Source organism: Schistocerca serialis, chromosome 6 (genome assembly GCF_023864345.2).
Source record: "Schistocerca serialis cubense isolate TAMUIC-IGC-003099 chromosome 6, iqSchSeri2.2, whole genome shotgun sequence".
In the NCBI taxonomy this organism is placed as follows: domain Eukaryota; kingdom Metazoa; phylum Arthropoda; class Insecta; order Orthoptera; family Acrididae; genus Schistocerca; species Schistocerca serialis.
In genome coordinates this window covers 547309652-547453830 of record NC_064643.1, presented here as the reverse complement: position 1 = coordinate 547453830, position 144179 = coordinate 547309652, and the positions used below count along the sequence as shown (strand labels likewise).

General features: G+C 42.5%; 1 protein-coding gene and 1 pseudogene across 2 annotated transcripts; one reads left to right on the top strand and one right to left on the bottom strand.

Annotated features, from left to right (window-relative positions):
* Window positions 1-30683: 30683 nt before the first annotated feature.
* Window positions 30684-141067, bottom strand: LOC126483883 (cytochrome P450 6k1-like). Of its 2 annotated transcripts, none has more exons than XM_050107140.1 (8): window positions 141015-141067; window positions 117723-117949; window positions 89705-89943; window positions 86772-87034; window positions 68226-68425; window positions 49831-50052; window positions 46417-46668; window positions 30684-30864 (listed from the first exon to the last, which is right to left on the bottom strand). In XM_050107140.1, exons 2-8 carry the CDS (start codon window positions 117940-117942, stop codon window positions 30698-30700), a joined length of 1563 nt encoding a protein of 520 aa, XP_049963097.1. In that variant the 5' UTR covers window positions 117943-117949; window positions 141015-141067; the 3' UTR covers window positions 30684-30697. The 2 variants fall into 2 exon arrangements, with proteins under 2 accessions (XP_049963097.1, XP_049963096.1); XM_050107139.1 differs by lacking the exon at window positions 141015-141067 and adding an exon at window positions 129722-129802.
* LOC126485800 (5S ribosomal RNA) lies at window positions 39358-39474 on the top strand (annotated as a pseudogene).
* Window positions 141068-144179: the final 3112 nt, after the last annotated feature.

Sequence of the window (144179 nt, the reverse complement as noted above, 5' to 3'; positions counted from 1 at the left end):
TGCAATAACATCTGATGTGGACTAAAAGAACACCATGGCAACATTTGGACAATGTAAAGAATTTGCATTCATTCCATACATTAAGATCATAGTGAGCTCAAAGCCAGATAATGCTGTTACTGGAGGGGATTAAGTGGGAGGGAATTTCCACTCCTGGCCATTGCTAACAACCAGGGGGGACAGCTACAATTGATTGAAGTGAGGGAGGGGGGGGGGGAGGGAAAGGGGGGGGGGGGGCTAGTTTGCAAAAATTCTCACAGTCAAGATATATAAAATCCTAGTGCACATATCCATGTTTTCTTTCCCCATCAAAAGATAAGGCCAGTGACATTTAAAGTTCATAGCTTCTTCAACATGGACTGAAGTAGACATGATTAATAAATATTTTAAACATAACAGTGAGGGAGGGAAGAGGGTAGAAGTGTCAGGGAGAACTTACACTAACATTTCAGTTATGTCTACAGTATAGTATACATTTACATGTACTTGAGTTCATGACATTTATTTACATCTTGAAGCTTCTATCATCATTATGCTCAGAGAATTAAATATCCTTATAAGTCAACCAACAAATAAATATCAGTTTCTTACATTTTTTTTTATTTTGAATTTATTTTCAATACTACACATGGTTCAATAACATTTTTCTTAGTGTATGACCACATATTATGATACCGACTAACATTTCAGCTGTTGCTGTAAGTGTTCTAAACACTGGGGTGTATTGTGTGATAATGCAGTCACATATCCACAAAAATTCTTATCAAATCTGAGAATGGTCATGCACTTGGAGGAACAGCCTTAAAGTACTATTAGAAATAATTAGAACCAACTGGAATGAGAACACACATTTATTCTCAGTTGAACTAGACCTCATAAAACAAACAGTTGGGAGCCTATATAGGGGAGAGGGGGCACATTCAAACTAGGCACAACTTGCAACAGTTAGAATTTCTCACCACTGGATCCACTTTCTAATTAGCCAAATGAAAAAAAATTGAGCTACACAACAGGATGTAGCTACCAATGGTTGCCTCACATTGATATGCATAATTGCTATTCAATAAATGCTGTTTTGGGGTTAGAAAAGTAAACGACCAGTTCTCTTTGCAATAATACATTTTTGTTGCTTGATATCAACTGAGGCAAAAGTGATTTATTCATCCAGTCAGCTCAGAGATTCTGCATCTAAAGATTCTATAAACTGCTTGAAATTCCTTTTTCTGAAAGATGTGGTAGTGTTTTCACTTTAATGCATGTACATGAGGCAGATTTCAAGATTTCAATTAACCTTTGGGGTGGATTTCACACCATTTACTATAGTAATAATATATTATTACATGTAATTATGAACCATGGACCTTGCCACGGTGAGGTGCCTTGAATGCCTTAATGATACAGATAGCAGGACATTAAGTACCACCACAACAGTGGTATATCTGTGAAGGGCTCACATGCATTCTGTGCTGGTGCTGTGAACCACTGAAATCAAAGGGAAACTACACCTGTTGTTGTTCCTAATGGCATGAAGCTCTACTGTATGGTTAAATAATGATGGCATTCTCTTAGGTAAAATTTTCTGGATGCAAAATAGTCACCTACTCAGATCTCTGGGGAGGGACTACTCAGGAGAATGTCATCATCAGGAGAAGCAAAACTGGCATTCTACAGGCCACAGCATGGAATATTAGATCCCTTAATTGGGCAGGTAGGTCAGATAACTTAAAGAGGGAAATGGATAGATGGAAGTTAAATATAGTATGACTTCCTTCAGTCAGTACAGAAGAGCGCACATGCTGTGGTGAGACAATCTATTAAGTTTTCCTTGAACACACACTAATAGACTCCCTGAGAACTACTTAGAACAGATAGTACATAATGACACTCATGATGGAAATATATTAGAGCTAATGGCAACATGACTTCTTTGAAGATGTCTACATAAAAACTGGTATCAGTGATACCAATAGAGGGAAACACTCCACGTGGGAATATATATATATATAAAAACAAAGATGATGTGACTTACCAAACGAAAGCGGTGGCAGGTCGATAGACACACAAACAAACACAAACATACACACAAAATTCAAGCTTTCGCAACAAACTGTTGCCTCATCAGGAAAGAGGGATGGAGAGGGAATGGCAAAAGGATGTGGGTTTTAAGGGAGGGGGTAAGGAGTCATTCCAATCGCGGGAGCGGAAAGACTTACCTTAGGGGGAAAAAAAGATGGATATACACTCGCACACACGCACATATCCATCCACACACATATACAGACACAAGCAGACACATATATATATATATATATATATATATATATATATATATATATATATATATATATATATATATATATATATATATAAAAAAACAAAGATGATGTGACTTACCAAATGAAAGTGCTGGCAGGTCGACAGACACACAAACAAACACAAACATACACACAAAATTCAAGCTTTCGCAACAAACTGCTGCCTCATCAGGAAAGAGGGAAGGGAAGGAGAGGGAAGGAGAGGGAAAGACGAAAGGATGTGGGTTTTAAGGGAGAGGGTAAGGAGTCATTCCAATCCCGGGAGCGGAAAGACTTACCTTAGGGGGAAAAAAGGACGGGTATACACTCGCACACACACACATATCCATCCACACATATACAGACACAAGCAGACATATTTAAATATATTGGTCTTTAAATATGTCTGCTTGTGTCTGTATATGTGTGGATGGATATGTGTGTGTGTGCGAGTGTATACCCGTCCTTTTTTCCCCCTAAGGTAAGTCTTTCCGCTCCCGGGATTGGAATGACTCCTTACCCTCTCCCTTAAAACCCACATCCTTTCGTCTTTCCCTCTCCTTCCCTCTTTCCTGATGAGGCAACAGTTTGTTGCGAAAGCTTTAATTTTGTGTGTATGTTTGTGTTTGTTTGTGTGTCTGTTGACCTACCAGCACTTTCATTTGGTAAGTCACATCATCTTTGTTTTATATATATATATATATATATATATATATATATATATATATATATACACACACACACACACACACACACACACACACACACACACACACACACACACACACACACACACACACACACACACAAAGATGATGTGACTTACCAAACGAAAGCGGTGGCAGGTTGATAGACACACAAACAAACACAAACATACACACAAAATTCAAGCTTTCGCAACCAATGGTTGCTTCATCAGGAAAGAGGGAAAGAGGGAAGAAGAGGGAAAGATGAAAGGATGTAGGTTTTAAGGGAGAGGGTAAGGAGTCATTCCAATCCTGGGAGTGGAAAGACTTACCTTAGGGGGAAAAAAGGACAGGTATGCACTCGCACACACACACACATATCCATCCGCACATACACAGTCACAAGCAGACATTTTTAAACGCAAAGAAATAGAAAGAAACATTCCACATGGGAAAATAGGCCACAGTAAGTTACCTTGGCTGGAGAGTCACTGACAGATGTAGAAGTAACTTGGGAGATGTCCTGCAAAAGTGTGTTGGGACCCTTGCTGTTCATGATATATATTTATGAACTTGCAGACAATATTAATAGCAACCACAGATTATTTGCAGATGCAGTTATTTATAATGAAGCACTGTCTGAAAGAATCTGCACAAATATTCAGTCAGATTTTGATGAGATTTCACATTGGTGCAAAGACTGGCAACTTGCTTTAAACGTACAGAAATGTGAAACTGTGCACTTAATATTGATAGCAACCACAGATTATTTGCAGATGATGCAGTTATTTATAATGAAGTACTGTCTGAAAGAAGCTGCACAAATATTCAGTCAGATTTTGATAATATTTCACATTGGTGCAAAGACTGGCAACTTGCTTTAAATGTTCAGAAATGTGAAACTGTGCACTTCACAAAACGAAAAAAAAAGTGCTATTATTCTACAACTATAACATTAATAAGTCGCTGTTGGAATTGGCCAACTCATACAAATACCTGGATGTAACACTTTGTAGGGATATGAAATGGAATTATCACATAGGTTCAGTCATGGATAAAACAGGTGGGTGACTTTGGTTTATCTGTAGAATACTGGAATACTGGGGAAGTGCAATCAGTCTACAAAAGGGATTGCTTATAAATCACTTGTGGGACACATCCTAGACTATTGCACAGATGTGTGGTACCCATGCCAGATAGGTCTAACAGGGGATATTGAACATATATAGAGAAGGGCAGCATGAATAGTCACAGATTAGTTTGATCCATGGCACAGTGTCACAGAGATACTGAAGGAACTGAAATGGCAGACCCTTGAAGACAAATGTAAACTATCCTGAGAAAGTCTATTATCCAAGTTTCAAGAAGCAGCTTTAAATGATTACTCTACAGATATACTGCAATCCCCTACATATCGCTCACATGGGGATCATAAGGATAAGATTAGAATAATTACTGCATGAACAGAGGCATTCAAACAATCATTGTTCCTGCACTCCATACATGAATGGAACAGGAAGAAACCCTAATAACTGGTACAATGGAGAATACCCTCTGCCATGCACCTCATGGCAGCTTGCAGAGTATAGATGTAGATGTAGATACCCATACACTGTTCTCATAAGCAGTGAGTCCAGTTTTCAAGTGGTCATGGCCCGAACTATCCTCAGGCAAGGTCTTTTTAACACAAAGTCGGGGCATGAGCTATGCTCGAGCTTGGTCTACACAGTGTTAAACTGTCAACAGTGAACTCTTTATGCTTGTTCAGCTAGTATTTGAACTGTGTCTGCTAGGATGTAGTTTGGAATCATTGTGGCAATCCACATGTTATGTTTCCCCGTTCTAAGGTTATTTTCAATTGTGAAACAGAGTCTGTTAATGAGACCCTCTGTTCTCTGTCATTAAAGGCCATCCATGCACAAATAAAAGTGTTACACATCATTTTACTTTTGTTTCACAATGGCGAGCCCATAGCCATTCCATTAATCCCTGCAAGAAAATGACCCACATTACAATCCAACAGCACAATTCCACAGTTAGACAGTTGTCTATGAGATAATGAGTAATTGAATAAGTTGTTGATCGGGATATGATGCAACTGCAGTGTTTAATGCTTCAAGTGGGTCTTTAGTGCAGGGGACACCTGTCCATGGGAACAGAGCAATATAATGAAAACTTATTTCATTATTGTTTAATGAAACAGTGCTTTAGTGCATATTGTGTTAGTTTATTTTGCCATTGTTTGATTAGACTAAGATTAAACTATGATTTTACTCTTACATGTTTACTTTGGTAACATTAAGATAGCTATTCTTTACAGCAGTACAAAGTATGCCATGCTCCTGCTTGAGTTATGAAAATTGGTGACCCACTTGATGGTTAATACCACAAGACTTTAGTTTGTTAACTAGAATTTTGTGATGCACACAATCAGAGGTTTTGGTAATGTCACAAAATATATCAACAGGATAATTTTTCTTGTTTAACTCTACTAGCACTTAATTTGTGAGGTCATGTTTCACGTTCTATGAGAACATACCTGAGCCAGTACTCTGTCATAAGCCCTTTCTCAAATACTTTTGGAAAGACTGGAAGGGGTGATGTAAATCTGTAACTAGAGGGAGTTTGCTTATCTCCAGATTTGTAGATAGGTGCTACGACATCACATGTAAGTCTGTTGGGAAATATACCATGAGTCATTGATTGGTTGCAAAGATAGCTTAACAATAATCTTATCATATGATATTGCAGTGCCTGTGTTATTCAGAAATACAGTGCAATGTTCCTATGGATGCACACATATCCAAAGGAACAGACACTGCAGCAACTACAGCTGAAAATTTGTGCTGGACTGGGGCTCAAACCTGGATTTCCCACTTATTGTGAGTGGCCACCTTACCAGTAGGCTATCAGAGTACGATTTGTGGCCAGCCTCAAACTTCTGTATGTCATCAACCATGTGTCTACTTCCTACAGTCATACACCCATTGGCCGGCTGCAGTGGCCAACTGGTTCTAGGCACTTCAGTCCGGAACCATGCGACTGCTACAGTCGCAGGTTCAAATTCTACTTTGGGCATGGATGTGTGTGATGTCCATAGGTTAGTTAGGTTTAAGTAGTTCTAAGTTCTAGGGGACTGATGATCTTAGATGTTAAGCCCATAGTGCTCAAAGCCATTTGAGCCATACACCCATTATGTCCTTGCATGTCCAAAGGAACATTACATCATACTTCTGAGCAATACAAGCATTGCAATATTGTATGTAACCACCGACACTGAGCAAGCAACTTTCAATTAAAATGTCTCACCTGTAACAGAAAATGCATAATGGATGCACGAGTGTAGATTGTAGACACATGGTTGACAACTTATGGAAATTAGGTCTCACCATGAAGCATGCATGGATGGCCTAATTGTAAGGCAGTCAAATGTGATAAGTGGGAAATTGAGGTTCAAGTCCTGGTCTGGCATAAATTTTCATTACCATTATTCCATTTTACAGCTGATGGTTGCCCATATTTGCAATTGTGAATGCATTGAATGTGTTTTACAATGGCTGTAATCACCACAGTGCCTTTTCCATTGGACATGTTCATGTTTCCAAAGGAACACTGTATCGTATATTTGAATAGCAAAGGCACTACAATATTGTATCTATCCACCAACAATGGGCAAGTCACTTCCAATTAAAATATCTCCATGTACAGGTATATACATATGAATGTATGAGTGCAGGCAGTAGACACATGGTTGATGACATATGGAAGTTTGGGTTTGGTCAAGAGCTGTGCTCAGACAGTGTAATGGTAAGGCAACTGCTCACAATCAGTGGGAAATCCATGTTTTCAAGCCCTGATCCAGCACAAATTTTCATTATCATCATTCCATTGTACACCTGATGATTGTCCACATTCACAATTGTGAGTACATTTAATGTAATCCTATCAAGGCAGCACAAGAATTAATATTCTGCTTGAAATAGCATCTACACAGAAGAATTACCTCTTTTTAATGAACTGATGAGTTCTGTAACCTCCATAGAGTTGTATTTCTGAAAGTAATATCTTTTGGTGTCGCATGCGGTATCTGCATAAGTAAATTCAATGCAATTGTATTTGTTTCTGTTAACTGGGTGCAGTGTCTGCAGCCACTATCAGAAAGCAGTCATTGAACTTGGTGGCTTGTGAATTGGAAGTGTCACCATTCCATCACAGCTCTTTTGTGGAGGCTCTATTCCATTTGGACCACTTGTTTCTAGTTTAATAATGATCCAAATACTTTTTTTTTATTCTTGGTGTGTTTTATTTTTTGAGCCCAGCAGACGAGTTTTGAATTTTAATGACAGAGTGGAAGAATTCTCATCACTGATGGTAATAGAGGTTCAGATGTTGACTACTGCTTATGATTTGAATTATGTAGAGCTCTCTCTTTCTAGCACAAGGTGATTTAGTCCAAGGAGTTATCCACCACCTTTCTGTGGCTCTGTTCAATGTTGCCCTTATATGTTTTAGGAATATATTTAAGAAAGGGCTAAATTTTCCATCAACACTCTCTGCTTTACAAATTTCTCCCAATCATTTTCCTCATAATTTCTTTCTGAACTACATGACAGATAACAGTTTATGATCCTGTGGTCCAACACTTTTCTTCTACAATCTGTACCTAAGTGGTCAGTACTTCATAGTTAACATTTCTCTGACAAAAAAAGTGAAGTACAAAGTAGACATGGTTGGATGTCAATGTAACTTCGTATATATACATATAATTGACGAGTACGAAAATGACTAAAATTGCAGTTCTCTGTAACAGATAGAGTGGCTGCTAAAGTGCATTAGTGTTGTTCATGTTTAATTATTGTTGTAATCCAGAGTGTCTTTGACAGAGAATAGCTGATACAGAAACCTACCAAATTATTTTATTTTCTGCACCCCAACGATCTAAGAAATAAGGAGAAAATCGCCCTAAATAACACACCATCTTTTCGATCCTATAAGTGAAGGACTAAACTTATTCACCTTCACTATCTTTTAGTTTATCAAAGATATTAATAATATATATTTCCCTTGACGAGTAGTCGACAGAATTTTACATGTTTCTAGAGAGATCACAACGTCAGAGCTAAGACTGTATTGTCCCAACAAGAACCAAAATTCTGCAGCCGGAAAGGAGCAGAATCTTGTTAGTAAAATCACTGTTAATTCCATTATTAAGTAGGTTGCAGCTACACGTCAAGATGAAAACATATTATGTAATGAACGTATTGAAAGACATTTCAAAATGTCCCATTCAATACAGCACTCCGACCGGCGTGTATCTGTATCAGTCGGTGCTGCCACCCACCTGCCACTACATGAGACAGGGATATTCTTCATGATGGTTCAATCTGCTTTGCACTGGCCTCTTCTATGCATGTAACCTGATTGCTTTGTTGTGGCTTGAGTACTGAAGTTGAGTGCACAGTTTTGCTACAGAATAGCACCGACAGGGCGAAAATGACCTATTATTGGGATCAGATGGCCTCTTTAGAAGCTGTGTATTGTGAGACTATGGAGGGCTTAAGACGAAAATAATGTGATGCACTGTATGTTACTGCAAATGTGCTGCAGAAGAGGCAGTTTGATGCCTGGAAATAAGTTCGACGTACAGTCCTTGATTCAGACGAAAAACGCATCGTTCATTCATGAAGGGCTAACAAAATAGTTGTATTCTTGTTTATTCTCACCATGAGAAAATACAGTGTATGTGACCCTTTAAACAGAAACAGGCCATAGAGCAATGTCCTTGTTATGTCCCTGTTATCAAAAGTGCTATGTGTACATTCTTTTAGTCATGGCAACTTCAGTTTATGGACTAATAGTGAGTTGTGAGGCTTTCATTTATTTTTGTAACTTTTTCGAAGGCTGCTATAAATTTAGTTTAATAGTTAGTCATCGTTTAAAGCAGTAGTCGCAAATTTATGAAGCTATTGAACTTGAGCTCAGCTTGGGATTACAGCTTGATAATAAATTCAACTGGGAGGAGCACACCACAGAACTGCTGAATCGTCTTAACAAATCTCTGTTTGCAATGCGAATTTTGTCAGACATAGGGCATATAAAAATGAAAAAGCTGGCATACTATGCTTACTTTCATTCCATAATGTCATATGGGATTATTTATTGGGGTAATTCATCAAGCCAAGCTAAAGTTTTCTGGGCACAAAAACGTGCAGTAAGAGTTATATGTGGTGTGAACTCAAGAACATCCTGCAGAAGCCTGTTTAGGGAACTAGGGATACTAACTACTGCTTCCCAATATATTTATTCCTTAATGAAATTTGTCATTAAAAATACATCACTTTTTCAAACCAACAGCTCAATTCATGGAATCAGTACTAGAAATAAGAATAATCCGCACAAGGATTTAAAGTCACTTAGTCTTGTACAAAAAGGTGTGCATTATTCAGGAACACACATTTTCAATAACTTGCGAGCAGCCATAAAAAGCTTAACAACCAATGAAATTCAGTTTAAGAGAAGCCTAAAGGATTTATTGATGGCCAACTCCTTCTACTCCATTGATGAATATATATATATATATATATATATATATATATACACTCCTGGAAATGGAAAAAAGAACACATTGACACCGGTGTGTCAGACCCACCATACTTGCTCCGGACACTGCGAGAGGGCTGTACAAGCAATGATCACACGCACGGCACAGCGGACACACGAGGAACCGCGGTGTTGGCCGTCGAATGGCGCTAGCTGCGCAGCATTTGTGCACCGCCGCCGTCAGTGTCAGCCAGTTTGCCGTGGCATACGGAGCTCCATCGCAGTCTTTAACACTGGTAGCATGCCGCGACGGCGTGGACGTGAACCGTATGTGCAGTTGACGGACTTTGAGCGAGGGCGTATAGTGGGCATGCGGGAGGCCGGGTGGACGTACCGCCGAATTGCTCAACACGTGGGGCGTGAGGTCTCCACAGTACATCGATGTTGTCGCCAGTGGTCGGCGGAAGTTGCACGTGCGCGTCGACCTGGGACCGGACCGCAGCGACGCACGGATGCACGCCAAGACCGTAGGATCCTACGCAGTGCCGTAGGGGACCGCACTGCCACTTCCCAGCAAATTAGGGACACTGTTGCTCCTGGCGTATCGGCGAGGACCATTCGCAACCGTCTCCATGAAGCTGGGCTACGGTCCCGCACACCGTTAGACCGTCTTCCGCTCACGCCCCAACATCGTGCAGCCCGCCTCCAGTGGTGTCGCGACAGGCGTGAATGGAGGGACGAATGGAGACGTGTCGTCTTCAGCGATGAGAGTCGCTTCTGCCTTGGTGCCAATGATGGTCGTATGCGTGTTTGGCGCCGTGCAGGTGAGCGCCACAATCAGGACTGCATACGACCGAGGCACACAGAGCCAACACCCGGCATCATGGTGTGGGGAGCGATCTCCTACACTGGCCGTACACCACTGGTGATCGTCTAGGGGACACTGAATAGTGCACGGTACATCCAAACCGTCATCGAACCCATCGTTCTACCATTCCTAGACCGGCAAGGGAACTTGCTGTTCCAACAGGACAATGCACGTCCGCATGTATCCCGTGCCACCCAACGTGCTCTAGAAGGTGTAAGTCAACTACGCTGGCCAGCAAGATCTCCGGATCTGTCCCCCATTGAGCATGTTTGGGACTGGATGAAGCGTCGTCTCAAGCGGTCTGCACGTCCAGCACGAACGCTGGTCCAACTGAGGCGCCAGGTGGAAATGGCATGGCAAGCCGTTCCACAGGACTACATCCAGCATCTCTACGATCGTCTCCATGGGAGAATAGCAGCCTGCATTGCTGCGAAAGGTGGATATACACTGTACTAGTGCCGACATTGTGCATGCTCTGTTGCCTGTGTCTATGTGCCTGTGGTTCTGTCAGTGTGATCATGTGATGTATCTGACCCCAGGAATGTGTCAATAAAGTTTCCCCTTCCTGGGACAATGAATTCACGGTGTTCTTATTTCAATTTCCAGGAGTGTATATATATATAACTTCTGCACCATTTCAGTGCAGTAATGTGTTCATTGTAAATAAGTATTACAGTAGTTGCATTACATGTTTATTACCTTATAAATAAATAAAACACTTTTTTATTTTAAATTCAGTGCATTAGTATTTGTAAAATGACTTTCATATAGTGTTCATTAAAAAATGACGATCATTCCACTTGGGACCTGTGGAATGGTACATTAGCTTATTTGTTTTAGTTGTAAATATTAGTCATGTATTGTTGTTTTTCTGACATGTTCCACATCCTGGAGGGCCTCCTCACTACGGATCAATTGGAATGAAAAAAAAAAAAAAAAAAAAGCTACTCTTACATTTGTTTATTGCCTATAAACTCATCTGTCTAATAAATATGGAATGAATTTTAGTTATAATGTCTATAAAAAAAGAAATTTAAATGTGCATCAGAAGGAAAGCTGTGTAATTAGTAATAAATTACAATTGCAGGAACAGATTTTTTTTATCGGACTTACTAACTTTAATGAGATGGATGGTACTAATTTTTGCCCTCAACGTGTTTTATTAATGTTGAGAAAATGTGTAGTGGCTGCCATTCGAATACAGTTGTCCGTATGTTCATTAGTCAGTCTGTTTCTTTTTCTTTCTTTCTTTTTTTAATTTCGTACTGGTAAAAGAAACCACATACACATACGTAAAGCTGAATATTGCCTCCACTTTGAGACCAACATGGACCAAAATAGAATTATTTTGTTTTTGAACAAATGGCCAAATATTTTCTGAGATTGGAGAAATCGAGTTTAAAGATAAATCATTTTGTCTGGTTAAACTCATCGACCTCTCTGGCGTAATACTCATATGAAGTGCCGCCAGAGAGAAAATTGACTAACTCTTTTGTCTCGCTGTACCAGAAGGAATCTGTTTTGTTAAAGCACCTCTGAAAACGTATGTATTGTAAATGTATTACTTTATGCTTAATTTCAGAATGTAATTCAATAGTTAAAATGTTAACCTACTTTGTTCCTTTCTGAGAAGCTCATCTCCTTGAATTATTAAGTAAATACGTATGAGTTTTCTAATGGCCACAAGCCATTGTAGATATTTGCTGGATTGCGGCCTTATTTTAATATCTTTAAATTTATGAGATAATTTGCGAGCATCACATGTCTTCTGGAATAATATTACATTTAGTCTAATGATACCATAAAACCTGAATGCTTGGGCATAATTTTTCTTACTTACGTCATAACATACGCTGACTTGATAGATTTCGCTTCACGAAATCTGACTATAGTGAATGGTTTATAAAAGGATTAACTTGAAGACAAATACTGAACAGACAATCGAGGTCAAGTTTTTTTCATTCTGGATGCTCACATATTAAGAATTACTTCATTACAATAATTTTCCGTTACGTGAGTGTCTGTATTGACAATCTCACTCGACAGCGTCCGTTGTTATGTCGGGCAAACCTAAACAATTTCACGCTGTTGACGTCATATACCTTTCTGACAGGAAATCGCGAATCCAGTCACATAACTGAGACGATATTCCATAAGCACGCAATTTAACTACAAGCTGCTTGTGTGGTACAGTGCCAAAAAGCCTTCTGGAAATCTAGAAATCAATTTGAAATCCTTGTCAATAGCACTCATCACTTCGTGTGGGTAAAGAGCTAATTGTGTTTCACAAGAACGATGTTTTCTAAAGTAGTCTTGACTGTGTATCAATAGACCATAACAGACATAATGTGGACAATCTAATGTATATAAATCAACAATGAGGCTAGCGGTGTAGTACAATAAACTTGGCTAACAATGGCAGCTGCGCGGGAGAAACAAGCAGTTGTATGAGTGCAGTAGAGATGGGCAAACTGAAACACGTAACTGTTTCGAAACAAATGAAACAGTACAATGTAATGTTCCAATACGCTGTTTCGAAACAGTGAAACAGTTTGTGTTTTGTAATCTAATAAACCTACACATTTTATCGTCTTGAATGTCTACTGTATAAGTATGTCCATATAAACACAAACGAGGTGCGAGAGCGCTAATCATGTCGCAGAAAGTATGAAACTATCACATAGGCGTCTTGGCAGTTTCGTATTTCCTGCAGCAAATGCGCTGCTTTCGTGTCGCGTGACTTTCATACTTTTCAATTGGCAGAGGACAGCCATAGCTGAAGACAGAAGAACCATCACGAAAGGAACTGGAGGTGGGAGCAAACTGCAGAAACAACGGATATTCTACTGGGAGTCCCACATTCCGTTAGTATGGGTAATATACCCGTCGTGCTAATTTCCATCTACACAAAGGGAATCATTGTGGATAATAGGCTCAGTGACTATAGACTCACAAATAACGCCAAATAATTCGAATAAATAATAAAATATAACAGAAAATTTTTTTGTCTTACAAGGTGTTTCGAACCGTTACTATAAATTCACCAAGCTTCCCAGCCCTTCCCGTACACCATTACACTATCAGTGATTTGTCAAACAGATTGCTTGCAATTATACCTACATGAAATTTATGTATATGTCTAATAACTGTCACTCTACGCCTTCTTTTGTTCAAAATGTTGTACGATTACTTGCGTTTCTTAATATGATTACTGTAAATGAACAGAGAAGCGTATGTTATAAAAAAAGTATAATTTAACTGAATGATTTTCACATATTTATTATTTTGAATGTGAATAGTATGCGTTGTTTTATTGTTTGGTTAGTGTTTAGAAAGCAGATGTTACGCCATTTCGAAACAGGATAGTCAGCTAGAAACGAAGCTTTATTTTCGGATATCTTAAGCTTCATGCTATAGCTTGTCAAAAAGATTTCGACACTCTTGAAAGAGTTTCGTGAAGTGGTATGTTGTGTTTCAGTACCTGTGCCGAGCCCGAATCTCGTTCGACACAGAGTGGAATGAAACATCACTGTTTCGATACAGTTAGTCCGTTCCAGGCACAGGTGGACTGAAACAGCTTTATTTTGAAACAACGATACAGTTTCTGTGTCTGGATCGAGACCGAATCTGGTCCGAGACAGGTGCGGAATGAAACACCACTGTTTCGAAACAGTGAACCACAACTGTTCCGAAACACTGAAACAGTTCCACGTATCGATACACTGTAACGAAACATAGAAACAGTGGCCAAGTCTAGAGTGCAGTCTGAGCCAGAGCTGAGAAAGCTACTGCACCCACTCGCCATTACCGTTCGTGCATATTTGTAGTATATGCAGAGCCGACCAGAAATTAAAATGACGGAAATGGAAGCTCCAGGTAGCCGAGCGTTTAGAAAAAAATAGCGTTTTTGGCTTGGGTCCTGCGAGACATGAGCCACTTACGTTAGCGTGGTTTACAGGCAGCAACTGGCTCAACGGAGAGAGTACAGATTGCAAATCCGATTCGAGGATTGTGAGGCCGAGTCCCTCCGTGGGAACAATTTTTATGTGACTTATACCACGAATAAACCGAACTAATGCTCAGTACACTGTGTTTATTAATATTTTTCAAAAATGGCATTTAAAGGAAAGCCAGATGAAAATTTGGAACTGCAAACAAATTTCCATGAAAGGATTGTAAGGCAGACCCGAGAACTTGGAATATAAAATTACGTTTATTTCGTACATTTTTTCCAGTTGATAACTTACACGTACTGGAGAGTGATATTTATCGTGAAAATGGGTGAATCTATAACGAGCATTATTTCGGTTTATTTGCATTGTAATAATGTGAAAATTAAAACGAGAAAAACGTTTCCTCACTGGGACTGGACCCCACGGCCGTCGCATTTCCATTCCGTAGTCTTTCCGCTGCGTCAGCCTAACGTAAATGGCTCATGCTTCACATGACTCGCAATAAAAATGCTATATTTTCTAAACCCTTCGCCATCTAGAGCGCTCACTTCCATCTCTTTCATTTCTGGGCAAACCTTGCATGTACAATAAGTTTGGACGAAATCAATATGACGAGGACCACTTTTTACTGGAGCAATCCATGTCATCCAACCTCAGTAGTGCGTTACTGCCGTCTACCAAAAATGTCGTCACGAGCGACGAGCAGCTTGAGATCGACTATTTCGCTATCACCAATTTAGGTCATACACTTCATCCCCATGTCCTGTTTTATTTTACAGTCCTCACATGCTCGGCACATATCGGAAGTGTGTGGTTGTCACTGAAATTGTAGCACATTCTCTGAACCGAGATTAAATACTAAATTAAATAAATTAAAAGTTGTCTTTGCAAACGTTTTGTGCCAGCACACACACACACACACACACACACACACACACACACACACACGCAGACACAGACACGCCCGCGTGCGCGCAAAGCATGCTGAAAACAATAATAGTTCCACTTTCTGCCACCAAATGAACATATGGCGTTGTAAGCAGTCAGACTGTAAATGTTCCCTATTCCGCCGTCAGTTTTCTATTTGTCGCTTGGCGACTCTTGTTGATTTCTTTTGTGGATTGACTGTAGGTGTAAAGGGTTAAGAAGGTTGAGGTTTTCCATATGAAACGCAATGACTGTTGAGAAGGACTGTGCACAGCTGGTAAAATTGTTTCAACAGAACGAAAGTAACAGCAGCGCTGCTTTATGTGAATATCGCCGACAGAAGCAGCAGCGAAGAAGCCCCACGTAAACAAATGGGCTAAAGAATGTGATCAAGGAATCTGAAGAAACAGGTGCATTAAGTTGTGCAACACGGAGGGGGCGGCGGCCTATTACCATGGTAGTTGTTGAAGAGGTTGCTGTATCCATAGCCGACCGTGCAGCTCATGCCTCAAATTCCAGAGCCAACTCTCGAGCTGTGTAATGGGAATTGTCTCTCCACTGATCAACAGTTCAAAAGATTTTGCGGCATATGTTACACTGGCATCCCTACAAGATGCAATTGAGCATCAAATGAAGTCCGAAAATAAGCTACAATGCCATGACTTTGTCCCTTAATTTTCGGCACACATGGAAATGTGTGACATGTGACCAGAGAATATTCTTTGTACGGAACAGAAACATTTCACTCTGCACGATGCTGTGAATGCTCAGAACTGTCTCATATTATGTGGGAGCATCCATTGCACTCAGCTTATGTGACTCCGTGGTGTGGTTTTACAAGGTGCTTCATTCTCTGTCTTCTTCGGGAAGATGACACCTCGTGGGCGTGTTAGGTGTGCAGTGGCATTTACGCGTTATAAGGACCTTGTTGTGCAACAGGTGATTCCAGCTTTGTAAGAATGCAGCAGTGTCCACACCACTTTTTCATGCAAGATGGGGCGACACCACATAACACTTGCCGTGCGAATGGTTTGCCTCAAGAAACCTTTAGTAACGACTACATCATTTCTAGGCAATTTCAGGAATGTGTGGTCTTACAGGTCCCTCTACCTAAACAATGAACTTTTACTTCTGGGTTTCTGAAAGATCGTGTTGTGCAGGGATGTATCCGGACTTTTCCTGATCTGAAGGACAGCATATAGCGATATATCACTCTGATTACACTAGTCTAGATATACTGTGAACAACTTTCGAAAATGCTGTGTTGAGATGCTGAATTGGGAGACCACATGGAACACATGATGTAACTTGTGATGATAGCCTAATAAATGCGCCAGACCCACTAGTACCAATGTGTTTGATCGTTCCTTTCCTTTCCCTGCATCCAAACCACATTATGACTGCTTACAGTGCCATATTTTCAACTGGTGACAGGAAGTGGAACTATTATTTTATTCAGCATACTCTGCCAGCGCACCGATTAATGAACGTATGTACGATGTTTCAGCGTCCTGCGATGTATACAGTGCACACTGCAGCACTCGGAACACCGTCAGTGTAATTATAACCACCAGGTACACTGCAGAGAATCTCTCCTCGGGTTTCGTCATTCGCCTCGCGACTTGCATCCTGCTCCTTACAATGGTATGTTGTTTCTCCAGGAGAATGTATATCAGTTTACAGATATTTGATATTGAATTATAATTTAAACCATTGTAGGTGTGTGGAATACGGTTTTGTCATATTTTCTTCCGAGAAATCATCGAGTGGTTAAGAATAAATCAGGTCAGTCCTTGTCGACTCTTAATGAGCTTGTTTACGGGACACAGCTTTCGTCTAATGCTTTCAGTTACAGGACAATGATGAGGAAAAATTTTATCTCTATGAGGTGCATTCAAGTTCTAAGGCCTCCGATTTTTTTTCTCCGGACTGGAAAGAGATAGAAACATGCGCATTGTTTTAAAATGAGGCCGTGTTCATTGTCAATACGTCCCAGAGATGGCAGCACTGTACGGCAGATGGAATTTTACCGCCAGCGGCGAGAATGAGAACTGTTTTAAATACTTAAAATTGTGACGTTTTCCTTACTTGAACAGCGTGCAATCATTCGTTTTCTGAATTTGAGTGGTGTGAAACCAATTGAAATTCATCGACAGTTGAAGGAGACGTGGTGATGGAGTTATGGATGTGTCAAAAGTGTGTTCGTGGGTGCGACAGTTTAATGAAGGCAGAACATTGTGTGACAGCAAACCGTAACAACCTCGGTCTCACACAAGCCAGTCTAACGACATGATCGAGAAAGTGGAGTGAATTGTTTTGGGGGATCGCTGAATGACTGTTGAACAGATCGCCTATAGAGTTGGCATTTCTGTGGGTTCTGTGCACACAATCCTGCATGACGACCTGAAAATGCGAGAAGTGTCATCCACGTGGGTGCCACGAATGCTGACGAACGACCACATAGCTGCCCGTGTGGCATGTTGCCAAGCAATGTTGACGCGCAATGACAGCACGAATGGGACTTTCTTTTCGTCGGTTGTGGCAATGGATGAGATGTGGATGCCATTTTTCAATCCAGAAACAAAGCGCCAGTCAGCTCAATGGAAGCACACAGATTCACCGCCACCAAAAATACTCGTATTTCGGTTAACTGCCAGTGATGAAAAAATGATGGTGTCCATGTTCTGGGACAGCGAGGGCGTAATCCTTACCCATTGCATTCCAAAGGGCACTACGGTAACAGGTGCATCCTACGAAAATGTTTTGAAGAACAAATTCCTTCCTGCACTGCAACAAAAACGTCCGGGAAGGGCTGTGCGTGTGCTGTTTCACCAAGACAATGCACCTGCACATCGAGCTAACGTTACCAACAGTTTCTTCGTGATAACAACTTTGAAGTGATTCCTCATGCTCCCTACTCACCTGACCTGGCTCCTAGTGACTTTTGGCTTTTTCCAACAATGTAAGACACTCTCCGTGGCCGCACATTCACCAGCCGTGCTGCTGTTGCCTCAGCGATTTTCCAGTGGTCAAAGCAGACTCCTAAAGAAGCCTTCGTCACTGCCATGGAATCATGGTGTCAGCGTTGTGAAAACTGTGTACGTCTGCAGGGCGATTACGTCGAGAAGTAACGCCAGTTTCATCAATTTCGGGTGAGTAGTTAATTAGAAAAAAAAATCGGAGGCCTTAGAACTTGAATGCACGTCGTACTGCCCATCGCGAGACTGAATGCCGCGTGGTGTCGTGTAGGTAGCTGACTCGGTACAGGGAGTGCACATTAGGAGCAGAAACGATTTGTGAATCATTATAATGAAGATACAGGACACAGATGTGGAAATTCACTGACATTAGTGAGTTTGACAAAGGGCAGATTGGTGTGGTCCGTCGCCTGGGTAGGAGCTTCTAGCAAACGGCGAAGCTGTTCGACTGTTCGCGCCTACTGCCATGTTTGTCTTCAGAAAGTGCTTGAAAGATGTTGAACTACGAGTATGCGAAAAGGTGCTAGACGTCCACTGCTAATGACAGAACGTGGAGGCAGGAGGTTTGCTCGTACTGTAAAGCAAAATAGGCAGCGTCTAGCGGCAGATCTAATGACAGAGTACAATTCTAGTTCAGCCAGAAGTGTTTTCGATCACACATTGTAGTACACATAGTTGAACTTTAGGCTCCATAGCAGGCAACTCCTGTTTCTTCCCTTGCTGACGAAGCGACATCGTAAATTACGATTTCTATGGGCGTGGCTACTCGAAACATGTACCGAGCCACGGACGCAGGCTGTTGGCGACAGTATTACGTTGTAGTGGATATTCGCCGCAGCATCCATGGGACCTGTGGTAGTAAAAGAAGGCACTGTAGCGGCTGTGGACTACGTGAACAAAATTGCAATCCATCTGAATCCATGCTTCTATCCAGACGGCAGTGGTATTTTCCAGCAGGATAACTTACATGTGCCTAGATATCTGGTGCGACATACCTCCAGATACCAAGGAAGGACGTGTGGAATCTATGGCGTCCATAATCGCTGCTGTATCGCATTCCGCAGCTTTCATTGATATAAGGGACAGACAAAGAAAGCGATGCGGATGGAAGAAAAGTAAGTAAACTGTTTAATATTTCAAAAGTCGCAATCACTGCCTTCATAGAAAATGTTTGGGGTTGCCTGTTGGACCATGGTCATACCTAGGCGTGCTCCTCTTCGTCTGGAGCAAATCGACAGTTACGAATGTCTTTCTTCAGGGCTCTAAAAATATGGAAATCGCACCTGGGGGGGGGGGGGGGGGGGGAGGGGGGGGAGAATCGGTACTACAGAGGAAGTCTAAGGGCTTCTCAACGAAATTTCTGCAGCGTAATCAAAATAACCTAGGCAACATGTGGGTGGGCCACATGCGATTTCCATATTTTCTGTGCCATGAAGAAAGATATTCGTGGTCGTCGATTTCCTTCGGACGATAACGTGCACGCCTAGCAACAATCATAGTTTCATAGGCAACCACAAACATTCTTCCATGAGGACACTGATCATCTTGTCTCAGTGTTAACGATTATGGTGACTCCTTTTGAAATTATAAACAGTTTACTTTATATTTTTTCTATCTGTCCCGTTTTATTTGACTGCGTCTTATACAATTTGTTATGTATAATTTCATTTTGTAATCATTCAATAATGTGTTTAACTATTGAATATTTTCTGTTCAGTTATGAAATGGTAGTTTGTTTACCAGCATCTGTACAAGTTTATGTTCTTCACTCTTTAACCGGTATTATAGCACCATTGTTGTGTTTTTTATCACATGAAAAATATCGGCGATGAACCCATGGTGGGTCTTAATTATAACGATTTGTATGAGTCTGATTAACAGCATTTAAACGGTGATATGTGGTATATGGTAGTGTGAGGAAACATGATCCAAAGCCAATTTCCCGTGATTAATTGCTGTTAATTAGCTACCTCTTTTTGTATAAGGTTTAGTGTATAGTTGAAATCTCAATAATTTTATAGCATATAATAGCAAAGAACAAATAGTGAAGCTTGAACGTGATCTGCGCATTGTTCACTGTATTTCAGGTCAGTGTCTTTTACTTACAAGTGAGCAAAATGTTTGGTGACGATTTATTGCGTTACATTTTAATCTACTGCTCTGTCCTTATCTATATAACAGTGACAAGATAGCCTTATTTATTTCATTAGGGGATAAACAGTCATGGTCATTTCCGACTAAAACGGCTCAATGCTACGTTAGTTGTTGAGTGTCAGAAGAAGGTAAGGACATAGCAAGGAGTTGCGGCTTCCGGATTTGACTTTTCAGTCAGTTCCCAAAATCGCTTCACGCAAATACCAGAATAACTCCCAAAGAAATGGCCACGGCCAGTTTCCTTACACGTCCATATCTTTTACGGGATTGTGCTCTGCCCCTAATAACCTTTGTGTGGATTTGAAGTTAACCCTCAATCTCCTTAGAGTACATATTATACGTTACGTTTTGTAGATCCAATGTTAGGAGGTAGCCAAGTGTGTGAGACATATCATAACACAAAACAAGTAATATACTGTAACACTTCGCAGCCCGACGGCTGCAGTTTAATAACAAGCCCGTTAGTTCATAACAGGAAAGCTTTTAAGCCCGCGCTCAAGTGCCTTAGGTTATCGTAACTCAGCGGAGTCTCTCAGCTGTCAGTTCGTCTTTAAATGGAACATCCACAAGGCCGGTTTAAGGGATTTTGGGGCCCCTGCAAAGTCTGATCACGTGCGCTCACACGCGCGTGCATATGTGTGTCTTTGTGTATGTATGTGAATTTGTGCGTGCATGTGTGTGTGTGTGTGTGTGTGTGTGTGTGTGTGTGTGTGTGTGTACAGCTCAAACAGTTTCGATGAAAATGATGGATTGAGGTTTCCTTTAACCTATGTACAAAGGGGCCAGCAGTTTGTTAAGGACTAGTTTACCCACGATTTCGCATGGCCTTAAGACTTGACGGTAAAAACACATTGTAATTCAGTAATTACTTACATGGAGTGTCACGTGTTAGGCTCGAGTTATAGGAATACCGGACAGTGTAAATTTCATAATATTTCCCTTTTTTATGTAAACGCGATGGTGCTGCCGCCTAGCTGGAACGCCAATTGGTTTCGTCCTGTTTTACACTATGTGATCAAAAGTACCCGGACACCTGGCTGAAAATGACGGAAGTTCGTGGCGCCCTTCATCGGTAATGCTGGAATTCAATATGGTGTTGGCCCACCCTTAGCCTTGAAGACAGCTTCCATTCTCGCAGGCATACGTTCAATCAGGTGCTGGACGGTTTCATGGGGAATGGCAGCCCATTCTTCACGGAGTGCTGCACTGAGGAGAGGTATCGATGTCGGTCGGTGAGGCCTGGCACGAAGTCGGCGTTCCAAAACATCCCAAAGGTGTTCTATAGGATTCAGGTCAGGACTCTGTGCAGGCCAGTCCATTACAGGGATGTTATTGTTGTGTAACCACTCTTCCACAGGCCGTGCATTATGAAGAGGTGCTCGAACGTGTTGAAAGATGCAATTGCCATCCATGAATTGCTCTTCAACAGTGGGAAGCTAGAAGGTGCTTAAAACATCAATGTAGGCCTGTGCTGTGATATTGCCACGCAAAACAACAAGGGGTGCAAGCTCCCTCCATGAAAAACACGACCATACCATAACACCACTGCCTCCGAATTTTACTGTTGGCACTACACACGCTGGCAGATGACGTTCACCGGGCATTCGCCATACCCACATCCTGCTATCGGATCGCCACATTCTGTACCGTGATTCGTCACTCCACACAACGTTTTTCCACTGTTCAATCGTCCAGTGTTTACGCTCCTTACACCAAGCGAGGCATCGTTTGGCATTTACCGGCGGGATGTGTGGCTTATGAGAAGCTGTTCGACCATGAAATCCAAGTTTTCTCACCTCCCGCCTAAGTGTCATAGTACTTGCAGTGGATCCTGATGCAGTTTGGAATTCCTGTGTGATGGTCAGGATAGATGTCTGCCTATTACACATTACGACCGTCTTCAACTGTCGGTGGTCTCTATCAGTCAACAGATGAGGTCGGCCTGTACGCCTTTGTGCTGTACGTGTCCCTTCACATTTCCACTTCACTATCACATCGGAAACAGTGGACCTAGGGATGTTTAGGAGTGTGGAAATCTCGCGAACAGACGTATGACACAAGTGACACCTTATCACCTGACCACGTTCTAAGTCCGTGAGTACCGTGGAGCGCCCCATTCAGCTCTCTCACGATATTTAATGACTACTGAGGTCGCTGGTATGGAGTACCTGGGAGTAGGTGCCAGCAAAATGCACCTGGTATGAAAAACGTATATCTTAGCATACGTAGTGTATGTATGCATTCAAATGTGCACAAAATCCCGGAAATATTCACTAAAACAAGGAAAATTTGCGCCAAAAAATACGATTATGCAATCGAAATGAACGAACCTTTATTTAAAACCAACACAAAATAGAACTGCAAAAATAGGAATCAAACACTTTATTAGGCGTATCTGACTTTACTAAACAAATTCTGAATTGATTTTATTCGTATGTATATAGTGATTACCTAAATATTTTCCTAAATTTTTCAGTAAGACCGTCATACATCTGTCAAAATAGTTTTCGCATAAGGAAAAGTCCCCTCTGCATCACATTACGACACGAAATTGGATTTCACTGTTGCAATGTCGCTTCCAAAATAACCCTCGAATAGTACTTCTGGATTCATAATGTCTGGTATAATGGTTTTTAGCTCCCAAATTTAACAACAAGCATACATTCGTGTATTTTGTAATGTATTAAACAAATTTACCCACAGCACTACATACAAATTGAGGGAACCACAGATTACTACTAGTGTGGCAACAGCCGTAGTGATTGAGCGTTTCATTCTAAATTTTATTTTTTAAGAAGCAGAAAGTGGTTTGTTCAGCGCTGGGTTTCCTAATTATATTATTCGTTGACCAGTTCTTACAACCAAGACAAGCAGCTGGCGAGAGCTGTGGTAGAAATAAATTCCATTTGTATGTATTGTTAAAGTTTGTTTTCGTGAGCCTTTTACCACTGTCGACTATGCTTTAGTAAAAGTTCATAACCAAGTGAAGGTCAATTGACCAGGTAGTAATAACTTTTACATGCACCGCTACAACAATGCGAGATTGGTCAAACAGCCAAAGAAAGTGTTCTTCAGTAGCTAATGGTTTGGGAAACACATTTAACACCCTTAAAACCACCTTAATTGCTCCTTGTGACTTAATATGTTACTGAGTAAGGCCTTTTTCGTGACAGATACAATCTCATCAGAAATTATGGTAATGATTTCATTTTATATGCCCTTACTTAAGTAAGTAATCAACTTTCCAGGTTTAGCCACACGATTAACGTGATCATTTAATACGGGGTCGAACTTAGCCGTTAAGTCTACTTGCCTTAAGAAATTTCCATTACCAGGATTTCCCAACATTTTTGGTAGCCTCTTAATGAACGATTTCGACAAGGAAACACACTATGGAAAATAACCTTACGAGTTTTTAATTCTGTGCGAAAGCTCTTTCCATTTGCACATTCCAGTAATATGGTTGCGGGATAGTTCATGGCTAGAGAGAATTTTTCATAAGTTTTGCCAGTCTCTTAAACCACTTCCTGTGACAGAGCCAGCACTAGAATTGAACAACTTAACAACAAAAGCAGGACACAGCAGTTTTTGTTCGAGAATAGATAGGTCGCGTTCGCCTAACTTTTTCGTCATTTGAAAGATGAACAAAACAATGAAAAACAGTTAAACATATTCTTGTCTCGCTATCCGCAAGAAATTTTACATCTTTTTCACTAATGTCTTGCGGATCTTCCTTAATTGCTCCTATCCAAAAATTGTCATTTATAATATCCCCAGGTTTCCGGATCGCAAAGACTATCGACAAGCTTAACGCTGTTTCCTTGCATAGATGATTTTTTCTTTCTTGGTGATTTTGGACTGCTCCAGTTTCATCCGCAGTAACACTATATCGTATTTCCATTACTGGAATAGTTTCATCAGCCACTAGTTTTTGCTTGCACGAAACATGCGATTCTTCAGCATCATCAAATGATGAAACTTTAGTAATGCTACATTCTTTCAACTACACTGTACATTCACAGAAGCACTATCATTGCGGTTTAAAAATGTGTTTAATGAACCCTGTTGCCGCAACTCCGATAGTCCCAGACAAACACACAGACTGCGTTCATATTTCACATCGGCTTGCGTAGCTGAACCAAGATACTGAAACTGTGAAGTACCTTTACTCCAACGCACCAAGCCCTCAGATTTGCAGAGGAAATTCCAACCCACCGATTTCTGCCTGCATGCTGCACTTTGTTTAGAATATTGTAGGCAATATGTCATACCGCGCTGGTCGACGATATCAAACAATTCTGCTATTTCTGCACAAGCCAGCGACCAGCTGAAAGAGAAACGGAAATCTGTGTTGTAGCGCAGCGTTATTCATTGTGGAATATTTTTACCAGGAAACCAGACTGTTCATTAAGTAAGGACAAATTATAACAGGGAATATGGGGCATCACCCCCAAAATTACGGGACCTCGCACGACTGCAGTTATTGCGGCAGCCCTGAAAATCAGTTAAACCGTGCGTATTCGTTTTTTGTGGCTTTCGGGAAAAGCTCTGGATACTTGGGCGCGGCTGAGCTGGAACTTTTTTGTCCTAAGCATCGGACTGCGAAGTATTACAATATTTACTAAGCAACTAATCATGAAAGAAGGTTTTATACCTGGAAGAGGCCTGGAGACACTGGAAGGTTTCAGGTAGATTATGTAATGGAGAGACAGAGATTTAGGAACCAGGTTTGAAATTGTAAGACATTTCAAGGACAGGCGTGGATTCTGACCACAAATTATTGGTTATGAACTGTAGATTAAAACTGAAGAAATTGCAAAAAGTTAGGAATTTAAGGAGATGGGACCTGGATAAACAGAAAGAACCAGAGGTTGTAGATAGTTTCAGAGAGAGCATTAGGGAACGATTGACAAGGACGGGTGAAAGACATCCACTAGAAGAGGAATAGGTAGGTTTGAGAGATGAAATAGTGAAGGCAGCAGGGGATCAAGTAGGTAAAAAGACTGGGGCTAGTAGAAATCCTTGGGTAAAAGAAGAGATATTGAATTTAATTGATGAAAGGAGAAAATATAAAAATACAGTAAATGAAGAAGGCAAAAAGTAATACAAGCATCTCAAAAATAAGATCGACAGGAAGTGCAAAATGGCTAAGCAGGGATGGCTAGAGGACAAATGTAAGGATGTAGAGGCATATATCACTGCCTACAGGAAAATTAAAGAGACCTTTGGAGAAAAGAAAACCACTTGTGTGAATATCAAGAGCTCAGATGGAAACCCAGTTCTAAGCAAAGAAGGGAAAGCAGATAGGCGGAAGGAGTACATTGAGGATCTATACGAGGGTGATATACTGGATCTAAATGTTATGGAAATGGAAGAGGACGTAGATGAAGATGAAATGGGAGATATGATAGTGCGTAACGACTTTGACAGAGCACTAAAAAAGCTGAGTTGCAACAAGGCCCCGGGAGTAGACAACATTCCATTAGAACTACTGATAGCCTTGGGAGAGCCAGCCCTAACAAAACTCTACCATCTGGTGAGCAAGATGTATGAGACACGCGATATACCCTCAGACTTCAAGATGAATATAATAATTCCAATCCCAAAGAAAGCAGGTGTTGACAGATGTGAAAATTACCGAACTATTAGTTTAGTAAGTTCAAAATGGCTCTGAGCACTATGGGACTCAGCTGCTGTGGTCATCAGTCCCCTAGAACTTAGAACTAAGTAAACCTAACCAACCTAAGGACATCACACACATCCATGCCCGAGGCAGGATTCGAACCTGCGACCGTAGCAGCAGCGCGGCTCCGGACTGGAGCACCTAGAACCGCACGTCCACCGCGGCCGGCAGTTTAGTAAGTCACGGCTGCAAAATACTAAAGCGAATTCTTTACAGACGAATGGAAAAATTGGTAGAAGGCGACCTCGGGGAAGATCAGTTTGGATTCCGTATAAATGTTTGAACACGTGAGGCAGTACTGATCCTACGACTTATCTTAGAAGATGGATTAAGGAAAGGCAAACCTACTTTTCTAGCATTTGTAGACATAGAGTAAGCTTTTGACAATGTTGACTGGAATATTCTTTTTCAAATTCTGAAGGTGGTAGGGATCAAATACGGGGAAGTAAAGGCCATTTACAATTTGTACAGAAACCAGATGGCAGTTATGAGTCGAGGGGCATGAAAGGGAGGCAGTGGTTGGGAAGGGAGTGAGACAGGGTTGTAGCCTGTCCCCGATGTTATTCGATCTGTATAGTGAACAAGCACAAAAGGAAAGAAAAGAAAAATTTGGAGTAGAAATTAAAATCCATGGAGAACAAATTAAAACTTCGAGATTTGCCGATGACATTGTAATTCTGTCAGAGATAGCAAAGGATCTGGAAGAGCAGTTGAATGGAATGGACAGTGTCTTGAAGGAGAATTAAATATGAACATCAACAAAAGCAAAACGAGGATAATGGAATGTAGTCAAATTAAATCAGGTGATGCTGAGGGAATTATATTAGGAAATGAGACTCTTCAAGTAGTAGATGAGTTTTGGTATTTGCGTAGCAAAATAACTGATGATGGTCGAAGTGGAGAGGATATAAAATGTAGAATGGCTATGGCAAGGAAAGCGTTTCTGAAGAAGAGAAATTTGTTAACATCGAGTACAGATGTGTCAGGAAGTCGTTTCTGAAAGTATTTGTATGGAGTGTAGCCAGATATGGAAGTGAAACATGGACGATAAATAGTTTAGACAAGAAGAGAATAGAGGCTTTTGAAATGCGGTGCTACAGAAGAATACTGAGGATTAGATGGATAGATCACGTAACTAATGAGGAGGTACTGACTAGAATTGGAGAGAAGAGGAATTTGTGGCACAACGTGACTAGAAGAAGGGATTGGTTGGTGGGACAGGGATCACCAATTTAGTACTGGAGGGCAGCGTGGAGGGTAAAAATCGCAGAGATAGACCAAGAGATGTATACACTAAGCTGATTCAGAAGGAGGTAGGTTTCAGTATGTACTTCGAGATGAGGAAGCTTGCACAGGATAGAGTAGCATGGAGAGCTGCATCAAACCAGTCTCTGGACTGAATTCCACAACAACAACCAAGGAACTAACACATTAAAATACCTTTCGAGACCGTAAGGTGAAAGAGGCTGAAGAATGAGGATCACGGAAAAATTTGGATCTTTTTCACTGAAAAGTTAGCAAAAACTTTAGTCCATCGTAAGTGTTCGATTTTATACATGTTGAAGAGCATCAGAAAATTCCTGAGCTACTGAAGAACGCCATAAAAGGCTTACGTACTCTGACTGCATTAATGCTCTGAAGAGGTGCAGAATTCAGTTGTTACACGTAACTCACTTTATGAGATACCTGTAACAGTGTATATGTCTGCTGGTTGTACTAAGTAATTTGCCAGTGAAGATGAAGACGTATTCCTGTACTTAATCCCTTAGGATCCCTCTTAAACTACACTCCTGGAAATGGAAAAAAGAACACATTGACACCGGTGCGTCAGACCCACCATACTTGCTCCGGACACTGCGAGAGGGCTGTACAAGCAATGATCACACGCACGGCACAGCGGACACACCAGGAACTGCGGTGTTGGCCGTCGAATGGCGCTAGCTGCGCAGCATTTGTGCACCGCCGCCGTCAGTGTCAGCCAGTTTGCCGTGGCATACGGAGCTCCATCGCAGTCTTTAACACTGGTAGCATGCCGCGACAGCGTGGACGTGAACCGTATGTGCAGTTGACGGACTTTGAGCGAGGGCGTACAGTGGGCATGCGGGAGGCCGGGTGGACGTACCGACGAATTGCTCAACACGTGGGGCGTGAGGTCTCCACTGTACATCGATGTTGTCGCCAGTGGTCGGCGGAAGGTGCACGTGCCCGTCGACCTGGGACCGGACCGCAGCGACGCACGGATGCACGCCAAGACCGTAGGATCCTACGCAGTGCCGTAGGGGACCGCACCGCCACTTCCCAGCAAATTAGGGACACTGTTGCTCCTGGGGTATCGGCGAGGACCATTCGCAACCGTCTCCATGAAGCTGGGCTACGGTCCCGCACACCGTTAGGCCGTCTTCCGCTCACGCCCCAACATCGTGCAGCCCGCCTCCAGTGGTGTGGCGACAGGCGTGAATGGAGGGACGAATGGAGACGTGTCGTCTTCAGCGATGAGAGTCGCTTCTGCCTTGGTGCCAATGATGGTCGTATGCGTGTTTGGCGCCGTGCAGGTGAGCGCCACAATCAGGACTGCATACGACCGAGGCACACAGGGCGAACAAGTGGCATCATGGTGTGGGGAGCGATCTCCTACACTGGCCGTACACCACTGGTGATCGTCGAGGGGACACTGAATAGTGCACGGTACATCCAAACCGTCATCGAACCCATCGTTCTACCATTCCTAGACCGGCAAGGGAACTTGCTGTTCCAACAGGACAATGCACGTCGGCATGTATCCCGTGCCACCCAACGTGCTCTAGAAGGTGTAAGTCAACTACGCTGGCCAGCAAGATCTCCGGATCTGTCCCCCATTGAGCATGTTTGGGACTGGATGAAGCGTCGTCTCACGCGGTCTGCACGACCAGCACGAACGCTGGTCCAACTGAGGCGCCAGGTGGAAATGGCATGGCAAGCTGTTCCACAGGACTACATCCAGCGTCTCTACGATCGTCTCCATGGGAGAATAGCAGCCTGCATTGCTGCGAAAGGTGGATATACACTGTACTAGTGCCGACATTGTGCATGCTCTGTTGCCTGTGTCTATGTGCCTGTGGTTCTGTCAGTGTGATCATGTGATGTATCTGACCCCAGTAATGTGTCAATAAAGTTTCCCCTTCCTGGGACAATGAATTCACGGTGTTCTTATTTCAATTTCCAGGAGTGTATATTTTATTTGAATCAAAATTTTGTTATGGCCGCCAGAAAATTATTAAAGTGTATATTGTTCCAAAAATGATAATACTTATTGTGATTTTCATAGTTGTTCTAAACGCGTTTTTGGTACAGGGGTTGGACAAAAATACGAAAACACCGCGAGAAATGCATGTATGAACATACAACCAGATGCTAGCTAAGCCCGCACATTGCGCAGCTGTATTTGAGCACGAACGGCACTTGCGCGAGGTCTTCAATACGTTGCAAGGTCAGTCGTGGTCAGAACAATGTTCTGTGTAGTGCTGAGTGCACAGTGTCGGAGCTCAATGGATTCGAAAGCAGGCAGATTGGTTGTAGACGTTTAGTGGGTGCTTCGGTAAACATGGCAGCCGAAGTGTTTGGCGTTTCAAGATTCACCGAACTGAAGATTTATACTGCAACCAGGAAAGCGGAAAAACACCATCCGCCAAGTCACAAGGCGGACGAAAGTTTGTTAAGTGAACTAGGCGGACGGTCATTGAAGAGGGCTGTCACGAAAAATGAGACGGCAGCAGCACAACTCGCTGCAGGACTGAATGACGCACTCGCGAACCTTTTCAGTACCAAAAGAATTCGGAAGGGGCTCCAGAAGCAGGAAATTACAGGGCGAACTGGAAATCCAAAAACACACATCTGTGAGGTAAATGCCCTTCACAGGAAAACGTGGTACCGACGCCATAAAACGGGAACTGTGGAACAATGGAAGGAAGTTATTCGATGAGTCTCGTTCTCACTTTTTCCAATTTCTAGTCTAGTTTACGTCCCAAGAATGAAACAAGGCTGGGCTTCGGTGATGACTGGGCAAGCCATGTCGTGGTGTTCTATGGGCCCCACGGCTACTCTGCAAGGACGCAATACCGCCAAGGATTAGGAATGATAATGTGTGGTGTTTTTGGTGTTTACATATTTTTGACCACCCCTGTGTATTGTATGTATCACTATAAAGTTACTAACAAAGTATGTTTTTGTGTAATGTGTTAATAGCGTTATATTAAAGTTCCTCTGAAACAAGGAAGTTTGTATTTCCCTCTGTGAATGACAGGTGTTTTAATTTACTATCACATATTCTATTCAAAGTGATTCATGAAAGTACAAACGTACTCCTAAAAACAGTTAACAGCGTCGCATACGAGTATGTATGATAGACACTGTATCATCACGTGGGAAGGTAGGATCCTGTACAGATGTGCATTATTTTGAAAACAAAGAGCCGACTTATACTTCACTCTCTTAGTAAAATAGTGTATTTTATCATAATGTAATTTAATTTTAACATATTGCAACAATGTAGAGCTAAAAGAGCAACTTGATAAGCTCTGAAACCATCTACAGCATTACTTTGATATGATATCTTGGATCCATTCAGTGTGAACGTCGTTAGAATCTCTTTTCAAGTCGTAGCTGGATGCCACTTTTAGGCATCAGTATAATGGACATAGAGCTGTACTCGAGGTTCGTCACCGTTTTGTCCGTGGTCAGAACGTTGTACCTCGACAACAGGTAAGCGAGTCCCACCTTGACTTGCAACAGACCGAGCCTCATACCTGAAATAGAAAGACAAGTAACGTAAGGAACCTGTGTATTAGGTAAGACAACAGAGTGGTTAACTACATCTCTATGTTACTGAAAACTGAGAAAAAGATGACGAGAGATTTATTTTTCTTCCAATGCACCTCCGTGTTCATAATACGTGTCACTGCGTATCTACAAATGTTTAGAAAGACAATTGGACAAATATCAAACATTTGAAAGTAAAACTGATAAAACGGGAACGACAAAGTCGCTGACATCAATAATAATGAAAAAATCACCATATACCGTTACTTCATTTTAAAAGGCTTCGTAATTTCTCAAAGAAGCTTGAGCTTTCCCATCTACCGTATATCGTATAGGAATGCAGCAGGGTAACGTTCTTGACAAACGGTGGTATTTCTAGGGGTGAACACCTCGTCGTTTTCAAGGTACGAATCCAACGAGAGGTCGCCGTTTACTGCATATGTGCTGTGAAAACGATGCAGTGCTCAGCTATCGAAATATTTGGCAGTCTCGAAGACGTTATTTGGCTGCAGTCCCCTAAGTCACTTGAATATAGACCTCGGTCATCAGCGGAAACAGCAGCCTATGGAATAGTTTGAGAAATACAGGCTGTTTCAGAGAGAGCAATAAATATTTTACAATGTAGTTCTTCAGACTAATTCGAATGAAACATGTGTTCAGGTTTTATTGGTAGCAGAGACACAGCTGTTGGAATATAACACACACAAATACGCACAGAAGGTACTGGACCAAGTAAGGGCAAGTGACATAGTTAACATCTGATTTTCATAAGCCCATCTGCAATTTCATTGCACTTTCTAATCCTCTTGACAACACCACGAGTTGTTTTTCTGAGGTCGTCCTGGCGTTTATTTATAAAGGGAGCACTATTCATAATCCGAACAGTTAATTAGTCTATTGTGTTTACTTTGTATCTGCAATCTTTGCATTCCAACTATTGCCATAGGCATAAAGCGCTGAAACATTGTTGGTCAAGGAACTTGATCATTTCTATCGCTCTATCTTCCACTCAATGTTGGATTTAGATTACGTGTCACTTGACGACTATAATGGTAGGGTCCCCGTCATTCTGGAAGAGCATACCCCTGCTTGCAGCCAAAAAGGACCTTTTTCAATAATGACAGAAGCTCTCTTTCAGGGAATTGTAGCTAATGGGGCCTGTAACGGGATGCGTGACGCAAGAAGCCCAGTTAGCTGATTGTCTCTAATGCCACAACACACATTTACAGAGAAGCGTTGTTGAAAATATGGATTCACGACGGAATGTCGGCTTTCGTCGGTCCACCGATGTTACGGAGGAGTGTTACTGGTAGCATCACGAATAAAAATGGCTTCAGCAGCAAACAATTTTGGTGGCAGTACTCGGAGATTTGTAATTAGCCAACCACAAAAGTCCAATCGTCTTCCTTCATCTCTTTCTCTGATAGGTCGAATCTGCTACAAATGATAAGGACAGAGGCCGTGCATACGCAATGTCTGCCATATGTTTGTTTGTGGAACGCCGATGTGTATAGAAATTTTGCGTAGGCTTGTTGAAGTATTACGTTCTACCTACTGAATAATTTATAAAATGTTTTGACCGTTGCGAATATGGACAACAACCAGCTTTATAAGAGAATGAAGACAATGAAAATTTGTATCGGATCCAGACTCGAACCGGGATTTCTCACTTATCACAAGCGGTCGCCTATCCGATCATGACTCACGGCCAGACCGGAACATCCATAGTTATGTCGTCAACTCAATAATGTTTTCTACTTCATTTACTCTCTGTTCATTTACATTTTCAGATGAAAAATGAGTGCTGCGCGCTGCACCAGTCTCACACAGTTAGTGAAAACACGAGTAAGCACCCGTGAATGCAGTTAGGAAATCGTCTACCATATTTTTTACAAGCTGCAGCAATGTTTCCGTTACAAAACAATACATAAATACTACACCGGCATACATCACATTCGTAAATACGTGCAGCGTCAACCAGACAATAAATCACAGTAACAAAACAATTTAAAAATTCAATTGCCTAAGCTCAAGCACAGCTTTACGTCAACATCAAAATTAAAAAGAAAATCGAAAAAGAAAGTCGCAGCTACTTGAATACCGACCCGCGAAATGAAAACTTATCTCCGTAGCCATTTGTATCTCACTAACCACCAACATTACACACATGTTACATGGAATATTGTATTCGAATTAGTCTATGGTACCAGCGCCTAAAATGTTTACTGTTTCTTGTGAAACTCCCTGTATAGCAAAGTAAACCAAACAGGTTCATCTTTTTCTCACATTCAGTACATTTTAATGAGTTACAGTTAACGTAAAACAGACATCAGACATTTCAATTTATTCCAGTGTTCCGTAATTCTCGTAATACCGATACGTGTGCCTTAAGTAATAATTTTCATACATAATAAACATTATATTTTTACTTTTCGTATTACTGACTTACAATGCATTAACATCATCATCATTATCATTAGCAGTAGCACCAAACTGGCACACACTGCTGCATACAGGCCCGCTCTGCGCTTCTTCGTGTCTTACAGTCTTCACTCACAGGCCTCTACACATTTGTATCTATGCAGTCTGCCCACCTTACATCAGGTCGCGACCCCTACCTTCTGGCATGTCCTGCAATCCAACTAAAGCGTCCGTGGTCTATCTGCCAGCCGGCAGCCGCATTAGTGGCACCATTTCCTACCTATCGCTATTTTGTTTCCATTATAGCCTGTTCTCTGATCATTTTCTTCACTTTACTGTCTCTCCAAGCAATCTGGAACAGCAATCGCTCCATTCGGAGCTAAGAAGCACTCGACTTTCGAATGGTTTCCGCATCTATGCTCCATCTCTCAGTTCCACAAGACAAAACTGGTAACACATGCCGATTTCTAACTTTGCATTACAGATAAAGTGGAAGTTTAATTTTCAAAATTTTATTTACTTTGCAGGAAGCGCTTCAGGTCAACTTTTACTCTTCTGCTCTTTCTTGGCTGTGCGTCCAGTCGTCTTCCTCAACAGTGATAGATAAAATAACACAAAAACTGTACCATCTTCTTTTCGATATGCCGTTTATGTATTATTTATGTATTATTACAGCTGATTTTACGTACATTTTTAAACTTGCTTAATTAAGGTATTTCATTAATTAAATGCACTAGAAACAAACATTGCAATTTCATTAGAAAAATTAACGGTGGTTCAGTTACGTTCCATTTATCCATACTCCTTGTTTTCTCAATTTACGGATAAGATAATTTACTCTGGCGCTGTGTCTTCGGAATCTTTAGCGGCTACATGACTGACTAAACTGTTTACGGTTTAGAAGCCTCGTCATTTCGAAACGAACGGCTTGTAAGCCGAGAAGAGTTTATCCTTGCGCTGTTGATAATTTTGGTGATATTGCATCTCCCTGTTAGACTCCTCTTTTAGTTTTGAACTTCAAACTATTTTAATGAGGTCTAATAGAAACTGTTGCCTTAATGTATATATTCTTCAGTAAGATAACTTAGTTTGAATCAACGTCTTATTTCTCAAGGGCTCTCAGTAGAGGTTTTATTGAAAGCGACTGAAAAGCTTACTCAAAATGTACGAATCCCAAGCGGGATCCTACCGTAACTCACACTTAGTGCCCTTTCTACAGTTTCGTTCACAATTTCTGAATTGTCCATTGCATTACATTGATTTCAAAAGTCAACTTTTTCCTTTGAGTGATTAAAATTCGCTGTTCTTTACTGTATTGTTGGCGATGATTTTAATGAATACTTCGGCCTGGAGACTGCTAGGTCTCTTCCTCGACATCCATACTCCGCAAGCCACATTATGGTGTGTAGTGGAGGGTACTCTGTGTACCGCTGCCACTCCTCCACCTTTTTTTTTTGGTTCCACATTCGAATGATTCGCAAGTAGGACGATTGCATTGCACGTAATCCTCTGTGTCAGCTCGAATCTCTCTAATCTGGTCTTCAGTCTTTTCGTGAGATACCCGTCGCAGGTAGTAATGTATTGGTTGACTCTTCTAGGAACGCACTCTTTCGGAACGCTAACAGCAAACCGCACCATGATACGGAACGTCTGTGTCTCAGCGTCCCCACCGGAGTTCACTGTGAATTTCCGTCACGCTTTCACACTCACTAAATGGACGTGTAACGAAGCGTGCTACTCTTCTTTGGATCTTCTCCATTTCATCTATTAATCATATCTGGTGCGGATCCCACATTGACGAGTAGTATCCAAGAATCGGTCGAATGAGTGTTTTGTTAATATTTCCATGGCTGATAGACTAAACTTTCCGAGGATTCTTCCAATGATTGTGTCTGGCATCTGCCTTAATCGCGATCAATTTTATGTGATTGTTCCACTTTAAATCACTCCCTACTCATGCTGTTAAGCTGTTAAATATATTTTGGAAGATACTGCTTCTAGTGACTTCTGCAATCGTGTAGTCATACAATAAAGGATATTTCTTTCTCGGTACGCGCAATACGTTACGTTTGTGTATGTTGAAGTCAGTAACCTCTCCCTGCACCGAGTGTCGGTCCTCTGCAGGTATGCCTGCATTTCGCTACAATTTCATGCGCCGCGACTACTCTATACAACAGCATCAGCAGCGAAAAGTTTCATGGAACTTCCTGTGTTGTCCTCTAGGCCATTTATATGTACTGTGAAAAGTAATGGTGCTATAATACTCCCTTGGGGCACGCATGAAGTTATCTGAAGACTTCTACGCGTCCAGAATGACATGCTGCGTTCTGTTTTAGATTAGATTTACTTTCATTCCAATTGATCCGTAGTGAGCAGGTCCTCCAGGATGTAGAACATGTCAGAAAAACAAAAATACGTGACAGATATTTACAATTGAAACAAATAAGCTAAAGTACCTTCCACAGGTCCCAAGTGGAATGATCGGCATTTTTTTAATGAACACTATATGAAAGGATCATTTTACAACACTTGTTTACTAAGATCGCATTAATGCACTGAATTTAAAATATTGAAAAAGTTGTTTTTTATTTATAAGATAATAAACCTATGATAGAAATACTACAAGACTTATTGACAGTGAACACATTACTGCACTGAAATGGTGCAGAAGTTAGATTGTACTTTACACACACATACACACACACACACAAAATCTGGAAACTCTTCAACTCAGAAGGCAGGATTCCGCCAGCTCGTGTTTCGTTCATAAGACGGCAGTGCGGAACTGTATCGAATGCCTTCCGGAAGTCAAGGAAGACGCCTGTATATACTGCTTTCTCGTGGATGATCAGAGCGGTTTGGGCTTTACACGATCGTTATTTTCGGAATCCATGTTGAATGGCTCTAAGTACTATGGGACTTACCATCGGAGGTCATCAGTCCCCTAGACTTGTAACTACTTAAACCTAACTAACCTAAGGACATAACACACATCCATGTCCGAGGCAGGAGCGCGGTTCCGGACTGAAGTGCCTAGAACCGCTCGGCCACAGTGGCCGGCGGAATACATGTTCACTTCTACAGAACAGGTTCTAGGTCTCTGGTATTTCATGTCTTGTCTGCGTCCCTTCTCAATACATAATGATTGTTACAACACAGTTAAGTAGACTGAAAGTATTCCCAGACTGAATAGAAGAACTTTCTCACAGTGAAAACCTTCAGCCTGGATTTGGAAATTTACAGTTTGTCAGGAAGAGCCTTGATCTCTTGTGGGAACCTGTTTGAAATTATCGTATATGGAGCAACCAAAAAGTTTCCGTTCGAACCTAACCCCTTGCTTACATATCGGTGCTGATATACCGACTTCGGAGTCGGGCTGAGTTGCACATACGCTGCAGCAATGGCTCCAAATGGAAAGTTTTTGATGGATCCTTACAGCAGGCCGCTCGCCGGCCACTTCCGTTTCCGGCACAGGGCCCGCATGCAGAAAGTAGTCTGAACCACTGCTGGCGGCGCTTCTCCTCCGAAGACAGTCATTTGCTGACATTACAAATACATGAGCTGTCAAAGATCGTCGTCCTGGTGAAAAAGTTAGCGATACTTGAAGGTTCAGAGTGACAATATGGCGGTTTTTGCGAAAGATATTCATGTCTGTATTTGGAACGCCATTGGCGTGTATGACAAGAAACTTGAATTAAAGTATTTCATGGCCTGCCACAAAATCGTCGTCGTTCTATCTGAGACTCGTATTTAGCTGTCCGAAATATTGAAGCTTAGTTATATGGTGGGCTACAATCATGACAGACCCCACGGACGTGGCGGTCGCACAGTTGTATACCTTCGCCGCACCATTACACACCGGGAAATAGTTCTTCTCACTCCTCATGGTAAGACCTTTATAGGTGGTGACCGGAATGCTAAGCATCACACTTAGCACTCCAGTAACACCAGGTCAAAAGGAGTGGGATTTTATCGATTGGAATAGGACTTACCTGTTAGTCCTGGAAGTCTGGTGGCGTACAGAACCTACACATATTCCGTACCCCAGCCGCCAGCTCCCGAACGTAAAGGACTTTGTCATCGTCTCTTTTTTAGGAAAAGAGCAAATTATGATCACAGTCGTCTTAAAAATGAGCACAAATACCAAGAAAATGTATAAGAAGGAATTCTTTGCTTTGGTAACAGTAATGAATATGAAAGCTGGAGTATACACAATCAGTTTTTGTATTTAGGTGCTGATCTGAAACGAAATACCTGAAGAAATCTTGGTTTAAAGAAGGATAGTTCTTGCTTAGAGAAACTGAGTGATAGTAAACAGCATTTAGGTAGACCTTGTCGAAAAAGTTCTCGTCACTGGCTCTAGGGGCGATGTATCTGAGCTATAGGATAGAACCCAAATGTGACACCAGGCGCTGTGAGTTGTGTTTCCTTGATGGCCGGATTGGAACGGATTTTACTCAGCTTCATGAACTCAGATGGGTAGATAATTGAAGGATAAGTAGCGCCTTTGATTCCTGAAGTTTACAGCGACATTCGCGTCCGAGTGTGAGGTCACCATCAGATGCTAGCAATATGGGCCTCGACTAGGCCGTAGCCAGTCCGAACTCTTGTGGTGTAAGAATTTCTCAGCGATAGTATTTGGCCAGAAAGGGAAGAAATTTGGTGGTGTACAGTTTTTGAGTACCATATCGTGCGCCAGTACCTTGAGTTTAATCCAAAATCTCTCCACAGTATCTCAAGATGTGAGGTCATGTGATCTTTTTGACTGTAATCAGGCCTTTGGATGGGGACATTACGTTTATTCATAGAAACAGAAAGCTGCATTACAAAAGAACTCAACTGTGTCATACAAATGATATAGAAACATACTTCATCCAGTCAACAATATGAAGAAAGGTTGCAATAAGACACTTCTGCTAGGATCTTGCCATGGAGATTGGAGTAGGATTTCGACTTTAGAAGAAGATGTGGAGTTTGAGAGAGAGAGAGAGAAAGAGAGAGAGAGAGAGAGAGAGAGAGAGAGAGAGCTCTTCTAGCCATGCAGAATGGAATAGTACACAAGTTCATGTCATTGGGCCACTACATCAGCAAGGTCTTACTGGCATTGCGCTGTTCTTATCATATCTTGTCTAGAGTGTACCGCGAGCACCTCGTTTCAATGTAAAACAACAATCACAATAGTCTACTGCTTTGGGTCTAAGCGTATTGAGGACTGAGGACTGGGGTCACCGACGATTTTAATGGTAGACAGACAGAATACAGTGCAAGAAGTCTCTCGCCAAATCAGTAACGGACAACAGACATATAATTCAGAGCTATTACCTTGATACAGGGCAAAGAAGCCAGCGCCAAACACATGTACTACTGCTGAAGGTAGACCACAGGGCACAGAAGCTAACAGGGAATTCACGATTGTACACCTGAAACGTTGAGACAGGTCATCTGTAATGCTGAGCCGCGGTACACAGCACACCGAAGATGATCCGTACATTCAGTAAGACAATGTTAACATTTCCTTAATTACGAAATGTGTTATGAGGGTTTGCTGGACACACCGTGGGCATGAGAGCACTCGACTCCCTCCCATCCCATCCCTTTATCACCGGATGATCTAATTTCAGTATTGAACAAATGTCTGACGACATTAAGCGAGAAGGCCATGCCTTTGACTGTCTTCTGACCACTTTCCATGCTTAGCATTATTGGTGATTCAGCGGTGATATTACTGGAAGGCCTTCCAATGCCGTCGCTGTCTCTTGGAATGGAGGAGAGTGTTATACCTGGAGGATACAGTACCTAGGAACGCATGATGTTTACCGGTCGGTGTTTCACAGAATCACTTGATGGAGCGTGGACTAGAGACCACACTAAGCAGTTTCCGGCTTGTACCACTGTATTTGTTGTTGTAAGGCACTAGTTGGTGTTTTGTGCACTTTTGTAACTACAATGTATTCTACATACACAAGTTGCGTGTAACATCCACTGACGGAAGAAAATTCACAACAAAAAAATGTAATTAATGTAGAGTGATGAATTTCGGGACTGCATTTATCGAGATTGGCAACGGCCTTGCCGCAGTGGATACACCGGTTCCCGTGAGATCACCGAAGTTAAGCGCTGTTGGGCGTGGTCGGCACTTGGATGGGTGACTGTCCAGCCGCCATGCGCTGTTGCCATTTTTCGGGGTGCACTCAGTCTCGTGATGCCAATTGAGGAGCTACTCGACCGAATAGTAGCGGCTCCGGTCAAAGAAAACCATCATTACGACCGGGAGAGCGGTGTGCTGACCACACGCCCCTCCTATCCACATCCTCAACTGAGGATGATACGGCGGTCGGATGGTCCCGATGGGCCACTTGTGGCCTGAAGACGGAGTGCTTTTTTTTTATCGAGATTAACATATTTAAGTGGTTAACATTGCAAGACCATAAATTAATACTGTAAGTGCGAGATAAGCCATTGCAAATGTGAAATTTCGGTACATTAATGATCGGTGTAACCGCCAGAATATTGAATGCATGCATGCAAATTTGCGTGCATTGAGTTGCATGGGCGCCGGATGTCAGTTAGTTGTACGGAGTTCCATGCTTGTTGCACTTAGTCGCTCAATACAGGGATGTTTAACGACGGTTGTGGTTGACGCTGGAGCTGCATTAATAAACATACTGAACCACGAAACTTGAATAAATAACATGAACAACAGTTTCTTAGATGAGTTTTCTTGAGTTATGAACCATGTAGGGCTGCTCCTGCTCTTGAGAGGCACTTTGTAGAGCTTGCTGTGTTACAACAGCGGTATGTGGACGAGCGTTGTCCTGTTGGAAAACACCCCCTAGAATGCTGTTAATGGTTAGCAGCACAACAGGTCGAACCACCAGATTGTCGTACAGATTTGCAGACAGAGTGCATGGTATAAACACGAGAGTGCTCCTGCTGTGAACTGACAACGGAATGGTCCAATCCGACATGTCGAAACTTTCCCTGAAATATTTTATGCAGGAAGATCCTCTCAAAATTTGAGCTTCTCAGACGAACTAGGAGTACCAACAAAAAAAAAAAAAAAAGTTGAAGGTTGCCAAATTCAGTAGCTCGGCAGATGGCTGGAGAAATGTACAGCTGTACCGTAGCTGTAGTAGACTGCGCATGCTCAACATGACAGCGGCATATCCTTAGTTGACAGTACTTCGGTAAGCAGGTAACACGACTCGGCGCGATCGCAATTCGTGAAGCTAATTTTAGTTTTTGTTGATAGTTTCTCTGAAATATTTGTCCGCAGTTACTGCCCAATCAAATCTGCAGTTGCTTTTGCGGTAGCGTAAGTGTTAAAAATGGAGTTTAAACTTATTCATTGTGTTTAACACTTAATGTTAAGCAGCGTGAAAACCCGGTTTTACTTCGTAAAATCTGACTGTGAAATGTATAAATGGATGAAAGACTTACACAAAGTAATAAATAAGCGTCATAAACAAACTCGCAAAACTGTGAAATCAAAACTGTTATAAAAATTTATTGCACAGATTGGTCCCACAAAGCCCCGACACCCGCATTAATAAACATACTGAACCACGAAACTTGAATAAATAACATGAACAACAGTTTCTTAGATGAGTTTTCTTGAGTTATGAACCATGTAGGGCTGCTCCTGCTCTTGAGAGGCAATGCACTATTACCGATGGAAGTCTTTGAGACTGGACCTTCGAATTGGAACTGAAATGAACACTGCTGATCTCACGTCTTTTTCGATCTTGTTGAGCAGATTCAAGACACCATACAATATAGGAAGTCACAAAACAACGAAGTTTACGTCAAGTAAACGTCTAGAGAAGGTGCCATTAATTCATAGTTGTCGTGAAGACAAAGCTGGATGTTATCCCTACATCTGATGTATGTATCGGCAATCGGCCAAGCTTCGTGGAAGAACTGCGAGCAAACCATTTCGAGGCGAAGAAAGACAGTTTTTTGTGTAACTGATTAATGCTATGGCACATTCAAATAGAACAGTGGTAGTGATAAGTGTGGGTGGATTATTGTTTCCACAGCTTCAGGAACCTCAAGGCATATTACGACCAAACCTTAAAGGAAAGGATCGTTCGGAAGCAAAAATCTTGCAACAGGCCTATCAAAATCTGGAAAAATAGGAAAGAATAATTTTTAACATCTTATTCAAAATGGTTTCTAATCAGTTGCAGAAATTAATTCATCGCTTTTGTTGCACTCTTGGCCTGGAAATAACGATACCCGCCTTTCAGGAGGACGACGTCCGCCCCAGTAGCTGAGTGGTCAGCGTGACGGATTGCCGTCCTCTGGGCCCGGGTTCGATTCCCGGCTGGGTCGGAGATTTTCTCCGCTCAGGGACTGGGTGTTGTGTTGTGTTCATCATCATTTCATCCCCATCCGGCGTGCAGGTCGCCCAATGTGGCGCCGAATGTAATAAGACCTGCGATATGGCGGCCGGACCTGCCCCGCGAGGGGCCTCCCGGCCAATGACGCCAAACGCTCATCATCATCATCATCATCAGGAGGACGACGAAAGGACTGTTGATACAATTGAGATTCCACCAAGAACGACAAGTGTGAGTCTCGAAAAAAATATTTTTTCGACTGTGGAAAGTATTTTTAAGGAAATTGTCGGACAGTATAATTGCCGATATCTCCATGTCATTTGAGAATTACCAGGAGAGCAGTATTCTTAAATTTCGGTCATTTATACACTGTCAGTCTGTTTCGGAACGTTTTTACGGACTGTGCACTGTCAGTTTGTATCGGCACAGTTTTATGAACTGCTTGAAGTATGCTCGGCATGCAGCACAAAAAGCAGGCAATGGCGAGGACCATTTCTATGTCTTACTCCATCGCAATTCTGTCTAAATAAAACTAGTAATTACTATGACGTTTCCCAAAGCATTAATTTTTCTTTCGCCGGGTGTGCCTGATGTATGGAAAATGTTAGTTTTCGTCATTCGAATGATACTTCGCTTTATTGTGACGACTATGTGAAATGAACAAGGAACTGTTTCAGTGTTACTAAAATATACATTATTCAAAAATTACAAGAACTGTGCTACAGGAATTGTAACAAAATGATGTATGTGGAAGAATTATTTCGTTTCAAAAAGTTAAAGTCACGATTGATGGAAGTTGTCTTTAAGGTAACAGCAAACACTGCCTTGATTTATTATCCTCTGCTAGTCACCTTGAAAGAACTACACACGCAACAGTTCAGCTGTCAATATGAACCGCCTCTTATTCAAAATATTAATGACACGTGACATTTTTTTAAATGTTTCACGTGTTACAAATTCGTTTGTCACTCCGCAGCGCTATGCTCTCTTCTCACAGCCGATCGTGCGCTAGGCAAGCGGTTCTTCGTGCGACATAAACGAATAACTTCAACAGTTTTGGAAAAAAATATTTGGGTGTGTCTCAGCAGCTAAATGATGACAGAGCATTTCTTTCATTCCGTTCTTCCTGCACAAAAATTTTCAGGGTGGATTTTGACATGTCGGATTGGACCATTTCCTTGAGTGTTTCTTTAATGTCCTAACAGTCTTCCCTGACTTGAAACGGAAATTTATGTTAGCTGGCAATAGCTTCGTGGAGTAATGATGTAGGTCATAAAGATGAAGGTAGGCACATCCATATTGATGATGATGATGATTACTGTCCGATAATAGATGTTCTAATACTTTTGCTCAGATAATGCAAATGCTCCGAAAGTCATTGAAAAGTGCATGGCACAGTGTGATCCGTATCAACATAATCCATTTTCATTCATATTCTTTTCACGTATTCAGCGAGGGAAAACTGACTATGTATATGTCACTGTTACATTCCTTAAACTCTGTTATCTTATTCTAAAGATCCATACGCGATATACAGGGTGTTACAAAAAGGTACGGCCAAACTTTCAGGAAACATTCCTCACACACAAAGAAAGAAAATATGTTATGTGGACATGTGTCCGGAAACGCTTACTTTCCATGTTAGAGCTCACTTTATTACTTCTCTTCAAATCACATTAATCATGGAATGGAAACACACAGCAACAGAACGTATCAGCGTGACTTCAAACACTTTGTTACAGGAAATGTTCAAAATATCCTCCGTTAGCGAGGATGCATGCATCCACCCTCTTTCGCATGGAATCCCTGATGCGCTGATGCAGCCCTGGAGAATGGCCTATTGTATCACAGCCGTCCACAATACGAGCACGAAGAGTCTCTACATTTGGTACCGGGGTTGCGTAGACAAGAGCTTTCAAATGCCCCCATAAATGAAAGTCAAGAGGGTTGAGGTCAGGAGAGCGTGGAGGCCATGGAATTGGTCCGCCTCTACCAATCCATCGGTCACCGAATCTGTTGTTGAGAAGCGTACGAACATTTCGCCTGAAATGTGCAGGAACTCCATCGTGAATGAACCACATGCTGTGTCGTACTTGTTAAGGCACATGTTCTAGCAGCACAGGTAGAGTATCCCGTATGAAATCATGATAATGTGCTCCATTGAGCGTAGGAGTAAGAACATGGGGCCCAGTCAAGACATCACTAACAATGCCTGCCCAAACGTTCACAGAAAATCTGTGTTGATGACGTGATTGCACAATTGCGTGCGGATTCTCGTCAGCCCACATATGTTGAGTGTGAAAATTTACAAATTGATCACGTTGGAATGACGAAACTAAAATGAGCTCTAACATGGAAATTAAGCGTTTCCGGACACATGTCCACATAACATCTTTTCTTTATTTGTGTGTGAAGAATGTTTCCTGAAAGTCTGGCCGTACCTTTTTGTAACACTCTGTATACGATGGCAGCAGCACAACGCTTGAACAAGCTTCTTTGAATAGAGCTTCTTTAAATTTGTCCAACTCTCTTCCGGGTCATCTGCCTTCGAAGAATTCTTATTTGACTCGCCTGTGCATTCCTTGTTTCTTGTAAGGACTCCAAACACTGCTAAATACTCTGGAACTGGCCGCAGTAGCGTTTTGTGTGTGATTTCCTTTACAGATGTGCTACATTTTCCCATAATCCTTCCTACAAACCTTCGTCTACAGCTACATGATTACTCTATAAACCAAACTTAAGTGCCTGGAAAATTGTTCTTCGAACGGCCTTCAGACTATTTCTCCTCTGTTCCAATCTCTAACAGCGCAGTAGGAAAATGAACACTTAAATCTTTCCGTACAAGGTCTGACTTCTCTTATTATGGTCCGATGATCATTCCTCTCTGTATCGACCTCTGAGAACAAAATATTTTGCATTCAGAGAATAGAGTTGGTGATTAAAATTTCGTGGAAAGATATTGATTTCCAACCCAACTCGCTTATCACATCCGTGACACTCTCGAGAATTTTGCGACAGTAGGAAATGTGCTGCCCTTATTTGGACTTTTCCATATTCTCTGTCAATGCTATCTGGTAAGGATCTCATACCGCACAGCAATGCTCTAGCAGAGGATGGAAAAGCGTAGTGTAAGCAGACTATTTAGTAGATCTGTTGCATCTTCTAAGCGTCCTGCCAATAAAACATTGTCTTCGGTTTGCCTTTCTCAGAACATTATATGTGATCGTTCAAATTTAAGTTGTTCGTAATTGTAATACCTAGGTATTTAACTAAATTGACAGCCTTTAGATTTATATGATGTATCGTGCAACCGAAATTTAACGAATTTCTATTAGTGCTTAGGTGGATGCTCTCATACTTTTAGTTATTCAGAGGCAATTGCCACTTTTCGCATCTTACAGGTATCGTGTCTAAGTCATTTTGCAACGGGTTTTTATCTTCTCCATCGTTTTACTAGGCTGTAAATGACGGCATCATCTGCAGACAATCGAAGGGGGCTATTCAGATTGTCTCCTAATCGTTTATATAGATAAGAAACTGCAGAGTGACTATGAAACTTTCTTGGAGGTTGCCAAATATCGCTTCTATTTTACCTTCCGTCTAATGCTACGTACTGCAACCTTTCTGACAGGGAACCACAAATGTAGTTGCACAACTGAGACTGTAGTCCACAGGCACGGAATTTGATTAGAATTCTTTTGTGAGGAACGGTGTTAAAAGCCTTTTGGGGATCTAGAAATATGGAATCAATCTGAGATCCCTAAATCTTCCATTCACCTTCGGCAACACTGATTTTGCGTGATAGTGCCATTTCATGTTGCTTCTTAGTGGTACGCAGTAACCATAGCATGTCATTAACAAAATTACTGCCATCCAAATGTTTTTCAAGAGGTTCTAAAATAAGGGTATATGGAACTATAATCAGATCGGTATTAATATATTGGGCACAAATATGGAGAACAGATGAGTAAACAGAGAGAATTCTGAGGAAAATATTTGGACCAATATGTGAGGGAAGAGGATGTCGAAGAAAAAATAACAGGGGGATATATAAAGAACCAGATGTTGTTGCAGAAGGCAAGCCAAGGAGACTGAGAATGGGCAGCCATATCTATAGAGGAGATGAGGAGTCAAGATTGAGGGGAGTGTCAGAGAAAACACCCAAAGAACGAAGAAATTCAGGAAGGCCGAAAAATAAAATGGAGAGACATGGTGGCTAACGATCGTCAGATATTTGCTGCAGGGAAAAAAGACGCCAATAACAGGAGAAGCGTACTTGACGAGGCAAAACACCGACGGCTGTTTTGGAGCCACGAGAGTAAGAGAAAGTCTTAGAATTACTCATAGGAACTGAGGTGTTCAAGAAGTTTACCACTACTCTTGGAATCAGATACTGTAGGGTTATTTCTCTATATTATGCGTTATCTCACATATGTCCACATTTTAAGAGGCTGGCACCCACTATGCCAAATCTGAAATTTTATCCAAGTCATTCTGCCATTCCTTGCTCATAGAGTCAATATACTCGTGTTTTTTTTAAACGTAAAGCATAACTAAATCGATTGATGGTAATAAGCAAAGTTGTACTTCGAACTTGACACCAAGACTCATTCCGAAATCTCTCTGCTTGTACGAGACAAAAGCTCGCGAATAACATTTTTGGCTACTGTAACCGAAAAATGGAACTACATTTTAGAACTCACAATTTGAGGATTTTATTGTTCTTCACATCGAGACACAAATTGGAACTGAAAGATATGACGCGAGATTACTCACCTATACAGATGCGGGGGCCCTCCCCGAACGGCAGGTAAACATAGGGGTGCCTCTTGGCTTTCTCCTCCTCCGAGAACCTCTCAGGGTCGAAGCGCTCTGGATCCGGGAAGTACTTGGGGTCGTGCTGGATGCCCAGGACGGAAATGGCGACAGCCGTTCCTTTCTCCAGGACGAGTTCGCTGTCAGGAATCCTGTACTCTTTGTTACACTCCCTGTTCAGGATGGGCAGGGGTGGGTACTTCCGCAGTGTCTCTAAAAGAATTACACAATCGATGGATTAAGGATATGCTGTGTAATCTACCAGACTAGTTTACAATACAATTCTTTAGAATGCTGAAGAATTTGAGCCGTAATTCACAGGAATGATAATGTTTGTAACCCCTATTAATAACTTCGTCATTCTTAATTCCCATGTAACACGAGTGTAAAAATGTTGTTATACTTAAAAAGCATACTGTTGAACGTAATTTTATTATTTTGTGTATAATTGCTTTGAAGAACAATCTGAAGATAATGTGATAACTTGAAATTCACTTAAAGAATGTACGAAATATTTACCAAGTAACGAAATAAATCTCGGGTGAACAGCCTGGTATGAGTGTGCATAGGCCACAATGTTTCGGCAATTGACCACGTTGCCATCATCAGGTGCCGCAGGTCACTACGTCAGCGCACCTGATGATGGCAACGTGGTCAATTGCCGAAATATTGTGTCCTATGCACACTCATACCAGGCTGTTCATCCGAGATTTATTTCGTCATAAAATACGCCTGGAGAAATTGAAGAATCACTTTACCAAGTATCTAACTGATATAAATTTTTCAGCATTTGTACGAGAACGTGCTAGAAATTTAGCATCAAAATTGAAAAAAAAAAATGAAAAAGGATTTATCTTCGGAGACTAATTATGTGCACAAACAAATGTTATTAATTTTCATTTTGAGAACGTACGAGGGGCGTTCAATAAGTAATTCAACACTATTTATCCTCGGCCAATTTCCGCTGAAAAATGCGGAATCTGTTTTGGGACTCCGTGGTATATTCCGTCCTCAGCCCTTACAGGTTCATGAAGTTCAGACATGTGATGGCGCTTTACGTAGCTTTCAGAATGGCGTCTGTAACACGGACGTGCATTCCAAGCAGAGAGCTTTCATTGAGTTTCTGTTGGTGGAAAACCAGAGCATCGCAGTTATTCATAGTAGCATGCAGGATGTCTAGGGAGACCTGGTAGTGAGTCGCTGGGCGAGGTGTCTGTCACCGTAGCAACGAGGTCGGACAGAACTGTCCTATCTTCTGCGTGCCGGCCGGCCGCGCACTGTGACACTTGCAGTGGTGGAACGTGCGGACACTCTCATTCGAGTGATCGACGGATCACAATCAAACACCTCGCTCCTCAGCTGGACATCTCCATTGGTAGTGCTGACACACGCCTACCAGTTGGGGTACTCAAAGGTTTGTGCACGCAGTGCTCCTCGCCACCTAACGGAGGACCAAACGAGCAACGGAGGACCACCTGTGCGGAACTGAATGCGCGTTACGAGGCTGATCGTGACAATTTTTTGTTGAACATTGTCAGAGACAGTGAAATATGGGCTTATCAATTCGAAATGGAATCAAAACGGCAATCCATGTAATGGTGTCGCACCATCCCTCCTCTGAAGAAAAAGTTCAAAGCCGTATCCTCAGCTGATAACGACAAGGCGATGGTCTTCTGGGACTCTGAAGGGTTATTCTGTCTGATGTTCTCCCTTTTCGTGCAACAATCAACTTGAAAGTGTATTGTGCTTCCCTCAGGAAATTGAAGAAACGACTTATGTTCGTGCCAAAAAGAAAAAAAAATGCAAACGAACTTCTCCTTCTCCATGACTACGCGAGGAGTCACAGAAGTCAGCGCACCAGAGAGGAGCTCACAAAACTCCACTGGACTTTCCTTCCTCAGGCACCCTACAGCCCGGATCTCACACCTTCTGAATTTTTTTATTTGGTCCAAAGAAGGATACACTCCACTGGAAGCAGTTCGTGGATGATGGGGATGTTATTGATAGAGCAAGACGTTGGCTCCGACGTCGACCAGCTGATTGGTACCATGGGGGCATAAACGCCCTGCCAGTCAGGTGGCGTAAGGCCGTCGCATTGAACGGAGATTCTATTGAAAAATAGGTTTTTGTAGTCAGAAGAGAGGGAAATAATATAGGATATTGGAATCCTGAATAAAACCGAACCACTTTCAGAAAAAAAAAAGTGTTGCATTACTTATTGAGTGCCTCTCGTATTTGTATCAAAACTATGGTAAACGTGTTACTACACTCTGTAAAATCTTATCTCTGCACTCGAACTTTTGTAGACATTTTAATTTTGAACACATTCCAGTAATACTTTGAAATATTTCAATCGTTTTAACTTATTTATAGGCCAGCGGCGTGGGCGCAAAGTGATTTATTTGAGAGTTCTTGAGAGCTATAAACTGTATATGCACTCATCTCATTTCAAAATCCATTTTGAGCTTAGTAAATATGAAGCGATGTTATAATCTCGTACTCTTCGAAGTAATAAACAGAAAAGATGGCGCAAAAAGTTGTCTCATAATTATCTTACGCATAAAATTCCAGGAAATATTTAAGCTACACTTGCACAGACAAGAATATTTTCAAAATTTATTTCATTGTACGTTACCACTCACTGTTATTTCTACACTGTGGTACATTTACTGTTTTTAAAGCCGATTTATGTGAATGATAACGATTATTAAGAAATATCGGACGATTACATTACAACAGCAAAATATAAAGAGCAAGGAAGGTAGTTGTTTAAAGAAGAGAAACGGAACAAGATTTCGTAAACGATGAAGGTGAGGGAAAAATGTCCGACGTTGTAGTATGACATCCAATATAATTTATATGAACGAAAGTGAAGCATATTTAGTTAATTTGAAGCGTGATATTATGTACTGCAACAAGTTAACGCAGTGGCTTCGAATTCGAGAGGACGGCTGTTGAAATCCCTGTCCGACCATCTAGATTTAAATTTTTTTGGCTTCCCAAACGCAAAGGACGGAATGACTCGTTTTAGAACAACGCAGCCGATATCCTATCCATCATCCCCCAACCCGATCCTGTATTCCGTCTCTAATGATCTCTTCATCAAACTGACGCTAACTCCAATCTTCTTTCTCATTTTTCGAAGGAAATACCTAATAAGGCCAAAAGCCGGTGACCGCCAGCTGACATGACCAGTACACCGAGTATCTCCAACACGTCGACAACAAAACGCTGCTGTCAACGACGCTGGCTTCGTAACCGTGCTTTGAAAACCGTCGTATCATACAGAGTAAGGCATTTAATGAGTGTCCTGGCTATAGGCTGAAACAAATTATGCACAAGTCTGGATTCATAGTGAAGGTTAAATTGACTTACCGCACACAACTTTGTCGAGGTAGGACATTTTTGAAATGGAGTCGTAGGTGATGTCCGTTCCATATTCTTTGAATACCGAGTCAATCTCCTCTTGCAGCTTGGTCTGCAACGAAGGATTGAGAGCCAGTTCGTGCAAGGCGAAGCTCATTGTCGTCGAAGAGGTTTCAAAGCCGGCTGCGAAGAAGACGAATGCCTGGGCAGCCAGCTCGTTGAGAGTCAGCTCTGCAGAAAAGTGAACACGGCTAAGAAAACAATTTAAATCTACTTCTGCATCTATATTCCGCAATGCACCTTACGGTATGTGACGGAGGGTGAATGTCACCCCACTATCGTCTTACCCCTTCTCTGCTCCACTTGTGAACGACCCGTGAGAATAACGAGAGTGTACAAACTAGTTTCTCTGATTTTTTAGTCCTGATATGTAGAGGGACATACATGAGTGGAAGTAACATATTGCCCGCCACTTTTTCGAAACACATTCTGCAAGTTTCCTCTCCGTGATACAAAACGCCTCTCTTGTAGTTACTGCCAATGAAGTTTTCTGAGGATCTTCGTATCGCTGTCGTGCTTATTAAACCACCCCGTGACGAAATGTGTCACTCTTCTTTGGAGCTTCACTATCTCTTTTGTTAATCTTATTTACAAGGGAACTTTCCCAAATGTCAACAAACGTTCTTGATGGAACTTGGCGGGCATATGGAAGAAGTAAAATAATCCAATACTTATTTTTTTTGGTGTCCAATTTCACTTTTATTGGGTAAAACATGCCCCAACAGGTAATTTGACGCATTAGGTTTGGAGAGAATATCCTCGAAACGATTATATATAAAAGTGTTTCCCATATGGAAGCTGATACGTAATTAATGTTCTTGAAAACTGTATAAACGAATTTCATAATAATTTGAAATTTTGTAAAATACTCCACCACCACTAATTAATTTTCAAAAATGAAAATTTTTGTAATATAAATTGAAGAAGCTTTTAAGCTACATCCATCCATGTGCAATAAAGCTAGTCTCTGAAACACCATTTTTGTAAAATACCCTATTCACAAAGTGCTGTCAGAGTACTTTCGACATACCAATTAAAATATCGAAACGCTCACTGTTAGTCTAGTTTTTAATTTACTTGTGTTTATCTGAAAGGGAAGCAGTGGTTGGGAAGGGAGTGAGACATGGTTGTAGCCAATCCCCGATGTTATTCAATCTGTATATTGAGCAAGCAATAAAGGAAACAAAAGAAAAGTTCGGAGTAGGTATTAAAATGCACGGAGAAGAAATAAAAACTTTGAGGTTCGCCGATGACATTGTAATTCTGTCAGAGACAGCAAAAGACTTGGAAGAGCAGCTGAACGGAATGGACAGTGTCTTGAAAGGAGAGTATAAGATGAACATCAACAAAAGCAAAACGATGATGATGGAATATAGTCGAATTAAATCGGGTGATGCTGCGGGAATTAGATTAGGAAATGAGACACTTAAAGTAGTAAAGGAGTTTTGCTATTTGGTGAGCAAAATAACTGATGATGGTCGAAGTAGAGAGGATATAAAATGTAGACTGGCAATAGCAAGGAAAGCGTTTCTGAAGAAGAAAAATTTGTTGACATCGAGTATAGATTTAAATGTCAGGAAGTTGTTTCTGAAAGTATTTGTATGGGGTGTAGCCGTATATGGTTCAAATGGCTCTGAGCACTATGGGACTTAACATCTATGGTCATCAGTCCCCCAGAACTTAGAACTACTTAAACCTAACTAACCTAAGGACATCACACAACACCCAGTCATCACGAGGCAGAGAAAAACCATGACCCCGCCGGGAATCGAACCCGGGAACCCGGGCGTGGGAAGCGAGAACGCTACCGCACGACCACGAGCTGCGGACTGCCATATATGGAAGTGATACGTGGACGATAAATAGTTTGGCCAAGAAGAGAATAGAAGCTTTTGAAATGTGGTGCTACAGAAGAATGCTGAAGATTAGATGGGAAGATCACATAACTGATGAGGAGGTATTGAATAGAATTGGGTAGAAGAGGAGTATGTGGCACAACTTGAATAGAAGAAGGGATCGGTTGGTAGGACATGTTCTGAGACATCGAGGGATTACCAATTTAGTATTGGAGGGCAGCGTGGAGGGTAAAAATCGTAGAGGGAGACCAAAAGATAAATACACTAAGCAGATTCAGAAGGATGTAGGCTGCAGTAGGTACTGGGAGATGAAGAAGCTTGCACAGGATAGAGTAGCATGGAGAGCTGTATAAAACCAGTCTCAGGACTGAAGACCACAACAGCAACATATTTATTTTATGTTTCGCACTGTTGTTTTACATTTTACATTGATTTTCTTCTTCTTGTTTATTTGTTTCTAAGTTTACCGTTTCACTTAAGGATACAGGATTCTTTTCTGGCTCAATATTATGAAAAAATCAACACACATTTCCTTCACGCACTACATATAACGTGTTTGTTTTTCAGATTTTTTGTTGATATCAGGTAATGCAGCACACTTTCTAAACAAATTAGAAGCGTTCTGAATAGATTTGAACCTGCTAAGGGTTATTAAAATAATTACCAAGAAATTGATGCATTTTTTTCCAAAATGCTTCCTCAAATTGCCATTTAATCCAACGCTATACATTTGAAGGAGACCAAATTTTTATTAGATATGTATGACATGATGGCTGAGTTACTAGACCTATTTAATTCCACCTATTACGTATATTACAAGGATAAAAAATATCACATCTTACATTTTAATTTTTATAGCTTTTTCCTAGTAAAAATTTTATTTTTCCTATAATTTAGTTGATTCTGCAATAAAGCTTAGGTCTACTACATAAGTATGGACGATTGCAAGTTACAGAAAAATATTAGAGCAAAGCTTTATAAACTTTAGGAAATATTTATACCTGAATTCTGAAAAATTCAACTTGTCGGAAATTGCGAATGAAGATATGAGTTCTATTATACTGTGCCTCAGCATAGTTTTCATCCTGCTCTTTATCTTCAAGCTTGCTCGTGGCACTCCTTTTAGCACTTCTTGCTTCTTTGGTAACTTGAATGCACCTGTTGTCTGTCACACACAAGCAATTGAACTTCCATATTAGAGCCACATTTTATGCCTAAATTTCTCAGGACTTCCAACCTCCCTATCACTCCATCATTGAAACATATCACTGCATCTAGTACACCAACATTTAATCTATTTATACCTACAAAAACATTCTTCAGTCATCTTTCCCATATGCAATGGTTGACAATTTTATTTGTATTCTGAGTATCCCCATGAAAACAGGGTCACTCAGGTCTCTAAAAAGTCGTTTTATTTCATTCATAACAGGCTCAGGAAGAGAACGCTTGTGATGGTATGTTTGACCACTTTCTGTTGCGTTTTGGCAACCACACCAAGAATCTGCTCCTTTAGAGCAAAGTTCGTGAACAGGGTGGTCATCTGAGGACAACTTACGAAAGTAGTTGGCCCATACAGCTTTTCTCATAGCTGTAACATCATTCAGCGGTGCAGTTTGTCTAATCGCCAGTCCATAATAACTCTGAAGAAGGTCTATTTCAGTTTCTGTCAATGTGCCTCGGCCAGCCAGATTTTCCATCAGATAGCAACTTTCCTTTCATTTCTCTTCGTAGCTTCGTCAATATAGCAGCCATCCTCTTTTGCACATGTCCACAACACTTCAGTTTTGTTAGCAAGGTGTCACCATAAACATTGAACTTATTAATTTTATTGAAAGCTTTAGAGTCCCCATAGCCTTGGTGCTTCGTGTACCAAACTTTATAAACGGGCACCGACCTCTGAAATATTTTTAGAGCTCCATCACACTCCATACCTCCACCGTAACCATCATAATTCTTAGAATACTGATGTTCACTATGTCCTTCAGTGTTACCATGGTATGTATGGCAGTACTTAAATAAGCACTCAACATCAACAACTTTTCCATTCTCCAGAGAAGAAGCACTTACAACACCATTCAAGGAACGATGTGCTCGACGTTGCCATGTCCCATCAAGTGCAACAGCAATGTCCCTGGTTCCACTATATTTACAGTTTCTTCTACTGCACGTTTCATAGATGCTTTAGACATAACCGTCAAGGCACTTAAAAGTATTTTTATGTTCTTCCTGAACCTACTGGGAGGAGGAGGAAGGTCCATCAAATCGCAAAAGGTTTAAGCAGCCTTTTTTCCTTTTCCTATTGCACACATTGCATATACATACTTCAAATTCATAAGAATTATGCACAATGTTCGAAGTCATTTTTGAGGTAGATTTATTGCAGGATCTACACAGAACAACTAATTTTGGCGCTAAACCCTTCTTGCTATTTTGTTCTTCGGTTATTTCCAGACAGAATACACCATCACCACCACATTGTTTTCATTTCGCCACTTCCTTTATCAAAGAAGGTAAGATTCCCACATCAACAACAATAAATCCACTACAAACAGCGTCACTGTTAACACAAAAATTTGAATCACTAGGAGGCATGCCATGTGGGAGTTTCTTCCTTGAATAACTATACATGGGTTACTTTCAAGAGTGTGGCTTGCTTTGTTTGTGAACTGGTTGCCACGGAATTTCCTTTTATTGAATTTCTTGATGCGTGGCATAGTTCGTATTTATTGCACATTAAAGGATATGTACTTCCACAAATATATGTAGCACTTGGGCAACAAACATGCAGCGAAACGAAAGTAAATACAAGCAAAGATAATAATTTACAGACACTAGAAACCTGCACTGTTCCCAAAATATACAATGTATCATACATATAATCGTTGGAAACGAAAGTTCACAGTTCTTTTCGAAATAATACCGGCTTCTGTAATAGAAATAAAGGGTGCGTGGTGGCATACATGACTGTAACTTTAAAATTTAATATATGTAGGACATTTTTCATTTGAAACCCTATAATGTATATATCAATGGAATCAAGGAAGCTTATAGAATTTGATAAACTCAAAACATTCAATTTTTCCACCATTTGTAAGTACCCTGTATCCTTAAGTGTATTTTGTTAATTTAAAATAATAAGTAACTCATTATTATGATATAAAATCATTACAATAATGATAATTTGAAAATAAATGTTTGAAACATAACGTTTTATTACACCAAGTGCATAAAATTAGCAACTTTTCTCATGCAATATACACGACAAAGAACACAATATAGAACAAAATTTGGCAGGACTTGAAATTGTCTCAAGTAATTTTCTAAATATCCTGATTTGTATCAGGCATATTTCAGTATACTGGTAAGCTATGGAGAAAAGAACTGATCATGTTCTAGTGACTACAACTTTATTATATTGATATCGAAATCATTTAACAGAACTAGATCTGAAAATATTCTCACAAGGTGCTTCCAACATCGAAAGTCTTATACGTACCATGACTATACCTGTGCCATCGTGTCCTTTGGTATCACAAGATGAATAAGTGCCTTGTCCTCGGATATGATAGTGATAATGGTTTCTTTACGCTGACCACCTGCCTTTTCATAGTTTTAAAAGAAACCAAGAATTCGAGAACCTCTTTTTGAAGTCCCAAAGTCCTTGTGACAGCATAGAAATATGATAAACAAATGTCTGAGCAGGTCAAAAGATATTTGAAGGAGGTTTTCTTTCCTAGCAAGGGATAAAAATCTGTGTGATTGTTAGATTCTCAGGGTTGTCAGTGTGAAAGAACAGTATAGACCATCGTACCGCAGGACAAGGAGCTTGTTTAGCTGATGATCGCAAAGGGCTTGACGAGAGATACCGTATACCGTTTTCGATGTTGGAAGAACTGCGTTAGAAGACTTTAAGATCTACTTCTGCTGAATGATTTGTATGTCAATCTCCACTTCAGAAACAATATAAATAATCTGCAGTCACATCCTACCAATATACTGAAATAAGCCTGACACAATTCAGGATATTTAGAGGATCACCTTTGAGAATTTGAAATGCTGCTGAATTTTGTTTTGTATTGTGTGCTCTGTCGTGTATATTATGTGAAGAAATATTATTAATTTTATGTGCATGCTACAAGAAAACGTTATGTTTTAGGCATTACAATTATTGTAATGTTCTGTATCATAACAATGAGTTACTTATTATTTTCAATTAACAAAATACACATATGTGAAAGAATAAATTAAAAAAAAAAAAAAAAGAAAGCCGGCCGAAGTGGCCGTGCGGTTAAAGGCGCTGCAGTCTGGAACCGCAAGACCGCTACGGTCGCAGGTTCGAATCCTGCCTCGGGCATGGATGTTTGTGATGTCCTTAGGTTAGTTAGGTTTAACTAGTTCTAAGTTCTAGGGGACTAATGACCTCAGAAGTTGAGTACCACAGTGCTCAGAGCCATTTTTTTAAAAAAAGAAAAGAAAAGAAGTGAAATGAATGTAAAACGTAATATCACTATTTCAGACATAAAACAAATATAATTAAAATAAATAACTAGACGAATAATGCATGTTTAGATATTTTAATTAGGTATGTTGAAAATACTGTGACAGTATATTGCGTACAGTGTATTTTCCATAAAATGTATTTCAGAAATCGGCTCTATTACACATGAAGCTTAATTACACATGATTGTATGTAGCCTGAAAGCTTCTTTAATTTGTGTCGCAACAAAAGTTTTCATTTTTCAAAATGGTGGTTGGATGTTTTGCAAAAGTTGAGATTTTGCAAGTTTTCAGATTACTACAAAATTGTAGTATACAGTTTTCAAGAACATTAATTCCACATGAACTTCTATATGAGAAACATCTTTTATATATCATCGTTTCGAAGATATTCGTTCCATATCTAATATGCTAAATTACATTTCGTGGTGTGTTTTACCCCATAAAAGTGAAATTGCGCACAAAGAAAAAACGTACGTACTGGATTATTTCTCTTATGCATACCCATCAAGTTACATCCAAGAACGTTTTTTGGGAGTTGGGAAAGTTTCCTCGTTTGTGAGGGTCCGAGAATGACAAAAAAATCACAGATATCTATTAAGTAAGTGTTTTGTAATCCATTTCTTTCTTGGATGAGCTATATTTCATTATCACCCGCCTCGTATATCTCAGCCTGGGACCTGCTCTTCCTATAGTAGTTTTACTTACCCATTCGACTTTGGGTCGTTATTGACGGTTATTCCTTGGTATTTTACGGTTGTTACTATTTTCAGTGTGTTTTCACCAGATGTAAAATCGACCAGTATTGTGTGACTTTGCCTAGAAAACAACAATTAATACTTACATACAACACAGCCGCGTGAAACCCCGTGTGCGTGTCAAAAATAAGGATAATAATTTTCTTCAGTGTGAGAGAGATGTTGTTACTTGGTTACTCGTAGCAAGCAGACCAAAGTATTCAACCAAAACGCTGGTTTTACACCGCAGTGCTTTTATGGGCATGGTACTACTGGAGATGGTATGTCGTTGCGTTCCTCTCATCTTTGAGCTGACGTTATCTAGATGTAGCTGGTGTTCCATTTCCGAGTTACTGAAAAATATCTGAACGTTCGATCAGAGGAACTGGAAGCAAACATAAATGCTGCAGGACACGCGCTGTCACAGGTCCTGTGGCTGCGCTGACCATTCTTAAGGGAAAATCACCCGTTGCCAGATTTGAACTCTAAGAATATTTTTCAAATTCATATCCGAATGACACCGCAATATTTTTAAGGCTCTTGGAAGTAAGATATCATTGACTTAAAACTGTGCACATTTTCGAATTGTTATGGTTTATTAAACCGCAGTTTATGAATTTCAAATAAATTAAAGTGTTTCATTTCTGGTTTATTCACTACGTCGTAAACGTGGACACCCTAGTTCTCCATCGTCTGAAGCCGAGAGAACTATGCCGCCTTCGAGCCACTTAAGATTTATGTCCGGTCGCTGCTAGTATTGCAGAGGAGTATACACGTTCCCCCCCATGAGCCATGGATTTGTCGTTGGTGGGGAGGCTTGCGTGCCTCGGCAATATAAATGGCCGTACCGTAGGTGCAACCACAATGGAGGGGTATCTGTTGAGAGGCCAGAAAAACGTGTGGTTCTTGAAAAGGTGCAGCAGTCTTTTCAGTAGTTGCAGGGGCAACTGTCTGGATGATTGACTGATCTGGCCTTGTAACACTAACCAAAACGTCCTTGCTGTGCTGGTACTGCGAACGGCTGAAAGCAAGGGGAAACTAAAGCCGTAATTTTTCCCGAGAGCATGCAGCTTTACTGTATGGTTAAATGATGATGGCATCCTCTTGGGTAAAATATTCCGGAGGTAAAATAGTCCCCCATTCGGATCTCCGGGCGGGGACTACTCAAGAGGACGTCGTTATCAGGAGAAAGAAAACTGGCGTTCTACGGATCGGAGCGTGGAATGTCAGATCCCTTAATCGGGCAGGTAGATTAGAAAATTTAAAAAGGGAAATGGATAGGTTAAAGTTAGATATAGTGGGAAATAGAGAAGTTCGGTTCCAGGAGGAACAAGACTTTTGGTCAGGTGAATACAGGGTTATAAATACAAATCACATAGGGGTAATGCAAGAGTAGGTTGAATAATGAATAAAAAAATAGGAGTGCGGGTAAGCTACTACAAACAGCATAGTGAACGCATTATTGTGGCCAAGATAGACACGAAGCCCACGTCTACTACAGTAGTACAAGTTTATATGCCAACTAGCTCTGCAGATGATGAAGAAATTGATGAAATGTATGATGAGATAAAAGAAGTTATTCAGGTAGTGAGGGGAGACGAAAATTTAATAGTCATGGGTGACTGGAATTCGAGAGTAGGAAAAGGGAGAGAAGAAAACATAGTAGGTGAATATGGATTGGGGCTAAGAAATGAAAGAGAAAGCCACCTGGTACAATTTTGCGCATAGCACAACTTAATCATAGCTACCACTTGGTTCAAGAATCATGAAAGAAGGTTGTATACATGGAAGAACCCTGGAGATACTAAAAGGTATCATATAGATTAAATAATGGTAAGACAGAGTTTTAGGAACCAGGTTTTAAATTGTAAGACATTTCCAGGAGCAGATGTGGACTCTGACCACAATCTATTGGTTATGAACTGTAGATTAAAACTGAAGAAACTGCAAAAAGGTGGGAATTTACGGAGATGGATAAACTGACTAAATCAGAGGTTGTACAGAATTTCAGGCAGAGCATAAGGGAACAATTCACAGGAATGGGGGAAGGAAATACAGTAGAAGAAGAATGGGTAGCTCTGAGGGATGAAGTAGTGAAAGCAGCAGAGGATCAAGTAGGTAAAATGACGAGAGCTAGTAGAAATCCTAGGGTAACAGAAGAAATATGGAATTTAATTAATGAAAGGAGAAAATATAAAAATGCAGTAAATGTAGCAGGAAAAAAGGAATACAAACGTCTCAAAAATGGGATCAACAGGAAGTGCAAAATGGCTATGCAGGGATGGCTAGAGGACAAATGTAAGGGTGTAGAGGCTTATCTCACTAGGGTAAGATAGAGACTGCCTGCAGGAAAATTAAAGAGACCTTTGGAAGAATGAGAACCACTTGTATGAATATCAAGAGCTCAGATGGAAACCCAGTTCTAACCAAAGAAGGGAAAGCAGAAAGGTGGAAGGAGTATATAGAGGCTCTATACAAGGGCGATGTACTTGAGGACAATATTATGGAAATGGAAGAGAATGTAGATGAAGATGAAATGGGAGTGAATGTAGATGAAGATGAAATGGGAGATACGATACTGCGTGAAGAGTTTGACAGAGCACTGAAAGACCTGAGTCGGAACAAGGCCCTGGGAGTAGACGACATTCCATCAGAATTACTGACGACCTTGGGAGAGCCAGTCCTGACAAAACTATACAATCTGGTGAGCAAGATGTATGAGACAGGCGAAATACCATCAGACTTCAAGAAGAATATAATAATTCCAATCACAAAGATAGCAGGTGTTGACAGATGTGAAAATTACCGAACTATCAGTTTAATAAGTTGCAGCTGCAAAATACTAACACGAATTCTTTACAGACGAATGGAATAACTGGTTGAAGCCGACCTCTGGGAAGATCAGTTTGAATTTCGTAGAAATATTTGAACACGTGAGGTAATACTGACCTTAAGACGTAACTTAGAAGAAAGATTAAGGAAAGACAAACCTACGTTTCTGGCATTGGTAGACTTAGAGAAAGCTTTTGACAATTTTGACTGGAATACTCTCTTTCAAATTCTAAAGGTGGCAGGGGTAAAATGCAGGGAGCGAAAGGCTACTTACAATTTGTACAGAAACCAGATGGCAACTATAAGGGTCGAGGGGCATGAAAGGGAAGCAGTGGCTGGGAAGGGAGTGAGACAGGGTTGTAGCCTCTCCCCGATGTTATTGAATTTGTATATTGAACAAGCAGTAAAGGAAACAAAAGAAAAATTCGGAGTAGGTCTTAAAATCCATGGAGAAGAAATAAAAGTTTTGAGGTTCGCCGATGACATTGTAATTCTGTCAGAGACAGCAAAGGACTTGGAACAGCAGTTGAAAGGAATGGACAGTGTCTTGAAAGGAGGATACAAGATGAACATCAACAAAAGCAAAACGAGGATAATGGAATGTAGTCGAATTAAATCGGGTGATGCTGAGGGAATTAGATTAGGAAATGAGACACTTAAAGTAGTAAAGGAGTTTTGCTATTTGGTGAGCTAAATAACTCATGATGGTCGAAGTAGAGAAGATATAAAATGTAGGCTGGCGATGGCAAGGAAAGCGTTTCTGAAGAAGAGAAATTTGTTAAATCAAGTATAGATTTAAGTGTCAGGAAGTCGTTTCTGAAAGTATTTGTGTGGAGTGTAGCCATGTGTGGAAGTGAAACATGGACGATAAATAGTTTGGACAAGAAGAGAATAGAAGCTTTCGAAATGTGGTGCTACAGAATAATGTTGATGATTAGATCGGTAGATCACATCAGTAATGAAAGGTATTGAATAGTATTGGGGAGAAGAGGAGTTTGTGGCACAACTTGACAAGAAAAGGGGACCGGTTGCTAGGACATGTTCTGAGGCATCATGGGATCACTAATTTAGCATCGGAGGGCAGCGTGGAGGGTAAAAATCGTAGAGGGAGACCAAGAGATGAATACATTAAGATTCAGAAGGATGTAGGTTGCAGTAAGTACTGGGAGATGAAGAAGCTTGCACAGGCTAGAGTAGCATGGAGAGCTGCATCAAACCAGACCACAACCACAACAACAACAACAACAACAACAACACGTGTTCCGCTTTCATCCTGCCCATGCTTGTCTGTTTGTCAAGCAGGCCAGCTGCCTCACGCTATCAGCAGAATGGACATGGTGCTTTACCCACGTCAAAGCCAAGCTACGCCCAGCCCATGCAGGCTGTAGGAAACATGCCCATCCATCTTCCCGCTGTGTTACGCTGCGCAGCATTTTATTCTCTACGCTTACACTGCAGTGCCACGAGTAGAGGTCGGAAGTTGATGAAAAGTCTTTTTTTACCCTTGTACTATACGATGAGGCTCAATTACATGTATATTAATTTTGGATCATTGTAGGCCAAAAAATGGTGTATTTCATTTGTCCTTTATTTCGTTTTCGGCGTATTTCGGGTTTATTTATTTATTTCGATATGAACGTTTTTCTCTGCAACTTCACCCTTTTTCTGCCAGTCCTGGGTACTCTAAATTCGGGCAGTCATCCGGTCACCTCCAATACATGTTACCTGTAGTAAGCAGAACCGCCTCTAAAGGAGATATCCTTTGCACCCAAGAACTGAAGATCTCTACTACACTGTAACCTTTATCTGAAGTAAAGTTTTGGTATTCTAGTTTCTGTAACCTTAGTATGTTTCAGCCCAAAAATGAGCCCAGTTATACCAAATTTAATTACTTTTTACAGGATGCGCTTTGCGGTTTCGCTGAAAAACTCATGCTTCTAAATTTCCCAATGCATTTTGGCAAACATGAATTTCGTTTTTCATTTTATGTTCCTCTAAAAACTACATATCTGAAAGAAGAAGCTCCTTTTTCATACTAAGCTTTCTTTGCACTATGTTGCATACCACCAAAATGTGGTTTTTAATGTCCATAGAACCATCTTTTTTCCTATTGCAATCAGTGTTTTCCCTAAATTTAGAAAGCCTGTATACTGCTGAATGGCCTGAAGTCCTTAGGATGAATTTCAACAAATTAGTCAGTCATTAAGTCTTTGTCTTCTTTCAAAATACTTATTGAGTGAGGAGACTGCTGATCAAATTTAAAACTATGTCTTGACACACTCGACGTTCTCGAATGAGTGTTTGGTAACTTCTTAAACAACTTGTTTCCCGAGATGCCTATCGATTTATTAGAAGTTGCGACATAAACACAGTAAAGCTTTTAAGGGCTCTGTTTCCTGATTGGTATATATTCGTCAGTTCTTAATTTCTCATGATTCTTCTTTAAGTTAAGTTTGTTCAGTTTGTTGCTCCCACCGTTATGATAAAAAAGCTGCAGTGAAACTACCCACGGAAACATATACAGTAATGTTAATATTCGGACACTATGAGATTTTTCCTCTATAAAATCATAACATTATGATAAACAAGATAAAAAAAATAATAATCAAGTATTGTAGTAAGATCGATGTCCAGCACATAGCAGTATGAACTTTTTATATAACTTTTAACAGTTGGTAAATAATACCGTTTAAATAAAACACTGTTCGATTTTCACGTTACTTTAATATTCTGACAGTTGGCAGTGTAGCACTTGTTTAGATCGTTCACGCCAAGTTATGGACTCTGGATTAGAAGGTAGCGTTTGTTTATGAGCGCGGTCGACTGTGCAGATGGTACAGTGTCACGCAAAACTAATACCAGTTTTGATATGCAACTTGTGATTTTTCATAACGCAAAAGGTAAATTATATAGACAAAGTTATGACACTCTCAGTATGCGTAAGAGCACTGTGACTTATGTCGTCAAACGATTAAAAAACGAGGACTGTATAATCTCTACACATCAGAAGTGCCAACCAGAGAAGTTGGATTCATGTGACAAGAGGAATCTAATACGCATAATAAAGAAGGATTCTACATTCAGTGCACCCAAATTGGCATGTCGGCCTCTGAACGAGACTGGAAAGAACGTATATCCACAAGCCATTCACAGAGCATTGAAATGTAGTGGCTACAATGGAAGAGTGGTTAGGAAGAAGCATTATGTGAATGAACGTCGAAAGGAAATTTAGGATTTTTAGGTTGCAAAGACGAAGAATGGTGTGGCGGAAGAAGAATAAATTTTAAGCTGACTGTAATGCATGGAGGTGACAGTGTTCTTGTATGATGCTGTATATCCACATTTTGACCTGTCTAATTAGTGTTCGTCGACATTATTACGGACAAATATGTCTATCTGAAAATAATAAAAAACACCATACGCGAAAGTGCTGAAAAAGTGGGAATATCAAACACGTCCAAGTTCTACCAAGACAATGACCGAAGCATAAGGCTCGCATTGTGCAGGAATATTTGGTGTACAGTTCCCCGAAAATCTTACAACCATCACCTCTATCACCAGACCTCAAACGTATAGAGAATGTTGAGGAGAACTAGAGCGACTTGTTAGAAAACACCAAAATCATCCAAAGAAACTTTGAACTGTCGATTAAAAGAAGAATGAGATGATCTATGTACTGACTAATTAAAAAAATCATTAGCAGTATGTCACTGCTTTTGAAAGAAGTGATACAACAGTGTGACTACTCGACAAGATATTGAAACACATATTTTCAGAACAATTTGTCGTGAAATAATCGGTTCTGAAAAGTGTCCGAATACTTAAGTTGGATTTTTAGTGCGACCTACTGTCAGATGCAGCAGACTGAAAGGGTCCCGCGAAGAACTGCAACAGTATACCACAGAAGCTAGCTGAAGGACATGCGCATTGAGACGAACAGAAATAACACTTTAGTTTACAGACAATAATTACGCGAATGTCACCACGATTTTTGATGGTCCTCTGGTTATTACAAAATGTGGGACATGGTCTTCAATATTGTGTGTGATTACCACGGACAGCAATGCATGCTATGCGACCCAAACGCAAAAGGACTCAGTTAACTCTATCAGACACTGAGGACATGCGGGTCGAAATCATTCCCGAACCCCAAAGCTCAGTACCCTCATCTTCCTTTTTAACAAAAGCATATGCGACCCCAAATTATTAAGCCGCAACATACTCCTCAGACACATTCAGAGATAAGTCTTTGGCAAAGTTATTCTTATTTCTAGCACTGATTCCGTTAACTGAGCAGTTGGTTTAAAAAGAAATATACGGGGTGTTTGTTTTAACTTGATAGAACTAAATATCTCAAAAACGACGCATCGTACGAAAATATGATGTAAGTGAAAAGTTAATATTGGTAAAAGGGGCATCTGCCTGTGCTACAACTGGCCACCTCCTAACCACACCTCTACGAGGGTGGGGTCATTTTGTATTTTCAAGTAGGAGCCTCCCATTTTTATTGGCTATTCGGATTCTACACCAAAAAATACGTACTGTTTACTCAAACCATTATTCGTGGGAGACGGCGCTGTAACCGACAATTATCAGGTATACCCGGTTTTGCAACAAAGAACCGACGCATTTGATTGTACATTTCATTTACGATGCAAATATAATCATTTGTGTTCTAGCAGTTGATACTGATGTACAAACGTTACCTGAGTGTTGCAAATGTGACTGTACAGTACAAATAAAATGGCTAGACATGCACGTTTGTGGCAAATAAGCTATTTGTATGGTAAGGTCATTTTCTGTTCTGTGCGGCGTTGAATGTGGTGAGTCCCCAAACCATCGGAACGCTTGATTTCGGTGCCTATACTCGAACTCCGCATCAGCGTGACTGATTTCGTCCTGGCTACTACGCGGATACTGGCGGAATACAAACGACAACCGTTGTAATAAGGTAAAATGATCATGAAGTAATAGTGACAGGCGTACCTGCCATGGATGCGCACCGAAATGATGCACCCTAATGGTGAGAGGCAAGAGGATTTACGGAAAACAAGAATGAAGCTGACTCACCGATGTCTAGCATCCCGATGGAAGTGGAAGACTATTACACCCACGTCGTTGTTCCTGGATCACGTTACAGGTAGTTTTTAACGAGACATTGAACATCCGAATATATTGCAATTGTACAGTCAAATATGCGACACTGAAATAAACATCAGACATAAATATTAACCGTTAGAACACAAACGTTTACATTTACATCATAAATGGAATGTAGAATCAAACGCGTCGGCTCTTAATTGCAAAAACACGCGCACGTAATATTTGTGGATTATGGCGCCATCTACGACAACGAAAGACAGCGGTTTGAGTAAACGCTACATATTTTTTGGCGTAGACTCCGAATGCGCAGTAAAAATTGAAGATTCCCATTTGAAAATACAAAGTTGGTTCCACCCACGCAGTGGTGTCGGAGGTGACCAGTTGCGGCAGAGACAGGTGTCCCCTTTTCTGATATTAACTTTTCACCTAGAATATTTTTTTTTTTTTTCGTACGTTGCGTCGTTTCCAAATGATTCAAATGGCTCTGAGCACTATGGGACTTAACATCTGAAGTCATCAGTCCCCTAGAACTTAGAACTACTTAAACCTAACTAACCTAAGGACGTCACACACATCCATGCGCGAGGCAGGATTCGAACCTGCGACCGTAGCAGTCACGCGGTTCCAGACTATAGCGCGCAGAACCGCTCGGCCACCACGGACGACCACGTCGTTTTCGATATATTTAGTTGTATAAAGTTAAAATAAACACCCTGCATGTTTAATCACACATTTCATCAAGAAATAAATGTTTTGGGAAGCAGTAGTTACCTCATTTCCTTAAACAGGCCTCTGCAGGACGCTCTTGAGTTCTCACTACTTGGGAAAATATTAGCCTGGCTTCATGAGTTACCCCAAAAATCCAGCGTGATGTTATGGAATAAAAGTGGTCTTTTTTTATTTTTGTATCACATATTTCAGAGAACATCCGCACTACACACCCAGACCCGTTTAGGCACTCCAGCAGTACCGGGCATGCCCCTCATAGTCGAATCTGTCATCAAGCTGAAAAGTTCATGAGACTATACTTGATTTACTATAACTGCAATGTTTTTATCACCTGCAAACAAAACGAAGTTGGCATCTGGGAATGTTACTGACGAAAAGTCATTGATGTACTCAAGAAACAGGAAGGGCACTAAGATCGAACCTTAGGGGACACCACATGTGTAGTTCCCAACTGAATGAAGCCTTATACCTTAACAGACCTTTCTTTCCTAATGGCCGGCCGAAGTGGCCGAGTGGTTCTAGCCGCCTCAGTCTGGAGCCGCGCGACCGCTACGGTCGCAGGTTCGAATCCTGCCTCGGGCACGGATGTGTGTGATGTCCTTAGGTTAGTTGGGTTTAAGTAGTTCTAAGTTCTAGGGGACAGGTGACCTCAGCTGTTAAGTCCCATAGTGCTCAGAGCCATTTGAACCATTTTTTTCCCTAATGACACCTTTTGTTTACTGTCAGAGACATACGATGTGATCCCTTTTGCTGCAGTTACTGTTACAACTTACTATTCTAATTTACTTAAGAGGATTCTGTAATGCCGGCCGCTGTGACCGAGCGGTTGCAGGCGCTTCAGTCCGGAACCGCGCTGCTGTTACGGTCGCAGGTTCGAATCCTGCTTCGGGCATGGATGTGTGTGATGTCCTTGCGTTAGTTAAGTTTGAGTGGCTCTAAGTCTAGGGGACTGATGACCTCAGATGTTAAGTCCTATAATGCTTAGAGCCATTTGAACCATTTGATTATGTAATCTACACAGTCAAATAACTTCGACAGATCACAAAATATGCGAGTAACCTGTAAGTTCTCATCTATTAATTAAGTGCATTCTCGCTGTATGTGTAAATAGCCTCCTCAATTGCGGAACCCTTTATAAATCCGAATAATGACTTCGACAACGTATAAGGGGCAGCCAACAAGTTCCTGTCTGAAGGCCGTATAGGCCAGAATCGGTATGCCAGTCAGGAAAAATCACCGCGATTATTGAGGAAATCGTCACAAGTTGTAGACATCTGTTTCTCAAAACACCATGTCTTGCTGCTTTAAGAAGTCCGTAACTGCCTGCCGCACATTCTCGCCCGGCAGGAATCGTCGACCCTTCAAGCCCTTATTACTACCAAAGGTGGGATAATTGCATGGGGTGAGATCAGGACTGTAGGGCGGTTGCTCGAGTATCTCCCACTTGAGTTGGCGTAACTTATGCTTTACGACATTTTCTAAATTGGGACGTGCATTATCACGAACTTGTCGCACCATTCCACAACGATGGTTTTCGACAGACATGCTGCCCCATGAACATTCTTCATTTTCCATTGGATGTCTGTTACCGTTTATCTTCCGGGAACCGGGAAAAGAATGTCAGCACGTTGGTCCAGTTGGGACACATTTGGTAATAACCTCGGGATAACTCATGTTTCCGCATTTACCCCACGCAATTCGGAAAGACACCAATGTCACATTAGTCTCTTGCCCACATGCCAGTGCTTATACAGCGGGGTCGGATTCGAGCTACGTTGTATATACGCTACAGCTGCCACTCGTTATATAATTTCTTATCAGATGGCTAAGAAGCTCACTATGTATAACCTTTTCTAAAACTTTTCAGGAATGCTGCCAAAAGTGAAACTGGACGGAAATTTGATGTTATTTCTTTATCTCCTTTCTTACCAAAGATAGCACATTTCAGCCATCAGGAAATGTTCCACTGACAAAAGACTGGCTATACTAATAACTTAATTTGTTACTAGACTCAGTACAACCCTTTTTAGTTAACTTCATCGATATTTTATCAGAACCTCTAGAACTTTTTGATTTTAAAGATATTGTGGTGGACATTACTTCTACTGATGTAGTTAGGGTCACATTCATATTACTGAAGTTATTTGTAACGACTGGTGTGAGATATTCCATGGTGGAATTTGTTGAACCGGGCAACTCCAGCCAGTAACTCTACGGTACTTCGCGTCTCATGAAATACACGTTCCTCAGAAAAGAATTCATACGATATGCAGATGTATCGCACAAGACAAATTACTTCATTTCCCTTCCGCAAGAGCTCGGCTGTAGCCAAGTTAGTTTGCACAGCTCCTTCTAGTAACGACTCTCGACGACTTGCACGCGGCAGTCGGAATACAGTTTTGCTTATGTCTTTGCTCGGAAATGTTGTTAGCACACAAATTGCATTAATTCATAGACTAAAGACTATGCCAAATTCAGAAGACAGCACGTTTAGTTATAGAAAAATCATTGTAAATTAATGTCCTTTTGTTCGTAAAACCAGCTGAGAATAATGTTTACAGAAAGTATTTTCTCAAAGCGTACTTACTTTTGGTATCGATGGCTTCATTTGTGTACCCGTTGTCCTGAGCCTCGCTCTTGTCTGGGTCAACAACTCCCTTGTTTTTGAGCTGTATAAGCAAGTCCATAAAATCTTTCCTCGTGATATTGTTCTTCTCCCTGTAGGCTACGGTGTCTGCAACCATGCGACGAAAGTATTCGCTGACCTCTGTAGCTCCGCCCTTTATCCTGTAAGGGAAATGTCCCATTTCTGAACTGGTAAGCGAAAGATGAGCAATGTTCTCATCAATTGCTTCAGAAAAAGGGGTCCTGAATGACCTGAATGCTTGCTGCAATCACAAGAATGAGTAGAGACGGGAAGGAATAAAACTACATGATAATAAACCTAAAATATAGAAATAGAAATACTCTGACGAAAATGTGAAGTACAGGGTGTGTCTGCGAAAGACGCACGGGATGGGTCTGCGGGTCGCGCGGAACGGCTATCGGCCGCCGCCACCACATCCGCTAGCCGCCGCCTCGCCCGACTCTCGGACACTAATCTGCCGGTACCCCGCCCGGTTGGCCGTGCGGTCTAACGCGCGGCTATTCGGGCGGGAAGGAGCGCCTGGTCCCCGGCACGAATCCGCCCGGCGAATTTGCGTCGAGGTCCGGTGAACCGGCCAGTCCGTTGATGGTTTTTAGGCGGTTTTCCATCTGCCTCGGCGAATGCGGGCTGGTTCCCCTTATTCCGCCTCAGTTACACTATGTCGGCGATTGCTGCGGAAACAAGTTCTCCACACGTACGCGTACACCATCATTACTTTACCACGCAAACATAGGGGTTACACTCGTCTGGCCCCGCGGCATTAGCCGAGCGGTCTCAGGCGCTGCAGTCATGGACTGTGCTGATGATCCCGGCGGAGGTTCGAGTCCTCCCTCGGGCATGGGTGTGTGTGTTCGTCATTAGGATAATTTAGGTTAAGTAGTGTGTAAGCTTATGGACTGATGACCTTAGCAGTTAAGTCCCATAAGATTTCACACACATTTGAACATTTTTTACACTCGTCTGGTGTGAGACGTTCCCTGGGGGGGTCCATCGGAGGCCGAACCGCACAATAACCCTGGGGTCGGTGTGTGGCGGCGGAGGGGTGAAGTGGACTGCGGTAGTCGTCGTGGGGTTGTGGACCACTGCGGCTGCGGCGGGGCCGGAGCTTCTCCGTCGTTTCTAGATACCCGGTTAACATACAATACAATACATACAATACAATCTGCCAGTAGTCGGCTGCGCGCGCACCTCCCCTGAGTTAAGCTTAAACAATGTTGTCATCTGCTTAACTTAAGCTTACCTTTATTTACAGTAGCTGTTAAAAATGATATCCCTCTGTGGTAACAGCAGCCTGACACCTCCTGAACACATTAGCAAACACTCGACGAATTTCGGCTGCCGAAATCTGGGGAATGACCCTGTCTTCCAACACTTCGAGCCTGTGGGGATTGGTTGTATACATCTTGTCTTTTAACATTCCCCAAACACAAAAATCACACCGATTTAGATCTGGAGAACGAGGAGGAGAGTCAACTATCCTAGCATCAAAAACACTTCGTATTGCTGTCATACACCACTGGCCATTAAAATTGCTACACCAAGAAGAAATGCAGATGATAAACGGATATTCATAGGATAAATATATTATACTAGAACTGACATGCGATTACATTTTCACGCAATTTGGGTGCATAGATCCTGAAAAATCAACCACCTCTGGCCGTAATAAGGGCCTTGATACGTCTGGGCGTTAAGTCAAACAGAGCTTGGATGGCGTGTACAGGTACAGCTGCCCATGCAGCTTCAACACAATACCACAGTTCATCAAGAGTAGTGACTGGCGTATTGTGACGAGCCAGTTGCTCGGCTACCATTGACCAGACATTTTCAATTGGTGAGAGCTCTGGAGAATGTGCTGGCCAGGGCAGCAGTCGAACATTTTCTGTATCCAGAAAGGCCCGTACAGGACCTGCAACATGCGGTCGTGAATTATCCTGCTGAAATGTAGGGTGTCGCAGTGTTTGCATGAAGGACAGAGCCACGGGTCGTAACACATCTGAAATGTAACGTCCACTGTTCAAAGTGCCGTCAATGCGAACAAGAGGTGACCGAGACGTGTAACCAGTGGCACCCCATTCCATCACGCCGGGCGATACGCCAGTATGGCGAAGACGAATGCACGCTTCCAATGTGCGTTCACCGCGATGTCGCCAGACACGGATGCGACCATCATGATGCTGTAAACAGAACCTGGATTCATCCGAAAAAATGATGTCTGCCATTCGTGCACCCAGGTTCGTCGTCGAGTACACCATCTCAGGCGCTCCTGTCTGTGATGCAGCGTCAAGGGTAACCGCAGCCATGGTCTCCGAGCTGATAGCCCATGCTGCTGCTAACGTCGTCGAACTGTTGGTGCAGATGGTTGTTGAATTGCAAACGTCCCCATCTGTTGACTCAGGGATCGAGACGTGGCTGCACGATCTTTATCAGAGTCGGAAACGCGATGGTACACATTTCTCATCCTTACACGAGGCATCACAACGACGTTTCACCAGGCAATGCCGGTCAAATGCTGTTTGTGTATGAGAAATCTGTTGGAAACTTTCCTCATGTCAGCACGTTGTAGGTGTCGCCACCGGCGCCAATCTTGTGTGAATGCTCTGAAAAGCTATTCATTTGCATATCACAGCATCTTCTTCCTGTCGGTTAAATTTCTTGTCTGTAGCACGTCATCTTCGTGGTGTAGCAATTTTAATGGACAGTAGTGTAGTAACATTGGCGACGTGTGGAGTTGTTTTATCCTGTATGAAATAACATCTTTACGTTAGGTGTTAGTTAAAAAAAAAGTGTCCAGTATATTGTTCACACACCTGTTAGAACTTACTGTCTTATGGGGAATGATTGGTCCAATAATCCGTCTTACACCAGTTGCGCAGCACACTCCCTTTTTCGCATCATGCAGAGGTTGTCGATGTAACTCTTGAGGATTTTCGGAGCTCCAACGTCGATTGTTCTCATAATTTACGTACCATGACAAATGCAGCCACGCTTCATCAGAAAAAAAAGCATCTCAGGATCAACTTCCCCGTCGTGCGTGGACTGTAACAACCAACCGCAATAACGACGTCGAGCAAGAGTATCTGAGTTTCTCAGTTGATGATCTACCTTCATTTTGTAGGGTTTCAGTTTCAGTTTGTTCACAGCTCTGTGAGCAGATGCTCATCACGCACCAGTCTGAAGTGCTAAGCGGCGCAAAGATTTTCTCGAACTTCTTTCCAAGGCCTCCTCTATCTCGTCAAATTTATTTTCCATTAAAACAATAGGTTCTCTAGGCCTTCGTTTGTGTAACACAGATCCGTCTCATGAAATTTCTTCACTAATCTGCGTATCGTCGAATCATTGGGAACAAGCACTCTGGGAAATTTTAATATGAATTCAAGCCGACATTCCACATACGATTCTGTTTTTGCATAGTTCAACACAAGAAACACTTCATGTATACCATGCCGAATGGACACTCGACAGGAAACTCAAAACACCCGGACACTCAATCGCACAGTATAGAAGACACTAGCACGGTGTTTCTACCTGATGACCGGGCCGAGCGACTTACGGGCAGGGAAAGCCGCGGATAGGGCGCAGTTGCAATAATGACGTCTAGCAACAATATTTGAAGCGATTAAACATGAAAAAAAATCAAAATAAGACACCATTACATTCAGTCGCGCAGTGTAGTTGGCACGCTCGAGGTATTGATGTCCGAGATCTACGCATAGCGCCAACCGGCAGACGCAGTGGTAACAGCCTGCATATGTACCGCGCGACCCGGAACCCCTCCAGGGCGTCTTTCGTGAGACACCCATTAGTACAGAAGGAACACTTGACGCAACGCCTCCAAACTGGTACTGCAGTTATTTCCACACTCTGATTAATATTTCATTATTACGAGGCCTGTTCAGAAAGTAAGCTCCGATTGATTGCCAAATTGAAACCACAGTGAACATCAGAAATGTTTTACTTGTAACAATTAGCTACACCTTTCAGCTACTTCTCTACGTAGTCGCCGTTCTGACTTAGACTTTTGTCATAGCGTTGTACCAACTTTTCAATAGCCTCATCATAGAAGGCAGCCGCCAGTGCTTTCCGCCAATTCTCCACGCTGGCCTACACCTCGTTGTCTGTGTCAAAATGTTGTCTTCAAAGACAGCGGTTCATGTGACCAGAGATGAAACTCAGGGGGAGACAATTGCGGACTGTATTGTGGGTAATCTCACATTTCCATTTGCAAACGATGCAGGAGCATCTTCATTGCCCCTGCAGAATGCGGCTGAGAATTGTCTTGAAGAAGAAACAGCACGATAGTTATGTAATGTTAGCTGCATAGCTTCAGGCGAAATTTCTCACCAGGCCCTCGTACTTGGCGGCAGACACTATTTTCTAGACATCTTTACGCACTCACTGCGAGCTCAGAAATGAGAAGAGCGACGTGATGCTAACTGGGGTTATACTAGAGACACTACCCAACACATCTGTGCAAAGCTTTATCGGATTTTCATAGTCGTTTCCATTTCGCGACCGATCGGAGCTTACTTTCTGAACGCCCCTCGTATATGAGGTTTTTTCAGTATTTTAGGTAAAGCCATTCATATAGATGAAGAACTGTCTGAGGACATGATGGCTATTTGATGCGTCTAACGTTATTTGAGGTTTTCAGGTGGGGATCGCAATGCAGTATGCCCAGGTTTCGTGCAAGTGGAGCGTATCGTCATCTCTCGGACTTTCAGAAAGGTAGAATCATTGGGATGAGGAGCATCAGAGCGACAAATTGCACGGACAGTGGCTGTAGAGCAAGGGCTGCGAACATGTGGTGATAAGACGGACTCAGGATGACAGTGAAAAGAAAAACAGGTACAGGTCCTTCCAGAAGGACTATGCAGCATGAAGGTTGTAGGACTGTTGTACTGGCTGTGAGAGTAGCCTCAGTTATCTAGAGTTACTAAGCCTACTTCACCGCTGACGCAATAACAAGGTCAACATCCAGAATCAGATGGGGCATATTGTGGCATTCGGTAGCGTTTAACGATGAGTCACCCTTCTGCTCGTGGCGGTGAGGCATTTATAATATGGGCGCCCAGTAAGTCGCGCTACACATTTTTTTCTGAACGGAGGCTGGTTTTATTCAGGGTTCGAGTACACCATATTATTCCCCCACTCTTTTGGCTAAAAAACTGTATTTTTCAATATAATCTCCGTTCAACGCGACGGCTTGCGCCACATCACAGGGAGAGTCTGTATGCGTGGTAGCACTCTACTGTTCGACTGTGGGGCCAACGTGTTGCTGCATCGGTAACCTCCCCATCATCAGTTTACTGCTTTCCGTGGAGTGCATCCTAATGGGGCCAAACCGATGGAAGTTGGAAGGTGAGATAGCTGGACTGTGAGGTGGATAGGAAAGAATATTCCGATTAAGTTTATTAACTCCTCTAGGGTGCGCAGACTTGCATGCAGCCTTCCGTTCTCATGGACAATGAGCAGTTCCTTTGCATTTTTGTCGCGACGAAAACGCTGTATCTTCAGTTTCCTGGTGGTGGCACAAAACACTTCAGAGTTGCTCGTTGCAACATGAGGGAGAATATCAAATAGAATAACCCCTTCAGAGTCCCAAAAGATTGACGCCATGACTTTAGCAGCTGACGGTGTGGCTTTAAACTTTTTCTTCGGAGGAGAGGTTTCGTGGCGCCACTCCATGAACTGCCGGTTTTGTTTCCAGGATGAACCCATATGTCATCATCTGTGACACTTTATGCTCTCTTAAGAGGCAAGAAATCCAGCGCGCACATAACATTGACTGCCGCAGCTGGTGGGCGAGTGTGTCAGCACTACCACAGAGATGTCCACTTGTGCAACGAAGTTTTTGACTCTGATCGGCCGATCACCTCGAATGAGACTGTCCGCACGTTCCAACACTGCAGGAGCCATTGCTGTGTGCGACCGGCCGGGCATGCAGGAGACAAGATAGGTTTGCGTGATCTTGTTGGGATGATTACGGATGCTTCGCTCAAAGGTTACCATACTTCTGTTCACTGCCATGTCTCCATAGACATGATTGTCTGCGATGCTCTGGTTTTCCGCCGAAAGACACTCAATACCAACTCTCTTCTTGGAACGCAGGTCCACTACAGGCGCTATTTTGAAAGCTACGTATAGCGCCGCCACGTATCGAAATTTCACGAAACTACATAGGTGATGGAACGGGAATGTTCCACGATGTTTCAACAAATCCAGGATTTTTTTTTCAACCAAAATTGGCCGAGAAAAATGTGCGTGGCATTACTTATCGAACAAACATCACCAGCCATTTGAGCCTTAATTATATACATAGTTGAGGCTCACCGGCCAATCGACCATCTTCTTTTGTGCGAATGCACAAACAGTGCCAGAATACTTGCGGGAATCGGCAAAAAGCAGCGAGTAATGAGTATAATGGACAGGGGCACTATGAATATAGTGCGGAACAATAAGTTGAGAGCCGGCCGGGGTGGCCGAGCGGTTCTAGGCGCTACAGTCTGGAACCGCGGGACCGCTACGGTCGCAGGTTCGAATCCTGCCTCGGGCATGGATGTGTGTGATGTCCTTAGCTTAGTTAGGTTTAAGTAGTTTTTAGTTCTAGGGGACTGATGACCTTATAAGTTAAGTCCCATAGTGCTCAGAGCCATTTGAATCAGAGCCTAATATATCACAAACTGATTTAGGGGATCACATGATTGAAAATATAGTGAAGCAAGGGGGATAATGAAATTAGTATTGCGTATTGCCTCCGTTGCTGGCTATACCAGTTGCTACACGCCTCGGCAACGCACAGTCTTCGGCTGTGTTTATGGGGTATTGCAGTCCATGCTGCTTCCACATAGTGCCAAAGTTGAATCCGGTTTAGCAGTGGGTGGTGTATCCTGGGACGCTTTCTGTAGGCGAACAGGGAGGCCATGGCAGCTATTGAACCCGAAGGGCGACGAAGAAATCTTGAACATTGCATGCCACGTGTGATAGGGCATTGCAATCTGGCCGTCGGCAAGCTCCGAATGTATGGGAGGAGAACAGACTCGAACACTTCAGAGATGTAACGCTAGCTGTTTAGTGTACCAGCAATGGGTACAAGGGGTGTGCGGGAATGGAATCCAATACCATCCCAAACCCTAGTGCATGAATCAGGCAGGCAGCAAAGGGATTCGTCAGTAAAAACAATTCCGTTCCATTTGGTTGTTCATGTATATGGTTCATCGCACCACCGGCGGTGCAAGCGCCTGTGGTGTTGACTCAGTGGTAAACGCAGCAATCGACGTCTTGCGGATTGTTCAGTCTGCTGCCAACGACGTCGAATGGTACGCGCGGACACTCCTTTTTACGCAACAGACCGAATTTGTTGTGATATGGTCCGTAATGTGGCAGAGCGAGCCATCAGTGCCATTTGCGCAATATTCCTGTTATCAAATGGAGTGGTGCACCGACGTAGGTGCAATTGGTCCTACCGGTCCGTCGTTACCTTCTGCATCCAGCGATTACAGAACCGCATCTTCGTTGCTTGGTCCCATCTGATGCAATCATCGATTTCGCTGTAGGATAATTCGCAATCCCTAGAGGTAACTATTCTCAAAAATGGTTCAAATGGCTCGAACACTATGGGGTTTAACATCTGAGGTCATCAGTTCCCTATACTTAGAACTACTTAAACCTATCTAGCCTAAGGACATCACACACATCCATGCCCGAGGCAGGATTCGAACCTGCGACCGTAGCAGCCGCGTGGTTCCGGACTGAAGCACCTAGAACCGCTCGGCCACAGCGGCCAGCTAACTACTCTCCCTCAGTCGAAATCCGAAGCGTGCTCGAAAGACGCTCGTTGACGTCTGCGAGGGATACTGAAGGTGCTTATGTAAAACAATCGCACGAAAGAGCAGTTCCATTACGTCCACATGGCCATCTGTCCTCCCTTTATACAACGCGTGCACGTGACACTACTAGCGCCCGTTATGTTGAAAGGTGGCTACACTGAGTCACAGCGCCAGAGATTGCGCCAAAGAGTATGACTCCGTCGCCTCCACTGGGGCAGTAGTAGTTCAGAGGTTGCCGTGGGCAGTGCATGTTGAGAGGATGTCGATAGCAGTACTAGTTGAGGGCATGTCGTGTGCAGTTGTTCTGTTGGGCGAGACAGCAGATGCTGTTCGATTGGGGATGTTGTAATGATCACAGTGTATTTTTCATCAATATATATGAAGGTAACAAAAAAAAATTTATTTCAAATTTCCTAAATAACAATGCCTCTTGGTCACAGGTTCAGTCAACAAAGCATCTGGCTTGTGTTCATGTATTAGACTATAATTCTGGTTTCTATATGCAATTATAGTTTTTCTGGTTTTTTTAATTGCGCCAGCTCGCCATTTCTGGAGCTGTTTAAATACTGCTGATGAAATGTTATGGGATTGCTATTTGCACCTGTTGACCATTGCTGGGTGCTACTGTTGGAACTGTCAACTACTCTGAGGAGTGCTACTTGTTTATTGAAAAGATTTTATGTGAATATTTGTATAAACTGATTTTTTGTGTATTTACTGTTTACGAAATATTATGAGACTCTTACCTACACCTATTCGTCATTGCTGGTGCCATTGATTGAATGATACTTGCGTAAACTATAATGTAAAACCACATGTATGCAAGCATTTGTATTCCTTACTGTATTTTATATATTAGATTATTGAAGGGTCAGTGCAAAGCCAAAAAATTTATTTACTTATGTGATATTTACTTATTATTATTATCTTTTATTTTTGTCTGTATTTTTTTCGACGAATTTGGTGGTATTATCACCACCAATGCTGGCAAAAATGCCATCAAATTGTAGCCCGTGGAGGAGGGGCAAATGAAAGGTGGCTCCAGAGATTGCGCCAAAGAGTATGATTCCGCCGCCTCCACTGGGGCAGTAGTAGTTCAGAGGTTGCCGTGGGCAGTGCATGTTGAGAAGATGTCGATAGCAGTACTAGTCGAGGGCATGTCGTGTGAAGTTGTCTGTTGAGCGAGACAGCAGATGCTGTTCGATTGGGGATGTTGTAATGATCACAGTGTGTTTTTCGTCAATATATATGGAGGTAACAAAAAAAAAAAATTTATTTCAGATTTCCTAAATAACAATGCCTCTTGTTCACAGGTTCAGTCAACAAAGCATCTAACTTGTGTTCATGTATTAGACTGTAACTCTGATTTCTATATTCAATTATAGTATTTCTGGTTTTTTTAATTACTTCATTGTAAATGTGTTATATCTTGTCGTATTGAGGAAGAACCGTGCCAGATGTGTACGCTGAATCACACTTACACACAGAACAGTTACACTTATGCTTTGTTGTTTCGTTGCTTTTATAGTTGCTGGGGACTTAATTAATCAATTGTGTTAACGGAAATTTCCCTTGATTCTTTGTTGTTATTCTATGCAGTCAGATTGCGTACTAATACTACTCAGGGCCAACCGGTTACGAGACTTCGTAACCGGACATACATCTACGAAAAATTATTTGCATTTTATTTAATTAAGCCCCCGTGCAATGTGCGCTTGCGCTGAAATGCTAATTATGCGCATCTCTCGTGGCCGAAAACGATTGCTGCAAATTTCACCTGATCTGGTTACTTCCATCAGGATGTTGCCTTTTGGGTGGCCAGTAGTGTAGATTGTCTGTAGATAACTGCTTATCTTTGGCCAACCAAATGAATCACCACCTAGATCTTATAGACGACAGAGTATCTGTACCAATAAATGGCTAAGTACCTGGTGGTCTAAATGGCTAACCAAACATTACTCGAGGTATGCACAGGCCCTGGACCAGCTTGCTCTATAACCTGATCTATCACCCATGCATACAGAAATGTGTAGTATGTGATGGGAAGACGTATACTTTCGTACCAAAATGCAGCCTGCCATCTTCAAGAGCTCAGTCAGCATGTGTTTCAAGCGTTGTAAAAAATTCGTCAGAGTCGGAGATGTTTGCTTTCCTACCACAACGAATACAAGTGTGTGTTCGAGCTGGTGTGGAACACACTTCATACTGATGTTGATACCGAGCGAGGTGACGCAATGGCTAGCAAACTGGACTCGCATTCGGGAAGACAACGGTTCAAACCCGCGTCCGGCCATACTGATATAAGTTTTCCGTGATTTCTCTACACCGCTTCAGTCAAATGCCGAGATGGTTCCTTTGAAAGGGTACGGCCAATTTCCTTCCCTAACCCGATTTGACCAATGACCTCGCTTTTTGGCCCCAACTGACGTTGATCATCAATTCCAAATGGAATTAATGTTGAACCGTTTAATACTTGTTACGTGATGAACATCACAAAATTTGATAAATATCGGATGGTGCTTCATGGTGTAACACTTTCCATTTACGTAGTGTATAACAGGAGAGGATAGTTGTAGAACTCTCTGCCTCCCTCCTCAATAAAACATGCTACAAAAATATTAACCTTACTGCCTTCAGTACACAACAAGAACCAGATCAAATAAACTCGTGGCACAGGGAGAAATTGTGGTTACAAATCAACTGTGTTGTGTGTTCTTAGTTTGTCCCTACCACAAACAGTCTCTCGCTACTTACCTGTCAGCAACAAACAAACAGATTCATTCCTTTACTAGGAATGTTGGTATATCAGTGGGCGCATGATGTATACTGGTTTCACAATATCAGATTTATTTGGCGCCCCATCCTCTGCATGCCATGAAAAGTTCAGACCCTAGCGTCAACATTCCCTGCATAAAATATAACTATTCTAATCACAATAAATTTTAAAAATACATCAAAAGCTGATACTTACCTGCTTCGCTTTGCTCGTTGCTTCACATATTCAGTTCGACTAAATTTGACCCGACACAGATATATTGACAAAATCACATCTCAGTAATGACTGCCTTGGCTTTGCCTATCCACAGACACTCTCTCCAAAATTCGAATAACATTTTGTACGCTTGAAAGCACAAAAAGTGGCCACGCAAAATCGCAGATGTAATCAAAGTCGGGTCAGCACTGTCACGAATGAAATACAACACGTCATTTTTCCGGATACTTTGAGGACCTGGGAATAAGAATTATACTCGAAACATTACGCAAAAATAGTTTTCCTCCATTAAGTTTCTGGCGTGCAGCCGCATAAATTCTACTTCTAATATTTGGGCCATGTACCGTTCGGCTGAAAAAGTCACTCTGAAGATGACAGAACGGTACGTGGCCGAAATATTACAAGAAGAAGTGGATTTTAATGCGGGTGCACACCCAAAGTTTAATGGAGAACTCATTGGCCCGAGAAAACATGAACATGCACAAGAATTGTATTTTTTGCTTGCTACATTTATTCCAATAAGACACCAAAGCTTTTCTGCAAATAAAATACGGTGTTATTAAGCTATAGATATAGCTGATAGACCCTTTACAGGAACATGCATGTTGATCGTCACTATAGTTCAATGAACTGCTCGCTAGGCTTTTTAGGGAACGGGAGTAGAGGTTGGATTCAATTTAAAATTTCGACAGGGATGTAATAATAATAATAATAATAATACATTGATGAATTAATTGGATCATAGTCTAGCAGAAGGGCGAAGATGATCGAAAGCTGATTACTGAATCTAGACAATAGCAGCAGTACGAACACTGAAGGTTTTCTTTTGATTGTATTACTGGGAATCTGCAAATTGCTCATACTACGGCAGTACGTAAAGAAATTCATTTTTGTAAATAACTTGCGGTGTAATTAACACTGAAGGTGATACATTAAATTCTCACTATCTTCTTGTCACAGTGAACTAACACCTAATACGCAGCATTGTGCTTTTTTTGGGTGGGGGGTCAGTCTTGTGACTGGTTTGCTAGGCTCACTGCAGATTCCTCTTATGTGCCAACCTCCTCATCTCAGATTAGCATTTGCACCCAGCCGTTCAACTATTTGTTGGATGTGTTGCAATATTCTAACACTCTAAAACTCCCTCAAATACCATGGAAGTTATTCCTTGATATCTCAACAAATGTCCTATAGTCCTGTTCCTTGTTCTTGTCAGTGTTTCTCTCGTATTTCGTTCCTCGCCTAATCTGCACACAACCTCCTCAATTCTTATCAGCCCAACAAATCTTCAACGTTCTTCTGCAGCACCACGTTCCAAACGCTTCGATTCTCTTCTTTTAAGCCTTCCCCACAGTCCTTCATTCAGTTACATACGATCATGAGATCTAAACGTATAGAAATGTCTTCCTCAGTATAAGTTCTGTTTTTAATAATAGAGGTTCTTTCTGCGAAGAATTCGCTCTTTTCCTTTGGTAAGCTTCATTTTATGTCCTTTTTCCTTCGACCGTCATGTATTAGCTTGCTTCCGAGGTAGCAGAATTCCTCCACTTCGTCTGCTTCGTGGTCCCCAGTTGTGACTTCAGAGATCTGCTAATCTATTTCTAGTATTTCTCCCTACTTTGGTTTATCTTCTTTTATGTTCCACTCAATGTGTCCCGTAATTGTCCCTATTTCACTGAGGATAACAGTGTCCTCAGCATCTTATCCTCGATATTCTTTCATTCTTATCTCCTCTTTCCGTCTATGCTTTTTCAGTATATATGTTTAGTAGAACGAATAAAAGACTACATGTTTATCTTTTACCCTTTCTAATCCGAGAACTTCCTTCACGATCTTCCATACTTATTTCTCCCTCATGGTTCTCATACACATTGTACGAGGGTCGCCCACAAAGTAAGTTCCGTTTCTATTTCTATCCGCGGCAGCCCTACGATCGCAGTTCCGAGAATGCGCGGCAGTTACTCTGAATCAAGGAGAAGACATGTACGCCAGGTCGCTGCTGCCGACGTGTGCTTTGTAGTGCTTCTTTATAATGTCAGCCGTAATTAAAAATGCCGCCGCGTGTGAAATCAGATCTGTGATTCGTTTTCTAAATGCAAAGAAAGGTAAACCAAAGGAAATTCATCGGCAAATCTGCGAGGTTTACGGACAAAATGCTATGAGTGATTCAGTGATTAGAAGATGCGTCAGACTGTTCAATGAAAGACGTGATCAAGTGCACGATGAAGAACGAAGTGGACGCCCGTCTGTGGTTACTGATGAACTGGTTCACACAATTGAAGAGAAGATTAAGCACAACCGTAAGTTTACACTTAGTGCCCTTGCTATGGAAGTTCCGCAAATCCCACGATCCCTAAGTCATGAAATTGTTACTGAAAACTGAAATTTCGAAAATTTTGCTCACGTTGGGTGCCCAAAATTCTTACTAAACAACACAATAAACAATGGATGGGTAGTGCACTTCAGTTTTTGACATGCTACAGTAAAGAAGGCGATGGCTTTCTTTCTCGAATAGTCACGGGGGATGAAACTTGGGTATCGTACGACACCCCTGAAACAAAACGGCAATCAGTGGAATGGAAGCACACTTCATCCCCAACGAAGGTTAAGCCTTAGCAAATCTTGACACTCCGAAAAGTGATGTGCATCGTTTTTTGGGACAGAAAAGGCATTTTGCTGATTGATTTCTTACCATGAGGCCAAACAATCAATGCACATGGTTACTGCGACACCATTAAGAAATTGCGCCGCGCAATACAGACAAGCGCCGAGGATTACTGTTAAAAGGTGTTGTTTTTTCCACGATAATTCCCGACCTCACACGGCGAATGTGACCAAACAACTCTTACGGGAATTTCACTGGGACGCGTTTGATCATCCTCCGTACAGCCCGGACCTCGCTCCCAGCGACTTTCATCTCTTCTTTCACCAAATATCTGTCCTTGGTGGTCAACACTTCAACAATGATGACGAGCTGAAAGAACATGTTACCACATGGTTAAATACACGGGCGGCAACCTTCTATGAAGGAGGCATTCAAAAACTTGTGCCACGCTGTGACAAGTGCCTACAAAATTTCGGAAGCTATGCAGATAAGTAGTTTAACAGTTTTGGATTTTTGATACAGTAAACATTTTTTCTGTATCTGTACACGTTTTTTTATATAACCAAACGGGACTTACTTTGTAGACATGCCTCGTATATTACCCGACTTTCCTTATAATTTGCATCCATTTTCATGATAATTTCGAATATGTTGCACCATTTTAGAGAGTCCTAACATTTTCTAGTTCAGCAAATCATTTTTCTTGATTCTTCCATTACCGATCTATTAACAAGGATGTGTATACTTCTGGGTTCTTGATCTGGAGATGAATAGGAAAAAAATGAGAATTAGATCATGGAAATAAATAAGTATTTAATGAGCGACTAGTCGCACCGAACATTATTTTTACATATTTTTTAAGAAAAAAAAGGTGCACCACGAAGAAATGAAGGACTTACGCAAATGTATTACAAACTGGTATTCATGCTGGTATCAACAGTAAATGTAAAATTGCAAAATGGTTAACTTTGGTGGCCGATGGATGAGTGTGTGACACTGCAGCGCAGTTTCACCGCGCAGCTCCCAAGGATAGTAAACAGGGGACTTGTCGATACCAGGGCATAAAATTTTTGCGAATTTCATTCTGCCTACTCAGTTGGACACCTAACTATGCTTTGCAGACAGGCGCGTGAACATTATATACATTTTTCAGCATTTGCGAAAGACGTGTAGTTTGGCTCAAAGAAGCCAGTTGGAGGGACCGGTGAACCACTCGACATTTGAACAGGAGCGATGCCACTATTCGACGATGTTGGCAGGTATGGGTAAACCATGGCCTGACACAGCGTCGAGAAATAAGTGGTCGATCTAGAGGGACGACAGAACGAGATGACCGAGAAATCGTCAGAGAGACACTCAGCATCCAGGATTCATCATTATCATCGATCTGATGTGCAACTGGGGCTTCATTGGCCACAAGGACCATTAATAGTTGGCTCAGAGGGGCGCCCCTTGCGCCGACTGCCATTGACACGAAGCCCGTTTGCAGGCTTGTCGGGCACATTAGGTCTGCACTCTCACTGACTGGAGACTGTCTGTAGATGCCCCATACAGCAGTGGGATACCAGACTGTCTGTTGCCCTCGATATGGCTCGACAACCAAGAGTGGTGGCGTTGGGTGTCTTTTTATTTCATAGCATGTCCCCTTTGGTTGTCATCCTCGGCACTCTTACAGTACAGTGGTACGTCGGCGATAATCTACACCTCGTTTTGTTGGGAAAGCGATCCAGGGCATATACAGAGTGATTATACTTAAACTTCAAAAACGCTGTAGAAATAACACTACTGGTCAGAATGACGTCAAATTGCAACGGAATATTATCGAAGAAGGGGGAAAACGTATGGCAGAAGGAAAAAAAATAGTGTGGAAATTGATCAATAGCTGGCGCTGTGTGTGTCAGAATATGTAAATGAAAACACCTGTCATTCAGACGACTCATTGAAGTTGATATAAACACGCCAGGTACACGGTTTTTCTTCCTTTCGCGTCTGCGACGTTCGCCATGACTGTCTCAATGTAGGATCGCGCTCTGCTTGTAAAGCTGTATTACAAGAATGATGACTGCGCACACGTCGCTCTACAGAAGTTCCGGACACGGAAGGGTTTGAAAAAAGTGGTTGGTCTGATGACTGCCGTGGGTCTGGAGAAAATGATTCGGAAATTCGGAAGGATGGGATCCTTTGGCGTGCAACCTGGTAGAAGGAGGAAACGAATTGATTCGACGTCAGTGGAAGCAGAGGCCAATGCAGGAGGAGACGAGTGGTGGTGTTCAAACGTATAGTGCACGGAGAATTGCCCGAATATTGGACATACCCGTGAGCACGGCGAGTAAAATCCTACGAAACATCCTTCTCTGCTATCCATTCAAAATTACCTAGGTGCACGAGTTGCTTCCTGTTGATGTTCCAGCAAGAGAAACCTTTCCTTTAGAATTTCTTGCTCACATGGAAGTGGACAATGGTTGGCCGTGGAAGGTTTTGTGGACAGACGAAGCCCACTTCCACCTGACAGGATATGTCAGTACACAGAATTGTCGAATATGGCAACAGAAAATCAAACTGCAAATAAACCAATACCACTTCACCCTGAGAAGGTCATTGTGTGGTGCGGCTTTACGGCATCCTTTAAATAGGGCCATATTTTTTCGAAGAGACAGGTGTTTCTGGTCCTGTCACTTGTACCGTCACTAGTAAGAAATATGAGCGTCTTTTGCGCAGCCACGTCTTTCCAGCTCTCCAACAGCGAGGATGTGTGGATGAGATCATTTTTATGCAAGATGGTGCACCTCAGCACGTTACAAATCCAGTTAAGGAGCTGCTGAAGCGCCATTTCGGAAATGCAACAATTATCAGCCGCCATTTCCCTACAGCCTGCCCGTCCCGATCACCTGATCTTAACCCGTGTGACTTCTGGCTGTGGCGCTATCTGAAAGATGTTTTGTGCAGTGTTCCGACTGCAAACTTAGCTGCATTGAAGGCACGCATTGCAAAACACATTCTGAACGTGATCTCAGAAACACTTCGAGCAGTTGTGGAACATGCTGTTTCTCGATTTCAACTTGTTGCAGAAAACGCTGGACAGCATATTGAACATATTTTGTGCCAGTCACATGGAAATTAATAATCCGATTTGATTTCGATTGATGCTTTTTATGCCGTTTTTCGCCTCAGTACAATTAAATACCGCAGTGATTGATGCTTTTTATGCGGTTTTTGGCTCCAGCACAATGAAAAACCGTTTTTTCCCATCCGTTGTGATATGACCTTGCCATGGAGGATGGCTTACATAACTAACAATATCAAACCTCTACACCCATGCACACTTCGTAGTACAGTTTGTTTAACGTCAAACGTACACCTTAGGCATTATTGTATTATTCATTTGTCATTTGTAGTCGACCACTGTTAAATTATGATGCGTACAGCAACCTCTATTGCTACATTTTGTAACTATTTATTTTCTTCTGCCATACGTTTTCCCCCTTTACGATAATATTCCGTTGCAATTTGACGTCATTCTGACTAGTAGTGTTATTTCTACAGCGGTTTGAAAGTTTATCTCTAATTATAATCACCCTGTATTTAAGCAAGATAACTTCTGCCCACACAGGCGAGAGTGTCTGCTTCTTGTCTTCGTGCTTGTCAAACCGTACCTTGAGCAGCAAGTCAGCCTGATCTCTCCCCAGCTGGGAATGTTAGGAACATTATGGACAGGGTCCTCCAACCAGCTCGTCATTTTTATAATCTAAAGCGTCAGTCGGACAGAATTTGGCACGACATCTCTCAGAAGGACATCCAACTACTCTGTCAATCAATTTCCAAGTGAGAATAACTGCCTGCATAAGGCCCAAAGGTGGACCAGCCCGTTGTTGACTTGTTCAATTTGTGAACCCCCCCCCCCTTTTTTTTTAAGTAATGCATCCAATTTTTCGGAAGCTGCAGCTATTTGTTTGTCTGTACATGTACATCACATCTACTGATTTCCGTCCCATTCGGATGATTCCTTTGTGGTGATTTTTTTTCTTTATTGCATTTCGATCCCCCCCTCCCCCAGAAGGGGAGAGGGCGACTGGGAGCAGCAAAATACGCCGCACTGCAGCCTACAGAAAAGTTAAAAAACAGAATCAGGACATATGAAAAACAAACAAAGCAGGCGATAAAACGGTGACTGTTAAGAACAGAAACATGGAGAAAAATATACGAAGAGAATATTAAAACCAAACGGTCGGCGATGCCGATTAAAACACATAGTAAATACACAGGCACAATTTAAAAAACACAGCGACAGTCTGGTTTCTGTTTGCACGATATAAAAAACACAACTAGTGCCAGTATGGTGGCTGTTCGCAATACTGACAGGGGACGCACAACACTGAACACTCACTTAAAACAGCAGTCGGCTTCTACCAGTTTTTCCATTCGTCTGTAAAGAATTCACGTTAGTATTTTGCAGCAGTGACTTATTAAACTGATAGTTCGGTAATTTTCACATCTGTCAACACCTGCTTTCTTTTCGGTTGGAATTATTATATTCTTCTTGAAGTCTGAGGGTATTTCACCTGTCTCATACATCTTGCTCAGAACTATACAGGTGACACGGCGGCAGATGGGGGTGGGGGGCAAGGACCCTGATCGATGAGGGGGAAATGGGGGGAGGAGAGGAAAGGAAAAAAGGGGGGAGCCGACGGAGGGAGGGGACATAGAAAAAGGGGCGGCTGGGCGGTTGCGACAAGGAGCGGGAAAGGCAGTGGAGGGGAGAGCATAAAGGACTCAGGGGAGAGAAGGGAAGCAGAGAGAGGGTAGGTGGGGGAAAAATAGGATGGAACGGGGGGAGAGGGAGCCTGGGGAAAAACAGAGGAAGGCATGGGGGAGGTGAGGATCAGAGTTGATAGGAAGGATAAATGGAGGGGGAGAGGCCATCATCCGGGAGGAGGAGTTGACAGAAGCCACCTTGAGAAAGGTGATGAAGCTTCGTGTGCCATTTTTCTGTTTTATCTTACAGTGAATTAACATACAGTGATTAACATACAGTCACAGGCACGTATAGCACCCGTAATTACCTTAAAAGTCTGGTGAGTGTGGGACTGATGAAAGAGAGGATGATGCTGATGCCCGACTTTATGGTGGGCTGGAAGATCTTGCGCCCCCACTGGCGGAACTCGTTGTCGGGGTTCCGTTGGCAGTTGCACTCGATGCCGAAGGCGACGGACGCGATGACGTCAGTGGCGTACCTCGCGGCCAGTTCCCGCACTTCCACAGTGTCGCCGCGCTCGGCCACCGCCTCCAACACGTCTGCCATCTCGCGGCCGCAATCTGACAGCGTCTGCCGGCAACCGCAGTTAGCGACGCTGTTAACGCCACTGCTTAAGAGTTTCGCGGAGCGCCGTCGCCAAACCAGAACATTAATCCTGGAGCTTGAAAACGAACTATTTCCTTTTCTATGTACAAAAACTAATAGGTCAGTATACTGTATCAAACAACACAGTTTGAAAACACAGAGGACAATGGAAGTAAGGTGTGTTCCTAAAACGCCTTAATCGGACGTCCTGGGCACGGATACCAACGAAATAAACCTTCACGACGGCACATATACAGTAGCGCTTGCAGAATGCCTACGGAGGCCTGTCGGTGAACAAAAACATCATGACTCGTTGGGTGAAGCGTCCGTCATCATCGCACAAAGTCCAGCAAACCGGTCCAATCTCCCACGTGTGGGCCGGCTGCACACAATTGTAACGCCTCCAATGTTGGAACGTGCGGACACTCTCGTTCAAGGTCATCGATGGATTACAATGAAACACCTCGCCACTCAGCTCGGCAGGTCTGTTGGCAGCGCTGACACATTTGTCCAACAACTGAGGTTTTCAAAGGCATGTGCCCTCTGGATTCCTAGCAGAAGACCATAAGGAACAACGATGGACCATATGTGTGGAATTGCTTGCGCATTACAAGGTGACTGAAAATTTTTTGGCGTGCCCACATACGCCACCACTATCATTGCTGCCAGCGTCACTGGCGACTGATTGGGGCTAGCTGGCTACACACCAGCAGTGCAGCCCACTCTCTCTTGCATCGCTTGTGCTCTGTGAAGGTTCTACTTGAAATTACAACTGTTTGTTATGACGAGCTTGGTTGTTATCGTTTTCCCCACTGTTTCTGTCCGTGTCTGTGCAGTCTTTGGTGCTCGGTTACTGCAATGGTACAGGGTGAGTCAGCAGGCCCTAAAATGGGTTTACACAACCCGTATACTTTTAGATCCCTCCCCCTCCCCACCCCCACCCCCAAAAAAGGAAAAGAGAACACGACGATTTTTAGTAAATTTTACCTAGTTAAATTTTGCACTGAGACACATTATCGCTAGAGGCCTTAGTTTTGGATTGGACTATTGAACAGTGGAAAGACGTTGTGTGGAGTGACAAATCACGGTACACAATGTGGCAATCCGATGGCAGGGTGTGTCTATGGCGAATGCCTGGTGATCGTCATCTACGAGCGTGTGTAACGCCATCAGTAAAATTCGGAGGCGGTGGTGTTACGGTGTGGTCGTGTTTTTCATGAAGGGAGCTTGCACCCCTTGTTGTTTTGTGTGGCACTATCACAGCACAGGCCTACATTGATGTTTTAAGCACCTTTCTGCTTCCCACTGTTGAAGAGCAATTCGGGGATGGCGATTGCATCTTTCAACACGATCGAGCACCTGTTCATAATGCACGTCCTATGGCGGAGTGGCTACACGACAATAACATGCCTGTAATGGATTGGCCTGCACAGAGTCCTGACCTGAATCCTATAGAACACCTTCGGGATGTATCGGAACGCCGACTTCGTGCCAGGCCTCACCGACCGATATTAATAACTTTCCTCAGTGCAGCACTCTGTGAAGAATGGGCTGCCATTCCCCTAGAAACCTTCCAACATCTGATTGAACCTTTGCCTGCGACGGTGGAAGCTGTCATCAAGGCTAAGGGTGGGCCAACACCATACTGAATTCCAGCATTACCGATGGAGGGCGCCACGAACTTGTAAGTCGTTTTCAATCAGGTGTCCGGAAACTTTTGATCACATAGTGTAGTAGGGGGAGACGATGACTTGAATGGAGTAAGCAGGTTCAAATAGATATAGGGTACTGTGATTATGCAGAGATGAAGGGGCTTGCAAAGGATAGACCAGCGTGGACAACGGCCTTAAACCAGTCTATGGACGAAAGACAACAACAACATACAACAAGAATATTATTCCAAATTTCGTTACTATTCCGTCATTATAGAGGTACGCAAAGAGATTTATAGCGACCATCTATCTGTAGAAATATTTAAATAAGCAGAGCTTTCGGAAGTATTTTTCAATAGTTAACTTCGAAACTATGTCATGAAAACTTTGCTTCAGCTGTCAACGACGCATGCCTTCTAAACTTATACATTTTAAAATATGATCGTAACATTCTAGGCATCAAGATTTAAAATACTTGATCATGGCACGTAACTGCGTCGAAACCGACTGTGTAACCAGACTACAACATAATTGGTAACATAATTGATTTCAAGAAAAGCAGTCGAAATTTGTCAAATTTTTTTGTTAAGTTTGTCAGACTTATTATAAGAAAAGTTTTGAAAAACTGTAATTGAAGAAAACAGCAAAATCATAGCGTTATAGCGATGTTTATGCCTATGCTATAATGCATTTAGTATGTTTCTAACTAAAATATATCAACCACCGACTTAAGAAATTACAGCCTTTCCAAAGGTGACATGCAGGAAATATACACTATGCTACAGCCACTTTGTCAAATGTTAAATTCCTCATCATGTTCTAAATGATATTAGCCTTCCAACAAATACGTATTTCAATTGACAGAAGGTACTTAAAGAACTTCAGGCTTGAAGAAATGCAGTTTTACAATGTTTCTGGAGAAAGAGATTTGACACATCTTAATGAGGAATTTTATATTAAAGTACTACGAATTCATATACATGTAAAACATGTACATACTCACCTTAAACATACCCTTCAGTTTGCCAGACGTGAATGTAGGACTCAATTTAACCCTCAGTTGTCGCCACTGTTGTCCAGTGAGGACAAACAAATGATTGTTTAGTGGCTCTTCATCGTCAAATACGACTCCTCGGTCATGGAACGTCGAGAAATCCTTCACAAGTATGTGGCGTATGATCTCTGGATCACGAATTAGAAGAATCGGTCGACAGAATCCGAAATGTCCAACATAACGCTCTCCTGCAAAGAGAAATTAATCTACAAACTGTAGAATAATAGCGGGAGCCGAATTATTAAAGTATTCAAATAAATACTGATGGTGGCCATTGCTGCAGATGGAATTGGGCCTTTTGTCCGTGTCATATAGTAGACGTGCGCTATTATTCAGTGAGCAATGGAATGAGAGAGACACGTGCTTCTCACTTTGCGACGTACCAGTTGTATGGCGCTTGAGCGATGTATGGCTCTATTAATAAATATAGCTGATTTATTTCATGCCCAGTAACAAATTCCACTCGAGTATTGTGTTTTAGCCGTGATCCTGCAGCTGAATTACCCGAGCGTTGATATGTAATGCGAATTATCAAGAAACATAATTTGAAACGTATTAAGAACAATAATAATAAATGAAAAAGAGTTTAATTCCAGTGAAGAACTGATGTACGCGAGAACAAAAGATTTAAGCTGAATGAAATGATTTATTCAATCAGAAAAAAATACTTAAACTGTTAAGAATGGTGATGTTACAGAGTTTCTTTTGAATAGGCAACAAAATTAATAATGATTGTCGACTGCAGCAAGGCTTAGTGCTAGCAGGTTTCCCATGATCAGTTAAACAACACTGGTCCATAAAACAGAGTATCTGAGACTTCGTCCCATATCACTCAGAAATTTTGTAAGTATGAAGAGTAGTTAAGGTATTTTTGGTCACTTGCCGCCCAGAACTTCACTTTACCTGTATCTGGATCGTTCACCCAGTCGTCACAGAGCCTTCTCACAGAATGTCTTTCAAACTGCTTCCTGGCTCCCCAGAAACAACCAGAACAAATAAGCGGCAGCCTATTCTCGCCATTGGAAACATGAATTCCCACATTATGACAGCACAGTTTAACTTAAAATCTGACAAATGGACGACCATTTGATTACTAACAAATGTACAAATTAGATATATGTTTAAAGTGACAACTCACAATCTTACGATTCTGTTGATACCAAATACTACATACTGAGAGTACTTGTACAGTTTATACATAAATAAGGTATCAGGTTACTAACACATTCCCACTAATGACAAATACTCGTGATGAAATATGTAGAATCTATGAAATAAATGATCTTGGTGTGCTCTATTGAAGTGCCGTCTCTATTTCAGTCTGCTGATACCATCACTTCATGTAAGGACTTTGTTGTTTTCAAATTACAATTGTTTTTAATGCTGACCAAACTGACTATTCATTACATGAATTAGATACTAGTTATCACTCTTGAGATGTTCAATAGGATAACATATAGTGTTATAAGAGACTGCATTCATTTACTGCGTGACTGTGGTGGAGTTGATGATCTCACACATTTGCATAATAGAGATATGAGGTGGTAATAACTCAATAAGTAAAACAATTATAAATGTGAGGCATTCACGAATAATAGCTGTAGTGCTAGGCTGTCATCCCATGCCTAGTTAATTAAATTTAATATGACATTTAGCAGTTATAAATTTTCTTTGACTAGCATGACAACATTTATTTGCTGCCGACGTCTCCCATAGTTTTTGAGATATATGCAATATTAGTATTCAAACAAGCGTATCACAGTGCCGTGAGTTCGCTGATATATTTGTATTGGTACTACGTTGAACTATCACATCCATATCCAAAACTCTAACACATCTGCAACAAACCTATAGCCAAAGAGGAAAGGAGGCTTTGGCTGTTGTGTTCGTGCTCAAGAAATGCCACGATTATGTGTATGGCCGACATTTCATTGTGGTGACTAACCACAATAAAACTTTTCTACCGCTACTCTAGGTACACTCAAGTATTCTGGCCACATTGGCATGTCACTTCCAGAGGTGGGCATTATTTTTGTGCAGTTGCATGTATGACTTCAGATATCATTTAAGAGCTCAACATAGCAATGACGACAGTCTCTACTGGTTATCACTGGGCCAGGGTATTCAATTCGATTCAGAACCAGAGATCTGTGGCCATAAGGACACAGATGGGCGTGAAGCTGTAGCCACCCTTCCCTCGGATACAAAGGTCATCAACCATCACTCCTTGAAGAACCTAGTTACCTGGAAAATACTCAGACTGGCGCAATGAGGGAGTTCTCCACCCTTAGTCGAGCCCTCTTTTTGCAAGGAGAAACTGGTCGCACTCACGAAATGGTCCCTTCCACCTGGTGACACCGCATTCCATCCGTCGTACATTAGGTCATTGAGATGTTGTGTTCACGAAGAGGCTGGTGAGGGATAAATGCAGATATTGCCAGCATGGTAGTAGCATGCGAAAGCTGCCAAAGCAAACAGGCAGCATCCATTCACAGCTATTTCTGTTGCATTACTGCTCGATTTAGATTTTTAGACCCCCTCCTTGGCTATTCATGCTTGATCGTAATCGACGCAGGAACTGAACTCCCCTACGTTTCTCAGATGTCCTCGTCATCCTCAGCAGAGACTATGCTAGCTCTGGCATGGCTGTTCTCCATATAAGGACACCCTGAAATCATGGTTACTGACAAATGGCCTCAGTTCAAGTCTTCCATGTTGACCTCTTTTTGTTCTTGCACACAGTTTCTTTTCATTCTGCATCCAATGGATTAGCGGAATGTTTTGTTTGCACATTCAAATCACAGTTTGCAAAGCTGCAGTGCCATCATGATTCAGATGAAGCTGTCAGATTGTTTTGGGCATCTTATTGCTCCATCCATCAGAATGACGTCAGCTCCGTCGAAAAGCTCCTCTGCTGGCAGCAATGGTCAAACTCCACATCCTCCATCCTACGAGCACTCCTTTTCCCCATCCGCGGTCCTGACGCCATCGTTATTCTGTCAAAAATGACATCGTTGCGTTGTTTTACTCCAAAAATCGCCGCCAGTGGGACCCAGCAGTGGGTCGACTACACGATGGCTCCATTTTCCACAATCATGTCACCCAGGCATGCCCGCAGAAAACAATGATACCTCCTAGCAGTGGATTGGTTTGTCACAATCTCAGTCCATACCCATTCTAGACATCAACTCTGATGCATATCAACTTCACCTAACCAGGATCCCCAGTTCTACGGGCAGGGGACAGGTCAGCAACTCTTCTCTCATCGACGGTGTTACATCAGCGGATGATGGAGCTTCAATCATGCATGCTGCCTAGGCCAGAAGGAGACAGTGCCAGTGCTGCAAGACGTCATTGGCTCCATGAACATGTTTGCATCTGCAAACCGTGTTATTGGGAACAACTGCTCCAATATCTCTATGTGGTCTATGTATTTATGCGCAACAAATCGACTGTGTGGCATTCTTTACCGAAGTCTGGGGCAGGCGCCGACTGCACACACAGTCCTTCAATCAGTCTGGATTGGAACATTTGCTACATACTGTGCCATGGCACACCAGCCATTGTCCTGCGGGGGAGCTCCTATTGCCTGTCTTCACCTTCACCAGGACCTGGCCTCTATGTCAGAAACAATCATGAACTTGGTATCAGCTGTCGGCCTTCAGCAGGTTATTTGGTTCTTTCTGAGTGAATTTTAAACCTTGGCCGTTTCATCATTTCAGCGATCATCCCAATTTCGGACTTGCGTAATAGCAGTGCTACTCACAAACTTCCGCAAACTATTGTAGCGATTAACTTTCCTCCAACGGAGGAGTATTTTGGTTTACGTAATTTTCAGTGCAACTGTTATATATCGTCCACCCAGGCAGTGTTCCCATTGCACCTCGACTGGCGCGAGACTTAGTACAGGATCTTCAATAAATTTTGATCCCAATAAGCCGCTTTATTCTGTGTAGAAGTGGTTACGTTATGTCGCATTCGATGCGATGTTGATTTGCAGCAAAGATCGCTCTTCTTGTCAACAGCAGGCAACAAATTGTTTAATGAGTTTAATATGTCGATAAACAAGGCGATTCCCAAACCAATGCCGGCCGGAGTGGCAGAGCGGTTCTAGGCGCTATAGTCTGGAACCGCGCGACCGCTACGGTCGCAGGTTCGAATCCTGCCTCGGGCATGGATGTGTGTGATGTCCTTAGGTTATTTAGGTTTAAGTAGTTCTAAGTTCTAGGATATTGATGACCTCAGAAGTTAAGTCCTAGAGTGCTCAGAGCCATTTGAACCATTTGAACCTAAACCAATAACACGTAATGTATTAGCGACGGTTAACTCAGCGCGTGATTTCGGCTCTCATTGACGTAGATACAAAGACACTGTATAGTGTTGTCTGCTACTTCACGTTAGCAACAGTTACAAATCAATTAATACAGGTCGATCTGATTTAGTTTCCACCTATTCAAGTAGTCCAACCAGTCACTTCGCCGAGAATCTTCTTACAGTGTTTATATAATACAATAGTGAGCAAAACTTAAGGAGAAAAGCAACTTTCGCATGTTGTATCACTACCAAGTAACACAACTCGATGAAACTTGTAGCGGCATAGGAATAACCGCTCCGGTGTAGTACGGAAGGTAACTGGATGAAATAAAGAACGAGACGAGCAGAAACGACAGCTTTTCTGAAAGACAACAATTACACTGGAGTTACCGCTATTCGTGATGGTCCCCTAGACATTACAAACCGCGTGACAAAGTTCTTAATAGAATGTGTGATCACCACGACGGCAGTTCATGCTGTAAAATGTGCTTCCGTGCTGGGCACAAAGTTGGTAAGGAGTTCGTGTGGTATGGTGTTCTGTTCCTCCGCTATCACTGTTCATGACTGCTGTATGGTTGTTAACGTATGTGGTAGTGCTGTAGTACGTCTCGCCAATGCATCCCGTACGTGCTCTATGGGATTTAAGTGTGGGGAACGGACAGGACAGTCCATTCGCTGAATATCCCCTGATTCCAAGAGATCCTCCACCAGCCGGCCGGAGTGGCCGTGCGGTTCTAGGCGCTAAAGTCTGGAACCGAGCGACCGCTACGGTCGCAGGTTCGAATCCTGCCCCGGGCATGGATGTGTGTGATGTCCTTAGGTTAGTTAGGTATAATTAGTTCTAAGTTCTAGGCGACTGATGACTTCAGAAGTTAAGTCGCATAGTGCTCAGAGCCATTTGAACCATTTGAACCATTTGATCCTCCACCGGCGCTATTAGATGTGGCAGCGCATCGCCATCTATCAAAATGACGTCATAGCCGAATGCGTTCCTGAAAGGACGCACATACGGAAGGAGCACAGTGTTAGAACAACGTTGCCTGGTGAGTGTACCGTGTACAAAGGTCTCGAGCTCAGTACCCCATGCAACATTTACCTCCCCACATCGTAACACCTGGACCACCAATACAACCTTTCTGTAATGTTCTTGGATGCTTTACGTTATCCCATCTCTCGCCATACAAGGGAACGTTAAGCATTTGTCAGACACGACCGTTTTAGTGGTAGAGATATTACAGTGTAGGGAGGCATATGTTGCATGGGCGCCGGCTCGTGTGGCCGAGCGGTTCTAGCCGCTTCAGTCTGGAACCGCGTAACCGCTACGGTCGCAGGTTCGAATCCTGCCTCGGGCATGGCTGCGTGTGATGTCCTTAGTTTAGTTAGGTTTAAGTAGTTCTAAGTTCTAGGGGACTGATGACCACAGATGTTAAGTCCCATAGTGCTCAGAGCCATTTGAACCATTTTGTTGCATGGGCGTACAGAGTTCCAAATGTTTGAACACGAACACAAACCGGTCAGCGTTAATGTGGCACTGTACTTTTCCTCATGCGCTTTTTTGCGGGGTTGCATTCAAATATGACTGCATTTTTATGGGTGACAAAGCGCTATCGCATCGAACAGCGTAGGTGGAGGAAATCTGGGAACCAGGGGATATTCGGCGAATAGACTGTCCCGCCCGTTTCCGCGACTTAAGCCCCGTCGAGGAAATGGAGGATATGTTGGGGAGACAGACTGCAGCACATCCACATGCACCAACGACTACCCGGCAGTTTTCACTCGCGCTGCTATAGGAATGGAACGCCCTACCGTAAGAACTCCTTACGGATCACGTTTTAGAGCATCCACTGCCGTCCGTGGTGATCACACATACTATTAATAACATCTCTCGCCGTTAGGAACGTCCAGGGGCGAAATGAATCGCGGTAATTTCAGCGTAATTATTGTTTGTTCGCCTCATTGAGTATTTATTTGGGTCTCATTAAAGAGATTGAAAAGGTCCAAAGAGGAGCGGCAAGATTCGTGACTGGTACATTTAGCCATCGCGAGAGCATTACAAACCTCATAGAAAGTTTGAAGTGGGATACACTTGCAGACAGACGACGCTCTAAACGCAAGGGGCTGCTCACTAAATTCCGAAATCCGATCTTCACCGAGGATGTAGAGCATATATTATTACCACCAACTTTCAAATCGCGCAATGATCACCATTCAAAGTTAAGGGAAATTAGAGCTCGTACTAAGGCGTTCAGGCTCTCGTTTTTCCCTCGTGCAATCCGCGAGTGGAACAGAGGGCGCGGAGGGGGGGGGGGGGAATATGACTTTGGCGTGAATTGTACCCTCCGCCACACACCGCTTGGTGGCTAGTGGAGTATATATGAAGTTTATATGCAGATGTAGTTACCTTATGTACATGTGATGGATGGATGGATGGAGAGGGTTTTAAGGGCGCACGACGGCAAGGTCTTCAGCGCCCGCTCAGTAACAGATTGAGACGGGTGTCAATAAAAGACTCAGAACAATAAGATTAAACAGAACGTAAGACACAGGAAAACTATGTGCCGACCCACACCGAAGCGTGGGACGAAGCATGCCGCCAGCAGTAAAACATAGACAACGCTGGAAGAAAGTGGTACAGGGAGCTAAAGCAATAAGGCAGATGGTAGTGGCTGGCTGATGGCAAGGAGAAGGGGAGGAGGCAGCCACTGTGCAATACACTAAAACCTCCAGCCCAAAAGTTTAGGCCAGAATGAAGACACATCACAAAACTTTAAAACCCTAGACACACACGTCTCATCATTAGCTAAAACACATGGCAGATCCCCATCAACTTGTGCTTCTGCCCTTGCATTCACGGTATAAAATGCAGCCTGCTAAAATGTGCCGGACAGAGATGTGCACACCACAAGCAACACAAATCGGGGGATCCTAATGCCGTAATAGAAAGCTATGTGTGAGAGGACAGTGCCCAATCCGAAGACGTGTGAGGGCCAACTCTTCCCGCCTGAGCACCCGGCAGGAGGAACGCCACGGCCGAGTTGTTGACTACACCAACCGCAGTTTATTGGCCGTCACCGCCAGCCATTCGTCCTCCCACAACTCCATGCACTTCCTGTGGAGTGCAGAAATGACACACTGCAAGGGGATAGGACACTGGACCACATCCTGCTCTCTGCAGGCCTCCTTGGCAGCCCGATCGGCCTGTTCATTGCCCCATATTCCTACATGACCAGGCACCCAGCAGAAGGACACCTCCTTACCCCGCCGTTGGAGTAAGTACAGTTGGTCAGATATCAGCTGGACCATCTCCTTAGTTGGGTACAGATTCTGCAATGATTGTAAGGCACTAAGGGAATCGGAGCAGAGGAGAAATCGATTGCCCCGAACACGATTCATCCGCTCCAGTGCCTTCAGGATCGCGTGGAGCTCCGCTGCGAAAACGGTATATTCATCAGGGGGGCGAATCCGGGTAACGTGACCAGGGAACACTACAGAACAGCCAATGAAATTCTCCTGTTTGGAGCCATCAGTGTAAACGACGGTAAAACCGTGATGCGCACCTAAAATGTTAAAAAACTGAGATTGGAATGTAAAATCTGGTGCACTATCTTTCTTAAAATTAGTCAAATCTAAAATAAGTATGGGTCTCCGGAGGAGCCAATGTGGAAATCTGCTCCAATCGCGACGGAAAACATGAAAACCAGCCATATCCATCGCAGAGAGGCAATCCTGCGCGCGAATCCCATAGGGCCGCGTCGCTCGTTGCCGGTTATGAAATAGCCGTGCCAGAGGAAGCTGAGCAACGGTATGGTATGCAGGTGTGTATGGTGTGGACAAAGTTTTATACGCCTGGCGCACCGTAAGTAGCCGCCGCCGCATATGAAGTGTCGGTTCACCAGCCTCTGCGCAGAGGCTTGGTACGGGGCTGGTTCTGAATACCCCAGTGGCCAATCGAAGCCCTTCATGGTGCACAACGATGTTCTTAAGTAAGAAGGCCTCGCAGACCCGTACACCGTCACCCATAATCGAGCCGAGATCGCACAAACGCCCTGTAAAACTGGAGCAGACAAGTCCTGTCGGCTCCCCATGTACCATGGCTAAGGCATTTTAAAATACTTAAAGCCTTAAGTGACCGTCGTTTCAAGTCTTTAAGATGAGGTAACCACGTAAGCTTCGAATCGAAAATGAGCCCCAGAACTCTCACCGTGTCTTTAAAAGCGAGGACAGCGTCCCTTATCCTCAACTCAGGAAAGGTTAAAATCGAACGAGAACGGCGAAAAAGAACACACACGGCTTCTCGGTGGAAAACTTAAAACCACTCTTCTGCGTCCAGTCATCCAAACGTCTAAGAGTAAGATGCAACTGACGCGTTGTCGTTGCAAGGCTTTAAGAAGAGCAAAACAAAGAGAAAACATCCACAAACAAGGAACACTGGACAGGACTTTTCACTATGGAGGTGATGCTATTAATAGCGATGGCAAAGACAGTCACACTTAAAACGCTATCCTGAGGGACACCGTTCTCCTGCTCAAAACGGTCAGCAGGACGTCACCAATTCGGTATCTAAAATATCGTGGGGAGAGGAAAGACTGAATAAAAAGAGGAAGACAACCACGAAAACCCAATTCGTGAAGCTGCTCCAGGATGAGACGCCTCCAAGTGGTATCGTAGGCCTTCACGATGTCAAAAAATACACCTAGAAGGTGACGACGGCGTAGGAAAGCTTATTATACATCCGCCTCCAGGAGGGCAAGGTTATCGAAGATGGAGCGAAACCTCCTAAACCCACACTAAAAGCGACTAAGGAGTTGCCGGGATTCTAACATCCAGACAAGGCGGCGTTTGACCATCCGCTCCAAGGTCTTTCCCATGCAACTGATGAGGGCAGCACTACGGTAGCTACTCGGGCTCGTGCGATATTTCCCAGGTTTTAAAAAATTAATTAAAACTGCCTCACGCCACGAGTCAGGAAAGTGACCTGACGCCCAAATGGCATTAAAAAGTGCGAGGAGGATTTCTTTGTTGGGCTTTGTGAGGTGCTGTAGCATACTGTAATGGATCCTGTCGTGACCAGGGGATGTGTCACGAGCTGCAGACAATGCAGAATCCAGCTCCCACATAGAATACTGTAACAATTCTTTCTATGTATGGGCCAAGTTTCATCGAGCTATGATACTTGGCAGTGGCACATCAAGCAACCCCTGTCGGAGGTTCGAGTCCTTCCTCGGGCATGGGTGTGTGTGTTGTCCTTAGCGCAAGTTACGAGGGTAATCCCAAAAATAAGGTCTCCTATTTTTTTAGAAGTACAGAACTCTGTTTGTGTGGCAGTTGGTCACACTGTTATGAAGAGTACTTCACGCGCTGTGTGTAAACATAAGTCCGCATCTCGTGGTCGTGCGGTAGCCCGGGTTCCCGGGTTCGTTTCCCGGCGAGGTCGGGGATTTTCTCTGCCTCGTGATGACTGGGTGTTGTGTGGTGTCCTTAGGTTAGTTAGGTTTAAGTAGTTCTAAGTTCTAGGGGACTGATGACCATAGATGTTAAGTCCCATAGTGCTCAGAGCCATTTGAACCATTTTTTTGTAAACATAACACGCCGCGTTGAGGCGCTGGCTTGGCTTGGCAGCCGTTGAGAATGGGGCTTCCGTTGGATGTTACCGCCAAGTGCGAATTGCGCGCAGTTATTCAGTTTTTGAACGCAAAGAGAATTGCGCCGATTGAAATCCATCGCCGATTGACGGAAGTGTATGATGAGTCGTGCATGGATGTCAAAAATGTTCGTAAGTAGTGTAGAGAGTTTGAAGCTGGTCGGACCGAAATTCACGACGAACAAAGGAGCGGGAGACCGTCAATTTCTGAGGAGACAGTGCTGAAGGTTGAGCAAAGCATGCGTGAAGATCTGTTGATCACCCTGCATGATCTCTGCACGTTGGTTCCTGAGGTTTCCCGATGCACCGCTCACAGAATTTTAATGGAAACATTGCACTGTCGGTAGGTGTGCGCAAGATGGGTGTCACGCATACTGACTGAAGACCACATACGGCAACGAGTTGATGCTTCCCTCGCATTTCTTCACCGCCTTGCAGCCGAACAGGACAACTTTCTGGACTCAGTTGTCACGGGTGACGAAACCTGGACATACCACTTTACACGCCGGCCGCGGTGGTCTCGCGGTTAAGGCGTTCAGTCCGGAACCGCGCGACTGCTACGGTCGCAGGTTCGAATCCTGCCTCGGGAATGGATGTGTGTGATGTCGTTAGGTTTAAGTAGTTCTAAGTTCTCGGGGACTGATGACCACAGAAGTTAAGTCCCATAGTGCTCAGAGCCATTTGAACCAAGCCACTTTACACCTGAAACCAAGCAACAATCACGCCAGTTCATAACTTTCTGAACAGCATGGCGGCGAGCTGGTATGACATGGGCATACAAAAACTGCCACAGCGTCTACAAAAATGCATCGACAGAACTGTTGATTATGTCGAAAAATAGTTAAATATTCAAGCTGTAAACTGATGTAAACCATTGTATGTAGAAAGAGACCTTACTTTTGGGATTACCCTCGTAGTTTAAGTTAGATTAAGTAGTGCGTAAGCCTAGGGACCGATGACCTCAGCAGTTTGGTCCCATAGGCCTTACAACAAATTTCCAATTACATCAAGCAAAAGTTACTTTCGTTCTTTAGTTTTGCACACTGGTGTATTTACAGAACTGAAAATCAAAAAAGCCGATTCAGTACGAAATAGGCTACACAAAACACCCTAACTTATGGAAATCTTGCAAGCATCTGAAAATTGTCGGAAACGTATCTTTTCTCACGCTAATACACAATGAAACAATTGGTTTTGTACTTGTAAAAAATTGGAGACCTTACTTTTGGGATTACCCTCGTAGTTTAAGTTAGATTAAGTAGTGCGTAAGCCTAGGGACCGATGACCTCAGCAGTTTGGTCCCATAGGCCTTACAACAAATTTCCAATTACATCAAGCAAAAGTTACTTTCGTTCTTTAGTTTTGCACACTGGTGTATTTACAGAACTGAAAATCAAAAAAGCCGATTCAGTACGAAATAGGCTACACAAAACACCCTAACTTATGGAAATCTTGCAAGCATCTGAAAATTGTCGGAAACGTATCTTTTCTCACGCTAATACACAATGAAACAATTGGTTTTGAACGAGAAAATTTCTGAAAAGTACAGGTTAACTTTACAACTGAAGATATAATACTACATAGTATATCACGATTGCGAAAAGTACAGGTTATGTGTACAAATGATGTTATAGAACTGCACAAAATGTAACAACAGCCGCACTAGTTTTCATAAAATCAACACTAAAAAATGTATAAATTTTACGTCAAGTTTTTGGATCCTAGTTTTCTAAACGATTTTGTCTGACGCACGTGATCATACTCTCAGACAAAAGTAATAGGTGAAGTCGGCTTATATGAGCAAATATAAATAAATAAACGCACGAATTCCACGAATTTTGTAACATAGTGATTTTGTGTCTCCTTTTGCACCAAACTACCAAAGATGAACTTTGCAGCGTCAGTACATCTCACAGAAACGACGTGAAATATCGAGCACAACAGAATGGCCGTCTGCTTTGTGTGGCTAACCCATTTGCTCGTAGAATGTTCTCGTGGGCTGTGGTTATGAGAGATGAAACTGTGCACGTGTTACGTTTGCTTTCGACGTTCAAAGGCAACGGTACGGTACACCGTCTAGCAGATTTGGTCCTCCGCTTCGTTTGTCATTAGCAAGCCTTTGAAGACCAGCGTATTAAGGAAGGCAATGCTCCGACATATAGCTCTGGGACTGTTTGACCATGATTCGGTAAACCCTCGAAGGGAGTGAGATTAGCTGTTTCATAACGAAGTCGCTTGATCTGAACCCAATGAGCCCATGTAGCATAGTTTAGAAGAGCTGTGCACATCCTGGTAGACTGTCTAGCTAAAATATATTGAAGGAAGAGAGACCCACAAATGAATGAGACACGCGCTCCGTAATCGAATGCCTTGTCTTTCAGAAACGATGGAATTCTTTGAAGCGCAAATCGAGACTTCTACTAACTAGTCTCGCCTTTCTTACACTGAAACTTGATAAACAGTTTAACCCTCTAACGGTAAGGTGAAGTTTCTTGGCATAAACGGTAAGGTGGGGTTGGATCAGACCCCACCCTCCAAATATAGATTTTTCGGGGTAAAATAAAAAATTAACAATGGGAAAAAGTTTTATTATCAATTAAACACATATAACATTTGTTATAACAACAAGTTTTTTATTTTTATAGTCAATAAGTAAGAATATAAAGTACTTTTGAAAAAATAGGAACATGATTACAAAAAAATACCTTAATAGAAATATTCTCTATAAAATTATTGAAAACATAGTAAAAATCAGTTGATTCAGTCATCAACTAGGAAATTTAAAAATTCTAAAAATAGGAACTAAATTAGAAACATCTCTTACTAATTGTAGAAAATAATTATAGTGTCAGCAGTTTCGAAATATAAAGTTCTCAATAATAAATGTCTTTGTACACATAATGTAATAGGAACAAATAATAAATGTATAATGTTATCCTGGAGACGATCACATACATCCCTGAAAGTACATATTTGGCACAATTTATCACATCTCAGTTTCTTTACAGCCAGGGCACATAATAACTTTATGCTCCCCCCATATAGAACGATTACACTTACTACAAAAAGCATTCCCCTTCCTATCTTTTGATCTGTCACAAAAATCACATCTTCTTTTCTTTAGTGGCTGTGCTTGGGTAGGCTTGTCTAATTCGATTGTTTTTTTTTCCTAAAAGTTTTCCAATAGATGAATGGAGCTCACGGGGAAGATGTGTGTTATTCAACCTCTTTTCCATAAGAGGTTTTGTCAAAGAGAGCGCAAGATTTTTGAGAAATGATATTCTCGCGTCATTTGAAAAGCTGTCCATTTTGCCATTGCTTTTGTAAATGATAAAACTATTTATAGCAGCGATGTCTAAAATAGCATAAAAGTACCGCATGGGCCATCTTCTTGATTTTCTTTTTGTGTCCTGCTGTGGCAAAGCATATCTAATACATCGACCCCTCCTTTAGTTAGATTGTAGAACTCCACAATTTCAGGCTTATTTGATTTTTTATTTATCTCTCCAGAGAAGTCCATAGACGATATCAGTAAAACTTTTTTTATTTTTCTTTGGGGTAAATGACACCAAAATTTTGTCGTCCTGATACATAAATGTTGAAGAGCCTACTGGAGCGGAACGTAGCATTGATGATGGTATTTGTGGTTTGTTCCTCCTCAGTGTACCTACAAATGTGAGTTTTTTTTGGAGGAGGGCGTCAGTCACCTCCAGTGAGGAGAACCAATTGTCCGCTGTAATTTTTCTATTAGAACCCCTGATAGATTTCGTCAGGCGCAAAACATACTGGCCAGGTAAAGGCAAGTCTCCAAGTCTCCACTTTATTCTGTTGTCCTTGCCAGTGTATGGAATGCCATGCAAAAAACAGAATGTCCTTGCGTCGCATGGTGACATTATTTTCAACCCATATTTGTCCGGTTTCGATGGGATACACGTTTTGAATGGACAGGCACCCAGAAAACTCAGTAGAGTCTCATCTACTGTGACATATTCAGATGAACTGTAATTTTTTTCATTGTTAGATTCAAACATGTCCCACACTTTTCTGAAAGCCGCAAATTTGTCGTTGATTTTTCTTGCCTCTCTGGTGGCTTTATCATCGAAGCGGAGATTTTCTAGAAGAAATGCAAACCTTTTCTTGCACATAGTGCAACGGAATACCGGAGGTCCATAGGTTGCTGAGAACATCTCATCTACACTGAGCATAGAATTTTTCAGGACACCACTCATGAAGAGAAGGCCCATCAACCCTTTTATTTCAACGCTCTCTGTTGGTGAATGAAACCACTGGACAATATTGTACTTTTGCCTAGATTTCTCGATTTCAAGATTTGTGTATAAATCAATTTTTTCTATAATTTTCGAATCTATAAATAATAAAAATATTTCCAATTCATTAGTGACCCCCTTTGCTTCCCCACGTGGACCAGGGAGATGAGTAATAATATTTGACGCTGGTGTCCTAGAATTGAATGGATGGGTTTGTTGGTCCATATTGTCTCGAAGTCTTTACTAGCTCTAAATTTCTCTCATCATCTACATCTGACTGAGAATTATCAAACTCGACTGCTCCTGTCGCACAATGAAATACATCATCCTCGTCATCAGTATTAGATAATACATCCTCGGTTTCTGAACAGTTTTCTACATCGATATTGTCGCCATCCTCTGACTCAGCCTCCTGTCGGAGAAACTCGTTGTATATCTCCTCAGGAGTTCTAAGGAGTTGACTCGCCATTGTAGTAAGATACTAGAAGAGAAAACAAAACTTAGATGTAATGTAAACATCAATATGGGGTTGAATCCTCCCCACAAAAGAAACTAGTAAGTGTGACGTAAACAGTAAGGTGGGGTCGGATCCAATCCGAGCGCGGGTAATGTAGGTTTCGGATAGAGAGGGTAGCTGCAGGTCACTCACCAGACTGACGTGGCCTCCTCGGCGTTCTCGGGACGACTGGCTGGTAGGGTAGCTGGAATCACAGCGCTCTCAGAAAAGGGAGTGGGGAGTTATAAACAAAACAGACTCGCTGGGGTCGGATCCAACCCCAACCTTACCGTTAATTACCTTAAGTACCTTAATAAAAGCATAATGTCCAGTCCCCTTGGATCTACCCGAACTGCGGGGTAAGCCATCAGTTGCCTGAGATATAAAAAGCTTTTAGTCTGCTATAAAATTTAGTAGTTATAGTACGATACGTAATAAAACTCACCGACCGAGTTATAAATGAAATGCCAGTTTTAGAGGCTTTCCCTTCCGCGCCTTCGGTGAAATGCTGAGCACCGCCATGATTATCACACTGTAATGTGCCTGAGGCTTCTCTCCTTCTATACTTCTCAAATACTACATTCATCTGAGACACAAATCACAACCATCACTACCCATGTAAAATAACTACTGGTGTTCTGCCCGCTTCCCACTCCATAAATTGTGTATTACAGACGCCAGTCTTACTTCACATTTAAATATCCATGAGACAAGGACTTCCAGTCTGTTAGAGTTTCTTAGGTTCTCTAGCTACTTCTGTCTCGAAGACTATTAGTTTGTTAGTTGGATCGATGAAAAGCAGGGAAAATATGAAACGGACAAATTTGTCCGCAATAAGACAAATACAAGGCCATTCTTGTAATCAAAAGCATGGTCCAACCAGCAAGGTGGATAAATAGAAACAATAACAGAACAATAAAATAACATTTATTTATCTTAAATTAACAGGACTCCATGTCCAGTTAGCAAAATATAATCAACTTTCCGCCACCGTAGAAAGATACTGCTCCATGGAAATGCAATTTAATGAACATGCGCCCCTTTCCCGTCTACTGCTGAAAAATTTTATTCAGTTCCTTATTATTAGACTGCCTGACAATAAAAGTGAAGTACCTCAGAAAGGGAGGAGGAAGCGAAACGAATATAATACGTCTTGAGGCAATAGGCGATGTTATTCCAGTGATTAAAAATTCCAGACAAATTTAGAAAGAACGTGTCATGACGAGCCAACTAATCATTACGACGTTGCGGTCCCTCTGGCCTAGATGTATGCACTGATTCGCGTAGATATGTTGTCACAAAGCCGTTGCATCCTTTCCTAATGCAAGCTGGGCCACAACTGTTGTAAATGGCACTAGAGATCCGAGATACTGGCACTGGGAGGAAGTCCACGTCCAAGCCTGATCTTGCCGGTCTCGGGATCACCTCAACATGAGGCAGACACCTCATAGATACAAGTTCCACGTGTGAACGAGCATTATCCTGTTGAAAAACGACACCAAACTAATGTCGCATAAGAGGTAATACATCAGGACGCAGGATGTATTTGACGTACTGTGTGCCTTCAGAATTCCCTGAGTAACTGCCAGCCGTGACCTGAATGTAAACCCATCCACAGCTTTGTTACGCCACGAGTAGCAAAGCTGAGCCTCTCCAAAACAGTAGAAGAACGTAATCACCCTCAGGTCGCAGCCACACTAGCCCTTGGCATTCGGAGTGGTGCAGAATTGCGATTCATCACTGAACATACACTACTGGCCATTAAAATTGCTACACCACGAAGATGACGTGCTACAGATGCGAAATTTAACCGACAGGAAGAAGATGCTGTGATACGCAAATGAGCTTTTCAGAGCATTCACACAAGGTTGGCGCCGGTGGCGACACCTACAACGTGCTGACATGAGGAAATTTTCCAACCGATTTCTCATACACAAACAGCAGTTGACCGGCGTTGCTGGTGAAACGTTCCTGTGATGCCTCGTGTAAGGAGGAGAAATGCGTACCATCACGTTTCCGACTTTGATAAAGGTCGGATTGTAGCCTATCGCGATTGCGGTTTATCGTATCGCGACATTGCTGCTCGCGTTGGTCGAGATCTAATGACTGTTAGCAGAATATGGAATCGGTGGGTTCAGGAGAATAATACGGAAAGCCGTGCTGGATCCCAACGGCCTCGTATCACTAGCAGTCGAGATGACAGGCATCTTATCCGCATGGCTGTAACGGATCGTGCAGTCACGTCTCGATCCCTGAGTCAATAGATGGGGAAGTTTGCAAGACAACAACCATCTGCACGAACAGTTCGACGACGTTTTCAGCAGCATGGACTATCAGCTCGGAGACAATGGCTGCGGCTACCCTTGACGCTGCATCACAGACAGGAGCGCCTGTAATGGTGTACTCATCGACGAACCTGGGTGTACGAATGGCAAAAAGTCATTTTTTCTGATGAATCCAGGTTCTGTTAACAGCATCATGATGGTCGCATCCGTGTTTGGCGACGTCGCGGTGAACGCACATTGGAAGCGTGTATTTGTCATCGCCATACTGGCGTATCACCCGGCGTGAAGGTATGGGGTGCCGGGGTGCCATTGGTTACACATCTCGGTCACCTCTTGTTCGCATTGATGGCACTTTGAACAGTGGACGTTACATTTCAGATGTGTTACGACCCGTGGCTCCATCCTTCATTCAATCCCTGCGAAACCCTACATTTCAGCAGGATAATGCACGACCGCATGTTGCAGATCTTGTACGGGCCTTTCTGGATACAGGAAATGTTCGACTGCTGCCCTGGGCAGCACATTCTCCAGATCTCTCACCAACTGAAAACGTCTGGTCAATGGTGGCCGAGCAATTGGCTCGTCACAATACGCCAGTCACTACTCTTGATGAACTGTGGTATCGCGTAAAAGCTGCATGGGCAGCTGTACCTGTACACGCCATCCAAGCTCTGTTTGACTCAATGCCCAGGCGTATCAAGGCCGTTATTACGGCCAGAGGTTGGTGTTCAGGGAACAGATTTCTCAGGATCTATGTACCCAAATTGCGTGAAAATGTAATCGCGTGTCAGTTCTGGTATAATATATTTGTCCAGTGAATACCCGTTTATCAACTGCAGTTCTTCTTGGTGTAGCAATTTTAATGGCCACTAGTATAATATGACGTCATTGATCAGCAGTCCATACTTCTCCGTCGCGACAACACTCCAGGCGCACGCGTCTGTGTTGTCGTGTTAACGGCAGCCCACACAAGGAAGTTAATTCCCTAACTCGGTTGCTGCTAGTCTCCAACAAACGGTGCGGGATGACACAGAATGTTGCAGGGAATTCCAATCGTAGGTGTGAAGGAGTTACGATGTGATTGGTGCACAGTACAACAATCCTCCATTTGCGGTGGTCAGGTGTTGTGAAGTGGAGCCCTGACGACGTTCCCATGAAATACAACATTACCACTGTCACATCCAAATGCCCCACAAATCTCGATATTACATGATTAGACCGATGTAAAATGTAAACCCACAATGGTGCCCCTATAAAACTGTGTCAGCTGCTGATAACACTCTCTCAACCGAATATACGGTAATCCGTGTTCTTCAGGGGGGTTACTCAACATCTGATGGATCTGACACCATTTACATACCCCACCACGCCTGCTTCCTTTTACCGACCCTCCGACTCAGACGATCCAGTTGCTGAACAGTTCAAAGAAAACATGAGTCTCATTTCAAATAGATACCGATTCATTCCTGTTTTTCTTAGTTTTTGAGTCATCGGTCTTCTGACTCTCTTGTGTCAACCTTTTCGTCACAGAATAGCACTTGCAACTTACATCATCAGTTATTTGCTGGATATATTCCAACCTCTGTTTTCCTATACTGTTTTCACCTTCTACACTCCATCTACTATCATGGAAGTTATCCCCTGACGTCTTAGCAGATGTCCTATCATCTTGTGCCTTCTTCTTGTCGGTGTTTTCCGTATAGGGCCTATTTCCTTCCCCACTGATTTTGCAGAGAACCTCCTCATTCCTTATCTTATCAGACCTCACTCATACAGGAGTTAGGGGCGACTTCAGTTTAGCGAAAATACATGTTTAAGTAGGTGGTAGGCGTAAAACATTGTCCGAAATCGTGCTAAATGCTTTCTCCGAATATGATTTTGAACGGCTAGTTCAAGAGCCCTCTCGAAGTCTGAGTAGTTGCGAAAACATGTTTGACGTCTTCGCGACAAATAATCTTGAGCAGATAGGGAGCATCTTGACGGATCCAGGGATTAGTGGCCACAAGATCGTTGGAGCGACACTGAATACTCTAACATCCAAATCCGCCAAAAACAAACGCAAAATATGTCTATTTAAAACAGCAGAGAAGAATTGGCATAGCATCTTGCTAAGAGAGTTCTCCATTACGTAACTGTACATCAAATATGGCTTAAATTCAAAGAAATAGTATCAACGGGAAGTGAGAAAGTTATAAAAAATAAGTTAATAGAAGATGGTACTGATCCTCCACCGCCATCAAAACCGGTCAGAACTTTGTTGTAGAAGCAATGAGAAAAAAAAGCATGCCAAACCTTTAAAAGAACGCGCAATCTCCAAGATTGGCGATGTTTTACAGAAGCTCGAAACTTAGGACAAACTTCAAAGCGAGATGCTTTTAGCAGCATCCTCAACGAAACTCTGTCTCGAAATCCGGCAGAAGATCTAAGGCGATACTGGTCATATGTGAAGTCCACCAGTGGCAAGACATAATCTACGAGGGGCGTTCAGAAAGTAAGCTCCGATCGGTCGCGAAATGGAAACGACTATGAAAATCCGATAAAGCTTTGCACAGATGTGTTGGGTAGTGTCTCTAGTATAACCCCAGTTAGCATCACGTCGCTCTTCTCATTTCTGAGCTCGCAGTGAGTGCGTAAAGATGTCTAGAAAATAGTGTCTGCCGCCAAGTACGAGGGCCTGGTGAGAAATTTCGCCTGAAGCTATGCAGCTAACATTACATAACTGTCGTGCTGTTTCTTCTTCAAGACAATTCTCAGCCGCATTCTGCAGGGGCAATGAAGATGCTCCTGCATCGTTTTCAAATGGAAATGTGAGATTACCCACAATACAGTCCGCAATTGTCTCCCCCTGAGTTTCATCTCTGGTCACATGAACCGCTGTCTTCGAAGACAACATTTTGACACAGACAATGAGGTGTAGGCCAGCGTGGAGAATTGGCGGAAAGCACTGGCGGCTGCCTTCTATGATGAGGGTATTGAAAAGTTGGTACAACGCTATGACAAAAGTCTAAGTCAGAACGGCGACTACGTAGAGAAGTAGCTGAAAGGTGTAGCTAATTGTTACAAGTAAAAGATTTCTGATGTTCACTGTGGTTTCAATTTGGCAATCAATCGGAGCTTACTTTCTGAACAGGCCTCGTATATCTATACTTCGCGGTACCAGTGATAATATTACTGATAACAGTGCCACTGGAAACTAATTACTAAACACGGTTTTCCGAAATTCTGTCACCAAAGACAGTGAATTAAATAATACAGAACTGGAATCAAGAGCAGCAGCCAAGATGTGTGGCTTAAAAGTAGACATTCTCGGTGCAGTGAAGCAATTTAAATCACCAAATTAATGCAGGTCTTCGAGTCCAGATTGTATACCAGTCAGATTTCTTTTAGAGAATGCTGACACAATTGCTCCGTACTTAGCAATCACATATAACTTCTCGCTCGTCCCAAGACACGTATCTAAAGATTTGAAAGTTACATAGGTCACCCCAACACTCAGGAAAGGAAATAGGAGTCATCCGATGATTTACAGACTCATATTATTGACGTCGACTGACAGTAGAATTTTAGAAAATATACTGTGTTCCAACATTAAGTCTTACCTCGAAGAAAACGTTATGTTGATCCATAGTCAGCACGATTTCAAAGATATCATTCTCGTGAAGCACAACTAGCACATTATTCGCACGAAGTAGCGGGTGCTACTGACAGGGGACCTCAAATTGATTCCATACTTCTACATTTTCAGAAGGCTTTTTACATCGTTCCTCACAAGAGAGCTCTAATCAAACTGCGTGCCAATGGAGTAGCGTCTCAGTTGTGCGACTGGATTCGTGATTTTCGGTCAGAAAGGTCACAGTTTGCAGTATTCAAAAAAATGGCTCTGAGCACTATGGGACTTAACATCTGAGGTCATCAGTCCCCTAGAACTTACAACTACTTGAACCTAACTAACCCAAGGACATCACACACATACATGCCCGAGGCAGGATTCGAACCTGCGACCGTAGCAGTCTCGCGATTCCAGACTGAAGCGCCTAGAACCGCTCGGCCACACCGGCCTCCTCTCAGTAATCGACGGAAAGTCTTCGAGTAAAAGAGAAATGATACTGGTGTTCCCCAAGGAAATGTTATAGGCTGTTCCTAATCTACATGCTGTTCCTAATCTACATAAATGATTTAGGAGACAATCTGAGGAGCCCTCTTGGATTGTTTTCAGTTTATACTGTTATTTGCCGTCTAGCAAAGTCATTAGTAAGTCAAAACAAATCACAAAATGACTTAGACATGATATGTATATGGTGCGCAAGTGCCATTTTGCTCCAAACAAAGAAAAGTGTCAGTACCAAAAAGAATACGATAAATTTCGCTTGCACGATAAATCACACAAATCTAAAGGCTGTCAGTTCTACTAAATGCCTAGAAACTACAATTATGAACAACTTAAATTAGAAAGTTCACATAGACCCTGTTATTGGAAAGGAAAACCAAAGACTGTGTCTTACTGGAAGAATATTTAGAAGATGCAACAGATCCACTAAATAAAATACCAACATGACGATTGTCCGTCCTCTCCTAGGGCACTGCTGTGCCGTGCGGGATCCTTACGAGATAGGACTAACATCGCATCGAAAAAGTCCAAAGAAGAGCAGCTCGATGTGCATCGCCATATTTTCGTGGCGCAATGACTGACATATGAAATTTCGGGCGTGCAGCCGCGTAAATACGACGTCTTCTTCTAATATTTCGGCTGAATACCTTCCAGCCATCATCAGAGTGAGCCGAAGTGACTGACGCTCTAGTCAGTCCCCTCGCCTCACTCTGATGATGGTTGGACGACATCCAACCGAAATATTAGAAGAAGACGTCGTATTTACGCGGCTGCACGCCCGAAATTTTATAGATAAGAAGAGAAGCTCGTTTTGTATTATCGCGAAATAGGAGAGAGGGTGGCACGGTTATGATAAGCGACTTGGGGTGGCAGTCATTAAAACAAAGTCGTTTTTCGCGTTCTCCTTTGAATGCGAAAATAATTAATGACACCATCCTACATAGAAATAAACAATCATCACAATAAAGTAAGAGAAATCAGAACTCGTACTGAAAGAGCTAAGTGTTCATTTTGACCAAGCTATGTTCGAGAATGAAACTGTAAGGAACTAAAGGAAATAGTCTCAAGGTGGTTCGATGAATCCTCTGCCAGGCACTTAAGTGTGAATTGCAGAGTAGTGCTGTAGATGTAACAACACTAGACACTAACTAAGCCAGTGTTCACTGGTCGCCGTTTCACGGTCACAGAAAATTGCAGATCTTATCATTTATATACCTGCCGTGTACATGTACGAAAATACACTGACACCCCAACATGACTTCGGGTGCTTTTTTTGTTTTTGTTAGGCAGTGTGCTTCCAAGCCTCTGCCTATAACCTAAATATTATACCAAACAACCACTCTCGTCTAGTACAGAAGAATCGGTTCAGCATCTGACCTGTAATTCGAAGGGATGTATACCCCCTCAGCTAATTTTTTCCCGTCCTTGAACGATCGCAGGCTGGAGTGGCCGTGCGGTTCTAGGCGCTACAGTATGGAGCCTAGCGACCGCTACGGTCGCAGGTTCGAATCCTACCTCGGGAATGGCTGTGTGGTATGTCCTTAGATTAGTTGGGTTTTATTACTTCAAAGTTCTAGGCGACTGATGACCTCAGAAGTTAAGTCGCATAGTGCTCAGAGCCATTTGAACCATTTTTGAACGATCACCAGATTTTCACTATCTACTGTGAAACTACCTGACCATTTCAGAATTTACAGTAATTTTAATACATTGTTTATTTTTTAGTCCCAGTTGTACATTGTTTTTTACAGTTTTACTTGTTTCGAACAGCCTGGATTATCTTCAGATCTAAAAACAGATCAGGACTAAGTATGTACTATTATTTTATAAAAAGTGGAAATGTTTTGTAAATAAATGTTGAATTTACACATGTAGCTGCATCAGGAATCCGCCGTGTCAGTATCAGAACTTCACACCAGAATACCATAGTATGTAACGGCTGTCAATATTTTAAATCGGTTGATAGTGGAGGGCGGGGAGAGGGTTAAAAGGGAGAAGAGGGGAAATGGAGAAGAGTGGTGCGAGGTGCAGAGATGGGGAGGGGGTGGGGGAGATCATGAATTTAATAGATTTGAATTTGGTAAATATGTAAGGAACTCGTGTAAAAAGATTGTCTTACGCTAAAATTATAAAAAGTAAAATGATGTAGAATATTATCATTAACATATCAAGAGTATAGAACAGTGGAGGAGGGATGCCCTGAGTATATCTGATTTACATTTGGCCAAACGTTATTGTATATTGTGTATCAAGAGAGAGTTGTCTTCTAAAATTATAAAAAAAAATTATGTAATATTAAGAGCGTGGAACAAAAGATGTGTAAACTGTGAAAGGTATAAAATGATGGAATTATAAAAGGAGAATTATGTAAAGTAATCAAAGATGAATTTGCCGCGCGGGATTAGCTGAGCGGTCTGGGCACTGCAGTCATGGACTATGCGGCTGGTCCGGCGGAGGTTCGAGTCCTCTCTCGGGCATGGGTGTGTGTGTTTGTCCTTAGGATAATTTAGGTTAAGTAGTGTATAGGCTTAGGGACTGATGACCTTAGCAGTTAAAAAAAATGAGTTAAGTATCTGAGAACATTAACAGTATAAGACTTCAGAAGTACACAAATAGAAAATGTATATATTTGGTTCTGTACAACTCAGTTATCCGCTTCTAATATTTCGAAACACTTAATTCAATTTTAGTTACTTTACTTAATTACACTTTTATGCGGTCCAATCATATTAATATGACCATCTGTCAAAAATATGAATAACCATCTTTTGCAGTGAGGACTTGCAGGACGAGAGCCAGTGAAGTTCTGGGAGGTACCGGCTGAGATGTGGAGCCATGCGGACTCCAGCGCCGTGGCCAGCTGCACTATCTTCCTCGGTTAAGGATCCATGGCGCGAACAGCCCGATCGATGAAGTTCCACAGATTTTCGATTGGATTTAAATCAGAGGCATCTGGTGGCGAGGCGAATGCGGCAAATTCACGATGGTGTCCTTCGAACCACGCACATGCACTTCGAGCCGCCATCTGTGGTGGCCCATATGCAGATATGTTCGCTAAACGGTGGTTGAGGAGACACTGTCTGTAGCTCCTTGGTTTATTTGGATCGTTCAGTTGCTCAACAGTTGGACGTCTACTCGCTCGTACACATCTCCGCAACCGTCACTCACGCCTGTCATCCGTGGCCTGTTGAGCACCACAATTGCCTCGGTGCTGGTTTTGGATAGTACCAATTTGCCATGCGAGGTGTACTGCATCCGAACTGTCTAAAAACTTTGTTGTTTCGGAAATTTCTCAACCCCTGACCCGAAAGCCAATGTACACTACTGGCCATTAAAACTGCTACACCAAGAAGAAATGCAGATGATAAACGGGTATTCATTGGACAAATATATTATACTATAACTGATATGTGATTACATTTTCACGCAATTTTGGTGCATAGATCCTGAGAAATCAGTACCCAGAACAACCACCTCTGGCCATAATAACGGCCTTTATACGCCTGGGCATTGAGTCAAACAGAGCTTGGATAACGTGTACAGGTACAGCTGCCCATGCAGCTTCAACACGATACCACAGTTCATCAAGAGTAGTGACGCGTATTGTGACGAGCCAGTTGCTCGACCACCATTGACCAGACGTTTTCAATTGGTGAGAGATCTGGAGAATGTGCTGGCCAGGGGAGCAGTCGAACATTTTCTGTATCCAGAAAGGCCCCTACAGAACCTGCAAAATGCGGGCGTGCATTATCCTGCTGAAATGTAGGGTTTCGCAGGGATTGAATGAAGGGTAGAGCCACGGGTCATAACACATCTGAAGTGTAACGTCTACTGTTCAAAGTGCCGTCATTGCGTACAAGAGGTGACCGAGACGTGTAACCAATGGCACCCCATACCATCACGCCGGGTGATACGCCAGTATGGCGATGACGAATACACGCTTCCAATGTGCGGTCACCGTGATGTCGCCAAACACGGATGCGACGATCATGATGCTGTAAACAGAACCTAGATTCATCCGAACAAATGACATTTTGCTATTCGTGCACCCAGGTTCGTCGTTGAGTACACCATCGCAGGCGCTCCTGTCTGTGATGCGACGTCAAGGGTAACTTCAGCCATGGTCTCCGAGCTGATAGTCCATGCTGCTGCAAACGTGGTCGAACTGATCGTGTAGATGGTTGTTGTCTTGCAGACGTCCCCATCTGTTGACCGTTATCAAAGTCGGAAACGTGATGGCACGCATTTCTCCTCCTTATACGAGGTAACACAACAGCGTTTCACCAGGCAACGCCGGCCAACTGCTGTTTGTGTATGAGAAATCGGTTGGAAACTTTCCACATGTCAGCAGGTTGTAGGTGTCGCCACCGGCGCTAACCTTGTGTGAATGCTCTGAAAAGCTAATCATTGGAATATCACAGCATCTTCTTCCTGTTGGTTAAATTTCGCATCTGTAGCACATCATCTTCGTGATCTAGCAATTTTAATGGCCAGCAGTGTACATGCGCTCTTGCGAGTCAAACAAATCGTATCGTTTCCCCATTACGGCAACGATTGCATTGTTTCCTGCGTGACCAGGGAAGACTTTGACTATCCTCCTCTGCTAGTGCTGCCACCTGCCGTCCATGGATAGTTATAGCACGCTGACGTCGAACGTAACCGATGGTCACGTTGACGCGACTGGGCCGTGTGTAATTTGATTATTTTGTACCTTTTGCAGTTTACACATCTTTTGTTCCACACTCTGAATATTTAACGGTAAGTTCACACAACTTTAGCAGTATTTTCTCTCTTTTTACACAGTATCCTATAATGTTTTACCATACATAAATCCAGTATGATTATGACATCCCTCCTACACTTTTCTACACTCTTAATATTTTAGCGATAATTTTTTAGATAATTTTATTTTTTATGATTTGAGCCTAAGGCTCTCTCTTTTTACGCAAGTTACTTTATTGATTTAGCAAATGTAAATCTATTAAGCTCATGACATCCCACCCAGTCCTCTGCCTTCTTTCTCCTCTGGTGCTCCGCGAAAAACTTTATAACATAGCGATTTTTTTAGACTTTTTGACGATACTTACTACTTTCTTAAAATTTTAGTGTGATTTCTGTGTTATTAGTCATGTTTTAAGACTGAAATAATCAGCGAATAAAACAGATTGTTCCCATTTTAAAAAATTAATTAACTTACGACATAAACAATGTGTTCCATCCTCTTTTCAATCTCTACTTGTAAAATATGATTGACCAATGCTCATTAGATGACAAAGGGGTAGAAATTGGAGGACGGAAAAAATTATAGAATGAAAATTAACACAAAGAAAACAAAAGTATTGGCATTAGGAGGAAATAAAGAAATAAAAATTGTGCTGAATGGAGAAATACTAGAACAGGTGCAAATTTTAAGTATCTTAGAAGCAGGATAGACACCGACTGGAAGTGCACCACGGAAATTAAAACAAGGATAGCAATGGCAAAAGAGGAATTTTATAAGAAAAGGAGAATTTTCTGCAGCGGTCTGGACAGAGAACTCAGGAAGAGACTCATAAAATGTCTTGTATGGAGTGTTCTTCTATATGGCGCTGAAACATGGACTTTGAGGAAGAAAGACAGAGAAAGGCTGGAGGATTTTGAGATGTGGACATGGCGGAGGATGGAAAGAGTGAGTTGGATGGACAGAGTAAAAAATGAAGAGGTACTGAGAAGAGTGGGAGAGAAAAGACAGTTACTAGATGTGATAAAAAGAAGAAAAGGAAATTGAACTGGGCATATATTAAGAAAGAATGACTGACTGATAAAAACAGTTTTAGAGCGTTATGTCGAAGAGAAAAGGAAGAGATGAAGGAAGAGATTTCAGATACTGGATGACGTGATGGACGGTACAACATAGAGCAGCCTTAAGAAGGAAGCAATGGATCGCAGAAAATGGAGAGGCAAAGGACCTGCTAATATAGCAGAAAACTAATGATGATCCACCAAAATACAAAGATTCTCAAAGTGTTTCGTCAGAGGAAAAGTTTGGGAACTCGTGCTTCCTCCTAGCTTATCTACAGGTTCGTGTTGACGCTATCTCAAAAGGAGTCACCTACAAGAGATATACATACACTTCGTTTACGCTTCTCGCCGATTATTTGTTTCAGGAGGCACCAGTTTCTTCATCTCCCATAATGTAAAGATGAGCTGCACAACAGCCATCTATAAAATCTGCTGCAATGTCTACCTGTTCTCTTTTTTTGGCCGTCAGTCAATTTTCATGACTTGTGTCCTGCTAATTCTTCCTATGTAATGCTAGTACCCAAATCTTTCAATGTATGTTTCAGAAGCAGTCGTGTATTTTGAGCCAGTATATGTGGTAGTTGCTGTGTCTATGATATGTAATGCGGCAGTCAACCCGAAAGCCAAGCATTATCTACAATTTTTTTTTTACGGTCTGAAAGCATTTTAAACAAATGTAAACGCATTTACTGTTCACCGATTCTGCAAAGGGTGTTTGCGTCTCCAACTATTTTTAGAAAAGATACAGAAGTGCCAATAAGCAATAAAATACAAAAATTTGCGCTATGACACGAAGTTCTATCTTACTGCAACTCGAAAACCTGGTTCATGTAGAAGTATCTCTGTTTGTCTGCAGGTACACACATTCACACACGTTGTCGTTTTGAAAGCCGTCCCTTCATCACATCTCATACGTTTACACGATCGAGTAGGACCTGTTGGGTTAAAAAATTTTTTACCGAAGACTTTATTTATGCTAGGTATCCTCATCATGATGTACACCGTACAAGAAGAATTTACAGTATACATAAAACTTTTGTCTAGCTTACCCGTGCCGCAGGGCTTGAAACGTACCTGGTAGCTGTTTGTATAAGCGTTGTGTCGTAACACCAAGGGTCTCCTGGCCCAAAATGTTTTTCCTGAAGTTTCCGAACGGAAAGCTCGGCTCCACGAAAGGTACGCCCTTCTTCTTCCAATATTTGAAGCCATGTTCGAACCATAGGTAGATAGCGAGAGCAGCCGCGGAAACGACAAGCAGGAATTCACTAATCCACGAGTCTAAGATTAGCGCCATCGTTGCCCTGGAATAAAGAGATTGAGTTAATATCTCAAATGAACATGTATAATCCAAAAATTCGAATTAAAGTAAGAAGCTAACTAGGCGATATGTTATGCTGCTAGTGTTTGTATTACAGTACAGACGTGAAGTTTATAAAGACTGTTTTATTTGAATCACTGGATCGTATGAATGAAATGGAGAACGTACTTTACTCTCGGAATTTCGGAGAACATTCACAGACTGTCATGGATAAAGTGAGTGCAGAAAATACTTTGCCTGAGAATGTTCTCGGTTAATGTAAAAGTTTGGGGGAAGATGCTCAAAGTGAAGAACGTTCTAGGATTTCGTATGAATAAAACTAGCGAGGTTTCTCAGAAACGGAGAAAATTCTCAGTTTTTGAAGTAAACTTTGTAGCGTAGTTCGTATTGTGTAAGTTATGTTGAGAGGTTAAGTTTTACCGAGCTTGTTTTCTAGTAAAAATACCAGATTTTAAACTGCTCAGAAGGTCAGAAAAAATACACTACTGGCCATTAAAATTGCTACACCACGAAGATGACATGCTACAGGCTCGAAATTTAACCGACAGGAAGAAGATGCTGTGATATGCAAATGATAAGCTTTTCAGAGCATTCACACAAGGTTGGCACCGGTGGCGACACCTACAACCTGATGACATGAGGAAAGTTTCCAACCGATTTCTCATACACAAACAATAGTTGACCGGCGTTGCTCGTGAAAAGTTGTGATGCCTCGTATAAGGAGGAGAAACGCGTACCATCACGTTTCCGACTTTGATAAAGGTCGGATTGTAGCCTATCGCGATTGCGGTTTATCGTATCTCGACATTGTTGCTCGCGTTGGTCGAGATCCAATGACTGTTAGCAGAATATGGAATCGGTGGGTTCAGGAGGGTAGTATGGAACGCCGTGCTGGATTCCAACGGCTATCACTCGCAGTCGAGATGACAGGCATCTTATCCGCATGGCTGTAACGGTTCGTGCAGCCACGACTCGATCCCTGAGTCGACAGATGGGGACGTTTGCAAGACAACAACCATATCCACGAATAGTTCGACGACGTTTGCAGCAGCATGGACTATCAGCTCGGAGACCATGGCTGCGGTTACCCTTGACGCTGCATCACAGACAGGAGCGCCTGCGATTGTGTACTCAACAAGGAACCTGGGTGCACAAATGGCAAAACGTCATTTTAGCGGATGAATCCAGGTTTTGTTTACAGCATCATGATGGCGACATCGCGGTGAACGCACATTAGAAGCGTGTCTTCGTGATCGCCATACTGGCGTATCACCCGGCGTGATGGTATGGGTGCCATTGGTTACACGTCTCGGTCACCTCTTGTTCGCATTGCGGCACTTTGAACAGTGGACGTTACATTTCAGATGTGTTACGACCCGTGGGTCTACCCTTCATTCGATCCCTGCGAAACCCTACATTTCAGCAGGATAATGCACGACCGCATGTTGCAGGTCGTATACGGGCCTTTCTGGATACAGAAAATGTTCGACTGCTGCCCTGGCCAGCACATTCTCCAGACCTCTCTCTAACTGAAAACGCCTGGTGAATGGTGGCCGAGCAACTGGCTCGTCACAATACGCCAGTCACTACTCTTGATGAACTGTGGTATCGTGTTGAAGCTGCATGGGCAGCTGTACCTGTACACGCCATCCAAACTCTGTATGACTTAATGCCCAGGCGTATCAAGGCCGCTATTACGGCCAGAGGTGGTTGTTCTGGGTACCGATTTTTCAGGATCTATGCACCCAAATTGCGTGAAAATGTAATTACATGCCAGTCCTAGTATAATATATTTGTCCAATGAATACCCGTTTATCGTCTGCATTTCTTCTTGGTGTAGCAATTTTAATGGCCAAGAGTGTATATGTAGCCAGAAGGAAAAGGGAAAGGACAAACTGTAGAAGTTTATTTGGGTTTGACATTAAAAGCATTATTTGGCTGGTGAACTTCCGTTCCGAAAATGATGAAAGAAGAGCAGATGAGCTTTCAGACGAAATGATAAAAGAAGAGAGGATGAACTTTCAAACTACGTGAAATTGAAAATATTTTTGTGCTTTTTAGCTGAGCCAAGTTTTTAAAGTGATGTGCAAGAAGATTTAGGTATACACCACAGGGCATCCAACTGCGTAACTGACATTCTCAGGTGTTCATCATCATGTCTTCTCACAGCATAATTCTTATATTATGTTATGTTATAAATAAGTAAGCGATTCATTAATATTGCTAACTGGTTTATTACAAATCTAGCGTTTCGTTTCTCGTATAGAAACCTCTCGGTCGAACGTTTAAGTACTCGATGCGCGAGCGGACTATTAGGCATCATGTTAAACAAAATTGTCTCGTATTAGAAAACCCCGACAGAGTTGTCGTTCGGAGCAGCTGAAAGCGTGATGTATTGTTAAGACTTTGCTCACGTATTGTGTTCACTTAAGTTCAATAACAAAAAAATATGCCACATATCGGCAAATGCGGTAACATCGTCAGAAAATGTATTTTGGTAAAGGAGGTAGTATCGAGACGTAGTGCAACTATTCCGTAACACAGTGAAGGCAGTTCTATAACTGTACGCTGAATAGTTTGCCCGTTTGAGCGAGCTGAAGAAAAAGTAGTTTTACACGTGTGTTCTGTGCCGGACGCGGCAGACGACACACACAGAGAACCTTCTCAAGAAGACGGGGAGGTGGTGAGAGGAACTCCCTCCTCAGAGAACATGCTGCGAATATACACTACCGGCCATTAAAATTGCTACACCACGAAGATGACGTACTACAGGCGCGAAATTTAACCGACAGGAAGAAGGTGCTGTGATATGCAAATGATTAGCTTTTCAGAGCATTCACACAAGGTTGGCCATTAGTGTATTATTCATACAAAACTGAGAACTTTTTTCAGGGAATGTTCTTTTGATTCGACAGTCTTCTGTGGAGAATGTCCCCTGTTCTATTCGTATGACCCATAATTCCTAACCCAGAGCTAAATAAACCGATGACCACTAAATAGGTACCTTCAGGTGGTATTTTGGACATATGAAGTGTTAAGGAAACTACATAAGTGGAGGAGAGACGAATGGGGAAATCATTCTAGGGATACGGGGCATATTTGGGAAACTCAATGTCAAAATCGACTTTAATAAAGGGCAGATTAGATTGTTCTAGCCCGGTGTCTGAGTGTTTAACGTCTACGTCTCATCGCACAACATGGAGATCGAAGGCTTGTGCGCTCTGTAGAACAGGATAGACGGCGATCTGCGGCAGATATGACAGAGCGCAATACTGGTGCAGGCAAAAGGGCTTTGGAGGACACCTTTCAGCGCTGACTGCTGAAGTAGTTACCCCGCTGTTGACACAACATCATCACAATTGTCATGGGCGCGATATCACCGAGACTGGACCGTGGCTCAGTGAAAGCGTGTCGCCTGGCCTGACCAATCACGTTTCTTGTTATAACTGATAGTTCGTTGTGTGCACATATGCAGGTCGGACAGTTAACCGGGACTCCATAAGACCTGTGGTAGTATTCGAAGGCAATGTGGCAGCTGTGCACTACGTGTACGGTATTGCGACCACCTGTATCCCTTCATACACACCTACATCTACATGGGTACTCTGCAGATCACACTTAGCAGCCTGGCAGAGGGTTCACTGAACCACCTTCACACTAATTCTCTATTATTCCATTCCCGAACAGCAAGCGGAGAAAACGAACACCTCTGATTTCACTTCCTTTATTATGAAGATCATTTCTTCCTATGTAGCTCGGTATCAACAAAATATTTTCGCATTCACAGGAGAAAATTGATGACTGGAATCTCATGAGAAGATTCCACCACAACGAGAAACGCCTATGTCTTAATGGTGTCCACACCAATTCCTGACACTCTCTCCCCTATTTCGCGATAATACAAGACCTACTGCACCTCGTTGAACTTTCTTCGTGTACTCCTTTAATCCTATGTACTAAGGATCCTACACCGCGCATCAGCACTCAAAAAGAGGACAGACAAGTGTAGTGTAGGCAGCCTCTTTTGTAGATCTGTTCCATCTCCTAAGTGTTCTACTAATACAAGTGTTCTTTCCAATTTAAGTTGTCTCTAATTGTAATTCCTGGATATTTAGTTGAATTTACGGCCTTTAGATTTGATTGATGTGTGGTGTATCGGAAGTTTAAACGATTCCTTTCAGCACTCACGTGGATTACCTCCCACTTTACATTATTTAGGGTCGACTGCCAATTTTCGCACCATAGAGATATTATCTACATCGTTTTACAATTGCTAGATCTTTTGATGGCTTTATTAGAAGATAAAAGACAGTATCATCTGCAAACAACCTAAGACGACTGCTCATATTGTCTCCTAAATCGTTTATGTTTCTACGGGACAGCAAAGGGTCTATAACCCTTCCTCGGGGAACACAATAAAATCACTTCTGTTTTACTAGATGACTCTCCATTGGTTATTACAAACTGTGACCTCTGTGACAAGAAATCAAGAATCCAATCGTATAACTGAGACGATGTTCCATAAACATGCAATTTGATTACAAGCCGCTTGTGAGGTGCGGTGTCATAAGCCTTCTGGAAATCCAGAAAAACCGAACTATTTGGAATCCCTTGTCCATAGCACTCAACACTTCGTGTGAGTAAAGAGCGAGTTATATTTCACAAGAACGATGTTTTCTAAATCCGTGTTGACTGTGTGTCAATAGACCGTTCTCTTCGAGGTAATTCATAATGTTCGAACACAATCAATCTCCCAGAATCCTGCGGCATATCGACGTTAATGAAATGGACATGTAATTTAGTGGATTACTCCTGTTGCCTTTCTTGAATATTGATGTGGCCTGTGCAATTTTCCAGCCTTTAGGTATGGATCTTTCGCCGAGCGAGCTGTTGTATATAATTGGTAAGTATGGATCTGTTGCATCAGTGTATTCTGATGTTTTCTTCGAAGACGACGGCATCGTTTAGAAGGACAACTGTTCCTGTCACACGGCCAGAATCGTGTTGCAGTAGTTGATGAACTTGATAGTGAACTCACTTTCGTGTCATGGCCACGAAATTCGCATGATCTGAACGCGATGGAACAAGTGAAGGACGCCAAAGATACACCCACGAGCAACCTGCTCACAATTTACGGGAATTGTGTAACCTGTGCGTAGAAATCCGGCGCCACGAACATCCGGATACCTACCAAGGAGTTTTTCAACCCTTGGCACGCAGAATTCCTGCTGTACTACGTTCAAAAGATGGACAAGCTCTACTAAGCAGGTGGTCACAACTTTTGGGCTCATCAGTGCAGCTTATATCGTAATGTACCAGTTCTCTCATATCTTTTCGGTCAAAAGTGTTCAGCCAGTAGAGGATCATAACCTTAGAGTTCTGTGTAAGGAACCAGCGGTCCGAAAGAAATACTTCAATCTCTGTTGATACATCGTGGATACGGGACAGCGGCCCGTCAGTTAGTTACCAATGAAAAATCAACAGACGGCCTATTTTTTCAGAAGTTGCTATTTTATTTGAGAGCGGTGTGCTGACCACACGCCCCTCCTATCCGCATTCTCAACTGAGGATGACACGGCGGTCGGATTGTCCCGATGGGCCACTTGTGGCCTGAAGACGGAGTTATTTTATTTACACGACCAATTTCGGTATCTCATTAATGCCATCTTCAGGCCCCTATGCACTCCATATATAGAGAATCAGATACAAAGATGCATGCGGTTGTAGTCAAATCTTCGCAGTCATGCTCCACAAAATATTCACGGAATTCAGATATTGATGGCTCCGGTTATGCATGCATCGCTGTATCTGATTCTCTATACACGGCGTGCATGGAAGCCTGAAGGTAGTATTAATTAGATGCCGTAACCGATCACGTAAATAAAATAAAAACTTATGAAAACATACGACTGTTTGATGATTTTTCTTTGGCAAATAAATAGTTGAAGTAGGGCGAGTTCTTCACTGAGCAATGCTTGTTTGTAAAATGCTCATGTTACATAACAAACAACTGCTTACAGAAGCGGCACTTGTGGCACTATGTTAAAGCGCTTGTCAATCGTGTGTGGCGTTGTCCTCAATAGAAGAAATTTGTCACCGGGTAGAGTACCTCACTAGAACCTGGGTACGTCTAGTCACTGAGAAAAACTTTTAGGAGAACATGTTGTATCGTGTGAGAAAATATTTGTAAATAACCACCTGTCAACTTGCCCATGAAATGCACGTGCCGTAGAATGAGGTGCGGACTGCATTACTGGAGCAGTAATTGTACCCCTATAACCAACAAAGTGTGCAGATCATGGCCTGATGTAATTTGATCCTAAAGTTCAGTTCCGTTAATGGATTATTCAAGCATTTTGACTTTGAATACACTTCCTGACAAAAAAAGGAAGACACTCATAAGACGTGGCCAGATATCCGTGTAACTTCGTACACACGCTCACCATCGGCGGATATGTAAATGATTGGAGTTGCATTTCCCTATTGCGGGTAGAACGGCCACCAGGGTGTTGTTCATGTTTAGCATGGTCGTCATTGTGGTAGTGTATACAAGAGTTGTGAGCAGCACAGATGTCGAGTGGTCACTGTGAAGGACACAGAGATGCCGTATACTGCTGTGACACAGCGTTATCAGCACCTGACAGAGTTTTAACAGAGTGGGTCTCCTTTGTGTCTGCTGGTCGAATCAGGTAATATTCAGATTTGTGGGGCATTCGGATGTAACAATGGTCCAATGTTGAGTGGGAACATGAAGGCAAGCATATTCGTTGCGAAGCTTCCGGTTGATCACGTCTGATCACGGCAAGGGTGGGTCTCCGCATTGTGCACAAAGCACTTCCTAACCTCTTCACATCGGTACCTGTCTTGCAAGAGCAAGTAAAGGACTCCCTATAACATTCCGTATCATTACACACCATTGGTCGGAGACTAGCAGCTTTAGCACGAGGGAATTACTGTTCCAGGCGTAGGCTGCTGTTAACACCACAACACAGACTGTTGTGTTTGCAGTGGTTCCTTACTTGGAATCATGGACTGCTGACGAATGGCTTTGTATTGTGTTCAGCTGGTGTCCAGCGATGAATTGTGGTTCCACATTGCCGGCCGTGTGGCCGAGCGGTTCTAGGCGCTTCAGTCTGGAACCGCGCGACCGCTACGGTCGCAGGTTCGAAACCTGCCTAGGGCATGGGTGTGTGTGATGCCCTTAGGTTAGTTAGGTTTAAGTAGTTCTAAGTTCTAGGGGACCGATGACCTCAGATGTTAAGTCCCTTAGTGCTCAGAGCCATTTGAACCAGTTTTTTTGTTCCACATTAACACGGATTACCATCGCCAAAGAAACTGGTATAGGCATGCCTATTGAAATGGTTCAAATGGCTCTGAGCACTATGGGACAATTTCTGAGGTCATCAGTCCCCTAGAACTTAGAACTACTTAAACCTAACTAACCTAAGGACATCACGCACATCCATGCCCTAGGCAGGATTCGAACCTGCGACCGTAGCGGTCGCGCGATTCCCTACTGAAGCGCCTAGAAACTCTCGGCCACTCCGGCCGGCATCACGGATGAGTATGGTGGCGACCTGGCGAGAGATTGCAGTCTTCCAATGTTTTGGGGATGCACAGCGGTGTTATTCCTGCCGTCATGGTGTTGATAGTTAGTGGGTTTGCCTTCTGGTCACGTCTACTAGTGATTGAGGGGACTCCGACGGCATAACAGTATGTTACAGACATCCTACGCCCTCAGGTCTTATATCTCATGCAGCTGTATCGTGGTGCCATTTTCTACAGATCATTGCTCGTGCATATATGACATGTGTCACTATGAACAGCCATCATGATGCTGGAGTATTCCTGTGAGCAGCAAGATCTCCAGATATGTCCCCGATGGAACATATGTGGGACCATCTGGTACATGAACACCACCCCAGTGGCGGTACGGAGTACAAAGGATGATTTGTCCACCGGGTACAAAATCCAGGGTTTGAGCGATGGCAGGATATGGAACAAAGAAGGTCTAACGAACTTATCTCCGCAATTCGTGGTTCCATGCTAGAGAACAATTATAAATCAAACATTGTTACAGAGATTGCGGTCTAATTTGCGCTGTACCATACAGCCACAGTTACAGTATGCATGGTTTCCTCCTAGAGTCTGGTACTGTTCCTCATACGTTAAGCTCTAACGCCCTCCCCTACCATCGTAATTGGTTATGTTTTGTGTCATTCACTTCTGCTGCTGTTTATCTTGTAGTGGATGCGATGCAGCGTCGTACTCAGTGGTTCCGTATTGGAATCGAGAGCTTGCCGACATGGTGTTTACTTGCGGAAAGGCAAATGGCAACGTTCGGCGGGCAGCGAGGATGTATCAGGAGACCTATTCCTGCCGACAACAACCACTGGTTGGAACAGTGTTTCGCCGTTTGCCTGAGACAGGGTCCTTTTAGGAAGCAGGAACTCATGAAGGACGTACCCGAAATGTTCGGACGCCAGACTTGGAGGGAAATGTGATTAGCACTGTGGAAGGCGACCGCCATGTCAGTACCAGGCAGTTGGCCCTTCAGTACAGGGTAAGCCAGACGACAGTGTGGAACATACTCTATGAGAGTTGTTACTACCCTTATCACTTACCCCCCGGCTAGCAGGGCAGTCTAACGTGCTGCTTTCCGGGCGGGAAGGCGTGCCGGTCCCCGGCACGAATCCACCTGGCGAATTAGTGTCGAGGTCCGGTGTGCAGGCCAGCCTGTGGATGGTTTTTAAGGTGGTTTTCCATCTGCCTCGGCGAATGCGGGCTGATTCCCCTTATTCCACCTCAGTTACACTATGTCGGCGATTGCTGCACAAACACTGTCTCCACGTACGCGTACACCATAGTTACTCTGCCATGCCAACATTTGCGGTTTCACTCGTCTAGTGTGGGCCGTTCCTGGGATGATCCAGTGGGGGCCGAACCGCACAATAACCCTGGGCTCGGTGTGGGGCGGCGGTGGGGTGGGTGGACTGCTGTGGCCTGTTGTGGAGTTGTGGCCCACTGAGGACTACGGCGAGACGAAGCGTCCCTGTAGTTTCTAGGTCCTCGTTTCAATGCACACTTATCACTTACAGGGTGTTCAGGGCTTACTAGTGACAGACGGTTTTGTCACTGGTTTCTTCACCAGGCAACCTCTATTCCGGAATTTGTGTCATCCATCCTATTCACAGGTGAGGCCATTTTATGCGGAGTGGTAACTTCAGCTTTCATAACAGTCATCTGTGGAATAGTATGCAGATGACAGAATGACAGCGAATCATCAGCATCGGTGCATCCGGAATGGCCGGGATAATTGGTGACCGTGTTTTGGGACCAGTCTTCCTTCCACGTCGCCTGACAGCCGGAACTATCGGCGTTTCTTGCAGGTGACTGACTCCCGTGGCATACCGTATACAACCGTTGTCGGCGACCGTGACTCAGCAGCGTATACGAAAGAAAAATGACATCCTTCGAAATCGAGTCTGTGCATGCATCAAGGCTGGACGGATTGCAACGTCATGTTAATAAATGGGCGCATATTGCCATCTTCTCTATAAATCTGATACGATGTTCTGATCATTGAAATACTATTAAATGACCTCTTAATCCATGAAATTTCATTTAGTTTTCTCGTCTCCTACTGGTTGCTTAACTTTTTGTCAGGCAGTGTTGTTGCTGTGAGTTTACGTTGTTACCATAAGGTGTAGTGTATTTACGTTGGCTAAATATTCATTTCGATCGTTAGTTCCTAATCAGTTGTTTTGACCATAAAGGCATGGGACACCTTGTATGTATACGATGATCATTATTGCAATCTAACGCTTGCAACAAAGCCGAATATCGAGAGAGGTGTGGATACAGCGCGAGACAATACACATAATAATGAAAAGAACAGAAAATGAATCTCATCTCCGTATTGGAACTCAGGATGTTATTCAGTTTAGTCCAGTAAATACGGTCGAAAGGTGTTATTGGGCAGTTTTGAATGGTAGTAATGCAGATCCAGAAAAAAAGGAATCATCGTAATTATCGAAACCATATGAAGTACAGAGACAGTTTTGATTGAACAACTATTATTTATTTTTTATTTATTCTGTTATTTAGCCTGACCGGATTAGGGCCTTAAGGCCCTCTTTTACATCTGACCAGGAACAACACATACAGATATATTACCAAAACATTCATGAAAATGATAACAATCTTAGAGACGATAATAATCTTAATAATAGTATTAATAATAATAATAATAATAACAAAATAATAGTTGACAATAATGAAAGTAACGATAAATGGTAATAATAACAGTAATAATAAAACAAAGTGCATTAAAAATAATATAGACTAGTTTAGGGCAACTTACATCATGTTTAGTATTGTCAGAAAAAGAAAGGATGAAGAATAATAAAATTGGAATGACAGTAATAGTGGCTGTTAGGAGAGGACTTGATTTAAGTGGATAATTCAGTAAGCGAGGAGAAGGGAAAAGTTGTAGGGGGTGGGGATTGACGAGTGAGGGCTGCAGACCAGTATGTGAGAGAGATAGCTATTGCAAGAGAAGGTGAGCCATTAGCTGCTTTTTGAAGTCTAGAAGTGATTTAATTTCTCCCATATTTTGAGGAAGATTGTTCCGAAGTCGGGTTCCGGATACAGAAAATGATTTCGAAAACATGACGGTGTTGTGTGGTGGTACTGAGATGATCTTACTTTGTTGAGGACGAGTATTTCTGCTGTGCTATGCAATGGCTGAAGATAAGTAAGAGGGAGTCTGATGATTGAGAAGACGATGGAGTAAACATAAAGTATGGTAGTCCCTACGTTTAGCAGCACGTAGCACGATAATTGTTCATAGGCTGGAGTGATATGATCATAATAACGAACGTCACAAATATATTGTACGCAAGCATTCATCGCCAGTTCAAGCCTGTGAGAGTTTTCGTACGAAAGTCCTTGAAGAATAGCATCACCATGGTCGTGAATAGGGAGTGTTGGAGATTCTACGAGCTTCTTCGTAAGCTCGAATGGAAATACTTTTTTATATTTCTGTAGACAATGAAGGGATGCAGAAACTTTCTTACAGACTGCAGTAGTGTGTTCAGTCCAGTCTAAGTGGTGGTCCAGGATTATCCCTAAGTTCTTTGCAGAAGGAGAAAGGTTATTTCGGTGTCATTTAAAATTAAGCATGGAAGAGATTCTCCTTGCTGTGTTGTAATAAGTCTTTTGTGGGCGACTAAGACTGCTTGAATTTTGGAAGGTTGTTGTTTGAGACCTAAGTTCTGCGACCATTCTAATAAAGCAAGTAAGTCGGCATTTACATGATAGATGGCTGTGTACAGGTTTGCTGGACTTGCACTGAGATATTACTGAAGGTTATCAGCATATGGGTGGTATCTGCAGTGGGAGAGAATAGTTGACATATCATTAACATACAATGAGAAAAGTAATGGGCCCAATACTGTTCCTTGTGGGACGCCTGATACAGTATCCTACCACTGCGACCTTTTAGTACCTACCATTACACACTGCTGGCGCGATGTAAGGTATGAGGGGAAACACCGTACATCTTATTCAAATTATGATTTTTTATACTCTGGCTTGTGCAAAACATGGTTTATATCTTTTTCCTGTCCTTTTCCCAAACATGTATCTTCACTTCGTCTGGTTTCATATATTGAAATTTTCGCAGGAAGTACCTGGTTTGGTATTGCGCTTAAAAACTAAAACATGTTCTTTTTTGTTTGTTTTGATTGCTTACCCAAAACTACAATCATTGTGAAGTTGGAATTGTACAGTCTCGCTTGCTTTTATGGGTTTTTATGGACTGACAGCAATTCATCTGAAAAGCAGTTGGAGAAATTTGCTTAAAGAACTATTATTTTAAGCACTTTTTCCGTCACTCTCCTCTGGCATAATATGTTTTATGCATAAAAACTAGATTTAGGAATAATTTATGTTGCCACAGGCATCGAGAGATGCTATGTAATTGACGCTACTCACTTGTTCAGCGTTTTGTATTTTGTCTAGTATAGCGCGAATTTTGACTGTTTGAGGGAGTTTTTGCGGTCATACAGCCGCCGATTCCCTCAACACACACACACGTACGCACACACGCACGCGCGCACACACACACACACACACACACACACACACACACACACACACACAGACGCAAACACACATGAGATTACGAGACTATGGCATGCGGGGTGGAAAGAGGTGGTGAGTGTTTTTAGCGGCTGGGGTTTACTGGGTAAACAGAAATGACTAGCTAGTCGAAGTGCATAAGAAATTCAGGCTGTGGCTGGCCAAAGTATTATGGGTGGATAACTTTGTTTGAAATGAAACACGGAACAGTAAATACACCAGAAATTTTGCAGTGATGAGACGAGCTCATTGCAGTTTTAAGTATAATTCTAGACCTAATATTTTAAAGGTTATAGTACGCTTTTACTTACAATAGTTTATACAATTAATAAAAATGAACCACTGAATCAGTATCTTTATATGAGGCGTCATATGAAAGTTGACGATGACCGTATGCACCACAAGCAGCTGCACAATAAGTGTGTAAACAATTGCAGACGATTTATTAAATGTTAATGTGAAAATTCTCCATAGTTGCACGTAATATGAAGGCAGCATGAGCTCCCCACTTTCTTAAAATATTCCTAGTGGATGAGTGATAACAATTTGTTATTTGGTATGAATTAGTAATGTTTATAAAGGTTTAACATATTGCAATGCCGGATGCAGGCATGTATTCGTGAAGTTTATTAATAACTTGTTAAATACTATGGCGATATTTTAGTGAGAGGTCGCAAAGCGACCGTAATAAATTTCTCTGTGTTCTAGCATGTTATATATGTATGTAATTGTCTTTAACACTGAATAATTACCGAGCGAGGTGGCGCAGTGGTTAGACACTGGACTCGCATTCGGGAGGACGACGGTTCAATCCCGCGTCCGACCGTCCTGATTTAGGTTTTCCGTGATTTCCCTAAATCACTCCAGGCAAATGCCGGGATGGTTCCTCTGAAAGGGCACGGCCGACTTCCTTCCCCATCCTTCCCTAATCCGATGAGACCGATGACCACGCTGTCTGGTCTCCTTCCCCACACCAACCAACCTACCAACCACTGAATAATTGTCAATATTTAAGTAATTAACGGGAATTCAGTAGTGTGAGACGCCACAGAGCATTCAATTGGTCGAGGAAAGGCGCGCAGGGGCTCGTGTCAGCAAGCTTTTGTCCCTCCTGTTGAGTGTGTTATTGTCGGGAGGATGTGCGGCCGAGGAGCCGTGGTCAATGGAAATACTTCAGAATGCCATGACAGTAAGTTACACGCTCTAACTTTTTACACGTGACTTATAATATTTGACTGTGAGTTTTTTGCTTTGGTAATTGATTTTGCGAGGTGTAATTTGGTTTACGGGATTGAAGGCAGCTGTGAAGTGCGAATATTCCCTGCATTTATTATTTCTGTTCTGTCTGATGAATTAGCTGGATGTTTTCTGCGCGGTGATTATTGAGAACTTTCCCCCTGCAGTGGGAAACTGAAGTTTCGAACTTTGAACATTTCTTGTTCTTTTTATGAATTAATGTGCAGTTAGATGTACTTTGCTCTCACGTCTTGATGTGCAGAATGCTCTCTTTGCATTACATAACAACATTCTTTGCGCTACATAAAGTAATCATTATTTAACGGTTTTTGTTTGTATCTGCAAATCCATGTGAGGCCAACATTCTCTTTAGTTTGAACTACAACTACATGGTTTACCTCAGAATGTTATCCCGAACATTTTATCCAGTTAATTCACATTTTCTTCAGTCTCTTATTAAACGATACTAGGCACATTAACAAAAGCTAAAGACATCTTTAACTATCACTAAAGTCACTGTCTACTAAATAAGGGTTTGAGGAATATTTCTGTATTTAATATTTTGGGTTTAAAGCATTGGTGAAACACCGACCCATCCGACAACATATCGAGTCAAGACAACGGATTGTGTATTGTTTATTGAACTAGGGACATAGAAACGACGGAGAGGCTTCGTCCCGGCGTAGCCATCAGAGGTTCACAACTCCACAACAGGCCACAGCAGTCCACCCACCGCACCGTCGCTCCACACCGAACCAGGGGTTATGGTGCGGTTCGGCCCCCAGTGGACCCCCAAGCAACGTCTCATAACAGACGAGTGTAACCACAAATGTTTGAATGGTAGAGTAATTAAGGTGTACGCGTACGTGGAAACAGTGTTTGCGCCGCAATTGCCGACATAATGTAACTGAGGCGGAATAAGGGGAACCAGCCCGCATTCGCCGAGGCAGATGGGAAACCGCCTTAGAAACCATCCACAGGCTGGCCGGCACACCGGATCTCGACACTAATCCGCCGGACGGATTCGTGCCGGGGACCGGCATGCCTTCCCTCTCGGGAAGCAGCACGTTAGACCGCGCGGCTAGCCGGGCGTGCTAAGACAACTGATATTACAATTTGGTCGTGCATTGCCCACACAGATAGCGGCCTACACAGCTGCCAGTGCAGACCGAAAAGTTTTCCGCAGCAGATACACCACAGATATACAATTTTAGATGAGTAGTAAAAACAAAATATACTTATCTGGCCTAAAACATAAAACCAGCACTAACTTTGTGTAATATTTTTACAAAAATAAAACGAAACACATTAAAGATGAGACATAGGTGCTGAAACTTGTTGAAACAGTCAGGCTGTTTCATTTCTTTTTTTACTTAACACACTTATCCATCCGTATGATAGGTCTAATTAATCAATAAATTCCGCTATATACGCAGAACAGTGGTATTATCCGCAACAGTGGATGATGATTGTCAAGAGTCTCCTTCGTCTTAATTGTAAAGTTGCACACTGAATTCATTCTGTTAATTAATGGGGAGTAAAAACACGGCCTATACAGTTTCTGTCGCCTTGGCTGCCTTCAGTGGGCGAGGCAGCTGCAGCATGCGCGCGGGGGAGCAGCGGCGGCTACCCGACTCCTGTGAGCGTTCGCCCACTATCGCATTCACTGCGGCAGAAGGAGGCGTGCGTCTTTGACAGAATTATCAACGCTGGAGGAAGAGTGCATTTGGGCGCTGAGTTCAGCGAACTCGCACTGTCCTCGATACTTTGGGAGTATGAATGCATGGGTTTCTCCCAAGGACAGACCACCCACGAAAACGGCGTGTCCCGTGCGGTAAAATCGCAGTATTGAGCAGTAACAACGGGGCGCCTCCACAAGTGAGTCTTTTGTCTAGTGCCAACGGGCCGCTGACGTCTTGAGCGTAAACATGGAGAAGACAAGCTTACATAAAGTTTTTGATGGGACACAATCTGATAGGTTGCAGTTTGGAATCTTTGGGAACGCTGATGCGTCATAGGACGGCACTCGCAAATTTCTGAAAGGAGGAGTGGGGTAGTTTGGCGTTAGGAATCTTCCAAAAAGCGATGCCACATCTTCCAGAACAAAATTGTAAGGACGTTTCTGACTGGTGGAAAAGAGTATGCGGTTTCAGACTGGACAGAATGGCAGTTTTGGCTAGCACGCACCGGGAAAGGACCGGGAGCCATAGCAAACGCACTTATCCGCCTGGAGCCACAGTAAATACACTTCGTCATTGATAGGAATACAGCACAGAGTTCTTCACCGTGAGAGGGGCAGTTTATTCACGAGCAGATGGGCTGCATAATTCACTGCCGCCTGATACCTCACCGCTCCTCGTCTCCCGTAAATGATGGAAGTGTCGCAGCAATGGGGTACGAAGTTCGAACGGGATGTCTACATCTACATTTATACTCCGCAAGCCACCCAACGGTGTGTGGCGGAGGGCACTTTACGTGCCACTGTCATTACCTCCCTTTCCTGTTCCAGTCGCGTATGGTTCGCGGGAAGAACGACTGTCTGAAAGCCTCCGTGCGCGCTCTAATCTCTCTAATTTTACATTCGTGATCTCCTCGGGAGGTATAAGTAGGGGGAAGCAATATATTCGATACCTCATCCAGAAACGCACCCTTTCGAAACCTGGCGAGCAAGCTACACCGCGATGCAGAGCGCCTCTCTTGCAGAGTCTGCCACTTGAGTTTATTAAACATCTCCGTAACGCTATCACGGTTACCAAATAACCCTGTGACGAAACGCGCCGCTCTTCTTTGGATCTTCTCTATCTCCTCCGTCAAACCGATCTGGTACGGATCCCACACTGATGAGCAATACTCAAGTATAGGTCGAACGCGTGTTTTGTAAGCCACCTCCTTTGTTGATGAACTACATTTTCTAAGCACTCTCCCAATGAATCTGAACCTGGTACCCGCCTTACCAACAATTAATTTTATATGATCAGTCCACTTCAAATCGTTCCGCACGCATACTCCCAGATATTTTACAGAAGTAACTGCTACCAGTGTTTGTTCCGCTATCATATAATCATACAATAAAGGATCCTTCTTTCTATGTATTCGCAATACATTACATTTGTCTATGTTAAGGGACAGTTGCCACTCCCTGCACCAAGTGCCTATCCGCTGCAGATCTTCCTGCATTTCGCTACAATTTTCTAATGCTGCAACTTCTCTGTATACTACAGCATCATCCGGGAAAAGCCGCATGGAACTTCCGACACTATCTACTAGGTCATTTATATATATTGTGAAAAGCAATGGTCCCATAACACTCCCCTGTGGCACGCCAGAGGTTAACGTCTGTAGACGTCTCTCCATTGATAAAAACATGCTGTGTTCTGTTTGCTAAAAACTCTTCAATCCAGCCACAGAGCTGGTCTGATATTCCGTAGGCTCTTACTTTGTTTATCAGGCGACAGTGCGGAACTGTATCGAACGCCTTCCGGAAGTCAAGAAAAATAGCATCTACCTGGGAGCCTGTATCTAATATTTTCTGGGTCTCATGAACATATAAAGCGAGTTGGGTCTCACACGATCGCTGTTTCCGGAATCCATGTTGATTCCTACATAGTAGATTCTGGGTTTCCAAAAACGACATGATACTCGAGCATAAAACATGTTATAAAATTCTACAACAGATCGACGTCAGAGATATAGGTCTATAGTTTTGCGCATCTGCTCGACGATCCTTCTTGAAGACTGGGACTACCTGTGCTCTTTTCCAATCATTTGGAACCCTCCGTTCCTCTAGAAACTTGCGGTACACGGCTGTTAGAAGGGGGGCAAGTTCTTACGCGTACTCTGTGTAGTATGATAGGCATGTTAGTTCAGATTAGTAAATCACTCACAGTGTGGTGTCCTTTCGGCTAGGATTTTACTCTTTGGGATTCTATTTCTCTTTACTCATTAACCTTGCAATACAGTCTTCACCAACACTTCAGTCTCGCGATTAGCAATTATTTAACGCACTTTTATTTAACACCGTTTCTTGTTCGTTCGGCCTGTTTTATGAGAACTTTCTCAGTTCTGTCCCCCTGAATATCCACAGTTACAAAACGCTCCTGTGTGCGTATGCACTCATTCTCCTGTGATGATATTTGATCGTTGTTTGTCAGGAACAATAACTGAATTCATAACCAATAAATGTACATAATTTGTAAACATTACTTCGTTGCAGTTGTTGGTAGACCTCGTCACTACTAGAGTAACGATTTTTTTAAATGTTTAATCAGGCCACACAGCTACAGTCTATGTGTTAGAGCCAGCCCTTTCCTTTAGTTTCCTTGTGCACAGTTTCTTTACATACACCTGGAGCGTAGTGAGGGACCTGCACCTCGAGAGGGGATACTCAGAGTATGGCAGTAGCAAAGGAGATTAATTAGAACTTTAACCCAGGGGAGCCTTGCAAGATAAAGAACAGAAAACAGAAAAAAATCGTGTTTTTCGGAAGATGGAGTTTAAAAAGCCCACAGTTAATCCACAAACAATGGAAAAACTGTAAGCAGGAGGTTACAATCTCAGCAAAACATTTTATACAGCTTATGAAAGTCTCAGAAAACGTAAGCACTGACTAGAAGTACGGGATGACTGAAGACAGGGAGTACAGGGGAAATACTAAACAGAAACCAATCTGTCTCTGGTGGAATGAGATACGAGACAACACCAGGGAAGCGGAATACATTACTGTAGCTGTAGGTGCTATGAACAGAAGCAATTAGTTTAATATTTTGAGGAATCAGCCTCAGTTGCACAAATTTTCTGGTCTTTACCAGGTTTCTGCTAAATAAATCTAACCTTCTTCAGAAGCATAAAATTACTATAACATGCCAGAGTAAGGCAAAGTCAGCATTAAAATTAAAACCTATATTACCGTGGTACCATGTCGAACAAAACTACTTAGCTGAAGTCCAGCCCATGCGGTCACTATGCGGTCGTTCGGCAACGGCAACTAACGTTTGCACTGACCGTTGCACGCGGAATTGCACTGAGTACATAGCAACTCGTGCACGCGCGCAAACGGAGAGTCAAGGCTGTATATCGTTGGCTGTCTGTATGTCACGTGTTGGGAAGTGATAACCGTAATTGTAAGCAAACTAGGCATTATGTAGATAAAGTCCCTCTGAGTATTAACTACATGCAAATTGTATTGAATGGTAGGAAATTTACCTAGTTGGGTATATAAAGTATAAGGATAACCTTTACGACTTTCAGCAGATATGGTCATCGTGTAAAGTATCCCCACGGAACATGCCTTACTTGTCTCACTTATTTAAAACCTATCAATAATTTAACTAGGGTGTAACTGGGCGTACAACGCCCCTGTCATCACACTTAACTAGTATTGACCGACATAGGTCAAGCGTATTAATTAAAATGTGTCGGAGGGTACAACGTCTCCGTCATCACGCTTACATGCTATTGACCGACATAGGTCAAGTACACTAAAATATAGTATACGATGTGCGTTAGACGGGAAATATTTTCTATAGGTAACATTGTGAGTAACGCGATACACATGTAACGTTATCGTTATCATTACAAGGGGAAATTTAGAGCAGCTAAGTTCTACTTTACTTTGCTGCATAACTGTTAAATTCATGTACGCTAATGAGTGACATAGGCCACGCATATTAATTAGAGTGTGGCGGAGGGTAGAACGTCTCCGTCGTCACGCTTATGTGCTATTGACCGACATACGTCAAGTGTACTAACATAGAATCTACAATGTACCTTTGACGGGAATATTCTTCCACAGGTAACATTGCAAGTAACGCGATATGCGCGTAGCGTTATCGTATCATAGAATGGGGAAGCATTTAAAGCAACTAAGCTTTACTTACTGTGCTGCATAATTGTTAATTTCGACTATAATGGCGTCCAAACTCTCGTGAAAGAGTAGTGGACCAAACTTAAATTTAAAGATAAGCGTGAGGCTTGATGTCTGAACATGGTATGCGGCAACCAGGAGAGAAATATGGTAGTCAATGTAGCAGGGATAAATTAGACCAACCGTAACAAAGATTGGAAACCTTCGAAAAAGTTTTTATTTGTCAGCAGCAGCTGATCGTTCAGAAGGTTTTTCTTATCGGATAGCAAGTGTTTAAAAATCTGCATCTCCTCTAGAATATCTAGCCTTGTTCCTTTTACCCCACACTACAACAGCTCAGTATTAGTTGGAGGATTGGTTGCATGGGCCATTTGGACGAGGTGCTCGGTGAAAGTCGAGCCCCGTATGCCGTCACCACTTCTCGTTGGCATATGCTCTTTATATTTTGCTGACAGCGCTCTCTCTGTTTGGCCGATGTAAAAGCTAGGGCAGTTACCGCACGTGATTTTATGTACCTCAGAGAGAGATAGTTTGTTCTTAGCTACTTTTAAATAATGGATTAAATTTTTCTTATGGCTGTGGGGGATACTTTACACGATGACCATATGTGCATAAGGTAGTAAAGGTTATCCTTAAACTTTATATACCCAACTAAATAGATTTCCTATCATTTAATACAATTTTCATATAGTTAATACACATAGGGTTCAAAAATGGCTCAAATGGCTCTGAGCACTATGGGACTTAACTTCTGAGGTCATCAGTCCCCTAGGACTTAGAACTACTTAAACCTAACTAACCTAAGGACATCACGACCGTAACGGTCGCGCGGTTCCAGACTGTAGCGCCTAGAACCGCTCGGCCACCGCGGCCGACTACACATAGGAACCTCCTCTACATAATGCCTAGTTTGCTTACAATTACGGTTATGAGTTTCCAACACGTGATATACAGACAGCCAACGATATACAGCCTTGACTCTCCGTTTGTACACGCGCACGAGCTGCTATGCGCTCAGTGCAATTCCACGTGCAAAGGTCAGTGCCAAGGTCAGTTGCCGCTGCCAACCGACCACGCGGTGGAGAGATGCCGGGGCTGGACTTCAGCTAAGTTGTTTTATTCGACATGGTACCACGGTACTATAGGTATTAATCTTAATGTTGACTGTGGCTTACCCTGGCATGTTATAGTAATTTTATGCTTCTGAAGACGGCTAGATTAATTTAGCCAAAACCTGGTAAAGACCAGAAAATTTGTGCTACTGAGGCTGATTCCTCAAAATATCAGTCTATCGCAGTTGCTGACGGGGTCGCAATATGCTAAAACTTCTTAGCAATTAGTTTGTTAGAATTTCAAGAATGACAGCAAGACGGCGAAGCAGTTTCTTGTTTGCACAAAATTAAGAGACAGAGTAAGGGGATTTTTGTGCTGTTGCTGGGGTCGTACTAATGTTTCCTCGCATGGAAGCCCACATTACATACTGAGATGGAAGTTTACTATCCTTTACTTCTAGAGAGGCGTAAACGTCAGGAATGAAGTTCCGGACGGTATACTATTCAGTCGGTAGTTATTTTCATGTCACGTGGATTTTTTGCGTGATAAATCGTAATGATGTGGAACTTGTCATTTTACATTCATCGCAAATTAATTTGCGTCTGTGGTTACATATTGAATATTTCTAAGGTTCTTTTTCTTTTTAAGAAACAAGATATACAGATGTGCATTAATAATTGCTACCCACCACCTTTTATACATTAAAATAATAGAAATACTTCTACAGAATAGAAAGAGTTGTGAAGAAGAAACTTTTTCAGTTTGTTTTCAAATTTTGCTTTGCTGTCTGCCTAACAGCTGTGGCCACCAACAGTAGTACAACAATCCCCAATTCAAGCGTGGTCTTACTGCGTACTTTGTTGCCAGACCTACAAAGGAGCTTTATCGCTGAATTTTTCTCATATAGATGATGTATTCTGCCGAAAAAACAGAAGAAAACACAGTTCCTTTAACAACTGCTTATGTCTGTATCTCAGTGTTTAATAAATTTGGGAAAACTTGTCTTTATTTGATGATCCTTGGATGCTAGTCTTCACCCCATAATCAACAACTATCTAACATTCACAACTGGATAAAGTTTTATATGCAATGAAATGAAATGAAGAGTAGAAATTGAAGCCGCTCTACGTGCGAAATCTAACATTTGCTGGAAGAATGAAAAATCAAGGTACCTCTGTTTGTGTCAAAAATATTGAGAAGTTATTCTGATCCTACAGAATTATACTGCCTGTCCCATCACCACGTGAAAATGATACAAATTAGGAAATTAAGTTTGTTAAGAACTTTGTAAGTGCCATACTAGGAAACTGGCTGGTTCTAAGTGCCAATAAGAAATTTTTTACATGTTGTGTCTTGCAAAGAAGCAAACAGTAACCATCCACAATGAATAATGCTATTTATTGACATAAATAGCGTTATTACCTGTTCAGAATCGACAGGCTTATTTTCAGATAACTGTTCACTTTTGTATTACATTTATTGCTTTGTACATTAGTTGTTGGTCGTTTTTTCCATCAACTAATGTAAGCAGCAGCAGGTGTTATACAAACGTGGACAGCCATATGAAGATGTTGGTTCTAATCCATGAACGGGCACTTTTCGTGTAAATAAATAGAATTGTTCACTGTGGCCGATTGCTATTCTCTACATCTACATCTACATGATTTCTCTGCAATTCACACTTTAGTGCCTGGCAGAGAGTCCATCGAACCATTTTCATGCTACTTCCCTACCATTCCACTTTCGAATGGCGCGGGATAAGGAACACCTAAATCTTTCCGTTCGAGCTCTGATTTCTCTTGTTTTATTACGACCATCATTTCTCCCTACGTAGGTTTGTGTCAACAAAAAAATTTTCGCATTCGGAAGAGAAAGTTAGTAATTTAAATTTCGTAAATAGATTTTGGCGCAAAGAAAACCGCCTTTGTTTCAGTGACTGCCACCCCAACTCGCGTATCATATCAGTGACACTCTTACCCCTGTTGCGCGATAACACGAAACGAGCTGCCCTTCTTTGCACTTTTTCGATGTCCTCCGTCAATCCTACCTGGTCAGGATCCCATACCGAGCAGCAATATTCCAGCAGAGGACGGACAAGTGTAATGTAGGCTGTCTCTTTAGTGGGTTTGTCACATCTTCTAAGTGTTCTGCCAACAAAGCGCAGTCTTTGTTTCGCCTTCCCCACAATGTTGTCTATGCGGTCGTTCCAATTTAAGTTGCTCGTAACTGTAATTCCTAGGTATTTAGTCGAATTGACAGCCCTTATATTTGTGCGATTTATCGTATACCCAAAATTTATCCGATTTTCGTTAGTACCCATGTGGATAACCTCGCACTTTTCTTTGTTTAGTGCCATGCAATCAGGCGGGCGCTGTGGTAGCTGGTCCTGCGCTGCTATGCATTTGTTTCGCGTGGGTGTGATCCCCAATCACTGACTGACTAACCCGACCATCACACATTCATGTTTTCAAAATTGTGTGGTGGCACCTGAAGACGAAGCTTTAAGCTTCGAAACAGGTCGTGGAATAAATTCAGACAATTACTAGCAGCTGAAGCGGATTTCTATTCTATGTTCCCCAATTGAGAACGTTCACCTGATCAAATATTTTGCACACTGGTTAAGTTTAACTCGTAGGTAGTTATCGCATTGAGGAGAAACCAGCAGCATTTCACCAGTGCAAAGCAAGTGTAACGCATGAAAGCGTTCGGTGAGTCGCAGGATACACAAAGTAAAATACCTTCAGCCACTTACTTATCAGTAGACGGGTACCGTCAGTGTTCCGGACGACGTATCCTACTGTGTCGGCGGCAAAGTAACTATTAAAGACGCTGTGAATGGCGCTGCAACTTATATGACTCAGCTTTCTGGAGGCTGAGATACCGGGCTTTACCACGAAATCTTTGGTGACGGAAAATAACTGCGCCTGCACGTAAGGTCACCTTGTCTCACAGTCTCGTCTCCGATATCTGCTTATCGGGCAGCCTTTCTGCGCAAATATGCTGCCGGAATATTCTTGTGAAGAGTTGTTTCATGCCGATCCATCATTTTACTGTGAATTTCTGTGATACTAAACTTCGGTCTGAAGCTGTTCATCATCTAAATTCCATTATACGTATACAGCCAACGTCTTCCTTTCCACTTAGGAAAAAAATACCACTGACTGCAATGACAGTAAAGAACTGTAAATCTATCAGGCATGTAAAAGAATCTACTGATACTCGAAACTGTTTTCAAGACATAGTGGAATGCGTGAAGTTCTTTCATCGTTTCGAGGAGTGCTCGTTACACAATTCCAGAGAAAATATACTCCTGTACCCACAACTCAGGAGACATCTTTAAGTAATCGAGAACGGAGAAATCATGTCAAATACACGCGCTGCAAATGTTAATATTAATATTAATTCCCATTCAGACGGCGTTTAAATAATTTTACTGTGGCCTGTAACCGTGAGTCTTAATAACTTATAGCTAGATGACGAATGAGTATCTTGTTGGTACACTGCGTCCTTGCAGCTGTTATCAAGCGATAACTCAGTCTCAAAATTAGTCTGAAGAAAATATGATGTTCGTAAATTTCCTTTTCGTTACTCTTCCATACGACTGTAGAAGTATTTATTAATGAATCAGTTACCGCAGAATACTACTATGGTTACAAGAAGCGATTTAAATTTTAAATGTTTTTTCATTATGTATAAGTGGCTTGTACCTACGGCTCTGAACCAACTGTAAATCTTTATTGTACGCTTATGAGTAAGTATTGACTGGAATACTCTCTTTCAAATTTTGAAGGTGGCAGGGGTCAAAACAGGGAGCGAAAGGCTATTTACAATTTGTACAGAAACCGGATGGCAGTTATAAGAATCAAGGGGCATGAAAGGGAAGCAGTGGTTGGGAAGGGAGTGAAACAGGGTTGTAGCCTATCTCCGATGTTGTTCAATCTGTATATTGAGAAGGCAGTAAAGGAAACAAAAGAAAAATTTGGAATGGGAGTTAAAATCCATGGCGAAGAAATAAAAACTTTGAGGTTCGCCGATGATATTGTAATTCTGTCAGAGACAGCAAAAGACCTGGAAGACCAGTTGAACGGAATGGACAGTGTGTTGAAAGGAATTTGGGAGAAGAGAAATTTGTGGCACAGCTTGACTAGAAGAAGGGATTGGTTGGTAGGACATGTTCTAAGGCATCAAGGGATCACCAATTTACTACTGTAGGGCAGCGTGGAGGGTAAAAATCGTAGAGGGAGACCAAGAGATGAATGCACTAAGCACATTTAGAAGGATGTAGGTTGCAGTAGGTACTGGGAGATGAAGCAGCTTGCACAGGATAGAGTAGCATGGAGAGCTGCATCAAACCAGTCTCTGGACTGAAGACCGCAACAACATGAGTAAGTATAGGTAAATATAGTGAAGCTGTGTATCACAAACATTTTTGGTACCGACGCACTCAATTTGTCATAATTTTTCCATGATGCCAAAATATATCTATCTAAAGCAGATGAAGTGAGCAGTTGATGCGATTAGATTTGTTTAAAATGTAATAATAAATGAAGCACGCAATTTACATTAAAAAGCAAGTGATACAACAGATTTATCATTATCATAATAGATGGGAAGTATGTGCGTGTTGTTAACCACTCAGCTTCTCAAATCATACGCTGCTAGCCTCATTTATTGTTGGACTCGACATTTACTCCACACACCACCTGGTAAAAAGCATATGGACAACCATACGAAATTTAGAACTGATCACTAGATATCGCAAGAGACGGACCCGCCAGTATAAAGAGAGACGGGGAATATGGTTGTGTTACTGGGGAAGCAGTGGCAGCAGAACTGGTGGAACGGGAAAGCTTGGTGACTTCGAAAGTGGACGAGTCATTCGATGTCACCTTAATGACAGATCCATCAGAAACATCTCAACCCTTCTACAGCTGCCCTGGGCGACTGTTGGTGATGTGACTGTGAATTGGAGACGCAAAGGAACAACCAGAGCTAGACCAAGACCAGCATATCTCACGTACTGACGATCAAGGAACCGCCGCCATTGAGGAACGTGGTTGTAAAAAAATCGCTCGAAATCAGTGCAAAGATCCGCTTGTGATTTCCTAAGGGCTAACAGTAGTCCAGCTAGAACAATGACTGTTCAAAGGGAGTTAAATAGAGTGGGGTACGACGGTAGAGCAACTCTTCATAAGCGACACATTTCTGTAGTGAACGCTTAGCGACGTTCGAGGTGGTGTGACGTCTCTGGACAGTGGATGACTGGAGTGATGAACCACGCTGTGTCCTACGGTAATCTGATCAAATGGTTTGGGTTTGTCTAATGCCTGCACAACCTTACTTCTCATCACGTGTAATGCCAAAAAATGAAGTATGGAGCAGGTGATCCTACAGTATGGGGTTGTTTTTTATGGTTTGGATGTGGTCCCGTTATTGCGATTAAGAGAACCCTGAACGTGGAAGAATATGAACACATTTTATGGCACTTTTTAATACGTAGAATAGCGAGTTACGAAGACTGTATAAGCATCACAATGTAAACCTGTCATAAATCAGCATGTGTCAAGCAATGTTTTACGGACAATAACATACGTGAAATGAACTTGCCTACACAGAGTACCGACCTGAACCCGATGGAACACCTCTGCGATGAGTTCGAAAGTGCTTGTCACTCCAGACACCAGCCGCCAACATCACTCACGTCTCTGCTTTCGGCTCTTAAGGAAGAAAGAGCTGCCATTCTTACAAAGGCTTTCAGACACCACATTGAAGATTTTCCTAGCAGAATCCAAGACGTCATAAAGACTAAGAGTGGACAAACACATATTAATGGCCACTAATACGTGTTCGGATACTTCTGATCAAATAGTATAGTTCATTGACCGCCATAAATCTAGCTTTACACAGTTATGATGCT

Bases quoted from the DNA above. Each gene is read 5' to 3' on its own strand.
- LOC126483883 (XM_050107140.1), bottom strand. From the start codon at position 117,942: ATGGCGCTAATCTTAGACTCGTGGATTAGTGAATTCCTGCTTGTCGTT. The intron at 87,035-89,704 runs GTGAGTATGTAC...GGTTGCCGGCAG, and splicing joins AACTGAAGGGTATGTTTAAG to ACGCTGTCAGATTGCGGCCG. The intron at 50,053-68,225 runs GTAAGTACGCTT...ACTTTTCTGCAG, and splicing joins TGAAGCCATCGATACCAAAA to AGCTGACTCTCAACGAGCTG.